This window comes from Oryza glaberrima, chromosome 1, assembly GCF_000147395.1.
Source record: "Oryza glaberrima chromosome 1, OglaRS2, whole genome shotgun sequence".
Classification (NCBI taxonomy): Eukaryota; Viridiplantae; Streptophyta; class Magnoliopsida; order Poales; family Poaceae; genus Oryza; species Oryza glaberrima.
The window spans coordinates 30,621,015-30,743,687 of NC_068326.1; the positions used below are offsets into that span (position 1 = coordinate 30,621,015).

General features: G+C 45.0%; 13 protein-coding genes and 1 pseudogene across 21 annotated transcripts; 7 read left to right on the top strand and 7 right to left on the bottom strand.

Annotated features, from left to right (window-relative positions):
• Positions 1-4,070: 4,070 nt before the first annotated feature.
• Positions 4,071-6,506, top strand: LOC127763544 (probable indole-3-acetic acid-amido synthetase GH3.1). The gene is made up of 3 exons (XM_052288285.1): positions 4,071-4,535; positions 4,678-5,576; positions 5,689-6,506. The coding sequence occupies exons 1-3, from the start codon at positions 4,210-4,212 to the stop codon at positions 6,294-6,296; spliced, it is 1,833 nt and encodes a 610-aa protein (XP_052144245.1). The 5' UTR covers positions 4,071-4,209; the 3' UTR covers positions 6,297-6,506.
• A 5,949-nt stretch (positions 6,507-12,455) lies between these two features.
• LOC127783366 (uncharacterized) lies at positions 12,456-13,607 on the bottom strand. Its single transcript, XM_052310630.1, has one exon. The coding sequence runs from the start codon at positions 13,524-13,526 to the stop codon at positions 12,810-12,812; it is 717 nt and encodes a 238-aa protein (XP_052166590.1). The 5' UTR covers positions 13,527-13,607; the 3' UTR covers positions 12,456-12,809.
• A 68-nt stretch (positions 13,608-13,675) lies between these two features.
• LOC127783339 (pentatricopeptide repeat-containing protein At1g55890, mitochondrial-like) lies at positions 13,676-19,423 on the top strand. Of its 6 annotated transcripts, XR_008019294.1 has the most exons (4): positions 13,676-15,075; positions 17,026-17,184; positions 18,032-18,174; positions 18,578-19,423. XR_008019294.1 is itself a non-coding variant. In XM_052310596.1 (2 exons), the coding sequence occupies exon 1, from the start codon at positions 13,731-13,733 to the stop codon at positions 15,033-15,035; it is 1,305 nt and encodes a 434-aa protein (XP_052166556.1). In that variant the 5' UTR covers positions 13,676-13,730; the 3' UTR covers positions 15,036-15,075; positions 17,026-18,020. The 6 variants fall into 6 exon arrangements, 3 of the variants coding, with proteins under 3 accessions (XP_052166556.1, XP_052166572.1, XP_052166579.1); XR_008019290.1 differs by lacking the exon at positions 18,578-19,423 and having other exon boundaries at positions 18,032-18,513; XR_008019291.1 differs by lacking the exon at positions 18,578-19,423 and having other exon boundaries at positions 18,043-18,513.
• Positions 19,424-25,329: 5,906 nt separating this feature from the next.
• On the bottom strand, positions 25,330-27,861 carry LOC127760480 (uncharacterized). The gene is made up of 2 exons (XM_052284752.1): positions 26,659-27,861; positions 25,330-26,052 (listed from the first exon to the last, which is right to left on the bottom strand). The coding sequence occupies exons 1-2, from the start codon at positions 27,467-27,469 to the stop codon at positions 25,397-25,399; spliced, it is 1,467 nt and encodes a 488-aa protein (XP_052140712.1). The 5' UTR covers positions 27,470-27,861; the 3' UTR covers positions 25,330-25,396.
• Positions 27,862-35,956: 8,095 nt separating this feature from the next.
• On the top strand, positions 35,957-36,454 carry LOC127760830 (uncharacterized). Its single transcript, XM_052285133.1, has one exon. It carries the CDS (start codon positions 36,010-36,012, stop codon positions 36,376-36,378), a length of 369 nt encoding a protein of 122 aa, XP_052141093.1. The 5' UTR covers positions 35,957-36,009; the 3' UTR covers positions 36,379-36,454.
• A 1,620-nt stretch (positions 36,455-38,074) lies between these two features.
• Positions 38,075-41,619, top strand: LOC127754617 (purple acid phosphatase-like; annotated as a pseudogene).
• Positions 41,620-50,060: 8,441 nt separating this feature from the next.
• On the bottom strand, positions 50,061-51,192 carry LOC127760047 (uclacyanin 1-like). Its single transcript, XM_052284256.1, has 2 exons — positions 50,985-51,192; positions 50,061-50,846 (listed from the first exon to the last, which is right to left on the bottom strand). Exons 1-2 carry the CDS (start codon positions 51,142-51,144, stop codon positions 50,263-50,265), a joined length of 744 nt encoding a protein of 247 aa, XP_052140216.1. The 5' UTR covers positions 51,145-51,192; the 3' UTR covers positions 50,061-50,262.
• A 3,062-nt stretch (positions 51,193-54,254) lies between these two features.
• Positions 54,255-56,461, bottom strand: LOC127758940 (sulfite exporter TauE/SafE family protein 2-like). The gene is made up of 4 exons (XM_052283948.1): positions 55,700-56,461; positions 55,130-55,270; positions 54,902-55,051; positions 54,255-54,797 (listed from the first exon to the last, which is right to left on the bottom strand). The coding sequence occupies exons 1-4, from the start codon at positions 56,291-56,293 to the stop codon at positions 54,489-54,491; spliced, it is 1,194 nt and encodes a 397-aa protein (XP_052139908.1). The 5' UTR covers positions 56,294-56,461; the 3' UTR covers positions 54,255-54,488.
• Positions 56,462-59,043: 2,582 nt separating this feature from the next.
• Positions 59,044-62,257, bottom strand: LOC127777136 (sulfite exporter TauE/SafE family protein 5-like). Of its 2 annotated transcripts, none has more exons than XM_052303668.1 (4): positions 61,377-62,248; positions 59,935-60,075; positions 59,699-59,848; positions 59,044-59,561 (listed from the first exon to the last, which is right to left on the bottom strand). In XM_052303668.1, exons 1-4 carry the CDS (start codon positions 62,241-62,243, stop codon positions 59,253-59,255), a joined length of 1,467 nt encoding a protein of 488 aa, XP_052159628.1. In that variant the 5' UTR covers positions 62,244-62,248; the 3' UTR covers positions 59,044-59,252. The 2 variants fall into 2 exon arrangements, with proteins under 2 accessions (XP_052159628.1, XP_052159637.1); XM_052303677.1 differs by having other exon boundaries at positions 59,445-59,561; positions 59,628-59,848; positions 61,377-62,257.
• Positions 62,258-63,797: 1,540 nt separating this feature from the next.
• Positions 63,798-69,607, bottom strand: LOC127777128 (autophagy-related protein 18f-like). The gene is made up of 8 exons (XM_052303658.1): positions 68,752-69,607; positions 67,506-67,967; positions 67,010-67,426; positions 66,038-66,274; positions 65,138-65,965; positions 64,864-65,030; positions 64,350-64,683; positions 63,798-64,083 (listed from the first exon to the last, which is right to left on the bottom strand). The coding sequence occupies exons 1-7, from the start codon at positions 68,935-68,937 to the stop codon at positions 64,368-64,370; spliced, it is 2,613 nt and encodes an 870-aa protein (XP_052159618.1). The 5' UTR covers positions 68,938-69,607; the 3' UTR covers positions 63,798-64,083; positions 64,350-64,367.
• A 7,546-nt stretch (positions 69,608-77,153) lies between these two features.
• Positions 77,154-79,183, bottom strand: LOC127767249 (peroxidase 56-like). Its single transcript, XM_052292523.1, has 4 exons — positions 78,679-79,183; positions 78,321-78,506; positions 78,039-78,204; positions 77,154-77,906 (listed from the first exon to the last, which is right to left on the bottom strand). The coding sequence occupies exons 1-4, from the start codon at positions 78,913-78,915 to the stop codon at positions 77,485-77,487; spliced, it is 1,011 nt and encodes a 336-aa protein (XP_052148483.1). The 5' UTR covers positions 78,916-79,183; the 3' UTR covers positions 77,154-77,484.
• A 2,807-nt stretch (positions 79,184-81,990) lies between these two features.
• LOC127754769 (uncharacterized) lies at positions 81,991-85,424 on the top strand. The gene is made up of 4 exons (XM_052280383.1): positions 81,991-82,027; positions 83,189-83,436; positions 84,686-84,943; positions 85,065-85,424. Exons 1-4 carry the CDS (start codon positions 81,991-81,993, stop codon positions 85,422-85,424), a joined length of 903 nt encoding a protein of 300 aa, XP_052136343.1.
• Positions 85,425-87,080: 1,656 nt separating this feature from the next.
• Positions 87,081-90,532, top strand: LOC127763442 (uncharacterized). 2 transcript variants are annotated; one of them, XM_052288151.1, is made up of 4 exons: positions 87,081-87,569; positions 87,655-87,724; positions 88,760-88,931; positions 90,054-90,532. In XM_052288151.1, the coding sequence occupies exons 1-4, from the start codon at positions 87,462-87,464 to the stop codon at positions 90,133-90,135; spliced, it is 432 nt and encodes a 143-aa protein (XP_052144111.1). In that variant the 5' UTR covers positions 87,081-87,461; the 3' UTR covers positions 90,136-90,532. The 2 variants fall into 2 exon arrangements, with proteins under 2 accessions (XP_052144111.1, XP_052144106.1); XM_052288146.1 differs by having other exon boundaries at positions 87,082-87,569; positions 87,652-87,724.
• Positions 90,533-103,071: 12,539 nt separating this feature from the next.
• Positions 103,072-111,889, top strand: LOC127773691 (salicylic acid-binding protein 2-like). 2 transcript variants are annotated; one of them, XM_052300849.1, is made up of 3 exons: positions 103,072-103,607; positions 103,979-104,113; positions 109,986-110,238. In XM_052300849.1, exons 1-3 carry the CDS (start codon positions 103,131-103,133, stop codon positions 110,091-110,093), a joined length of 720 nt encoding a protein of 239 aa, XP_052156809.1. In that variant the 5' UTR covers positions 103,072-103,130; the 3' UTR covers positions 110,094-110,238. The 2 variants fall into 2 exon arrangements, with proteins under 2 accessions (XP_052156809.1, XP_052156160.1); XM_052300200.1 differs by lacking the exon at positions 109,986-110,238 and adding an exon at positions 111,370-111,889 and having other exon boundaries at positions 103,116-103,607.
• The last annotated feature ends 10,784 nt before the right edge of the window (positions 111,890-122,673 follow it).

Genomic DNA, 122,673 nt, shown 5'->3' on the forward strand with positions numbered 1-122,673 from the left:
CTATTTATACTGGAAGTTTTTGAATTTTAACGTGCATTAATAATTTGATTTAGCCAGGAGTCGTCATTTTGGTCATATCATACAACCCTGAAGAGTTTGGATCCGTCTTCCTAGTGGGATTCAATCATAACAGTACAGAGTCCATGTTAAATAGAGTGAATGGAGTAGTTATTATTATTATAACGGTTCAAGCTTAAAAAAAGCTTACTACTCCCTTCGATCTAAAATATAAGCATTTATAGCTACGAATCTGGATAACTGCGTGTTAAAATTCATAGCAAAAAAATTGCTATATTTATGATTTACTTATTTATTTATTTATTTATGATAATATATTTTAGCTACTTTAAATTATGCATTTGTTGTATATAGTGATAAAAGGATGAACAAGACATCCAAAATAGTTGAGGGCATTATACACTTTAGCCTTACAAATCTAGTAATGTATGCCTCCAATAATCTAGAGAAACAAGCAAATAACTTATTCTACTCTAACTTATTATAATCCAACCTATAATAATCTAGCTCAATAATCTATATTACAATAATTTTAAGCTAAAACAAACAGGGCCTATATATAAATGGTATGCAACTCGCAAACCATGTATGTGGCTCGACTGATAACGCGCTCTCGGTGCGAAGTGGATGTCGTGAGTTCGAACTCCTACCCCTTAGTGTATGCGTGATTTTTATTGCCCGCAACTAGCGCGAATCTCTACAGACGTCGGACGGCAAAAAAAAATCGAGCCTTTTTACATCTAACCCATCGGATGGCAAAAAATGGAGAAAGTTTTCCAAATAAAAAAAATGTCTCATGTTCTTCAGCAAGACCGTTAAAAAAATGCAGCTTTGTTTCTTCGTGTTTCGAAGAGATAATACACGAAGAGATAATAAGGGGTAATGTAAAGAGTGCACCATTTGCTCCTCGTTGGGCAAAGGGTTCCACACTCGCCGGGAAGCGTTGCTACTGCCGGCCTTTTCGCGGGCACGTACGCCATGCAAGCAACTCACCCCACGCGCCATGTCGGCCGCTTGCTGCCGGTGCGTGTGTGCATTGGGGGAGGTTAGTTCGAGACGCTTTGGCGCTCTCCCCCTGCGGTCGTCGCTTGCGGGCGCTGCTCCCGCTAGCTAGCTGCTGAGAGCATCCGCAATGGTAAAGTAAGATGCTCTCTATAAAACATGTACATTTCAGCAGTAGACTAGATTAATAATAAACCACCTCAATAGTATATCTACGTGGGTATCTATAGCTCTCTAATGCATTGCCTCGTTTTTCTCTATAGACTATCTCCAGGTTAGTAGATAGTTTTGCTCTCTCTCTTCATTTAATCTCTTCTAAGTAGGAGAATATGCTGACATGGATCTCTTGTAGAGAGCCTATAGATAACCATTGCGGGTGCCCTGATGTGTGTGGTTCCCCGGGCTGCTACTGGTCACGTACGCCAATTCTCTCGGGCCACGATGTGCAGATCCCGATGTTATATATGTGCCAAGTGGTGCTGAATGGATCGATCCAATAGAAAAACTAGTAGCAACTCCTGTTACTGCCGGAGGAAGCAAGAACAGGAGATTCCTACCCCTTTAAAAATAAAAATCTTTGTTTGGCTAGTTCATAAAGGCTGCATCCAAGCTGCTCTCTGCTTGAAGAAGATGAACTGGCCAGGGGATGAAAATTGCAAACTGTGTGGGGAGACTGAATCTGTTAACCACTTAATCTTTCAATGCCCCCCTGCTCGTTTCCTTTGGTGTTGTGTGAGAGATGCTTAGGGCTGGGAAGTAGCTCCTTCTTCTTGTGAGGAGTTACAAAATAAGATTCTTGAGAAGGGGGTCACGATAGGAAATAAAATTTCTCTTACTATGATTGCAGCCGGAATGTGGGCGATTTGGAAAGTTAGAAACGATTGGGTGTTTAGGAATGTCTTAGTAAGTGATGTGATACAGTTACCTTACAAAATGCTTTCTTTCTTAAAACAGTGGGCTCCGTTAGTACCAGAGAAGATGAAGGCTCGGCTGGAGGAACTAAGGGGCTTGCTAGATGCCAGAATACGTCAGATTCACGAGGAAGGAGCAGCTGGGTGATGGCGCTGAAGAAGATGAAGACTGGAGGATGTGCTCTAAACCTGGATTAGCTTTCAATGTTTGAGGAAATGGTTTCCAGTGTTTAGCCTTCTGTGTGTTTGAACTTATGCTTTTTTCTGTTGCAAGCTGGTATTCCCAGCAGTTGTATCGAACCTCTTTAAGCTTTAAGTAAAGCCGGGCTCACAGCCTTTTCTCTAAAAAAAAAAAAAGAACAGGAGATTCGATCGATCGACTTTGCGATTTGCTTTGGGTATCGTCCAGAGTTCCACACTCCAGAAATTGAGGATTAAATGCGTGGTCATCTAAATGGTATTCTCGCTCATGTCATACACACGGAAACAGCCAAAAGTTACGATCGATCTGGAAATCACATAGTCATGACTGATCATAGTGAAATTACGTCTGTGATAAACTTAAGTAAATAAAATCAATTATGTCCATTTCACAAGGGGTGTTAGGAAATGGAAAAAATATAATGGAGAAATTGTATTGTCCTTGATAAGGTACAGAGAGCTAATATATTAAGTACTACCTCCGTTTCAAGTTATTAAACTTTCTAGCATTGTCCACATTCATATAGATGTTAATGAATCTAGGCACACATATATGTCTAGATTCATTAACATACATATGAATGTGGGCAATGCTAGAAAGTCTTATAATATGAAACGGAGGAAGTATAAGATTTGATACCTCTCAGCCTATCAAGTACCCAAAAGGACTAAAATCACTACTCTGTTTTGTAAAATTTGATAATTTTAACTAATGGTATCTTCCAAATTGTTTGATTATTGTGAAAAAGATTTATATATTTATATTTACCATGTAACACACTTTTAATAATTTTAAAAGTAAATTAATTGCACATTGCACTAGGGTAAATCATACCTTGTTTCACTTTGCACTAGATTTAATTAGTACATACTTTTGTTGTACACCAGGATATATATATATTGAAAGACGTTTAACTTAGGTGTTGTATCATATATTAAAGAAAAAAATGTAAAATATGATTAAAAAATATATAACCTTTTTCTTAATTAGAGCATGTTTGATGATGATTTATTCAAACTCGATGAAAGGTCTTGAAAATCCTACATATTTGATGATGTATCGTGGTGTTAAGTGAAAACTAAATCATTGAACCTGTTATAGAATGAAAGTATGTCTAAATGTGTAAAGCGAAACAAGGTGCACTTTACCTTGTGCAAAGTACAATTTTGTCTTAATTTTAACAATATGATATATGTTTAGTTAAAGTCATAAGTTTGTTTATAAAATAGGATTGTTGGTCAAACTAAAACAATACGGTTGAAATTGCCAAGTATCATGAAATGGATGAAATAAAATCATGTGGTACTAGAGGGATGTGCATGCTTGATTTGAAGACATAGGGTTATCGAAATAGGTTTCTATACTTCTACATTACTACTTTAGAAGGACTTCAATAACAGTGGTAGTGAATTTGCCATCCAACCTACTTCTATTAAAAGTTTTACAAGTTACACCCTTAACATCTTAATAGTACTCCAAATACATAGCCATATATAAAATTAATGTGATAACATATTCTATGGATAATATGTTTTTATTTATTTTTAAAAATATTGTGTTATTTTTTCTTTTATCTGTAGTAAAGAATGAGCATTTAGTTAGGGTAGCATAAATGCGCAGTAACAAAATCAATACAGTAGAGTATGTAGCTATGTGTAGCATGCATGTTTTATATCTAGTGTGATTGTCTTAATCTTATTACAGAGCCCAGTCTCACGTTTTACATCTTCTCCATCTCCACGTATTGAGTGCAACAAAAAGAGAAGTTATGCTTGCTCTAAAGTCAGCATTAAATCAGTAGCATCAATACAGAGTGGAGTAGCATCAATACAGAGTAGGGCCATCTGACAACCAGTAAATGTACTGTCCACCGGGCCAACCCCATCTTCTTGACCTCTATATAATCTCACACATTCACACATCTTTCGCTCACACAAACCAAGCTCCATACCGCCGCCTACATCACTGGTTAGTAGCCACCAAGGTCCAAGGAGTAACACGCTCCGTGAGAGACCGAAATCCAGGGAGCACAAATTGCACATTTGCACCAAGCACACTCGCTGCAGCTGCAGTGACATGCCGGAAGCACCGACCGCCAAAACAGCACCGGCCTACGGCTACGCCCCCGGGGCGCACGCCGAGGCGCTCGAGTTCATCGAGCACGTCACGGCGAACGCCGGGCAGGTGCAGCGGCGCGTGCTCGGCGAGATCCTGGCGCAGAACGCGCCGGCCGAGTACCTGCGCCGGTACGGAATCCCCGGGTCCCCCGACGTTGTCGACGCCTTCCGCCGCCTCGTCCCGCTCGTCACATACGAGGGCCTCCAGCCAGACATCCTCCGCATCGCCAACGGCGACACCTCGCCGATCTTCTCCGGGAAGCCTATCTCCGAATTCCTCACGAGGTATAGCACAATATATAACGTGACATGTTCATGCTTCCCCGTGTGTGTACGCACGCACGCTGCTGCGTGCAAAACCTAGAAAGACGTACGAGTTCATATCTGTACAGATCTTCATGCAATGGAATTTCATCATGTCCACCAGCTCGGGCACGTCGGGAGGGGAGAGGAAGCTCATGCCGACCATCGCCGACGAGATGAACAGGCGGTCGCTGCTGTACAGCCTGCTGATGCCGGTGATGAGCCAGTCGGTGTCCGGGCTCGACAAAGGCAAGGCGATGTACCTGCTCTTCGTGAAGGCGGAGTCGCGCACGCCGGGCGGGCTCGCGGCGCGGCCGGTGCTCACAAGCTACTACCGGAGCCGGCAGTTCCTCGACCGTCCGCGCGACCCCTACACATCTTACACGAGCCCCGACGAGGCCATCCTGTGCGTGGACTCCTACCAGAGCATGTACGCGCAGCTGCTCTGCGGCCTCGTCCACCGCGCCGACGTGCTGCGCGTGGGCGCCGTGTTCGCCTCCGGCTTCCTCCGCGCCATCCATTTCCTCGAGAAGCACTGGGCGCGCCTCTGCCACGACATCCGCACCGGCGAGCTCGACCCGGAGATCACCGACCGCGTGGTGCGCGACGCCGTCGGGCGGGTGCTCCGCGCCGACCCGGCGCTCGCCGACGCGATCGAGGACGAGTGCGCTAGGGCGTCGTGGGAGGGCATCATCCGGCGCCTGTGGCCACGCACCAAGTACATCGACGTGATCGTGACCGGCACCATGTCGCAGTACATCCCGACGCTCGAGTTCTACGGCGGCGGCCTGCCGCTGACGTGCACCATGTACGCCTCTTCGGAGTGCTACTTCGGCCTCAACCTGAATCCCATGTGCAAGCCCAGCGACGTCGCCTACACGCTCATCCCCACCATGTGCTACTACGAGTTCCTCCCCGTCAATTGCAACAACGCCACTGCCGAGGCGAGCCACCGCGACCTCGTCGACCTGGTCGACGTAAAGCTCGGGCACGAGTACGAGCTCGTGGTCACCACGTATTCCGGTAAATCTGCCTTACCTCTTCGACACATAACGTGGCCGCGCGCGATGGATGATATATATTCTTATATGCAGTAGTAATATATATATAATTAACAGTTTTGCGATTGTGACAGGGTTGTATCGTTATCGCGTGGGCGACGTGCTGAGGGTGGCGGGGTTCAAGAACAAGGCCCCGATGTTCAGCTTCGTGCGGCGGCAGAACGTGGCGCTGAGCGTCGACTCGGACAAGACGGACGAGACGGAGCTGCACGCGGCGGTGAGCGGCGCGGTGCAGCACCTGGCGCCGTTCGGCGCGTCGCTGGTGGAGTACACGAGCTACGCGGACGCGGCCACCATCCCGGGCCACTACGTGCTGTTCTGGGAGCTGCGCGCCGGCAGCACGGCGGTGCCGGCGTCCGTGTTCGAGGAGTGCTGCCTGTCTGTGGAGGAGGCACTGAACAGCGTCTACCGGCAGGGCCGCGCGTGCGACAGGTCCATCGGCCCGCTCGAGATACGCGTCGTGGCGGAGGGCACCTTCGACAAGCTCATGGACTACGCGATCAGCCGGGGCGCGTCCATCAACCAGTACAAGGCGCCGCGGTGCGTGCGCCCTGGCCCGGTCGTCGAGCTGCTCGACGCGAGGGTGCAGGGCAAGTACTTCAGTCCCAAGTGCCCCAAGTGGAGCCCCGGGAACAAGCAATGGAACAAAAGCAAGGATCTGGTCGGCAAGGGAGACGCCTAATATTGAAGCTAGCTGATCATGGAGAGGGTGATGATCTGATCGAGTATTTGTGTGAGCTGGTAATTAATTAACGGTACATGCATATGGTCATTGGTCGATATGTTTCTTTAGGGATATGATAATTCATGTTTGAATTATCTCTGATGCTGCGAGAGGATCGAATAGTTATGAGATGACGACTTAGCCTATATGATCATTTGCTTTACTCTTTCTCTGCTGTAACGCAGTATATGTTACTTCCTCCGTCTCAAAATATAAGCATTTTAGCACAGTGATAAATCAAACATTTTTAAATTTGACCATTAATAGCAAGAAAAATAAAAAATCAATCATGTAAAATTGATGTTCCTAGATTTATCATTAAAAACACTATCATAATATGCAACTTTTTTATTTAAAACATTTTATTTTTATATATATTGTTGGTCAAAGTAACATCTTGGATATCGTGTCAGGGTCTAAAATGGTTATATTTTAGGATGAAAGGAGTAATTAGTAGCTGTATTGAATAGACTTTTCTACTCAAAGATATGTCTCTCAAATTTATGCACATCGCACAGTGTGCATGCAGTGCCGAGAATTTATTACTTGTCAAAATTGTTTGACTACTACTACTGATGATAAATAACTTGTCAAAATGATAAACTACATCAAATACTACTATACTAGTATATTATAATCTTCCTTTATACTAGTATATGTTATCTCATGATGGTTGACATCAACTTTTTCAGTTGCTCATGCACATGAATTGAACTCTGTTGTACGCACTAGCTAGCACTACCATATTGTTTGTTTCCGGGGAACATGGCTATCGAAATGGCATGGGTTAGTACACCGGTGAGTTTCCTATTTTAATCAGACTCATATTGTAGGCTTAGTTTTTACGCACTTTTGAGTCAACAGTCCATCTTTTGAGAGTGGCAATGTGGCATGACAAGTTTGAGTAATTGAGTTAGAAATATATTGAGATTCGTGCAGAGCTGTACAAACAAGCAAAATATAGTTCGTTTCCTGTTATCCCCATGGTTATTTTTTTTAGTTTTATTCTAGCAATAAAATAATTTCTTTAGAAAATATAAACAATGGTGCAGATTACGGCTCCCATCGTTTGACTTATTCACGGAATAAGCCAAACGGCATATTTGCAAATGAAAAATAATTTGTGAATAAAACTTTATATACGTGTTCCTAGTGATCTAAAAGCAAAGGCTGAAAAACAAACCTAGATGAAAAAACCCCAAAATCAACTCCAAACTTAAGGTTAAAAATTCAAAATTTGGTTGATAAGTATAAGCATAAGTGAAAAGATGAGGCTGCACATATAAACGTCTCTAACAAAACATAATGTATAATATGGACAGCAAATTATTACCTTTCATTTATTTACTTATATATATATATAAATTTATTTACATATTGAGTTTAGAATATATCTTAAGTTTTAAAACTTAAGATATTACTCCAATGCCTCCATTCCAAAATATAAGAATTTCTAGATTGTTTAGCACATATTAGGATTAAGAGAAAAGATTCTCTTTTAGTCACTGTATTCGTCAAATTTTGAATTTTGAATTGCTTAGGTTTTCCTTCCAAGTAATTAATTTATTGGCTGGAAATGCATGAATGTTCGTGTATTTAAATTATTGTTGTATAAGAAATGCTTATATCACGGGACAAAAAATTGGAATCATATATTTTTATTATATTTTAAAACAAATAGAGTAAAAGCAATATTGTAGACTATAACGTTGCCTAGATACCACGGATAGGCAGTTGGTGCATTTAGCTAGGTCAATGGAATGGTGCCTCTAAGGCCTTCTTTCCTTCAACTTCAAACTTTAATTTCCTCGTTTTTTCTTAGCACGTTTCTTAAACTGTTAAATAAATAATGCGTTTTGTGAAAAAAAAACTATATAGAAGTTGTTTAAAAAATTCACATAAATCCATTTTTCAAGATTATAATTATTAATACTTAATTATTCTTGTGCTAATAAGCTGTGATTCATTGGTATCCCAGTTCTCTGTGATTCAGTGATTTGGTAATAACTTGGCAGAACAAAATAACATGTTAATTAACTCTTCCCCTAAGCATGGAATAATAATATATTAATTGTGTGATATATTGTGCCATTGATAATTTGTTAACAGCACGAACATACATATATGTTATAAATATATAGTCGCCAAATAATTATTGCGCACACAACAAAAATGTGTACAGGAAGAAAGGCCAATTATATACATTTTACTACTTCACTATTTTATGAGTTTTTGTTTCGCGAACGCGCAAAAGGATTCCACATCAATATATTAGAAGAAAAGAGTTTTTGTTACACAACACAATTAGCCAAACCGGTTTATGCCAAGGGAAAGGAGAAAAAACAAAACATAAACTGAAGCTTAGGAAAAACTACCGCGGCTAAACGCAACTCCTAACAGTGGAAAGGGGTAGAGCCACGCTACATTTCCAATAAATCCCTAAAAGACGGACTATTTTATGAGCTGTAGTGGCTTATAATAAAGGAAGCTAGTCCAAGCCAATTATAACTTACTAACAATTAATTTCGAAACAAAATACTCCATCCATTTCAATTTAGTTGTCGTTTTAGCAAATCTTACGCTAACAAGGAGGTGCGGCAAATTATATTACAACCCTTATTAATTATATCCTAATCATCTTTCTCGAAGTAAGCATTAAAATTTCTTGTGATGAGTACTTAAGTACTACTAGTATGTCTTTATTGGTGAAGGTGGGAAATAGGAATACGAGAATGATAAGTATTTAATTAAAAAAAATGAATGGTATAATGACAAGTAAATTGAAACGGAGGGATTACTAAAATAGTTAAATAAAGGTACAACTTCATATTTATTAGCTCTATATTTTGGAATTACTAAATTTTATGGTAAAGTCTTTAGCAGTATTATGGGCAGTTTGATTCTACGCCATTCTCAACCTCATCAAATACGAGTTCACATCGCCAATTAAATTCTTTTGTCACTTATTTGGATTGTAGCCACAAATTTGACAATGCCACAATTTTTGGCTTTGTTATTTGGCACTAGGCTAGCCTAAAACATTTTGGTAGTAATCCAACTAACCATGCATCTCTTCAAAAATTTTGCCTGCCAAATCTTGCGACTGGCAAAAAAAAAAAAAGAGTCAACGTTAGCAATTAATGGTAAAGAACAAACAAGTATTAATTAGATAGATTAGGCCAGGTTTGTATTCATGAAGATAAGGATTGTCTAGAGTTTTTGTTTTGTTTTTCTTTTTGTGCCTCTTCATTAGTGGAAACCGTATTTGTGGGGTTTTCGATGATGATCAAGGAAAACTTATTTGTTGAGTTGTTGCTGATACAATCGATATTGTCTCTTTTGGGCGCAAGTCGTCAGTTTGTTTTTTGTGATGCCGGTCGCTGATTTGTCCAGTTGAAGGACCGAAGATTGTGGTCAATGTTCATTCTCATACCTTTGTGCATGTCAGAGTTGATCAGTGTTGTGGCTGCAAGCGTCTTTATTCTTTGTTGACAGGTTAAATGTCTTATTTCCCTATAACAATAAGATTGTAATGTAATCAACCTTGTTTGGGAAAAGAAAAACTATTTAAAGAGTACATCATATGTCCAACCTTTTTTTACATAGAATTCTCTGCATGATCTATGTTAACGATAAACGAGCAATATAATCTAAGTACATAGTAGTGCTTGTGTTGATAAGTTGATGCCCTTGTCAGAACTTAACTTCCGTTGGCTATACGGTAAGACCTCTGCTTTCAAATTTTGCGTGTCTCCCGACTTGGTCGCACGCAGTGCCCAATCACGATAGTCACACAAAGATCATTACATTGTGCGTACGTACGACACATGTCGTTGCACTGTGTTCAAATGTACGACAATTCGATAGTTACAGGAAGATATATATATGGACCACAAAAAAATAACTCTAGTTACATTATTTGAAGCCGTTTAACGTCAGACTGGAAACATTTATTGCTGCTGGCAAGCTCAGGAACGTCATGCATATATAACGCAACCGGAGGGGCAGCCACGGCATCGTCTCACAGAGAACCCGGAAGCAAACAAGCAGAAAAGCTGAGCTATCCATGTGGACGGCATGGTACAAAGCGGACAGGGCGCCGGCAGAGCGGGGTCCCGAACCGGCGCGCTGCTCGACCAGCATGTGCCATTGTGTGCGCGCCGGTGCGACCGGCTCTGCCTCGCGCACGAACGGACATTTACGAGCCGGAGCGGCGTCGCCAGCGGATTCCGGGTAAAAACTCTCCTTGCCGTGCTTACTGATCCGTCGTTATACGTTTGGTTCTTCTTTCACGTAGGAGCACGTAGCATCAGGGAGCCATCAGCACACGTGTTGACGTGTAGCTGGGGACGTGAAGGACGTACGTGGCCCCCTCCCTCGTGGGGATGGTGGGGTTGGGCTGGCTGGTGGATATATGTCTTGTCCACCGTCGTCAGCTAGCGCCGGAGAGGAGGGAAATTTACGCAGCACAGTCGCAACGCGTGCGTGCGTGCGTGCATGCCTGATGCCTCCCCCGGCCGGAGACAGGGAAGGCCCCATGCTTGCTATGCGCCATTGATGGCCGGCTACCAAAGGTGCAATAGATTAATCGGAGGCAGGAAGTCAAGCTATCATTTAATCCGTTGTCCGATATGTTTGATACTACCCAGCTTCGTTTCTGATTCCCGGCCCAGTACCGGCCAGAGGCATTAGTGACTAATCAAGTTGGACTGATAAATGACAGAAAACTTGGTTGATTCATCACTCCATCACAACTTTATAGCGATGGGGCGTGCATGGATGCCGGAAAACCATCGAGCTCTACCGGAGTGGTGCGGTACGTGCCGCACTGTGCGTCGATTAGAACGCGGCGACGCCATTTAAGCCTTTTTTTTTCTTTTTCAAGCGCTTTGGCCGGGCGAGCGGTGCTTGTCATCGACAGTGTGCGTGCGGCTTCGTACGCGCGAGCGATCGAGCAACACCGGCCGTGCGCGCAGCTAGCGCCTAGCGCACCACTCGTGGGAGCGGGACAGCGACGCGGCGCGGCCGGGGACATTCCCATCTACCGGCCGGTTTGGCGGCTTCTCCCCTCCCATCTGGTCGCCGTCCGGCTACAGCCGCGTTGCTGGTGCACTGTCCGCCTGTGGCCACTGTGAGCAATTCAACTCTTTCTTCATGCACGTACGCCCTCGGCTCTCTCCCTCTCGAGATGTCGAGAGCTCGGCAACTGCTGTCGCGAGCTGCATGTGCACGAGTGCACGACGGCGAACAGTACGCAGCCGTGCGCCCGTGCGTTAATATACGCGTCAATGTGCCATCGCAACCGATCATGACCAGCTCGGTACAACGGTACTCCTGTACTACTGCGTGTACTTGCACGACGTCACGGTCAGCTTAAGGCGTGTGTAATTCATTTCATCCTTGGTATCGCGTTCCGGCCCAGATGTCTCGGCCCAAATTGGCTGCTTCGGCATGGACGGGTCGTAACACTGGCTCGGTCCACATACATGGGCCCGATTATCGTGTTCCACCCACTTCTCTTGTTTTGAGATGAAAAAGATACATGAACCTGTAAGGCTGTAACATCGTAACGAGAGCTTAGCAATTGATACACCAGTAGCAGTAGGTTGGTTGCACTGGCCATGCGGAATGGACAATAATCGGCTAATCGCTCAAATAAAAAGCACAACTTACTGTACGAGATCAGTTAGAAGAATTTGTTATGGTAGCAATCATGAATGAAGTTTGGTCTGATAAAAAGTTTCCAGGGAGAGAGGGCATTGCAGAACAAGTTAGAAAGAATTATGTATGCTGCTTTTGATATCAGCCAAATGCTAATTAACTGGAAAGATCTGATGAAGGGACCAAAAGCTATCGAGCTCTGTCGTGATTCTCGGCCGGTAAAAGCATAAACGGATGAAAATAGCATCATTAGCATAATCAAATTATTTGAAAGACGCAAATATTAGGGAATGACCTAATATCAAATAATTAGAAGGGGTGAGCCTTCGAACCTAAGTTGTCTAGCCCACCACCTTGTGAAGCTAGCTGGAAAACCCTTGGGTGTTTCTCATAATCAAATTATTTGAAAACAACTAACAGGCAAACGACATTATCTGTCATTTAACAGTAGTTCAGAAAGCACGTAAAAAGAAAGGCTACTCCCAGCAGTGAAATTGAGCATGCTCCTCTGCTGGTAAATCAAGTTCCTTGAGGCTGTAAATATAATTTTCATGGTCGTTGATGGCCGGTTTGAGTGAAAACTGTTGTTCCCTTGATTTCAGTTCATACCACATTCCTCATGAGTGTGATCATGTAAAGGGAAGCATTACTCGAATGACTGACGAAATAGCAGAGAACAAATTATGAATCACAACTAGTAGTTCACTTGGCAATTTCACGTAAGTTATCCTGTCCAATTTCGAACAAATCTATAAAGACCATACAATACCACATTAACTTGCAATGTAAACAAGAGTAAACGATTGCGGATCAATGCTGTTTTGTATTGTTGCTATTTTTTCTTAAGATTACCATGGTCGCCGCTGAGCCATCCAAGGTAGCATTCCAAGCCGCCGCCACGCGTGACTTTTTGAAGAGGGAGGCGACGGTAGAGAGATCGATATGCCGTTCGATGGCGAGAGCAATTGCGCCGCCCCACCGGACGGTGCGCTCGGCCTCGGCCGCGAACCGGGACGGGAAGAGCGCGCCGGTGAGCGCCATCGGTTCGTCGGAGAGCACGACGTCGAACGCGCCGTCGAAGAACGGGAGATTGTGCGGGTCCGCGCGCCTTACCAGGGGAGGGAAGTCAACAAGATCAACGCCGGTGGCGTCCCCAACGCCGGCCACGTGGAGCGCGTCGACCGCCTGCCCCGCGCCCGCGGCCACGCAGAGGACGCGGGACGATCTGCGGAGGAGGCTCAGCCGGCGGAGTCGTGGGAACACGGATGTGGAGAGGGCTGCGCTGCGGCGCCGCCAGCGCGGCGAGGACCGGAGCTTGGCGAGGCGGAGGTTGGGGTCGACGACGCGGCGGGACGCAGCGTCGCACGAGGTGCGCGGGAAGGGCGCCAGCGATAGGGACGAATAGGCAGGGGAGCCGACGAAGCAGGAGGAGGACGAGTGGCGGAAGAGCTGCAGCAGCGCGGCGGTGGCGACGGCCGCCAGGGCGATCGACACGCGGTTCAGCAGCCGCCGGACGTGCCCGTCCATGGCCGGCGCGGCGGTAAGTTCGGCGATTGACCAACAGCCGTTGGGCCTGTGTGTTTTTAGATCTGGCAAAGAAAGTTTGTATTGGGCTGGGCCAAATTGCTTATCACTTCAGGCCTAGTTAAGCAGTGCGGCGAACACTTCGCAAACCCTCCCCCCTCTGACTCCAACCCCCGCAAACCCCAATCCGCCGCCGCGGCGATCGCCATGGCCGCCTCCGCCGCTGCTTCCCGCGCGCAACGCCTATCTCGCATCTTCTCCTCTTCTTCTCCATCCGTGCGACCACCCAAGCCCGGGCAGGTCAAGGAAGCACCAAAGCCCGCGCCGACCAAGAAAGCTCCTGCTCCCGGCGCCGAGGCGAACCCCAACTTGCGCCGGAATGCCATCGACGACATCATCAAGGGCCTCTTGCGGGAGCGCGACCCGGACAAGCTGGTGTCCGGGTTCATCGCCGCCTCGTCCACGCACCCGCGCTTCCGTGCCCGGCACCGCGTGTACGACGTGGCCGTGTCCCGCCTCGCGACCTTCGGCCGCCTGGACGGCGTCGAGGCCATCATCGACGCGCAGAAGCCCTTCCTGGAGACCTCCAAGGAGGGATTCGCCGCGCGCCTCATCCGCCTGTACGGCCACGCATCCATGGCTTCCCACGCCGCTGCGACGTTCCATGACCTCCCCCCGCAGCTTAAGTCTACCATGACCTTCAACTCTCTCCTCGCAGCCTACGTCGAGGCTGGAGAGTTCGAAGCGCTTGCCGCCGCGTTCAAGGAGATCCCAGTCTCCAACCCCTCGGTTGTACCTAGCGTGTACTCCTATAACATACTCCTTCAAGCGCTATGCAAGGTGCCCGACCTCTCGGCGGCACTTGATACTATGACACTCATGGAGAAGTCTGGAATTTCACCCGATCTGATCACTTTCAACACGCTATTGAATGGATTCTACAACCATGGAGACATGGATGGCGCTGAGAAAGTCTGGGAGATGATTACGGAGAGGAATATGGTGCCGGATGCAAAGAGCTATAATGCAAAGTTGAGGGGCCTTGTTGCGCAAGGGAGGATTGAGGATGCAGTTGCAGTGGTTGAAAAAATGGAGAAGGATGGACCAAAGCCTGATACAATATCCTACAATGAGTTGATTCGAGGGTATTGCAAAGATGGGAGGTTAGAGGAAGCCAAGAAGCTGTTTGAAGATATGGCAGAAAATGGTTATGTTGCGAATAGGGGGACATATCATACCCTCATACCATGTCTTGTCAAGGCTGGTGAGCTCGATTATGCTCTGAAGTGCTGTCATGAGATATATGGTAAGAACCTTAGAGTGGACTGTTTTGTGCTGCAAGAGGTAGTGACTGCATTGGTCACGGCATCGAGGGTGGAGGATGCCACCAAGATTGTTGAGCTTGGATGGAACAACTCCTACCCACGGAGGATCTTGAATATTCCACATGCTACAGAGAAAAACAAGGAAGAATCAATTTCAGAAGAGGAAGAGGAGCCTGAAAATGCTTGACAAGGATGTACCTCCATGTGTTCTCTGATCAGTCTTACCGGTGAGTGTCGAATTTGATTCCTACTTATTGTACTCCCCTGTTCTGTTGACTTCATACAACAAGACTGCAGGTTCTTATAATGCTTTATTAAGGCCCTTTCTAGAATGCATAAATTCGTCATGATTTTCATGAAACAGCTTAATTCCTGCAAAAATTGGGAAATTTCCTGTATTCCAGAATGGTTTAAATAATTGTTTCTTGCTTCTATGGAACATCATAAAACCTACCTATCTGTTATTCTGTTTTTACAAGATATTTCCAGCTAGTTTTTGTTCTTACATATGTTGTGTGGCCATTGCAGATTTGCCTCATCTGAGATGTATTTGTTTTTGAATAAATTTCACATTGGGCCACATGTTTTGACCAAAGTTTCATAATGTACCAGGGCTCTACCAATGTTTGCGCTCAACACCACTTATCTTTACATTACTTTGTGGTTTGGACTAGGGATAAGGATACCAAGAGAATATTTGAGAGCACTTCATGCAATTAACACAGTAATGTATATAAAAAGGCAAAAGATTGTATATTTTCTTCATTCTAATCAACTAGTTATACTTATATTTCATTTTTATTCATTCTTCCCTGTGTAGATTAATTAATTTGTGCCCTTTTTAGGCATGTTCGCGTCTCTGTTTTATGAGAACAGCTGAAAATTGGTTTTTGATTTGCTAAAAGAAACAATTTGATGGGATTATCTAAATATAATTATCTTAGTACTATGAAACACTAAAAAAAATGATGGTTTGGGTTAGCTTTTCTCTCACATATTCCCTTCATGTGCTCAACCTAGTCCAAACTGCCAAAAAGTGCTAAGTTATGTGGTGTTAAGTGAAAAGATTGGTCCATTGTGAAACTGTTGTCAAAATATATGGCCCAATGTGAAATTCACTCTTTGTTTTTTTTGTGTGTGTTTACAGTACTTCGTAACTATTATTTTCATATATCTGCCAAATAGATGATCCTTAGTGCTGATTGGGAATTTCCACCTTGAAATATGGATAATTGATTGCTTTGGAATGCATGAAGTTAATAGGTTGCCTATAAGATTTTAATAGGTCGATAGTTATACTAGTTTGTTAAGATTCACCTCTTTTGCAGAATAATTCAATTGACTGCCAATTATGTTGTTTTCATTTGCTGTACGCTTGTATTGATGCTTGTTTATCTACCCCTTCTTTAAACTGATCTTTTGTATTTGTCAGATAATTGGCCTGTCAAATAGTAAGGAGAAGCAAACAAATATATCGTATAAATTAGGATAGTAGGTGAATTACCAATTTCTCACACTTTAGACTCTTTGCTGTTTAATAAGGGGACTTTTTTTCTGAGAGAGGTAAGTTGCCCTGCTAGGGTAATCACTAATCACACTGAGCCTGTGTGAACAAATGGGATTATTTTTTTTCCTGATGAAATGTGCTGCAATATGATTCTGCTAGGTTTTGAAATGATCCTTAAATGTTTCCAGGAGTTCATGCAAATGAGGAAAAAATGTCTGATGGGCGCACTGGAGTATAAAAACAGCGGAAAAGCAAGACCATTAGATAGGCAAACGGACAATTTTGTTAGTGGTTATTATATTTCGTTTATGAGTTAAGGAGCAGATGTTTTGTTTGAGTGACAATTATTTTTTAATCAAATTTGGACTGGCTATTAAATGGTCAGATTTGTCTGCCTTCAAACAAGGATAGCAACAAATATGTTATTGAAGCTCAAATGTGTCCAATGAGATATCACTGTCCTTTTTCCAAAAAAGTAAAGAAATGCAGTGGTATATGATGTGATGATAAAATAGAATAAGTTGCATGAGAAATTTCTATTATAAAACTGTTTTTGGCAACTTCACCTCTAGAACTAAGTGTTAGTCAAACACCCTTTCAGAATTACTTGTTTGTTCTTACCAAACTTTGCATTTCCAGGATGCAATTGACTTTTTTGTGTGTTTTGCAGATGGTTATCATTTGGCTATAGTATACTAGTCTGCTGTTGCGGACATTGGAAGTATCTCATATTGTCACAAATGAGATGTCGGGTGTGTATTTGTCTCTATCGCTATATTCTGGAAAACTAGAAACATCTGACCTATGTTGTTATTCAAGCCTTCCACAGGTGAGCTCACCTATGTAATAAGCTTGTTTGTCCAATACTTCCTTCATTCCAAAATATAAGGCATAACCACTTTTTTTTCATTGTTTCATAATATATAAGGCGTGCAATTAACTAGCATATGTCCCTCCCCTTTAATTTGTTTTTTTAATCCTCTACTGTCAAGATCTCTAATCTCATTGGATGCATGCATAGTATTTATTGGAGTGGTTCAAATAAGAAGATGATAATATTTTTTTCTTGGTCTTTGCGTTAGTGGTGGTTGCGTCTTATATTTTAAAATGGAGTAATTATTTTCTAGGTATCATTTGTCATCTCACTGCCTGAGCACTCCAAAATTGTGATCTAGAAGAAATTCTAAAGTTGTGGCCATTTACCACAACGCATTGTGGGCAGTTAATTAATAATATATCAGTAAGCAAAAGATAGCCCAAGAACTGTTTAAAATAGTAAAACAAAAACTCCCTCTTCTTGTCCTTATCTTTATAGGATCACAAATATTTCCATTTTGGGGGGCTAATTTCAAATTGTCAATACAAAATGTCCATGTTTAAGTTCAAGAGTGTCCTGGAATTTTATGTGGGTTTCTGAAATCATTTCTATTTTTTAAAAATCTGAATGGTAGTTGTTCTGATAAAACGTGTTTGAAATACTCTGTTCGAAATATCTGTGTTTTCTTGGATTTTGTTGTTTTCTGCTACTTATTCTTTCAGTTTTTAATGGAAAGTGTGCTATGGCAAATACCAATAATTTGTCTTCTAGCCAAGCAAAAGGTTTGGAGTGCCCTAATTATGTTTGGAAAGAAGGATGTCTGGATTGGTGCAGATGTTTTACAATTGAATAGTTCTAGATCTTGTGCAGATGTCTGGATTTGGTTGGTGCAGATGCTTTGTTTGGCATGGGCCAAAATGTAACGATTCCTGTCGATGGGCTAGGATTTGAGCTTAATTCTCGGCCTCTAGTGAACTGCCGGGGACCGCGCCAAACAAGAAGGTCAGTCCAGGTCTCCAGGACATGTTTGGTTCAGTTTCAAATGTCGCCGCACCATTGTTGCCAAAACAAAAATGATGACATGGAATCTCAACAGTCATGTGCAAAATTGTTTTACTTCCTCCGTTCCAAAATATAAAGGATTTTGGATGGAGATGTGTCCCGGATTTTGGATTTGGACAGGAAGTTTGTCCATATTCTAGTACTAGGATGTGTTCCGTCCATCCAAATTCTCTTATATTTTGTGACGGAGGGAGTAATTGAAGTGTTTAAGAAAATGTGCTAAATTCTATGACTTTTTAACCTGTAAACTGCAAGGGATCTTATGTGGTTTGAGTTTCATTCAACAAAGATATGTAGAGGGAAAAAAAATATGTTTTTGACAATTTGGCTCTGAACATTGTAGGTAGGGGGTGGCAACTGGGTGGGCTGGATTGGATAAGAATGCCCCCCATCCTCACTCCCTGCATTCTTGCCCTATCTCCCACCTGCAAAGCAAGTCAGGAGAGAAACACCATTAGTCCTCTCTCCCGTAGGGACCCGGTGGGTGAGCGGAGTCACTAACATTCGTTGCAGGACGAGGATGTGGTGATGAGGTGACAATGACTAGTGACTGGTGACTAAGTTAATGACTACTGAGAGAGATGACAACGGTTAGGGATGGGGATGAGAGTCATCGTGGCGTTTGAGGGCTGTGATGACGGCTGAGGATGTGATGAGATGGCGTCGTGGTGATGGCTATGGGCAACATCGATGTGACGAAGGCTAGGGTTGGTGAGGAGCTGACGATGGTTTGCGGCGACGTGATGGGGATGGGGATAGGCAGGTGACATTGCGGTGTCGGCTGAGGGTGGGGATGGCATTGGCTAGGGGCGATGACTATGTGATGAAGATTGCTCACGGCGGCTGGGTGGAAGGTTGAGAGAATTAGGGTTGGGGGATTAGATTGAGTTTATGGCTTTGTTTAAAGTAGTTTCTGACAACCGTAGCTTCTCTTAAAAACAAAAGGTTTCTCCTAAAAACAAAAGCTCCTCCCAAACAGTTTTGTTTTTCATCTAGATTCTGAGAAGTTGTAGTTACACAAGCTAGAAAATGAACTAAACGGTAGACCCAGCTTCTTCATATTCTCATAAGCTTGTTAGACCTAGCTTCTTCATATTCTCATAAGCTTATTACTCTGTATCAACCAACTATTTTTTAGAATTTTAAACTCTCCTAAACAACGCATATATATGGGGAATAAGTTCACTTTGACTATTTTAACTAGTGGTCGAATCTGATCCGTATCCCTGAACCATACCGGATATCTCGACCCCCCCCCCCCCTAACACACACACACACCTTTAAAACGAGTGCAATTTGACTCCCTCGGCGATTTTGGAGAGCGGTTTCGCTGACGTGGTGACTACGTGGTGTTGCATGGCATTAGAATTTAAAAAATATAGAGATAATCCAAAAAGGTGCCATAGACAAACGTTCAAATCCAAGAAATGCCATTGACAAGTGTGAATTCCAAGAAATACCATCATAAAATCGATTTTGTCTCAAAAATGTCATCACCGTTAGGATTCCGTCTATCCCGTGTCATTAAGTGCTATAGGTGAACAATGTATTTAATGGCGTGGAATTGACGGAATACTAACGGTGATGATATTTTTGGGACAAAGTCGTTTGTAAGATAGCATTTCTTAGAACTTACACTTGTCGATGGCATTTCTTGGATTTGGACGCTTGTCAATGGTATTTGTTGGTTTATTTCAAAAATATATATGGATCCATTTGTCAATCACACGAAAAATGGTGGGACCCACTGACATGTGGGGCTCACAACCATCCTCTTCTTACCTTCTTCCTCCTCCCCCCTCTCTCCCTTCTTTCTCTCTCTCCCTTCCTCTCCCCCTTTGCCGAGCTCCAGGTGGCGGCGGCGGTGGGCAAGGTTGGAGCGGCGATGACGGCGAGCAAGGGCCAAGACGAGAGTGACGGCAGCGGGCGGGTGAGGGCTAGAAGGGAGAAGGGAGAGGCGGCGTCGCTGAGATCTCACTCGCCCACCGCCGCCGAGCTCGTGAGCGTCCACCATCCATGGCGGCGCCGGCCTCTCCACACCACGCTGCCGCCGGAAGGGATGGGACCCACGTGCGCGAGAGCGTGACCCACGTAGCTGGCCACCGACGGGCACCCTGGGTCAGCACACGGCAGCGCGAGTGCGGGAGAGGCACCGGCGGCGGCGGCGTCAACACGCTCGGCGGCGGCGGCGGGAACTACGCGGCGGCCTCACGGGCGGAGCTGCACCCGGCCATCTTCTGCCCAAGGCATAGCAGCTCGGCGGCCAGCTTCTCCCTTGCCGAAGCACCGCTGCCGTCCGAGGCTATCGCCGAGATCTCGCCCGCTCACCGCCACTACTCCGGCCGTCGTCCGCCCACCACCACCGCCGCTCTCGTCTCCGACCTCCTCGACCGTGGCCACTGCCTGGGACGCGCCGCCGCTGCTCCGGCCCTCGCCCACGGCTGCCGCTGCTCTTTGCCGCCTGCTGTCAGCTTCGTGGGAAAAAGAGAGAGAACGGAGGGAGGAAGAAGAAAGGAAGGAGTGGATGGTTGTGGGGTCCCACCATATTTTTTTTGTGAAAGACAAATGAATCCCATATATATATATATATATATATATATATATATATATATATATATATATATATATATATATATATATATATATATTAAAATTCTAATGTAATATAAATGCCATGTCAACGCCACGTTAGCGTAAGATCGGGTCAACACCGCCACTTAGGCACCATGTTATCGAAACCGCTCTTCAAAACCGTCGGGGGAGTCAAATTGCATCGGTTTCAATAGTTGGGGGGTCGAGATATCCGGTATTGTGGTTTAGGGATATGGATCAAATTCAGTCACTAGTTAAGGGAGTCAAGGTGAACTTATTCCTATATATGGTCTATCAAGGAATAAGTTCACTTTGTGACTCTCAAAAGTGATCGAAATCTAATCCGTGACCCTGAACCGCAAAACCAGATATCTCGGCCCCTCCTAACTTTTAAAACCGGTGCAATTTGACTCCCTCGGCGGTTTTGAAGAGCGGTTTTGCTAATGTGGCTCCTATGTGGCGGTATTGACCGGGTCTTTCTTACATGTGGCGATGACGTTGCGCTTATGTGTATTAGAATTTAAAAAATTTATGGGCCCACATGTCATTTAAAAAAAATGTGGGGCCCACCGATACGTGGGGTCCACTGGCATGTGGGGCCCACATGTCATCCTCTCTCTGTCTTTCTTCTTTCTCCCCCTCTTTCTTCCTTCTCTTTTTCTTTCTCTCTCTCCCCTTCGGTCGGCGCCGACGAGAGAGTAGCAGCTGCGGCGCCATCGCCCACATGGAGCGGGGAGTAGCAGCGGGCGATGCCTCCTCCCCAGCGGCGGCGGTCGGCGCCTCCTCCAACCCCATCAGTGGCGTCGGCTTCGGCGGTGGGGGTGGCCAGGTCGGGGTCCAAGACGGGCGTCTTCTTCAGCGGCGGGGATGGCCGGGTCAGGGTATAAGACTGGCGTCGGCTTCTTCTTCAGCGGGCGATGGCGCCGAGCTCTCGCGCCTCCTCACCCTGGCCGAGGCCGACCTCCACGCCGGCCGTCTCCGCGCTGCGCACAAGCACGCCCGCCGAGCTCTAGTGCTCCCTTGCCGAGCTACATCCCGCCGCCGCCTCTCTCCCTCGCCGAGCTCCCACTCTCTCTCCCTCGCCGAGCTCCATCCTACTGCCGCCTCTCTCTCCCTCGCCGAGCTCCATCCCGTCGCCGCCTCTCTCTCCCTCGCCGAGCTCCCTCTCCGTTGCCGGCGGCTCACAGGAGGGGAGCAGCCAACTGGAGGAGGAGCCGTCCCACTTCACCGCCGCCCTCCCAGCCGTCGCCGCCGTCAACACTCCAGACCCCGGCCGCCGCCATCGGGACCTGCTCGCCGAAGGGGGAGAGATAAGGGAGAGAGAGAGGAACGATGAAGAAGGGTTAGATTGACATGTGGGCCCCATAAATTTTTCTTTTGTGTGGATGACGAATGGGTCCCACGTGTATGTTTTCAATGCTAATGCCACCTATACGCCACGTCAGCAGGAGACCAGGTCAACACTGCCACATGGACGTCACGTCAGCAAAACCGCTCTCCAAAACCGCCGAGGAAGTCAAATTGCACTGGTTTTAAGAGTTGGGGGTTGACATATCTGGTTTTGTGGTTCAGGGCCATGGATTAGATTTCGATCGCTTTTGAGGGTCACAAAGTGAACTTGTTCCGCCGGTCAATTACACCACCGAATGGGCCAGCTGGGCCTTCAAGTTCTAATGGGCCGGTTTTAGATTGGTTTCTTATACCTGGGGCCCCGCCGGATGATCCATGTCTATCATCCCTCCCCCAGCAGAAATTGTCACTTCAAAATGTAGGATGCAATTAGTATATTCCAAGCGATGCAGCGACAGCTCAGTCTACTAGCCTGATTGAGGGTATTGTGCTCAGGCTTTGCTCTCTGTGCACCCCACAGGCCACAACGCAGTGACGCACCAACACATCTTTAGCTAGCAACTCAATGTTTCTCATTGTAATCAGTAATCACGGTAACGTGCTTGTTGATCGGTCAAATCCAGTACCCATCCAGTTAGGCAGGGCGGGCACGCGAGTAAACAAATACTTCCTCCGTCTCAAAATAAATGCAGCCATGAGTTTCCGCGCCCAACTTTAATTGTCTGTCTTATTTGAAATTTTTTTATAATTAGCATTTTTCTTGATATAAGATGATAAAATATGAATAGTACTTTACTAGTGACTTATGTTTTTATTTTTTTTAAAAAAAATTTTAAATTAGACGAATGGTCAAAATTAGACACGAAAAACCATGTCTGCACTTATTTTGGGACGCAGGGAACAGCAGGAGTAGTACAGCTAGCGAAGCTAACCCCGGAAACGATGCCAGTTAGGAGTAATAATTTGGTGTGCCAAACTTGACATGGATGGAAATGTAGACAAGACTTTCTGGGAATCGTTAGCGCACGAGGAGGAAGGACACAACTAGCAAGGCAGCGAATTGAACACAGAATTGTAGGCATGCGTTCGTGCAGTCAATGCATATGAATGCGGGTTCATGGTCAACGGGACAGACAGAGATTAATGCCGTGTTAATGAGTCCGTGCCTGTCCAAAACACGTAGAGTTGCACATACTCGTATCATATGGCTCTTGTCACTAGGTGGAAACATCTAATTATCGGCTGGTCATTAATGGGATACACTAATGCACTGCGAGGAGGTGAGATTCAGCAATAGCAATACACTACGAGGGACCATGTCGAGCCGGAAAGCCCGGCATGACGGCATCGCGTTGCTCTGATGTGCCACTGTTGCTGCAGACACCCAAGACAGAAAGAGCATTCAATGGGCGGTTCAGATGGCTGGTAGCGATCTAGAGGCGATAGCGACGTGCCTTTCCTGCACTTGCTCCGTTAACTTGAGGGGTGTTTAGATGGGGCTAAAAACTTTTTAGCCCATGTTACATTGGATGTTTGGGCGTTAATTTAGAGTATTAAATATAAACTAATAAAAAACTAATTTTATAAATGAGAGCTAATCTGCGAGACGATTTTTTAAAGCCTAATTAATCTATAATTATCAAAAGTTTACTGTAGCATCATATTGTCAAAATCATGGCGTAATTAGGCTCAAAAGATTCGTCTCGCGAATTAGTCCAAGCTTATAGAATAGGTTTTGTAATTAGTGTATGTTTAATACTCTAAATTAATATCTAAACATCCGATGTGACATGGACTTGAATAAGTCTCAGGAAAACAAACAGACTCTTGGTTGCTTGCGGTTGCAGCAGCAAATGATAAAGATTTGCTCAGGAGCTCCACAGAAAGTCGCAGCGATTTTGAAACCATATGGTGTGGTGTGGTGTGGCACTCGAGACTTGATAGCAGAACAATTTGAAACGCAAAATCGAGATGGCCCTGCCTCAGGCAGTCCATTCAAAGACGACTGTGCTAAAGTCAATTTGGTCGTGTGATAGTAGTAGTACTCACTCTGCTCAAATGGGCCATCACATACTTGCATATGTCAGGAAGATAAACTATCCCTGTGTTGTTTCTCTTGTTCCCCGCACAAATACTCCCTCCTTTTTTTTAATACATGACACTATTAACTTGCAGACATATATTTAATTATTTACCTTTTAAAAAAATTATGCAAATATGCAAAAATATAGGTAGTAATGTTTAAAATACCTTTGAAAACAAATCATAAAAAACAATTACGTTTTTTATAATAAGATTAATGGTCAAACATTAATATATTTTTTAAAAGGTAAATTTTGCTACAGGACATTACGATTTCGCGGTTTTAGCCGTGGGACACTGTCCAAAGCCACTTTTGGGGAAAAACACTCCATAAACGTGTTAATTTGCTGATGAACACCGCGCCGATTAAAATAATGATTTCCGGTTGAGGAGAGAGAAATCACGTAAAATATCAAAAATACCCTTGGACCCACATGTCAGCTCTCCATCTCTCTTCCTCTCTTTCTCCCTCCTTTCTCTCTTCTCCCCGGTCACGGTTTGCTCGGCGGGGCGCGGGCGCGCGGCAGCGGCGACGCCTGAAGTGCGCGTGGCCCGAAGTGTTTATGGAGTGTTTTCCTCAAAAGTGACTTTGGATAGTGTCCCACAGTTAAAACCACGAAATCGTAGTGTCCTTTAGCAAAATTTGCCTTTTTAAAAATGAACTATGTACACTGTACAGTAAACTATTTCCTGTGAATAAACTGCTTTTCACAATGACCTGTTTTACTCTGAAATCATCATGTGTCAACAAGACAAGCATGCACGGGAGGACTGGAGGAGAATGTTATGCCAGTAGCCAGTAGCTACTAGAGAAAGAAGACAAGATCGAAGAGCACGCATGAAAAGTATTTCAAGTAACCGAAAATGAGTAAGTAACAAAACTAATGGTTAGTTTCGCTTCACGGTGCATGGTTGATTCGCTGTCGTCTGGTAAGCATGCAAGTAGATGGCGAATCGATCCACTCTTACACGTGAACCCCCACGTACGCTCACACAAGTATGGACAAATGCATCTGATGGATACTAGCTCATACAGAAGAGACGGCAACAAGCTGGCAACCGATCGGTAGCTAGTACACGAAGGAAAGAATGGTTAATTACTTGATTAATTAGTCGTTTGCAATGCATGACTCTGGAGTTAAGCCTTGCAGATGACCACGAAGCACGGGAGCAGCGCCCTCGGGTTCAGCAGGTAGAGCTCCTCGATGTTGGAGTAGGGCCCGACCTTGCCGGCGAGCGAGTCGAAGCCGGTCTGTCCGGCGAACTCCTTGAGGTTCTCGAGCGGCTTGTGCACCCTGCCGGCGATGACCCTGCACACCAGCAGCGCCTTGCGCGTCGCCGCCGGGTCGTCGCCACCGACGACGGCGCCGGCGGAGGCCTCGATGGACTCGTAGGCGCGGCCGCTGGTGGACGTGGTGAAGACGCCGACGCCGGCCTTGCCTTCCTTCTTGGCGGAGAATCCGTGGCGGATGATGCGGCAGACGGCGCACTTGTCGGAGGCGCAGAGGCTGGAGGAGCCCGCCGCGCCGCCGAGCGCGCACGAGAGCGTGGCGCCGTGGAATCGGAGCAGCTCGTTGCCGTCGGCGAGGCAGCGCGGGTGCTTCTTGGGCAGCTTGCTCGCCTTCAGCTTCACCGCCTCACGGTACTCCTCGAAGCGCGCCAGCGTCCGCTGCGTGTTGTGCACCTTGAACACACGCTCGATCCGCACGCAGCTGCTCTCCGACTTGAGCAGGCTCGTCCGGCAGATGATCTCCACGATCTTCCTCGACGAGTCCCCTTCCACCAGCTCCGTCACTGCCATCGATCCCGTCACATACATACACACATGCATTCAAGACCATTGGTCAGTGTCGACTCTGCAAGATGCTTAATTGAGACTTAATCATGCTAGTACTATCACTTTACAAGTTAGTTTTACTACGATAAATGGCTGGGATGCAGTAATGGAGGAAAAAAGCATGGAGTGATTACTCCCTACTTTATTTTCTACTGGTACAACAAAATGAAAGATCTAGCAGGATCTCTGAACACCAGGTTCGCAGTTATAGCAAAGTTGAAAGCATGGATTCGCATAAAGGAGAAGAAAGCAGATGTTTTGAGGAACCTAGCTGGTGAAAGTGAAATTGAAATCCATACAGGTAAAGTTCTGAGCTAAAGGAACACACATGCACTGCACTTTGAGGTAAAGAAATGTCTATTGATAGCTAAAGTTCCACACCGCCTGACCGCCCATAACATTAACAGGAAAACATGCACTATTGGGATTAACGTGCTCTGGAAATGCATGAAAAAAAAGAGCAGCATTTTTCCCGAACGACGAGGAGATCCACCACCGCCTGTGGGTGTACCGTGTACCGCAGTACCGTATACTATGAGCTGCAGTGCAAATGTCACCCTCACCTGCATGCTTGGAAAGGTGGTGCGCCTCCAGTGCCTCCCACTTGCTGAACTGCTCACCGCAACGGTGGCAGCTTAGGCCGCCGCCGCCGCCGCCGCCCTTGCCAAAGCTCTTGACGGCGTCCTCGCAGGACGCGCGGTGAGCGGTCACCCCGGCCGCGGCGGCGTCCCTGCTGTCCAGCAGCACATTCGGCGACCTCGGAGGCGTGCACCGCATGCTGCCCCGGCACGAGCCGCTGTACTGCAGGCCGTGGCTCCAGCCGGGCCCCGGGGTGCCCGGCCGGAGCGTGCCAACGAACGACGACACCACGGCGCCGTCGCCGTCCGCCTCGTGCGGCGACGCGAGTACGCCGCCCCCCGCCGCCGCCGCCGCGAGGCCGCCGCAGCCACCGAAGCCGGTGATCTTGAGCTCGCAGCGGGAGTTGGTGCTGAGCACCACCTCGTGGGCGATGGGGTTCAAGAACTCGCTGCTGCCGATGGACCTCGGGCTGCAGCTCGGCGGCCGCTCCGGGTGGCGCTTGCTCCCGTGGATGACGTCCCGCAGGTTGGCTATCGACCGGGAGCAACCCGACCGCGGCGCCGCGCGCTTGGTCACAATCGCCGAGAGGTGCCCGCCACCGCCCGCAGCGGCGGCGGCGACGGCCTTGGGCCTCGGCACGTGCACCTCCGACGGCTCGGACCGGCAGTGCAGCGACCTCTTCAGCGCGAACCACACCGTCGGTGCCGGGGCCGCGGCCGCAGGCGCCGAAGCAGCCTTCTCATCCTCAGCCCGGCCGCCGGCGACAGCGCTGGCACGGCGCCTCCTCTCGCCCATCCCGTCTCGACGCGCGGTGCTAGCCACTAGCCAGCTATCTGCCGCGCCCGTGACGACTGCGTCGGTCGGTCGGTCACCGTGGAGTTCGATATACTTATGGCAGCCACAGGCGCAGCAGCAGCAATAGCGGCATCCGAAGCGAGAGAGAGAGAGAGCGCGGCGGCACAGGAGGAGGACGCAATTAAATCTTGGGGTTGGCGGTAGTAAAGGCTCACCACCAACTGCTCGCTCTGCACGCTGAGCGCTCTCTCTCTTTGGTTTCGCGCGCGTTCTGCTGTCTTGTGACTCGCGTGGGAGATATGGAGTAGCTCAGCCAAGACAGCGAGGTTAGTTCCAACTTCCAACCAGAGGAGCAAAGGAAAAATGCGAGAGACGACGTAGACGGGGACCGAGACAGAGAGGGGGAACTACGCGAGTGAGAACAAATCTCGAATTGTAGGTGGGGGGCGGAGCCGCGGAGGCGGGGAAGGGACAGGTGTGGGGGCACTCAAGGCAAGGGGGACGACCATGATGGCGAGCAACCGAAAGAAATCGAAGCGACCGTGTTATACGTGGTGCGAGGCACGGGTGTGTGTATTGCTTGTACCGTTCCTTGTACGAGCGTTGGCTCGATCGGAGATGGGAAACTCGCGGCGTAGCCGCTTTGAGTAGAAATGGATCGGTTTGGGTTGGACACATACGTAGAGTAGGTCCTTTTCCCTCGTCAGCATGCGTGTCCCAGTACAGGTACCACGTGTGTTGGCGAAAGTCCTACTGGGCGAGCGATCGATCGCCATCCCTCTCATCCACGTGGTTTTCTTTTCTTTTTTTTAGCACCGTATTACTTTTCTATTTTAGTAAATTTATGTGCATCTAAAGTTTATAAGACAAAAGTTTATATATCCGATTCAAATTTGAATTTGAATTCAAATATTTTTTATATATAGTATTTATACATCTAAAGTTTATACACCTAAAGTTTATAGACCCAAAGTTTATATACCCGATTCAAATTTGGACTTGAATTCAAATATTTTTTATAAATAGTATTTCTATACATCTAAAGTTTATACACCTAAAGTTTTAGACCCAAAGTTTATAAGTCAAAAGTTTACATATCCATTTCAAATTTGAATTTGAACTCAAATATTAGTTTATAGGCCCAAAGTTTATAAGTCAAAAGTTTACATATCCATTTCAAATTTGAATTTGAATTCAAATATGTTTTATATATAGTATTTCTATACATAATTTTTTCTAACTTTATTTTTTTATTTTTTTAAAATTTATGATGTAGTATGAAGAGAAGAAGTAGAGGTGAAAGGGGGAGAGCCCCGTGTGTTGGTGCAGTCTTTTGAAAACAAACTCCGACTGTCTGGGAAGTTTAGTGTTAAGCGTGCCTGAAGCTATGAGAGATATTTAGGCATTAGAATGGATGATCAGATACAATACGGAAGCTATAGTTCTTGCCTAACGGCGAGCAGTAATCTATGCTTTCTATAAAGTTAAATCCCACTAAATTTAAAGTTCAACATGCAACTATACCATATCATCACTCACTGACAATAATTACATATTTAATCTCATACAAGCATACAGCATATCTTCAATTTATTTAATTATATAAATCAAAATACAAGCATATCCAATCATCACCCCTTGTATCATTTGCACAATATTTTAACGATACTATCTATCACATCTACAATATTTAAAATATACTTACAAGGGATCATTCACCCGGCTAAGTCAGGCGTTGATGTGTCTATGTCAACTGCTAACAACATAAGAAAAAAAAGAAAGAAATGTTATCAAGTCTACTATATGTGGAATTTTGATTGAAATTTCTTTCTGTTTTTCCACTATAGGCATTTCTTTTTTTTTTCTAATCAACATTTTGCATTGATCACCAAATACCCCTTCCCTTTAGTCGATAACATCGGTTACTGCTTGATTAGAAAATACATGTGAAATTCGATTTGATTTATTGAAAAAACTGAATTTTAGTTTTGTTTTCTTTTAACTTGGATGGTTTATTGGGTGGGCGAATAATCATAAGAATGCCGGGATCATCATCGGCATGCTCATAATAAAGCTAGGGCTTATCAACCTATATACGTGAATTTCTTAAAGAGGACTAGTTTACCTCTCTATCACAATGCTTAATACACCCTATCAGAACCCTAATATCATTATTAGGCGGTTGTTGTCGTATTTTGTCATTCTTGCCTGACTAGTTAAAAACCGTCATCGGGGTACCTTTTCACATTCCCCTTGTCCCATAATATTAACTAGTTGGACGGCCCGCGCAATTGTACAGTTAGTATCAATTTAAAATTATCTATTTTTTACATATTATTTTATTTAAAATTATCATTCTCGTGATTCTATAAAGTCAGTCACTGCCCCTTACTCCTTTGTCACATTTTTATTTGCTTATTTGATCTACCACATCTATTCATCCTCTTTAAAACTTTAAAATATTAGGCCTTATAGTTTTTAGAGTTCATTGTCTTGTTGGGTTTCGTTTTCATAATTTTTAGAAGTATCGTCAAGCATCGCCAATTTAATGCCCTACGGCTCATTCACTGCCACCTCTCTTTATTGCCATTGGGATTTTAAAAATTGAACATATATAATTTTTCTTTGTGTTCTTTTTTACCTTTTATAAGTCTCGTCAAATCGTTAGTGGCTTCGCCACTGTACTCCTCTACAGCCCGCCCACTGCCGCCCTTCTTATTGTTATTGAAATTTTAAAATCGAACATGATTATCATTGGGGTTTATTTTACTCTCCATAAGTCCTGTCAACCATCGTGACCATGTTGCATTACGGCATGCTCATCGTCACTGGGATTCTATTTGAGGTTTTGTTCATAGTTTTTAGATATCCCATCAACCACCAACACTCTATTCCTTTGCAGGCCTATTGCTTCTCTCCTCTTTATTGTCATTTGTTATCGTTGTGTTCTAGATGGATTTTTTTTTTCTAAAATTGCATAACTTTTCATCCCGATAATGTTTATTCATAAATTATATTCCTACTTGAACTCTTATAATTATTTTTCTATTTTTGAAATTTATTTTATTTGTTATTTCGAACTTTAATTAATCTCGTCATGTGTTCTAGATTCTCTTATTTCAATAGTCTTTATTTTTTATTACAAATTTTAGTTATTTATGAAATGTATTCCAATTGAGCTCTTATTTTTATTTTTTATTTTCTGAATTTATTTTATATTTTATTTTGAATTTTAATTAATCTCATATTGTGTTCTATACAGACTATTCTTTAATATTTCTTTTTTATTTCCAATTTCAATTGCTTAAAGTTTGTATTTCTACTTGAACTATATTTTTTATTTTTTCTAATTCTGGATTTTATTTGATTTTTTTTTAATTTTAATTAATATCGTATTGGTTTCTTGTATGGATTCTTTTTTCAATATTACTTATTTTTAATTTAGAATTTTATTTATTTTCAAATTGTATTCCTACGTGAACTCTTCTTTTATATTTTTATAATTTTGGATTTTATTTTATATTTATTCTGTATTTTAATTAATCTCGTAGTGGGTTCTTGTATAGATTCTTCTTTCAATATTCCTTATTTTTAATTCCGAATTTCAGTTATTTTAAATTGTATTCGTACTTGTACTGTTCTCTTTTTTTTTCTAATTTCAGATTTATTTTATTTTTATTTCAAATTTTGATTAATCTCGTATTTGGTTCCTATACGGACTCTTCCTTCAATATTGCTTATTTTTAATTTCGAATTTCAGCTATTTTTAGATTGTATTTCTATTTGTACTCTTCTTTTCTTTTTCTCCGGTTAATGTGGGAATTTCTAGCCCCCACAGCAAACGTGGTGCATCCTTTCAAGACTGTTTTAATAATATAATAGATAGATAGAAAGATGTCTTCCCCAGCAGTCAGTGGTTTAGATTTGCACGTGCGCGCGCATGAGACTCCGATATAAGAAAACATATACATGTCTTCAATTTACCTATTGTTTCTGAGTTGTCCTCTAAACTCTTCATCTATGAAGGGTCAGAACTAGAATTTTCTTCAGATTGGGACTCAATTGATATTTAGACTTAGAAGAAGGGCAGCTTACTCCTCTCTAGCTATCTCCGCCCATGTCCTACATTATATCATCTCTCATGTATAAGGTTACCGTAAAAGTATATGTAAATATCACTAGTAGAAACTATTTGAATTATTGATTTATGTATGCTTTATAGTAATCAAATATTTGTTAATGTTATAGCTAATAGTTTATGTGGTGGTATAAATAGGTATGGGTCTTAAAGGACCTAAAATAAAAAGAATCTTAAAGGTATTCTCGCAAAAATAAAAAGGTATGGTGTAGATCATTTCTAAGGCTATTGTAAAGATTGGCATCCATCACGTGTCGAGACGAAATACTCCTTCAATAAAAATATATTCATGTGATAGTATCTGCAGTTCTTCGCTATAAAAGTTCGTGAGATAACTGATAATAAAACTAAAGAATCAATACCACTCGCTCATTCTTTTTTTCTTTCTGAAGAGTCGCTCATTCTAAAGAAATCCGGCCCTCCGATTAAGGGTGTGTTTAGTTCACGCTAAAATTAGAAGTTTAATTGAAATTGAAACGATGTGTCAGAAAAATTGAAAGTTTGTGTGTGTAGAAAAGTTTTGATGTGATGAAAAAGTTAGAAGTTTGAAGAAAAAGTTTAAAACTAAACTCAGCCTAAAGCGAATCAACAGAAGCACTGCAGGACATTTTATCATCTAGTGTACAGGAGTGGTACACATCTACAGTAGTAACAGGGGTCCAAAGAGGAGGACCCCATTGCTGATTTGCTGTGCTCTTGCAAACGACACAATGTTGCCGGTTTTTTGTGCCAATCGAGCTGGAGTACTGTTTATCTTGACCAGCCGCGTGCTCTCGTAAAAACGAAGCCCTCGCGTTCGTGAGATATGCGCAACTTGAAAATGGTACTTCCTTCGTTTCACAATGTTCATTCTAACATTTTTCACATTTATAATAATGTTAATGAATTTAGATAGATATATATGTCTAGATTATTTAACATCAATATAAATGTGAGAAATATTAAAATGACTTACATTGTGAAACGGGGGAGTATCATATATGAGCAACTTGTAAATGGTATGCCTGCCGAAAGAAAAAGAAAGAAAGAAAATACTATAATTAAGAAAGATCATCATCAGAGCTCATCTCTATCACGGTTTCATCGTCTCAATTGTAACCTGCTGTATGTATTCTGATAAGATTAGCGGGCCATTATCACAGGGACAAATGTTTCTCTCAAGGAGAAAAAGTACTCAGATGTTAGCTAGCCATTTATGCCGGTTTCAATGCGATCAGCTTTAGATGCATGGTACTAGTACTACTGGGGACGACAGTGCAGTACTGTTTGCTGTAATTCAATTTTATGATTTCCTCAGACTGTTTTAAGGTTAATTCATTCATTAACTTGTTTTCTTTAACTGCAAGCGACCTGCGCGTGACTGTGAATGAAACGGACTGTACGCATCGAACCCTTATATAGTAACTTTTGTTTGGAGTTCTGTACCACGAATTCAATTGGTACGAAAGATATTTGTGTTGTTTTACCTGAATCAACCCATTTTGCTGTGTAAAGATCAAACTCCAGAATTAGCTCTGAGGTATGCTTGCATCAGGACGAAATTAGCCAGGCTGTATAAGCACAGAAAGCTCAAAAGATAAATCGATCGAATCCCCGGAACAATCATTGCCTATTCTGTCATCATTTCAGGGGGTGATACCTGATGAGAACATGGGTGAAATTGTCCACCTCTCGAATCGCGAAATCCCCTGAATCAGTGCGGAAGTTGTTTCTTTTTTAAGAGACAGTGCTTAATGCTTAAGGCTGCAACATCAAGTGTAATCGGTAAAAGGAGTTCTAGCCAATTGGCTACAGGCTACAGCCCTTGCAGATCAGTGGTAGGGAAGAAAACGCTCTTGTGTCAAGCGGAAAAAGGAGCCCATCCATACACCTTTTCAGTGAAAATTCAGAGTATAGTAAGATCACAGAGTGAGTGGTGGGAGTTTCTGCTTACCGTGGCGTCTCTTCTATAAAATGATACAACCAATTTTGTACGATATGTCCTGATTCTTCAAATACATCTCAGATCTCACAGCACGGTGGCTACTGGCTATATAGTGGCAGTGGGTACCGGATGAGTACCTCCACCTCCAATCAAAGCGGGGTCCCTCATCTCGTCAGGAGGAGTCGAGTTGCGTCTTCCGGCAAGGCGGCAGGTCGGCAGCTAGAGTGGCCGGAACTAGCCGTGCTGACCCCGGCCTGCCGGCAAGCCAACCGATGGCCCTCCAGCTTCAGGTCGTCTTCACCGATAATCTTCGAGCTTTCTGCCCTGTTTCAACTTCACTCTCGTCAGGCTTGAGTTTCAGTTTGCACATCGTGCAAGCGGGAGCGACAGTACTGTACTGTACTACTGTTACAAAGTTACACGGTGTCGCATTATACGTGGTACTAGTACGTGCTTATAGTTTAGTGCCAAGAAATTTGTACACCGCGTGGCATTCAATGACGAAAGATCCTTTCCTGCAACCTTCGTTTCAGCAAGCAGAGCTAGCCCTTTTCCAAGCAACAGTATCATGTCGGAGTACGACGTTCTCATGCAGAGTACAGTACTCCTACAGTTTAGCTCGGTACAGGCGTACAGCTCCTTGAGATGTGAGCGGTGCAGAAAAGGGAAAAGTATTCACAGAGGTCCTGCATGCACATGACTGTCCCATGGGCCATGTCCTGTTTAGGCTTGTGGCACCAAGCGTACCCTCAAGGAATAAGTCCATTTTACCTCCCTCATCTCTTGCGCTTGCGTGAATAACATCCCTCAACCGGAAAACTGGGTATAACGCCTCTTTCTTCTCTAAAAACCAGAGCAAATCACCTCCCTCGGTGGTTTTAGAGGCGGTTTTGTTCTACGTGGCACTTACATGGCGGTTGACTTCCCATGTGGCATCGACGTGGCACTAAAATAAAACAAACCTAAATGGAACCCACATGTCAGTGAGTAAAACAATAAAAATAAATGAACTCGGCAGCGAGTGAGATGGAGAGAGCTCGGCGGCGGCAGGACGACGGGAGCGACGGACGGCGGGGTAGCGGTAGGAACGTCGGCGGGATCACATAGCGGCGGGAGCTCGACGGGAGCGATAGAGCAGCGGGAGTGGCGGGGCGGCGGGAGCGGCAGGGCGGCGGGACAGGCGGGGCAGCGGGAGCTCGGCAGGAGCGGTAGGACGGCGGGAGTGGCGGGGCAGTAGGATCTCAGCAAAGCGGTGGGAGCGCCAGGACAGCCGTGACGGCTGCTGCTGCTCGGCAGCGACGTTGCCGACAACCTTGCCGGCCTGGAAGGAGGAGCTCGTCAGCCGGCCACGACGCGCGTGGGGAGGAGATCGTCGGTCGGCTGCGCGCGGTTCCTGTGGTAACGCCGCCCCTTCCCCTTTCCTCAACAAGCCCGGGCGTCGCCGCCCAATGATGGCCACTATCGCCGCCCTGCCGTCTCCCACCACGGCTCCCGTTGCCGCCGCCGTTGTCAAGACACCGGTGCCTACTAGATCCTCTCGTCGCCCCGCCGGCCACTACCACGGTCTCCCGTGGCGGAGACCGCCGCTGAGCTGCCAGATTTGCGCAGCCGCCGCGTTGTCTTGCCGATCCGGGAGGTGGAGTCAGAGGCGGCGATGGCGATGCCCAGGTTGAGCTCCGCCGATTTCGATAAGGGGAGCAAGGTCTCCGTCTCCTCCCTTTGGACCAACGGCGACAAGAGGAGCCAGCTCGTCGGCGCCGACGGCAGTGGTGGCGATTCGACGACCCATCCCGGCGAACTGCTCCCCCCGCGCTTGCCGTGACAGGCGAACCTTCCCTGCACGGGCGCCGCGGCCAGCGAGCCCCTCCCTCGTGGCGCGCGCTCGCATCCTCCGGCGGTCCCCATCCCTCCCGCGCGCTCCAGCACCTCCCCTGGCCGTGCTCTATCCACGGAGAGAGAAGGGAGAGGACAGAGGAGAGTGGTGGAGGAGGAAGAATAGAAATGGCACTTACATGAGGGCCCTCACGTAATTTTTTTAATTTTTCTCGATGACCAGGCTGCCACATCAGCAAAATCACCGTCAAAAACTACTGAGAGACTTGTTTTGTACTGGTTTTAACACTTGGGGGAGGTAATATATCTGGTTTTCCGGTTGGAGGATGTTATTCACGCAAGCACTATGAGGGATGTGAAATGGACTTTTTCCTACCCTCAAACCAAAGGCCCAACAACTACGACCACCGGTTGGCCCAATGAGTATTCAGATTCCACAAGGCTGATACCGACTCGGTCCAAACTGTCATAAGCTTGGATCCCACGCAGCCGACACCGACTCCATCAGGGCCCCGTGGCCGGCAAGGAATCGCGCGCGAGGCCTACAAATACGAGGCCCTGTGCGTCCAGGCCGGCACACACCGGACCGGGACCACGGATCGTCTTTGATCCGCGCAAAACTCTAGAGTCGCCGCCGCCGCCGCCATGCGTCGCGAGGGGCGGATGCACGGGTGGGTGTACGCCCACAAGCTCGTCGACCCGATGGATCCCGACGGCGCCGGCGGCAAGGCCAAGCGGCGCGTGGTGCACGAGATCACGAAGCAGACGGCCAACGGAGGGTTCGTCCGGGTGTCGAGGAAGCCCACCAACCACTCCAAGTACACCGGGAGGGACCCGTACGAGGCCTACACCAAGAGGAAGACGTGCAAAGGGAGGAACAAGTTCAAGCATGACGAGATCAAGATGTACTACCTCGACGTCGAGGGACTCGACGACGATGACGAATATGAGGAGCCGTATACTAGTTACTTTTATCCTTATTTTTATTATTATTTTAGTTGTAGCTGTTGGTAGTTCCCCTTTGAGTTGTTTTTCCAAGAAAACAGCGTTTAAGAACGATGTGTATATGGACTTTGATATAGTATTATTGTGAGATGACGTGAACAAAATTTCGTTTGAATATTTGCTATGCTATAAAAGCTTACAATGACCAATACTTCTTTTTAATAAAACAGCACCCAATATGTTTCACACTATTTACATTTTTACCACTATGTTTCTGTTGGATACAATGCCCGTGTCTTCTAATCTAACCCTCTTATTTGTTCCTAGCATTGATCACTATCCAGTATCTGTTTGTTGTTGATTCACCACCTATCTCGGCGACCCATCTGCCACCCTAGCCTCCCTCTAATAACTGGTGAATTTCTGGTCTTTTCTTATCCACACCCATCCCCTCCCACCTTGATCCTAACCCTACTCTTTATATCCTAACTATTGACTTCATCAAGGTCAAGGGCGTTGTTGGTTAGTCTCTTGGCTAACAAACTGAGAGATGAGTAGTGAAGGGACGTAATCCAAGGCGAAGGAAAACCGAATCATAAAGATCACTACTGGAGAAGAGGTCTTTGGAGGGTCGGCCGATTTCCACAATAGTCCCGGTTCCAAAACGAACCGGGAATAAAGTGGCTTATTAGTCCCGGTTTATTACTTCAACGGGACGAAGGGATCTTTAGTCCCGGTTGGTGATCATCTTTAGTCCCGGTTCGCCTCCTGACAGGGTATGTCAGACCTCTGTCGGGGGGCTTGGGATCTTTAGTCCCGGTTCGTGTTACCAACCGGAACTAAAGATCTCTTTAGTCCCGGTTGGTAATACAAACCGGGACTAAAGTGATTTGAGATCTTTATGCCCGGTTGGTGTTACCAACCGGGACTAAAGTTGCACAGCTTTATATACCCCTTCTTCCTCCTCCAGCCCGAGCCATTGCTTCAAAATTAAGCTTTGAGGGAGAAAGGTGCTGTCAAAATTTTAAGCAAATTTTTTTGGTGGTAATATACAAATTTGAGGTCTTCAAAAGGTTAGCAACTTCATCCTACTCTTTGTTTTGCTTAGCATCTACATTTGGAGCTATTTTTTTACATATTTTTTCCTCTAGAAAATGTGATGGAAGATGATGAGAGAAAAAGTGTGTGTAGGGAATAAAGAAGATTATAAATACTTGTTTGAATAATTACATATAATTTTGTATGAAATTATAAAACTAAGCTAATTTAATATTAAAATAAGAAAAACATATTAAATATTTGTTTATAATGTAATTAAAACATGAAAAATATGTACAATGAATTTAATAATAATGATTAATTGTATGAATAATTATATTCAATTATTGTATTATTATGTAATTACCTTGTAAATCTTGGATTTTGTATAATTACGATTTATATATATTTCATATAGATGGATCGGCAATGGATGTACGTGGATCGGCGGTCGAAAGAGTTTATTGACGGCGTGCATTATTTTTTGGGTGTGGCCAATGATAACAAGCGTAACGGTTTTATAAGCTGTCCATGCGACAAGTGCAAAAACCAGAAGGAGTATTCCACCACACGAACTATTCATGCCCACCTGTTTCAGTGGGGGTTCATGCGTAGCTACAATTGTTGGACCTCGCATGGAGAGGTTGGGGTTGCAATGGAAGAAGATGAAGTAGAAGATGAGAACATTCTGGACTGGGCTTAGTATGGCGGATTTGAAGAAAACACAATGGGCGAGGCGGAGCTGGATGTTGAAGGGAATGACGGTGCTGATGAACTTGGTCAAATATTGCGGGACTTACAGGAGGACTGTGAAAGTGAAAAGGAGGTGCAGAAACTGGAGCGCATGTTAGCGGACCACAGAACAGCGTTGTACCCAGGTTGCGAGAAGGGCTACAAAAAGTTGAGTACCATTCTAGAATTCTTGCAATGGAAGGCTAAAAATGGTGTGAGTGACAAGGCATTCGGCGAGTTATTGAAACTCGTAAAGAACATTCTTCCGGAGGGGAACGAATTGCCCGAAAGTACGTACGAAGCTAAGAAGACAGTCTGCCCTCTAGGTCTGGAAGTACAGAAGATTCACGCGTGTCCGAACGACTGTATCCTGTATCGTGGTGAGTACGAAAACCTGGAAGCATGCCCTGTTTGCAAAGCACTACGATACAAGATAAGACGAGATGATCCACGTGAAGTTGACGGACAACCTTTGAAGAAGAGAATTCCTGCTAAGGTGATGTGGTATTTCCCTATAATACCAAGGCTGAAGCGGTTTTTTAGGAACAAATCACATGCTAGAATGATGCAACAATACGAGAAACAAACCGAGGACAATATCGTCCATTTCCTGGTGCAGCAGCATTATAAGAGGTTCATACTACTTCCCTACAACACATCGTGAGTTCCTACAATCATAATTAATTTCAATTTTGTTCCTTCAATTTTGTTCCTACAAAGTTCCTACAATCATACTATGTATCATGTAATGCAAATTGCAGATTCCATTGGGTCCTTCTTCTTTTTGACCTTGAGAAATCCAAAGTTCATGTCTACGATTCAATGGATAAACCGGAGAAAACTTTCACAAAGATTTTCGAAGTGATAGATAGGTATTGTCATATATTGCACTGTCATTATGAATCATTGTATAACTACTAGATCTCGGATAATAAATTAATCCTTCCTAACAACTCTAAATAGAGCATGGATTTGGTTCCGTACATTGGTCCGCGGGATCTGGAATGAAAAACTCACCCGGAGGTTCAATTTTCCGGTTAGTACATGCTAGCTCCAATTTTGTATTGAATCACTTCTTTGTTCTAAATCAGATATGCATACTAAGTCTCTTATTATTTCTCTTTTAGTGTGCAAAGCAGGAAAAGGGGACTAACTTGTGCGGCTACTACGTATGCCATTACATGCACTGCTTAGCACACCAAATCAGGACTGGCCAGGACCTTGAAGTACGTAAATTTATTCTTCCGTCAATTATTGCTTACTGGTTTCATATATATAATCCCGTTTTTTTTCCAAATAACAGATGATTTACCTGATAGATAACACCACCCACGATGATTTCATAAGGGCTGTTCAAGAACAAATAATGGGATTCATCAACAAGCATATTCTCCATCCCACAGGAGAATTCTATTACGATGGATCGACTATTCATAAAGCCAGTCCTTCTTCTTCCGATGTCACCAAGTCGTAGTAGCAGAAACAAAGATTACAACGTCCGAACAAATTGTAATATATATCTATATATTCATATATGCACACATGCATTTACTTTTGTGTACTTGGTTTGGTAATATATGTGTATATTTACTTACTTGCAAACTCATATTTTGTTAATATATATATATGCATATGGCCTCTAATTACTTAAGTGCACACATATTTGTATATACATACATAGATATATATATATATATATATATATATATATATATATATATATGTATATATATATATATATATATATATATATATATATATATATATATATATATATAGACACATATTACGCACATGCATATATGTGTGCACTATATGTATATCTATACATATATATCTTATATATATATGTATAGATATACATATAGTGCACACATATATGCATGTGCGTAATATATACATTTCTATATTATGCATACACACACACACACCAGGCAGCACAACCAAATTAAAAAAAATAAAAGAAAATTCTTTAGTCCCGGTTGGTGAAGATGGCTTTGCCGGCCACGTGGCTCAGCCTCACCAACCGGGACTAAAGATGGAGATTTACTCCCGGGTATTTGAACCGGGACTAAAGACCGCCATCTTTAGTCCCGGATTCTCCGTCCCGGTTCGCTACCCGGGAGTAAAGGGGGTTGCGAACCGGGAGAGATGAGCACTTCTCCAGTAGTGGATATAGTCTACTCCGCACGCAGTCATGCAGATCACGCACATTTTCTAAAATTTTGTTGTGGTCTCTTAGGCGCTCCCGTCTCTTTTGGATCCCGAGAGTCCCACCTTTTGGATCGTCACTAAGTACCACCAGTATTGTATAAGACAAATCTCACTATAAGTGTTTACCTAAAATCTTAATTTTCTATCCCGATTCAAATTGGAAAAAGTACGAATTACCCCATGAACTATCGCGGTCGATTGAATTACCCCACTGAACTCAAAAACCAGATATCGCACACCTTAAACTTTCAATACCGGATAAATTACCCCCCCTAACTTAACCCGAAGTGGTTTTGGTCTTTTGTCGTAGTCCAGTCAGTAATTTTTTATTTAAAGAAATGGTGAGGCCCACCTGTCATATTCTCTCTCTTGTCGGACGACTCTTTTGGATCATCCTTGAGAGTCCCATCTTTTGGATCGTTCCTAAGTACCACCAGTATCGTATAGGAAAAAGTACGAATTACCCCCCCGAACTATCGCGGTCGGTTGAAATACCCCCCCTAAACCATGAAACCGGTCATTTTACACCTTCAAGTATTCATACCGGATAAATCACCCCCCTAAGCACTTCCAAAGCGGTTTTAATCCTACGTGGTATACACGTGGCGCCGACGTGGAAATCCAATCAACCAAAAAAAAAAATTAAAAAAATAGGGCCCACATGTCATATTAATCACCTCATGCTCTTTCTCGTGGGCGAGCGAGCGGCAGTGGGTGTGGCTAGGTGGCTCCGACCGACGGCGAGACAGCGGCGGCGATGACGGCAGCGGGATCCTCCTTCCCCACCGCCATTCTCGGTGCCCGTCGAGCACAGCGTCGCGTACCAGCCATGGATCTGGACCGCCGGCAACCACGAGCTGGACTTCGTGCCGGAGCTCGGGGAGACGGTCCCCTTCAAGCCCTTCACCCACTGCTACCCGACGCCGTACCGCGCGCGCGCCGCCGCCAGCACGAAGCCCTTCTGGTACTCCGTCAAGATCGCCTATTCGCCTCCGCGCACGTCGTCGTGCTGGCCTCCTACTCCACCTACGGCAAGTACACGCTGCAGTGGACATGGGCACATGGCTGCAGGAGGAGCTCGCCACCCGCATCGTGCTCATGTACTCGCCGTGGTACAACAGCAACAACTACCACTACATGGAGGGGGAGATGATGCGTGTCCAGTACGAGCGGTGGCTCGTCGACGCCAAGGTGGACCTGGTGCTCGCCGCCCACGTCCACTCGTACGAGCGAAGCCGCAGGTTCGCCAACATCGACTACGACATCGTCAAGACGTCAACGGCGGTGGAGGCGGCGCACGAGGTCGGGGGCATCGAGAATGGGTGACGAAGCCTAGCCACGCACGCCGCCTGTAACATCCTGAAAATTCAAGACAATAAAAATCACTAAAATTTCGAACTTTTTAAAACTTTTGCATCATGCCGGTTGTTATTGCTATTGCTTGCCAAACCGTAAATGATCACAAAGAAAGTAAAGTAAGGATCTAAAATTTAAAATTTAAGTAATAGATAAATTTACGAGAATATAATATTGTTAACCCTACAAATAATTACGCACAAGAAAACAAAGCCAGACAAACGGAAGGTTAATTACTAATTTAAATTATGGATTAAATACTAAATACGTGAACCATGTGTTGCGTGCCATGACATCTAAATACACATGAAATGATGACCATTTATAATGAAACTCTATCTATAACATAGTTTCACTAGGAGTAATTAAATATTACTAAATTATAATGGTCTATATAAAGGTAAACCAATTCACATGAAATAATGGTCATATAATTAAATTAAGCTTTATAAAATTATGTGAGGTTTTAATTAAACAATTAGATTAATATTGTGCTGAGTCTCAATTTACTATTTATAGAATAAATAGATTGAACCTATCTGTGTAAAATATATTGCTATACAACTAAACTTGACCAATCTGCTAATGTATTAATCATGACAAGTCGTTATATTAAATTTAATAGTACCCCAAAGTCTTCAAAAATATATAAGTTCACCTTAGGGCCAATAGCTCAAATTAATCTAAAAAGAATTCATTTGTGCGATAAATAAATAAATATGGGTAATATTAATCTAGGGTGAATCCATTGGTTAGAATAACACAAATATTGAGTAAACTTGATTTGTGTAAAAATTAGGATTTATAGAATAAAATTTATATAGGAAATAGGCTAAAATAGGGTTAAATAGCTGGCTAGCACTGTTCATTAGCCCCCTAGGTGTTCGATTTGGTTCCTAGCCGTCCTAGCCCTCCTCCTCCTCCTGCCGCGCGCCAGCTCGCGCCCCTGCCCCGCCGCGCGCCCGTCCCATCTCCCCTGCCGCACGCGCCTCGCGCCCCGAGCCGCCGCGCGCCGTCACTTCGCCGCTGCCGCGCGCGCCGCTACCGCGCCCCCTCGCGTCCCGTCGTGCCGCGCGCCGTCGCCGTCTCCGGTCGCATCGCCTCGAGCCCCACCCCTCCGCGCGTCACGCCCCGTCGCCATCGCGTCGCCCGTCACCGTCGTGCCGCCATCGCCGCGCGCCAAGCCCTGCGCCGCGCCGCGCTGTCCCGTCGCCGTGTCGCCGTCCCGTCGACGCTCCGCCGTCGCCGTCGCGTCGCCCGTCGCCGTCACGTCACCGCTTGTCTCGAGCCCCGCGCCGTTGCCGTTGCCGCGCCGTCTCCATCCCGCCGCGCGCCGTCGCCGTCGTCTGTCGTGTCATCTCGAGCCCCTCCCTCCACGTGCGCTGTCGCCGTGCCGCGCCGCCTCGCGCCCCTGCCGCGCCGCGTGCGTCACTGTCGCCCGACGCCGTCGCCTCGCACTGCTGCGCGCCGCTCGCCCGTCGCCATGTGCCGCTGCCGCGCCTCGAGCCCCACGCCTCCGCGCCACGTCGCCGTCATCATTAAGCACTGCCCGCCCCCCCTCCCCCTGTATAAACCCCTTCCCCTTGCTGCCCATTGCTTCCCACACCACCCTCACCACCTCCCCTCCCTTTCCCCTCTCTTTCCCGTCCCCGGCGTCGCCGCCTCTTTGGAAGCCGCCGCCGCCGCTGAGCCGACGCGCCCCGCCGCGGCGCTGTGCCTCGTCGCCGCTCCATGCTCCGACGTCGACCCCACCGCCGCGCCGCGCCGAGTGCCGTGCCGCGCCGTGCGTTGCCGCCGCCGCCGTCGGTAAGCCGCCGCCTCCTCCCCTTGCTCGGTCGCTGTCGCCAGAGAGCCGAGAGAGAGAGGAGGGAGAAGAAGCCGGGAGGGAGAGGAAGAGAGAAAAGAAGAAAGAGAGAGGAAGGAGAGGAGAGATTAGATCGGGCCCCACGTAATTGGTGAATAGTAATCCCCTTCTTAATCTTTATTAGTTGTGTCTATTACATGTGGGTCCGGGTGGTTAAAAATCTAATTATAGAAGTTTTATGGTCTCGAGTCTATGACATGTGGGCCCCACTTGTCATTAGCTCTTCCTATTTCCCTTTAGAAAATAATTCGGTAGGAAAAAGAAATAAACCCAGGGTCCCACTTGTCAGTTGGTACAAGGCTGTGGATATGTCTTGGATTAAAAATAAATCGTTTATGAACAGTAGCTTTTCGCAATTTCTCGGATTAATTCAAATTTGAATCTTTACACTAGCATAACTTATTCATTTTAACTCGGATTTGAGTAAAACTTGAACCTAAATTCATCTAAATTCATAAGCTTTCCAATGATATATAATTCACTATTTAATAAAATATATTTATAATTATAAATCAATTAATATCAAATGTTTAGATAATAGTTAACCTAAATAGTGTGCCAATAAATAAAAATGGATATTGTACAGTAGCATAATTATCTTTAATATGTATTGTCACTGTAGCAACCAAATAAATTAGTTATAATCAATCCTTCAAATTAATGGGTGTAAAGGAAAATATTAGTGCCATTTACTAGCCTATGTCCAAATATAACTAAATCCATGACTTATAAATTATTTACATAAAGTTTAGCCTCATATTTTGTAACTAAAATATAAACAATCTTTAACTTGTTTAGGAGAGTAATCACAGAGCTAGTTGTATTTGGACCACTTAAAAATTAGTTGATACAATGTCATGTGAAGTAGAATATATATATAGTCGGTTGATATCCATTAGTTAACCAAATAGAGCCATCTTAAAATCAACATGTATTGTATAGCTTACAGTAAAAAGCAACTACTCCAATATATGATCCAATAATAAGACATTGTTGCTTACACATATACTATACATCCCATTATAGTTGTACGGTATAGTATTAATTTGCGTGTTGCATATATTAAATTAGAGGGAGTGTATGACAAACATGTATATTAGATAAATACTAGTTATAAATCTTGACCTCATATAATTATAATTATAGTTCAACTGTAAATTAGGATTATTCATTGTAAAATTATGTGATGGGAAAATCTGTAACCATAAAATGATTAACCTAAACAAATCTAACATACAAAGCATGGATAATTATTAACCTTTTATAATTTATTGTGACAAGTAAAATATGTTCATAATTAAAGTAAAGCTTCCATCAATAAAATAATAATACAAATGATTCACTGTAATTATTTGATTGATCCTAAATCCATCTAACAACAGAACCTCTAGTATATAACCGTCCTATTTAGATAGATGCATACATAGCCATAATCCTTCTATAGCCATTTGATAGACTAAACCACCGATTAGCCAAAAATATATGTATCCCATAAATGCTATGTTGGTTAACTCCTAAATAGGCCACGTTGACAATACAAAGATTAAGAAACCTTAGCCCCTAGCGTGATTGGAATCCATTAAGCAGACACGAATAGTATATTTTGTTGTGCATATTTGGTTGTTGTTTGAATATTGGTTTTTCTTGCGTATTATAGAATTTATGTATCGGTTAGTTGTGAGGCAACGTCAGCAACTTCCAGGAGGTGAAGGTTGATCAAGAATTATACCAAGAATAAGGACTATCCTGAGCAAGACAAGTCATCACTATTCTTTGAACATGTTGATCCCAATTGCGAAATTATTTTGTTTACAAATAAAATTGCATGCAATGATGAACATCCTATTTGTGAATATGCCATACCTTGATTATTGTTTACCCTTATTCCCTTGTAACCATGATTACGTATGAGTCCCTAGTCAACTATGACAAATGCTTAGAGATGCCAATCTAGAATCATGCATACTCATATTTATCAAATGCTATATGCTTGGGCAATTACCTTTGGGAAGGTAATTGAGATGCGGCATGTGGAGACATGAGCGCCACATTGCCATGATGTTGATGACATGATTTGTGAAAGGAGAAATAAAATTAAACAACTATTTTCGATTGGGGCGGACGGAGGATTTGGGTGGTATCCGGAAAAGGCTAGTACCGTCCTCGGTCAATTAAGGATCGAGCCATGAAGTTAAGCATGAAACGACCCCCGTACAACCGCACTTCTCGTATGGGTATAGACCTAGCGGAGTAGATAGCTGAGCGGAGGCAGTATCCATGCATAGTGGTTTCTTGATGTGTGAGGCAGGGGCTCTACGGTGGGGCAGCCATTGGTAGAACCGCGAGGCGGGTGTCTACAGTGGTGTCGCCATTGGTAGGACTGCCATGTGAGAATTTAAACATAATTATAACTTAATGCATGTGTGAGTCCTTTCTTCCCGGGTGCGCAGAACTCCTCTCACTGCTAGAAACCGTGTACGCCTAGAGTGCATGAGGATGTAAGGTTCATGGAGCGGGTACTTCCAATGCGAGGTTATCGAAAAGCTTTGCCATGATACGTCTCATGTGTTGGGACGAGGCTCATGTGTTGGGCAGTCGCGGAGTGCGGGTAAAGTGTACATCCACTGCAGTGTGAGTAAACCAAATCTATTCGAATAGCCGTGCTCGCGGATATTGAGCACCGGGACGTGTATTACACTTGGCTAGACACTAAATTCTTAACATGTGGGGGATGGGATATTGCATGATGAATTTTATGCTGATGGAGCCACTTCCTGAGAGGAGGGAAGGTGGACGTCCTCAGAAAACCATGACGACTCAATGGCGGGAAGCTATCCTTGGGATCACAATGGATGGTGGACAGAACCGTCGTTGTTTAATGTGGACACTGGTATTAAAACTTGATCAGTCTATGCTAGGTCTTAGGCTTGTGAAAAGATTTGCAAAACTTGCTTTGCGCAAAGGAACCTGAAGCCATTCCTTGAAATACCTCTATCATATGCATTATTGTTGTGGTGGCTTGCTGAGTACGGTTGGTACTCACCCTTGCTATTTATATATCTTTTAGGAGAGTGTTGAAGAGAAACCCTTGTCGGTACGCTTGCGTATCCAACAAGATGATCGGAGTGCGGTCTTGTTCTAGGTCTCGTTCCCCAGTCGACTGCCTGTGGCATGTTAACCGGGCCCTTATAATATTTTGTCTTCCGCTGTGGTTCTCTGATAGTTGTTGGCCTACCTGGCCCTAATGTAAGTATTTAACTCTTTTAGCCTGAACTCATTCATGATATGTTGTGATCCAACTATGTATGTGTGTACCAACTACTGATCCAGGGATTGGTACGGATAAACACAGAAGATTTCCGATTTCCAAAATCGGGGGTTTACACCGCCGCTCGCCCAGCCGAGCCCGCCGCCTCCGCTTGTCCAGCCGCGCCCGCCGCCGCTCACCCAGCAGCGCCGGCAGCCGCCGCCGCAGTCGCCTCCTCTCGGCCGTCGCTACGACGCCGCCGTCCGCCACCCGTCCCCGTGCGCCGCACCCGTAGGGCCGCAGCCGCCTACGCTCGGCCGTCGCCGCGACGCCACCGTCCGCCGTCCGCCCCCGTGCGCCGCCGTCCGCCGCCCCCCGCCGTCCGCCGCCCCCCTCCGTGTCTCCCGCCGCTGCCGATCCGTAAGAGAGACAGACGAAGAGATAGAGTGAGAGAGAGAAGAGAGGAAGAATGAGAGAGAGGGGAAATTGAAAGATGACAGGTGGGTCCCATAATTTTTTATTTAAAAAACGATGACTGGGATGCCATGTGTACGCCACGTAGACCAAAACCACCGTGGATTGGGTCGAGGGGGGTAATTCGTCCGGTTTGCAAAGTTGGGGGTGAATAATGTCCGGTTTTGTGGTTTAGGGGTAATTCGGACGACCGCGATAGTTCGGGGGGGTAATTCGTACTTTTTCCTATCGTATAAGACAAATCTCACTATAAGTCTTTACCTAAAACCTTAATTTTCTATCCCTATTCTAATTGGAAAAAGTATGAATTACCCCATAAACTATCATAGTCAATCGAATTACCCCCCTGAACTTGAAAACAAGATATCGCACACCTTTAACTTTCAATACCGGACAAATTACCCAGCCCCCCCTAACTCAACCCGAAGTGGCTTTGGTCTTACGTGGCACTCTAGTCAACAATTTTTTATTTGAAGAAATGGTGGTGCTCACCTGTCATATTCTTTCTCCTCTCTATCTCTCACTCTTTCGGAAGCTGAGAGCAAGCGGCACACCGGCGGCTGCGAGCTAGATCGCGGTGGAGGTCAAGGATGAGGCACGTGCTGACGGTGGTCGGCCTATGAAGCTCACCATCTGCCTCATCCTCCTATAGTCGGGGAAGCGGCGGCCGGCGCCAGACTTGCACGAGAAGGTGGCCATGGAGAGGGAGAGGGGGCGGCACAGCGGGGCGGCTGCAGAGGCCGGCGACCGCAGAGCCAAATGTGGCACGGTCGAGGATGAGCAGCATGCTAGCGATGGTCGGCCAGTCAAGCTCACCATCCGCCTCGTTCTCCTGTGGTCGAGGAAGCGGCCGCCGCCACCGGACTTGCGCGAGAAGGCGGCCATGGCGAGGAAGAGGGAGCGATGTGGTAGGGCGGCCGCAGAGGCCGGCGACTGCGGTGTTGAGGGTGGCGCGGTCGAAGGCAAAGGTGCTGCGGCGGCGGCGGCCATGGCGGGGAAGACAGGTCGACATGGCGGGGCACCTGTAGAGCTACTGTATTTAACGCTGCGTGTTCTCTAAGGATGTGCCGGGTCTGATTTGACGCCGCCGACACGCATCGCACTCACCTCCGCCTCCATGCCACCGCCGGTCGCGTCGCCCTACCGTGTCGTCCCGTCTTCGCCACCGCCGCCGTGTGCTTCAGAAGGGGAGGAAGAAGAGTCGTGGGTTGCGCCGCCCCCTCTCCCCCACCGCTGCACACTTAAGATGGGGAGGGAGAAGAGATGCCGGTTGCACCGCCATGCCGTGTCGCCCCATGTCCCCCGCCGCCGCGCACTTCAGAAGGGAGGGAGGAGAGAGAGTGGGGTGGGGATTCTTACGAGTGGGCCCTAGCAATTTTTTTTTAGAAAAAATTGCTGACTAGACTATCACATGTGCTATTCAAACCTAAACCGCTCGCAACAGTGTTGTGTGTGTGTTGGGGGGGGGGGGGTGTTTCGTTCGAATATTGAAAGTTCAGAGTGAGCGATATCTGGTTTTCGAGTTTAGAAGGGTAATTCGGTCGACCACAGTAGTTTATTGGTGTAATTTGTACCTTTTACATTCTAATTTCAACATCCCGAATAATGATTCCAAACACATTATAGGATACCCCTTGAAGGACGGAAATGCTACTGGGCGGGCGATCGCTCGCCCGGGGCGATCAGTCCCCCCCTCCCCCTCCCTCCCTCCACCTGGTTTCCTTTTTTGGCACCGCATTACTTTCCTATTTTAGTAAATTTATGCACCTAAAGTTTATACACCTAAAGTTTACACATCTAAAGTTTAGAGACCAAAAGTTTATATATCCGATTCAAATTTGAATTTGAATTCAAATATTTTTTTATATATAGTATTTCTATACATCTAAAGTTTATACACCTAAAGTTTGTAGACCTAAAGTTTATAGATCTAAAGTTTATATATCCGAATCAAATTTGAATTTGAATTATATCTGATTCAATTTTGAATTTGAATTCAAATATCATATTCAAATTTGAATTTGAATTCAAATATTTTTCATATATAGTATTTCTATACATCTAAAGTTTATACACCTAAAGTTTATAGATCCAAAGTTTATAAGTCAAAAGTTTACATACCCGATTCAAATTTGAATTTGAATTATATTCGATTCAAATTTGAGTTTGAATTCAAATATAAATATTTTTTATATATATAGTATTTCTATACATCTAAAGTTTATACAGCTAAAGTTTAAATTTAAATTCAAATATTAGTTTATAGACCCAAAGTTTATAGGTTAAAAGTTTACATACCCGTTTCAAATTTAAATTTGAATTTGAATTCAAATATTAGTTTATAGACCCAAGTTTATAAGTAAAAAGTTTACGTACACGTTTCAAATTTGAATTTTAATTTAAATTTTTATGGTGTAGTATTAAGAGAAGAATGGGAGGTAAAATAGTAAGGGGGAGGGGCGGGTGATCACTGGGGAGGGAGCGATCACCCGCCCATTAGGATTGACCCTTGAAGGAGATCAAGGCTCTCGGACAGTGATCACCGGTGACGCCTTGGGCATCAAGCGGCGATCGGTCGTCTTGCATGTAGGACTTATAATCGACACAAAGAATGTGATCGATGACTTCCTTAAAGCGGGACCAAAGGATTTTTTAAATTCTGGTATATCCAATTCCGCTTTAGATCGAGAAATTAGTGATCATGTCTTGGCTAAGTAGTAGATCATGAAGCTTAGGCCCCTAGAGGGAGATTCTGATAATGGACCAAAAAAAGAAGAGGGTTAGCAATTCGCAAGATTTTGCCCTCGACTTTGTTTCTACTGTAGTTTAGCAAATCCATTCTTTGTCACTTAAACTAATAATCTCATTCCACAAGTCGTCAGGACTCAAGGACTTAGAATTAACACATAGAAAACCATGTAAAAACACAATCCTCAACTCAACAAATCACACCTTAACACTTGACTAAATTAACATGCATGCACATAATCAGCATCATCCATGACTTGGCCTAAAACTTCTCCCCAACTCATACACCCAAAACAACTAGCCCAAGAGCTACTAGGCCGACTATGACATCGCGCCACTTTTGACGCACGACGGCAGAAGCGTCCGACGACATCGGCGGCGGGGGAGGTGGTGAGGACATCGGTGCGAAAGCCGCCGCCGGAAAATCTGCCTCCACGGACTGCACAGTGGGAGCCATCGCCGGCGCCGGTTTAGGCGGAAGGTGCTTGCTCCTGTGCTTCTTGTGCCCCGAATGCCTTCGCTGCGTCGCCGCGGGTGCTGGTGCCGGCGACCATACTGGCGCTTGCGCTGGCGGCAACGGCATTGGCGCCGGTGCAGTCCGCCTCTTGTGTCGTGGAGAAGGTGGCAGCAACGGCGGTGGGCTGGGCGTTGCGGGTGCGGGGCGGTCGGCGACGTCCACCACCAGCTTCATTCCGGACTGGCAGTGCCCCGGCGCGCCGCAGATGAAATAGCGCTTCCCCGGCGTCGTCAGCACGATGGTGGTGCTGCCGCTGCTGTCGGCGAAGACAGGGCTGGTCGCGGAGCACGCTTCGTAGTCGTCTTTGGTCACTTCGACGACGTTGTGGTACGAGCTGTACTTGAATGCTGCACAGTGTTTTGCCCGCAAAGAATGAGCAGGAGAACGCGGTACGTAAATTAATCGACAGCAATCCTACTGTAGTCCTAATGACCGCACTAGTTGGTAAAAATTGCAGTAATTTGTGTGCAGCTTAGTACACTTACTTAGAGTGTCTCCAGGAGAAAACGTTTGCGATGCAACCCAGGCCTTGTACTCCCCGCCCCAGCCGCCGGCTGCACTGCCGATAGTGTAATCGGCAGCCGACACGACGTGGATCAGTGAGACTGCCGCAGCGATGCAAATCGCGGCCTTCATATCTACCATCTTCGCCGCACAAAGCTTGACGATCCAGACAGTATCACTGGTGCATGTTCTCGATCTGGGCCTCCATGTTTATAGAGGAATTAGCGTGTCAGTTTGTCCCTACGTCGATCCGAAGGGTACAGAATAATTTATCAGACCCGGCACGGAATTTCGCTGCCACAGATCATGGCGCGCGGAAGCAGACAAGGAGTTAGTAGGTGCCGTAGGACGAATTGAGCATATGAATATTTGGAGCATGCAGCAATAGCTTGGCTGCAATTGCCAGGCTTTATATGTTCCACCGATCGTGCCATGTGCATGCAGCGCAAGCAAGCCGAGCCGATTAGCCGAACGGTACATTCCTTGGGCACGTACAGGCTGTCGCAACGCGCGGCCGCTCGGTGACAAACGGATTCCGCCGGGAGGAACGCCCGCCGATGGCAAGCGCACCGGAGCGCCCCGCCACGTACGTAGGTGCCAGTAGTGTTAAACAGCCGAAGAAAAGTTCGGGAAACCGAGCCGCGCGCGCCCGCCCGCGTCTCGCGCATGCACCGTCCGCGAGGCGCCTTTTTGCCGTCGCGCCGTTGTCCCGTGCAATCCACCGAGACGGAGAAGGTGCCCGGCGCTGGATGCGGCTAAGTGAACAGTCCAAGAGCGTAGGGACTGGCCGGGTGGAGGCGCGGGCCGGTTCGGCGCATGTGCGCGGCGCGCGGGCGGGGGGACGGGGACGCATGCGACGGCCGCCTCCGTGCTGCGCCAACGCGGTTGCAACGGAAGCGTGCCGCGGAAAAGCTACCGGCGATAGCGAGGTTGCGTAGAGTAGCTTTTGCCAAAAGCGGGAGGCACGCGACCCCGGTTCCTCGCTGCAACCGATTCGCGCACAAGGGGCCCAGGGCCAGGGCCGCTGCGCCGCCTGAGCCTGCGCAAGCTATATGTGGGCCATGTATTGAGTGGGCTAAAAAGGTTCCCGGTCTCTTGCGTAGCTCCACCAAGTGAGATTTAGGGCATGCCCAAGGCTCCACCCTCGAGCAAGATCTCACACCTCCCAAAGCGAATATTCACGCCACGTCGGAAGGAGCCGCATCCCTGCAGGGGTGCATGAATGCTATAGGAGGTCAGCACACCCTTGTCAGAAGCATCACACTTTTGACCGGAAGAATCGACGAGGATGCGCGTTGGGTAGCTGTGTCTCCCCATGCTATCGCTTCAGCTCGCCAACAACTCGAGCTCCCGCGCCATTGCCATCATAGTCGAGGTCGAGGTCGTCACTGTCGTGCGGATCCGGCGAGCTCGAGATCAGTCGGTGGGGGAGAAGAAGCGCGACGGCGCATCGGTCCGGTCGTCGCCGCGTCGAGACCGGCCGCTGCTTCGTCGATCCCGGCCGTCGCCGCATGGATCTGCGTCCGCCGCGTCGATCCCGGCCACCGCCACGTCAATTTGCGGCCGCCGCGTCGATCCGCCACCGCCGCTGCTTGATCCGCCGCCGATGCATCGATCCGCCACCGCCGCCGCTCGATTCGGCGGTGGGGAGAGAGGGCTGGGCCGGGGAGAGGCGGCGCCTCCGGGAAGGGGAGGCGTGGGGAGAGAGAGTCGATGCCGGGAAAGAGACCGCCGGAGAGAGAAGAGGTGCTAGAGAGATTGGGTTGGGGAGATGGTGAGGAGAGGAGAGGTTGATGTGTATATATGTTTGTGATTTCTAGGGGCATACTGCAAATATTGGACTTATATGCAAATAAAAGTAATCTAAGGGCTTCAATGCAAAATGTGACTGACTGACAGGTACTGCGGTGCAAAATAAGATGGATGTATGGCTTGCACTGTGTGAGGCATATCCCTAGCTGAGTCTTTGATCACTTTTGCTCACGTGGATGGTGGAGGTGCTCCCTGCGTTGAGCATATGCCCTTAAGACCAAGTGAGATTTAAGATGGGCTTGTTTCGATGTGTTCGTGTGTGGTTTATTCCGCTCTGCTTCCATTAACTTGACTAGCCCACGTCGGAAGCTCGCTCAATACCATCAAACCAAAAATGACGGCAACGTGTCGTGCAAACACAGCACTACAGGACTACAGGCCATGCATGTTTCACGATTGATCACATGAGAAACACCATCAGACATTATGTATGTTTCTGGGCTTTCTTTAAAAAACCGAGTCAATATATTGATCTGTTATTAAAAAAACAACAAAACTACTTAGCAGTATTCCGTACACATGGGAAAACTACTACCATAAATATCTAGCATCTTATCCTCTTCTTTGTCTTTTCCCCTTCCCTCTCCCTTTAGTCTGACTACCACCCTCATGAGCACAACGACGACGACGGCGGCTAGCTGCGTGGGGTGGCATGTTGGGCGTGGAGGACGCTCAACCCCCTCTCCTTCGCCGGTGACGGGGAAGGCGGCGCCCCGCGGAGCTCCTCCCGCTGGCTCAGGAACACGCGGCGCGGTGGCGAAGCAACGTGAGAGGTCTCGCGCTGCCGCGGCCGCCGACGAGGACTGCGAGCTCCTCCGTCCCTCCGCCCCCACGTGACAATGCTGCACCGCCGCCACTCCCCTCCGTTCATCCGCCTCTCCATGCCGGTGGTGTTGCGCCACTGCTCGCATCCATTCCTTCGATACCTGCAGGTACCCCTAGCACTCCATTCCGCTTTGGCTTGATTCCTCCACCCCCCCACGCCGGCAATGCTTCACCGCTGCTTGCATCCCTTCCTCATGTGTGTTTTTCTCTTTTTTTGCTTGATGATGCCCTTTGCTGATTTTTTTTCTCTGGCTTATATGGATGGTATCGATTCCCCTGTCCCATCCTCTTGAATCTCTCCAATTCCACAGGTACTAGGTACCACACACCATGCAGCCAGTACCATACTGGTACCAGGTACCAGATACCAGGTATCAGGTACCAGGTATTAGGTACTAGGTGCTAGGTATCAGGTATCAGGTATCAGCCTGTGCTATGCTGCTCTGGCTGCATAGGAGCAATGCCGGCGACGAGGTATCGCGCGCACGATATCAAGGAGGAATCGGATATGTATCGCGCCTATGGTACGTGGTACCAGGTACCAGGAGGGGGCACACGTTCACCAAGTGAAATCTCACCTATATAGAAGAAAGGAAAGGGAGGTGTCACTTGAAGTACTAGTATCTCATAATAACAGGATTTTGTTGTGTAGCTGCCCTCTAAAAAAAAATACACACCATCAAACCAAAGACCAAAGTGGCCGAAGCGTTTGGTGCAAACACAACAGATTATTCGTGCCAGCCATTCCATGGATCAAACTGTCACATTTTCACCGTTTCAGCATGCTGACGTACATGCGACTATGCGAGCTTACGATCTGCCAAAAAAATATTCTCATCAATCGTTCATCAGCATGGCATCTTGAAGCCCATGTACTGTCCACTCGCGTACTGGACCCAGACTCGAACCGCTCCGGAGCAAGCTATCACGACGACGCTGAGCGCCAAGATGGCGGCGACCATGAACACTATGAGCGAGACCCTCCCTGACTTCCTGATGGCGCCTTGTATCACCACCAGCCCGACGATCGAAGCCACGAAGCAGGTGATGGCGTAAACCAACGCGGTCACGATCCCATCAACTCCCAGGATTATGAACTGAACCATCGACATCGAGGCGCAGAAAAGAACCATAAACATCGTCGTCGACGATGCTGTCTGAACAAAAAAGAAATCAGAACCAAGCGTCAGCGAGTAGATACCACTATGGCATTTACTAATATTCTAATAGTAATACTACTTTTGAACCAGACATGAATTACTTTTGGGGGCACTCCAATTTGTAGTAGGACAGGGTTGAGAAGCAGGCCGCCTCCAATGCCAAAGAGCCCACTCATAACGCCGGTCAGCAGAGCAGCTACCGGGAAGACGTAAACTGGCAAAGATTCCAGCTTGCTCTTCACTGAAATTGCCTACATTTCCAAGGAAATTTGTTGATGGCTATCAAAAAAATACGTAATAAACCATATGTTTGAGTTGTTTTAGTGTACCTGGTCAAACTCCTGGCTGTTCTGAGCGTGTGATTTTCGCTTCTGGTGCACAATACACGCTGTGAAAGCCACAGCGATAGGAATCTGTGCTATGGTGATGAGCCAGTATGTAACTCCGCATGGCTCAATGTCAAATACCCCCTGAAGAAAATAAATGTGTACTTACAAATTCTTTTTGAACGAAATGTCCTTACAAATTGAGAGAGGCTGAGACTAATCATAAAAACTGGAACTTTGACAATGGATGCTAGCAGGGGTGGATCCAGGAAAAAAAATTGGGGGACTCAATTATACAGTTTCTTCGACCTTTAGCCATCTAGAGACCTTTAGTTTATCATTTATGGTGAAAAAATTAAGGGGATGCTCCGGGGGTATCCATGGATCTTGTAGGTGTAGGAGGGACTCGAGTCCCCCACGTTGGATCCGCCCCTGGATGCTAGGCTGCTAGCTATCACTAATCAGTTCACTTGAATGAACAACTGATGAAAAATCAATTGCGCAAATGAAGGCATGGATTATCCGAATGGGCAAAATAAATCACTACTAGTATTAGGTAACAGATTCTCATACCTTGGCGCCCTCGCCTCCTATGAACAGATGAATGACAAAGAAGCAAAGCCAGATGGTGACGAGCACCATCAAGTCAACGCATTGACGCCGATGACCATCTCCATCCTTCTGGCCAAGAAGCGCTTCCCCCGCGCCATCGCCAAGGGAGCTCCCTCCCTCCAGCATCCTCCTCGCCGCAGCCGTCTCGGCGCGCCACCGCTTCATCCCGGTGCCGTACGTCTTGAACGTGGCGGATGCGAGGAACACGGCGAAGAGCGCGGTGATGAGCCACTCGGGGAACATGACGTTGCAGATCACGCCGACGCTGACGCCGAGGAGGAGGCACGGCTGCGAGACCACAGCGATGTCGTAGTCGATCAGCGGCTGGTGGCCGCCCTTCTCGTGGCCGCGGAGAACAATCAGGGTGTAGAGCACGTTGGACAGCGTGCCGCCGGTGACCATGAACGTGGAGAACGCGGTCGCCGTCTTGAGGCTGAGCCCGGCGACGATGTTGAGGATGGGGACGTACAATGAGCCGCCTCCGACTCCCCCGGCGCTGGAGAAGGCCGCGGCCAAGAAGGAAAGGATGCATGCAAGAACAGTACCAAGGTCCATCGATGCTAGCTGCTGCAATCTCCACTGAGAGAGGGGCGGAGTGGAGCTGGGGGTTGTTTCAGAAATGAAGCGATTACCTGCTTCTGAGTGGTGAGGAACTCATCAGCTTGCCAATGTTTTGGAGGCGAGTTTGGTTATGTCCGTGTAATCGTGTTGATTCTGTGTTTTATGATGTGCCTGGTAGGCTCTTCGTAGATTCTAAGAGTAGGAGTTGAATCTATTTGTAATAGACCTAGTTGATACTTACGACGTGGACATTCCTGTTGTTTACCTGTTTGTTTAGATGTTTCTGCAGATAAATATTCCGTGCACAGTTTCCATCTGCTGTCGACAACAGTTTAGTTTGGTCAACTATGTATTTAGACGTTTTTCTGAGTCGGAATGCACATCAACTAGCCACATAGTCGTGCTTTGCGCGACTTGGATGCCTGTTTAAGTATCTTATGTATATTAGTATATATGTGCCATTTTAGCTGATCCACAGGGTTCCCTATTTTGTTTTGAACTGAAATTTTGGAATTTCGGTGTCACCGAAATTTTTGAAATATCCAGGAATTTTCATGATTTTTGGACCAAAATTATTTGATCTTTTAACAAAGTTTGACTGAATTTTAATAAACTTTAACCAAATTATAAATATTAGAAAACCAAAATTTCGGACGAGATAATGTGTTGTTGTGGGTCAGAAGTAACCAAAATTTTAGAAATTTCAAACCGAAATTATATTCATTGTTGATCCCTCGCTGATTGTTATCAAGAGTCACTTATTCGAACCAAAATTGTTTATGGCTTCGTGTAAATATGACTAAATATGGCATTTCTGAACTAAAGAAATCCAGTATTTAACATCTAGAGATGTATGTTATGTTCGTTGAACACACCATTCTTTAGTATTAAGTAGTAACTCGTCATTAGATCCAAGGCAAAGTATGAATTGCAAATAGATATGGCGGGCCTAAAAAATAAACAGAGTTCAAAACTATACGAAAATCATGAAACGTAGGTACCTTGAGGAAGCAAATAGCTTTGCTTAATAGAGTATGTTCGTAAGGAGCAAACTGTTAATGATGGTGGACATAAAAAACATGATTCAGTTTAGGCTCCCATCTGGCCATCTCCCGCATTCTGAACTGTTAACCCATTCTGAACTGTTAATGGTCAAAGTTTAATTTCCTGTTTCCTAGCGAGAGGGAGTTGGGAGAGTACGCTTTACATGGTGCTAGCCGGAGATGATGAAGAGCTCCGGCCTCTTGGCGAGAGGACTCGCTGCGGCGAACGAACTCAAGCATCTCATAGCCTGCGAAGGTGCAGGCAACACCACTTGAACCTGCCTGCTTAGTCCCCCATCTCTTACTAAAATGAGGCGGTGGTGGCGACCGGAATTAGGGAGAGCAAACGGAGAGGGCAACTGTGTGGATTAGAGAGAGGAGGATGGCCAGGGAGGCGGCACGGTGTTGATGGTCGCTGACTCGAAAGGGTGGATTGTTTACCTGGTGACGCTTCGGTTACTGAGCAGGTCGTGGATGACTGGCTTTCCAAACTCCTGTTGAAGACTCTAGAAGACTCTAACTTGGCCAGGTTTTCTAGTCAAGTTTATTTGAGATCCAATGGCAGATGTTGAATACCAAGCTGCATCCAACGGTCCTTATTTTCCGATGACGTGGCACATCGAGGTGGTGAAAAACTTTAGTTTTTTCACTACTTTAGATATGGTTGGAGTACGGGAGGGCAACATAAATACCTAACCCTTGAGGGATTTTCCCTCATGTAACTTTTTGAATCAAATTTAATATAAATAGTTGTAAAATATTCTTTTTTTTGGCAATGCAGAGTATAGCGATATCTACCACTTCACCAGAAATCATATTCAAATTCCACCGAAACATTAAAAAAAATACAAATTCATACGTGAACATCTATATAAATGTGAGCAATACTAAAAAGTCTTATAACCTGAAACGGAGGGAGTACCAAAGACTATTCATATGTTGGGTTTGTCTTTTTTTTTTCTCAATGTGTGAGTTGAGTTTTGACTTGGTTTGGTGGAGTAGTTTATGTATAGATAAATTTTAGAGTCCTCAAGAGATAACAAGGTGTACCAAAATTTTTAGTGCAAATTTCCGTATCTCATAGTATCGAGAGGTATCATACCTTCTCAAGAACTGTAAAATCACTCTTATATAGTATATGGTATCAATGTTGTCAATTTGTTTGAGAACTTTTAACAGCAATTTAAATAGTATTTGAACAAACGAGGGAACATCCCCTTACTAGTTTAAAACATTTCCATATTGGAGTACAAAGCACAGGTTGGATTTAAATTTCAATGTTTGTGGAATAACATATCTTATATTAATTTATGATATTGCTTTCTAAAAAAAACTGTGACTATTTGAATAACACGAAAAACGAGGGGATATTCTCGAGATGAAAATACTTTCCAACTATTGCACGGATTGAAATGCTTTCCAAGCATTGCACGGTAGTAAGGGCACTTTATTTGGACGATGTCAAATGTGCTCTGACAAGAAGTTCGTCTACCCAATCAAGATAATTCTTGATAGTACTTTCTGGCGTTTTAGTGTGATAAAACTAGAACTCTCCTTTTCAAAATTAACTAGAAAAACTAATACGGTTTTTTGGGGGCAAACTAAGAAAACTGATACTAGCAGATTTAGCATATTTAAAAGAAAAATCTAAAAAAGAGGGGGAAATTGGTTTTAAGCACTCTACTGCTACGTGGATCACCGTAAGTCAGGCTTCTTTTTCAGTATGGGCATCAAAAATGCCGAAATGGTATTTATTGTAGTGAGAATTCTGTAAGCTAATAACTACCTGTTATGACACGGACAACAAAATCTTCTTTCAGGCAAGCCCATTTATAGCAAGCACCTCTCACTCGATGTTTTTTTTTTTTTTGTTGTGTAACTGTGTGCACATATTTAGCTTACTGACAATGTCAGCAAGGTAACTTGAAACCCATGTAAGCTCCACTAGTATACTGCGCCCATACATCCAATGCTCCGAAGAAGGTGATGATCACGGTGCTGACCGCCATGATGCCAGTTACCAAGAACACGATCAGCGACACCCTCCCGGACTTCCTGATAGCTCGCTCAATCACCACCGCTCCAACAACCGAAGCAACAAAGCAGATCCCTGCGTAAACAGAAGCTTCTCCGATGCCTTGCATGCCTAGCAGGATGAACTGAACCATCGACATGGATGCGCAGAAAAGGACCATAAACGAAGACGTCGCTGCTGCAGTCTGCAAATCAAGGATGGTAATGCTACTGCATGAATCATGGACTCGACAGAAAACTACTGATCATACCTTGGTAACCATAGGTCCATAGGACCATAGTTTCAGTAGCTTAAGAATCTGTAGTGTGTGTACCACTGTACCTGCGGTGGTATTCCAATCTGAAGAAGAACAGGGTTCAGAAGTAGGCCTCCCCCAATGCCAAAGAGGCCGCTCAGAGCACCGGTGACAAAAGCAGCCAGTGGGAATAGAAGCGTGGGCAAGGTATCCATTTTAGTGCTCTCCGGATTTGCCTACATGACCATGTAATGGTTCATGAGCCCCAATTGCTTGTAAGTAATTGTCACAAGAACAGTTAATAAAAGACAAAATATGCCACCTTGCCATCTTCTTGATTATGCAGAACTTGTTTCTTCCTCTTCGCGTATATAATATAAGCTGTGAAAGCCACGGCGAAAGGAACCTGGGACAGGGTGATCAACCAGTATGCAACTCCACAGGGTTTTATCCTGATCATACCCTGAGCAGATAAGAACAAAATGTTGGAATCATGCATATGAGTATGATTGATGGCCAGAATTTCTAAACTGCAACCTCGGTATGGTTAAGTTGCCAAAATTGCCACTGACGTCTTCAATCTTTCCAGTTCATATATAATGAATGTGGAGAAGAACAATGTTATGATTCTAACAAGGAAGAAAAGGTCCCAATTCAGTAATTCACTGACACGACGTTCGATTTATTTTTGTTTTCAGGGAGAATTGGCCAGCCTCCAGGCTCCAGCTATATGATTTGGTGTTGTCCTTCCATCAGCTTATATATATTTTTAGAAAACAATTCATCATGCTACCGAAAAGACACACGAGTTCAACAGGTTATTCCAGGTCAATCAACTTCTGGAACAAACTAATATCAGCTAGAAAACTGCTAAGGCCCTACTTAGATCCTATCCCAAAATTTTTCACCATGTCACATCGAACGTTTGAACGCCTGTATGAAGTATTAAATATAGCCTTAACAAAATAACTAATTACATAGACTGCGACTAATTTACGAGACGAATCTTTTAAGCCTAATTGCTCCATGATTTGACTATGTGGTGCTACATTAAACATTTGCTAATGACGGATTAATTAGTCTTAATAAATTCGTCTCGCGGTTTACTGATGAATTCTGTAATTAGTTTTTTTATTAGTGCTCGAACACCCCATGCGACACACTATATAATACCTTATGTGACACGCTAAAATTTTACACCCCTAGATCTAAATATCCCCTAAATTTTCTTTTCAGAACATGTCGACTTTATGTGAGCTGCTTTATCATTTCCAGGCCGACTCGATACCTATCTAGAATTCATGAAAAAGGCGCGTGTTGAGATGAAGTGAGGCATTCCTATCGAGTAAAATTGACTTTGACATTTTTCACTAAAGCAAAGGAAGCAAGCAAACCTAGCCGCTACTTTCCACTAAAGCTAACAACAAATGGAGAGCATAACTGCATAGTGCAAGCAAAAACTGACAAGCAGAAAGGCACCCGTGATAACGAAGGGCACATTCTGGAGTATCTTTGCTTTGGATCACGAACAGATATACTTCCTACCCATGGTCCATGCCTCCATGGATCCGTTTCCTTCCTACCCAACGTTGCGGGTTTGCACTGGCCTATGCGTCACTTTCGTGCATCAGCAACCACCATGTACACTTGTACAGTGAAGTTGCATGGTGCGTTGGTCTTGTTGCTTTAACTGTGTAACGGAGGCTCGAGAAGCTTGCGGCACGACAGAACACGTCACGAGGCTAGCAAGCAAGGGGGGCATACCTTTCCATGCTTATCGCCAATGAAGACATGGAGCACGAAGAAGCAGAGCCAGACCATGACAAGCACTGACACGTCCTTCCACGGGAACCCCGCGTCGCCGCGGGCACCACCGCCATTGCCGGCATCGGTGCCGTGCGGCAGCAGCAGGGGCTCCTCGCGGCCGTGCGCGGTGGCGGCTGCGACTGCGAGGGTGGCGCCGCGGCTCTCCGAGCTCCATATCCTGAGCCCGGCACGCAACGTCTTGGTGGTGCAGAAGGCGAGGAACAGCGCGAAGAGCGCGGTGATGAGCCACTCCGGGAACATGACGTTGCACACCACCCCGATGCTGACGCCCAGGAGCAGGCACGGCTGGAAGAGCAGGGCGATGTCGTAGTCGATCACCGCCGCGGCGCGCCGCCCGCAGCCCGTGCAGAGGAGGTTGTAGAGCACGTTGGAGGCGGCCCCGCCGGTGACCATGAAGGACGAGTAGGCGGTGGCCCGCTTGAGGCTGAGCCCCGCCACGAGGTTCAGGATGGGGAGGAACAGCGATCCGCCCCCCACGCCGCCGGCGCTCGACACGGACGCGGCCAGGAAGGAGAGTAGCCATGCGGCGACGGTGTTCAGGCTGAGGCCGACGTGTGAGGACGAGTCGGCAAGGAGGAGGTGTTCCCGCCATTGCGGCGGTTTGGTGAGGAGGCTAGAGCTGGAGCTGGGGTGCGACGAGGTGGAGTTGGACGCGCACGCTACGGACAGGAAGGAAATGCAGATGGCAGCGACGAGAGGGAAGAGCTTGGTATTAGTCATCATCTTCTTTGCCCTTCGCGGCTTCGCACGGTGTGGAGTATTTTGCCCCTCCAAAGCCTGTTTCTGGCTGGTTTTATAAGCCATGCTTTGGGTGTGTGCGGCTAGACTTGTTACTTTAGGAGAAAAGTTTCTAAACTTTATTTATGAAAAAATGGCCCGTTTGGTTAGGGGGAGTTTTTAGGAAGGATTGGGAGTTTAGAGGGATGAGACTATTAAATGTTTTGTTTGATCGGGAGACATGGGAATTTTGGTGGGATGGAGATGGGGAATTGAGGAATGAACTCCCCCTTTTCAATACCTGGGTAGGGGGTGGTAATTGGGAGGGAATTCCTCCTTTACTTCGCCAAAACAAATCTCAGCCATCTGTTTTCATTAATGACCTAATCTCCAACTAAACTCCCTATCAATTTCCACCACCTCTACCAAACAAGAGACTGGGATGAAAAATCAAATTCCCATGTTAATCTCACCATCAATTTCCTCGTGTCAACTCCCATCCCCCTTCTCTCAAGTTGCCAAACAAGCCGAATAGGTAAGGCTTTTTTCCAAGAGGAAATGTTTTATATTTTTTTAGTATAAGAAAAATAAGTGAGTTGAAAAGGCCCATCATCTCTGTCATATTAGCCATTTTGCTGAATATAATTGTTATTTGAGAAATTTTGTTATACCAATTTTGAATTTTTCAGAATTCAAAAGGCAATCCCTCTGTTTTATATTACAAGTCGTCTTACTTTTTTTCTTGAGTAAATTACATCGTCGGTACACGAACTTGTTAAGTAGGTGCAATCTAGTGCACAAACTTGTAAAATATTCATTTTGGTGCATGAACTTGTCTAGTGCGTGCGGAATAAGGCAAAAAGAACACAACATAGCTCATCTTATTTAGGGGCTCATTAGGATACCATTGTAAGCATACATACCATTGTAAGTAGAGACAAAATTTATAAATATTGCATGTCTTATGCATACTCACTACACGTATAACGTATGCACATCATATCCTAATCGACATCACCTTCGTACAATCAAACATTGCCAAGCTATTTTGGTCCTCGTTCGCACAAATTAGACAAATTCGTATACCGAAACAAGCATTTTACAAGTTTATATACTAAATTACACCTAGTTAACAAGTTAAACTACTTTAAATTTGACCAAGTTTATAAAAAATATAATAATAACATTTCTAATACACATAAACATATTATCAAAATATATTTAATGTCAAATTTAATGAAACTAAATTAATGTTATAAATGTTGCTAATTTTTTCTATAAACTTAATCGAATCTAAAAAAACTTTGACTAGAAAAGAAGTCAAACGACTTATAATATGAATTAGAGAACGACTTAATATGAATCAGAGGGAGTAACAATTATCACAAAATCATGCACACAAAGTTTGTACTGTATACAAGGCAACGCATACCCTCAACGCATACATCTTACAAGTACTGTATCCAAGGCAACGTATAGTCTTCGATCTAATCGCCATCAGAAATGGAAGTTTTTGGATAAATGACCTTTACTTGTTTGCCTTTGCCGGTATTGACAAGATAAAAGATGGGTAAAACATGTGCTACTGCTCCAGTTGCAACGTACAAAGGCGAAATTAGTATGGACACACATGCATTCAAATATTCACAAATTAAGAGCTATTATTGAAAATGCAATGAACAATCTTGTTATGTACACGTTCTTTTGTAAGATGGAAACCCAACTTCACAGCACCACCGCTCCCATACCCATTGGGCCTTAATTCGACCTCCCCTTCATTTTTTATCAGTAAATTTATCATGAATGCTTATAAATAGAGCTATAGAAGAGAGGTCAAGAACTCCAGGAGGAGAAATGAAAGAATAGCAGCTACACACGCACAATGAAGACTTGCGATTCAAGAAGCTCCTCCATCACCAGTGATCGTCTGCAAGGCATGCCAAGAGCCCATGGCAATGTATTAGATTAAGGAATTTCAATACCCCCAAAAAATAGTAATATCACACATTTAGAATGTCAGCTGTACATATTGAAAGGCTGCAAAACCATGTGACAAGAATTAAGATCTACATCATAATCCATTGGCAGGAAGGAATGGCTCACTAGTCAACGTAGGATAGTTCAGATGCAATACAGTTCCTCAGAAAAATGCATGTATGCTGATGCACAGGCAAAAGGTGATACAGTACTTACCTTTGATCACAGTTGCTATCACAAATCTGGGAGTTGCTCTCTGTCTTCACAATCCTCTTTGTTATTTACAAATCCGAGCTGGGCCTCTGTGTTAAGGCTCTGAGTATTATTTACAAGCTCGGAACGGGGGTTAACATTTGGGTTCTTATTTACAGCACCACCACTATCTTCTACTAAACATTGACCAAAACCATTATCATCAGTGCTAATTGGGCCTTCAGACATGCAGTCCAAAGAACTAGAACTGCTTCTGCAGGAGAGTCTACCGTCCTCTGAAAATCCGGACTTTTGACGCTGAAGCAATCCATATTTGTTACTATCAGGTGTGCTCACCCTATAGGGAAAGAAGAAAAAGGTTAGCACGAGAGGGAGCTAACAAAACCAAAAGTATCAACAGACCATTCTTGTACATTAAAAAATCCACATCATTTGGCCTTTACCAGCAGGAAAGATGCCTTACATTATTGAGTTAATGCCTAATGTATCAATCGCCAAATAAAAGTGCATAGCATACCTTGTCTGTTGAAACCTGGATGTATGAAGAGATTCAAATACTGGTATAAGATTCTTTGACCTAGATTCAATATTGCGAGTCTGGAGCTTTTCTATTTCAAGTTCACCTGAAATTATACCAGTATTGTCTGCCTCTAGAGCTCCATCCCCCATTACTTGAAAATGCATCTGGACATCAATCAACACACAGGTGTTATGCGTGCAATTGTGCAAACATGTAGAAGTCAAACAGAACAAAAGAACTGTATTGTAAGGGAATTGGTGAAGCAAAATACCCCAGATCTTGACCAGAGTGGTGTTGGAACAACATGAGTCTGCAATTCACTCTCAGAAATATAAAAATTATGATTCTCATCACCTAGCTTCTGCTTTTCAACAGCAGTGCCATTGGATGGATAAACACTAGTTCCTTTCTTTGCCACTTTCTGAAAAAGCTTACTGTTTTCTCCGATGTCAAAATCACTATATACAAAACTCTCAGCAGCGTCTCTTCGATTTCTTTTATGACAAACATCCCACTTTTGAAGAGCCTCAATAATAAACCTAGTGTCAGTTTCTCTTTGTGATCCATAAGGAATGGCACTCAAGGGAAAATCAATTCCAGGATCCTGCTCTGCAGAGCGATGGAGAACATACTGAATGATGCTTCCAGATGGAGAAAATACTAGTAAATGATACTTCATGCAAGGCGAACTTCCATCTGAGTTTTTGACGGCACCCTTGCAATTGTGAAATGTTGAAGCAATAGCACCAGAAATTGGACTGGAAACACCTGTTGCAAATGCTGCAGCACCATGAACAGCGCCCTTCAACAGGTTGCCTCCATTTCTTATTCTACTAACAACAGACAATGTTACAGGGGGGCCCGTAACAGAGAGTATCTTCTGATTGAGACTCAGAGAGGGAGCTGAGTTTTGGGACCAATGGGCAGTATGATTAACTGATGAATCCACCGCATAACTATTTTCTGCAAGATTGTTTTCGTTGTAGTGAAAGCTTGTTGATCCACAATATGGAGATATTGCAAAGAAATGACTAGTTCCCCTTGAAGAGCTAATCATTATCCATTCACTGTCGTCACTAAAACTGATATCTTTTATGACCTATGGTAAAAAGAGATATTGTTACCAAAACTAAAAATTAGACATAGTCCAGAAATATGTACGCTACCTTACCGCATTGGTGATGCCTCTTTGCAATTTGTACAGATGAACACAGGTTCCATTTGGACCAGCTTCTGATGAACTCCCATGCGAAGAAGGCAGAATGCGGAAAACATTGATATTTCGACCGTGAATTGAAGCTGTCACCAACAAAGTTCCACTGGGATCAAAACAGAGTGCTGAAATGGGGCTAGTATGTGCCCTGAACTGAACCACCATTGATTTAGAGACAATATCTCGAACAATAACCTGTCATTGGAAAGGGAACATTCTAAATGTCACGGTTCCATGAAGCTGGCAAGACAAATATGAGTACGGATAAAATCCTCACTGAAAGTTCACTCCATCCTATAAGTACCAATTGTCAGTGAGATATGGCATATCAGTGGCATATGCACAAAACTATCTTGAAATAATACTCCTGGCAACTTTTTAATATATAAAACAACTCCTTTGGTCACAAATAAGCGCTATCACTAACCAACTTAATCAGGATAAGTTTTGACATCCACCATCGTCAGTTTACTCTATATCTGAATTCCACCAAGACAAAAGTACGACCACAGGATGAATTAACTTTCCATTTATCCTACGACAACACCTGCTTTTGCTAGGTTTAAGCAGAAGGGGAAAACTTAAATTCATGTTGCATTGAGGGATAAGTTGTTAACAGTAATTCTCATTATGCCTTTAACAAAACAGAATCTTTTTGGTGGAATCATCAAGACTAACTCAAAGTTCGTTGTTTGCAAAATAAAATGACAAACAATTTCATTTTTATGCACAGCGAGACAGCGAGTTAGGGCTGAATGGTGCAATCAGACAGGAACAACACCAACTGCACCATCAGATGATTACTCAACTAGTCAGATGGGTTTCTCAATGGCCTTCAATTGGTTGGTTGTTAATATGGTTAGCATATAGAAACATCACAATAGAGTATCCAAAGCTGGTAACCAACATATACTGAGATGAAATCTGTACCATTCCAGCATATTCGCTGTCTGTATGCCCGTTTATTGTTGCCCCATTTGCTTTGAAGCCAGAATTCCTTTGGTTTATAACATTGTTACTACTTGGAATTAAGTCTGAACAATACTTGGACAACTTCTTATATCCAACATCACCAAGTGTTATAATGCCAGAAGCCAGTTGCTTGCTTGATTCTTTTGCATAGTATGCCACAACACTGCCATTTGAACCAGGTTGTGGAACTAGGGGAGATAGATTAAGAAGCTGAGGGGTAACACGGCCTGTATCCGGAACTGGGACTGGATTCCCAGAATATGCAATCCATCTAGGACCCAGTGCAAGTGGTCCATAACTTGAAATTGGTGGAACTATATGACTGGTAAGGATTGTGTATTCTCTCTCCAGTGTTGCAGCATCAAAACAATGTATCTGCAAGAAGCATTTTTGTTTTCCATAAAGGATTATTCATGATCCAAACACCAAGTTAAAAGCGTGGAGTATGGCATACCTGATTAGCCTGAGATACAGCTACAACTCTAGGACTGCACCGTATGGAATAAACAGTTGATCTGAACTTTATTGTATGCACGTAATCATGGACCCTTAATGAATAAAACCGAAGTACAGTAGGATGATTCTCATGGCCAATATTATGGAGAGTACCATTGGCTCCATTGGGAACAGGGCCATTGCCATCATTGCTGATTAGACTTCCTGTGCTAGTTCCGTCACAAGCAAGAGCTAACAGTGGCCGTTCATCTGCAAATTTGTCTTCACTGTTTGTAGAGGCAATTGGTTTCTTTAGGAGTTGCATGAAAGAAACTGTACCATCATGTCTGGATTCTAGCTGTCTTACATCATTAGCATGTTCAACATCCCATACTTGGAAACCAGATCTGTAAGCTAGAAGTAAAACCTGTCGCAGCATGTCACCCCCACATTCAAGTTTATCAAATCCAGCCCATTGTACCTGCAACCACATTTTACATGTAAGACAGGTGTAAATACATTTTTATATGAAAATATTTCCCGAGTATGCAAACAAAAGGAAAAGTTACCCTTCTGCATGTATTTGCTAGTTTTTGTAGACATGGATCCTTTGCAAGGAATTATTACTTCTACTAAAAAGGGGATCTTTTACTTAGATCCAACCGGTTTATGTACATCCGGACGATTTGACTGACCCTACTCCTGCCACAACATTTGTCCATTTGGATGAACTAGGAATGGCATATAATATGCAGTGTCGTATCATAATGTGCTGTCCAAATAGGAATTATTTGGCCAGGAGAATTATAGCCGAAGCTCAAAAGAAGCTTTTCATATTCATGATAACTCAATGGATTAATATCTGCAGCTAGCATTGTTAATGTTAACACACTAATCATCTCACCACTTTTTCTTTCCGCTGGACAATTGCTAGTAACTACCAAAAGCACTATCTATTTCAAACATAGGCAGATTGTTATATGGTGCTCAAAATAAATGCATCAACACTAACAATAAATACTAATACTGCCACATATGGTGAGCACCTTGGTGGCAGGAGCAGAAACTGATTGCGCCCTCCAGCCATAATTAATCTTTGCTCATTTTGCACCAGTTACCACTAATGCACACGTGAGACGGTGAGACATCTAAAGGCTTTTCCGTTGTACTACAATTATTGCCAAGCTAGCAGTTGCTATGCTAGTAAAACACAGCCCAAAAAAACCAACGAGCACAGTGAATTGTTTAAAATCAAGCGAAATAACCTGGTCACGGCTCCCATCCTCGTCGTGGCTGGCGATCGAGTTCACCAGCGACGCGCCCACCGACAGCAGGCTGGACGCGGCCGTGGACGCCCCCGACGACATGATCCTCATGTAGCCGGACAGCGTCCGCTTCGAGAAGGCCCCGCCGCCTCCGCCGCCTCGAGGAGCCTGCGCGCCGCTCCGCATCAAGCCGACCTCGAGGAGGACCCGTGCACGCTACCACCGCTCCCCCGCGTTCCTCAGACGAAGACCGAGCCTTTGCCTCCAAGTTAAAGCAGATTAACCGAGACGGAACCACCACCAAAAACAAAAAACAGGTTCACCTCGGCGCAACTCCGGCGATCGAATCAACAACTCGGCGTCCCCCGGGCTGTTTCTCTTGGGGGGCTCGGGGGAGAGACTCTTGCAAGAAACAGCCCACCGACCGTATCCTCAGGTGAGCGACATGGCCACGGCGCCGCGCGGGGGAGCTCGGGGGGAATCGCCACTGGGGCGGCCGGAGGAGATACCCTGCGCGGGGGAGGGAGGCGACTGGTGGTGGGAAGGGCGGCGAACTGGTGGTGCTCGGGCGAGCAATTCGATCGGAGAAAGCGAGGGTTTGCAGTTGCGAGGCCTCTCCTCTTTTTTCTCTCTTTTTTTTTTCTCTGGCCGAGGAAGGAAGGGGGGAGGAGATTGGGATTAGGTGAAATAAAATAGTAGGAAAAGGTTACGTTTATTACTACTACTTCTCTCTCTGAGAGAAAAAAAAAAGAAAATAATGATGCGCTTAGTCCAAGCAATCGGTTGCTGGTTTGCGGTTTTTTCTCTTCGATTTGGTGAATTGATTCGGCGAGAGGAGAACGAAGCGGCGAGGCAAGGGAAGGAAGCGGAGAATGTTAAAGGGGTGTGGTGGTGGGGCCGTTGGCTTGTTTGAGGGGATAATCTCTTTCACCTCGGGTTCGGATCGTTGCCTCGCCGTCTACGTTTGCTTCTCTCTCTCCCCCTCGGACGGACTCTCCTTGTGGCTCTCCTTCCCGCAGGCTCGTGCGCGTATCTGGCTGTAGTTGCGTCGCCAGATCGGGTCAGCAACAGAAGGCACCGGTTTGAACTGCGAGATTTTTCCTGGATCTGATGGGGAGATAAGTTCTCCGTTTCAAATGTTTCCTTGGAGGTTTGGAGATTTATCTCTGTTATTACTGTGGGGATCAAATTGATCTCGCAAAACTTCTGTAAAACGGTTGCTAAATTCTAGCATTGACACAAATTTCATAATTGGGCACTGAGATATGCTGTTGTTTTTATTTTCCCTTGTAGTAGTTAGCAGTTGTAGAAACTACTGCTTTGATTTCTATTTTTTTTTCAGATTTTATTATAGTTCATTTATCCCAAAATAAACTAACGTTATGTTAGTACAACGAATTTGGACATACTTTATCTTTAGATTCATCGTACTAGGATGTAATAACACGAGGTTGGTTTATTTTGGAACGGATGGAGTAGGTTATACTATGAATAGGAAACAAAATCTTTTCTCTCTTTCGCAATGGATGATTTTGAAGAATATTTGTCGGAATTAAACTAGGTCTTTTGAAAATATTGCCAAAAACTGTATTCCAAAAGAATCATGATAAAGTACCAATTGTACTAATGCATGCAACAATACATATAGGTATCCTATAAATTTTCCAATAGGACACATGGCTAGTGATCTCTATCCATTTGTATGTTAGGTAGTAGTACCTCCATCCCAATATAAGTGTAGTTGTGGGTTTTCATGTCTAACATTTAACTGTCCGTCTTATCTTATTTAAAAAAATTATGATTAGTATTTTTATTGTTATTAGATGATAAAACATAAATAATACTTATGGTGACTATTTTTTTTCTAATTTTTACATAAATTTATTAACTAAGACGGACGGTCAAACGTTAGATACGAAGACCCACAATTACATTTATATTGGGACGAGGATAGTACTTTCTTTCGATATAAGGTGTGCAATATTTTTGCAATGGGCAATCTAGCTTGGTGTAGGTGTGAAGCATGGTTTTAGTTTTTCTCTTGATTATAGCTTCCTACTTTCCCCTGTTATATCAATATGAAGCTTTGCACAATTTTCTTGTACGGGTCACTAAAAAAATGTGTGCAATGTTTTTGGTATGATATCCATTGTTATACTTTGATAAAAATCGAATAACTATAAATTTAACCGCATATAAAATTATTTTCAAATACAAATGTAATGTTATGTTTGTTTGATACTACTAATTAAGTATATTATTAGTTAGTTTTTAGCCAAAATTACTATTGTTGACTTCTTCTAAAACTTGAGGACTAGGGCATCTAGTCTAGATTAACCAACATGACCAAGCAGAGAGGATGTTGATTGACTTCATTGTATAAAGGTGATCAATTGTAATAAGATCGCTGGGAGTGCGAGGATAGCCACGCGTAAACAACTCTAGCGTATTTCTTGGTTTCCAAGACACTTTGAGAGCAGAATAAAATAGGTATGCGTACTGTGCGAGAACGGCAAATACACAGTAGCAAACTTGTACGATGGATTAGCCGATTGAGTACCGCCTGATTTCCCAAACTCTCCATGATACCCATACAACTGGACTATGACGTATAACAATGCATTAAGCTCGGTGCCACACGCTACCGTGTGTAGATAGCAAAGAATCATATGACAGCGCCAAATCAAGCCGGTCGCTATTGTGCTTCCGTTAGAAAAACACCCCGTTTTTGCGGATGAATCATTTCCAAGCATAATGGGCCGAAGTTCATGACCGGTAGGAGATATGGGCCCCTACACAAAAAGCTACTTACATATAGGAATGGAATACACTAGGGCCGTAGCGCATTGCAAGCCCTGGAAGACAAGGCGTCCACGTCCCAAGAAGGAATAAGTTCACTTTTACTCCCTTAATTAGTGACCAAATCCGATTCGTATCCTGGAACCGTAATACCGGATATCTCGACCCCCCAAAAAAACTATTAAAACTAGTGCAATTTAACTCCCTCAGTGGTTTTAGAGGACGGTTTCACTGACGTGGCGTCCACATGATAGTGTTGACCTGGTCTGTGGCGTTGATGTGGCGCTTAGGTGGCATTAAAGTTAAAAACATATATATGTGAATCATTTGTTATTCACAAAAAAAAATGAGGCACACGTGTCATCCTTTATCTCTTTCTTCTTCATCCCCCTCTCTCTCCCTTCTCTCTTTCTTTCTCTTTTTCGGCGGATAGTGGCGCGTCGCCATTGCAGCGGTGGGCAAGGAGGCTCGAAGGTGAGCCCACAGCGGCGATGGCAAAGGACGCCGAAGAAGAAAAGAAGACTGGGGAGAAGGAGAGAGAGAGAGAGAGCCGTCCCCGTCATCACCGGCGCCGCTGCCCTAGAGCTCCCTAGGCGAGCTCCATCCTGTTGCTGCCGTCGTCCACCATAGGTTGCCGCCCCGCACTCCCTCGCTGTCCCCATGAAGAAGAAAAGGAGACTGGGGAGAAGGGGCGAGTGAGAGCCATCCTCATCACCATCGCCGCCGCCGCCCTAGAGCTCCCTGCTGAGCTCCGTCCAGTCGCTGCCACCGTCCACCACTGGTCACCACCCCGCACTCCCTCATTGTCCCCCGCGCTCCGGAGCGGCGGCAGCGGGACAACAACGAGGAGCAGCAGTGGTGTGGACGGCGTGTGAAGGCACGTGCTCGCGCCATGCTTGAGGAAGGAGAGGCGTCTCTGCTGCTGTGCCATCTCCCGCGCCCATGCACGTGCCATCACTGGTGTGATCAAGCTCCCGTGCCCATGCCCGCACCATCACCGCTGCGCCTCGCCTGCCCTCTCGCCCACCACCGCCGCTCGTCGCTGGCCGAAGGAGAAGAGTAAGGGGAGAGAAAGAGAAAGAGAGAGAAGGGAGAGAGAGAGGGATGAGGAAGAAGGGAAGAGAGATGTCCCACGTTTCTTTTTGTGTGAATGACAAATGGGTCCTACACATATTTTTTAAATTATAATGCCACATAAGCGCCATGTCAACGCCACGTGGAAGGAAGACCATGTCAATACCGCCACGTAAGCGAAATTGCCCTTCAAAACCACGCAGGGAGTCAAATTGTATCGGTTTTAATATTTGAGGGTCGAGATATCCGGTATTGTGGTTTAGGGATACGAATCAAATCCGGCCCTCTTAAGGGAGTCAAAGTAAACTTAAACCTCTGAAGAAACCGGCTGTTAATGGCCTACTTGGCCATACCCAAGAGCGGAAACCGTTGGGTGTCGCCAAAATACAAATTCTTTGCATGGATAGTATTGCAGAACAGAGCATGGATTGTTGATAGACTCTAGAGAAGAGACTGGGCAAACCAACAAATCTGCCCACTATGCCACACGACGCATGAAACGACAGTCCACCTCCTTGTCCACTGCAGGTTCTCACGACGAATCTGGTCAGACCTCTAGAGATGGATAGGGTTGCACCTCAATCTGCAAAATTGGGATAGATGAACCTTCCGAGCCTACAAAACCGACAAAGGCTCTAAAATCTTTGGTAATCCTCGTCTCCTCGGAGCTATGGTGTGAGCGCAATGCAAGAATCTATCAAAACAGCGGTATGGCCTAACAACAATGACTGCAAAAATAAAAGAAAAGGTGATCACTTGGGTCCAGGCAGGCAGTGGTGAAGCTTCCGGTATTGCGAGATGTGGCATTAGCCATACCTCAATTCCGTTAGCTAGTGGTAAAGTGCATGAATGCGTGATTAACTTCTTCATTGATGGTCTTGTTTTCACTCCTTGTAACTAGCTGAATTTGTTGCTAGTTAGTTACACAAAGCAATGCAACCAACCTATACTTATTATCTTGTTTTTACTCTTGTAATTAGCTATCTATATAAGCGCTAGTTGTTAGTTAGTTATACGACGCAACCAAAAGATAAAGGTTTAATCTATCGGTTTGGCAATTTCTATCTTCCAAAAATAATTTGAATTTTGAACAAATCTTGATCAAATTTGGATATATTTAGCTAAATTCAAAAAAAAATCTTGAAAATTTCGTTTGGGAATTTGAATCCTAAAACAGATCAATACATTTTTTTGTTGCATCAAAGCATAGTATTATGTTGTTTTTGTCGTGTTGTTGCTACCACACCTTTCTTTTTCCTCGTCCTCCGCCACTACAGGCAGGGACGTTTAGTCTATGAGTGTTTACCGTTTTGGGAGAAGTCTTGTGATATGCTTTCTTTTGTGGGCGTTGCAAAAGTCATGTACAAAACTATTAGTGTCCTTTCTACTTTATCAATATACTAGAAAAGTGTCCGTGCGTTGCAACAGGTGAAGTCTATTTTAATCTTATTATTATTATACGGTTTAGTTAAGGTGAAATTCACTGTGGAAATTCGCGTGGATATTTATATTCGTTTAGAAAATTATGAGTTGCAGCCAGGAGTCCGATTGTCTCGAGTTAATATACGAGTTTTTTAAAGAGATTTTTATACGACTCCTTTGTATTTCCCAAAGCGAACAAACATAAAAACCGACTCAAATACGGATATACATTTTCAAAATCAAACGAACTTAAAAACCTACTCATACATGAATGACGTATCAAAGTACAGACAAAAACATCTTTAATCTATCTATCTATCTATTATATTATTAAGACAGCTCGAAAAGGAGGCACCACGTTCGCTGTGGAGGTTAGAAATTCCCACATTAATCGGAGAAAAAAAAAGAAGAGTCCAAGTAGGAATACAATCTAAAAATAGCTGAAATTAGGAATTAAAAATAAGCAATATTGAAAGAAGTTTTCATATAAGAACCCAATACGAGATTAATCAAAATTCGAAATAAAAATAAAATAAAATCCAAAATTAGAAAAAGGAAAGAAGAGTCCAATTAGGAATACAATTTAAAAATAGCTGAAATTCGGAATTAAAAATAAGCAATATTGAAAGAAGTTTCCATATAAGAACCCAATACGAGATTAATCAAAATTCGAAATAAAAATAAAAAAATCCAAAATTAGAAAAGAAAAGGAGAGTCCAAGTAGGAATACAATTTAAAAATAGCTGAAATTCGGAATTAAAAATAAGCAATATTGAAAGAAGTTTCCATATAAGAACCCAAAACGAGATTAATCAAAATTTGAAATAAAAATAAAGTAAAATCCAAAATTAGAAAAGAAAAGGAGAGTCCAAGTATGAATACAATTTAAAAAATAGCCGAAATTCGGAATTAAAAATAAAGAATATTAAAAGAAGAGTCCATATAAGAACCCAATACGAGATTAATTAAAATTTGAAATAAAATAAAAATAAATCCGAAATTAGCAAAAGAAAATAAAAGAAGAGTTAAGTAGGAATACAATTTAATTAAAAATAAGCAATATTGAAAGAAGAACCCAATACGAGATTAATTAAAATTTCGAATGAAAAATAAAATAATATCCAAAATTAGAAAAATTAAAAGAGAGTTGAAGTAGGAATACAATTTTGAAATAACTGAAATTGAAAATAAAAAATACAAATATCAAAAGAACATAATTCGGTATTAACTAATTTTTTTAAAAAAGAGTAAATTTCACAAAACTACAGATACTATGACCAAATTATCATAAAACTACAAATTTAACTCGGTGTATCATAAAACTACATATTTAACACCAAATTTATCACAAAACTACACATTTAAGATGAAGTGTTACAAAACTACATATTTAGTAACTAAATTATCACAAAACTACAGGTTTAGAATCAATTTAATCACAAAGTATTGATGTTTATAGCTCCACTATAACAATGGTGCTAGGGATTTAAACTCCAAAAGTTGTAGTTTTGTGATAAGTTCAATACTAAATATGCATTTTTATGATACTTAATCTAAAATCTGTAGTTTTTGTGATAAATTTGGTGCTAAATATGTAGTTTTGTGATACAACTCCTTAAATATGTAGTTTTGTGATAATTTGGTCAAAATACCTGTATTTATGTGAAATTTACTCAAAAAATAAATTCTGAAATTAGAAAAAGAAAAATAATACTTCAATTTGGAATACAATTTATAAATAACTAAAATTTGTGATAAAAATAAAGACTATTGAAAGAAAAGACCATCTAAAACACATGACGAGATAAATTAAGTAACAGGTCTATAAAGGAGTAGAGTGGTGGCGGTTGATACGACATATAAAAATTATTAATAAAACACCAAATAGAATCCTAATGATGATTAAAAGGAGGGACGTCAGGCAGGCTGTGAAGCAAACAAGTAAGGCAGTTGCTGAGACTTCTAGAAAGTAAAAAAAATAAACCCCATTGATAATCATATTCGATTTTTAAAATCTCAATGACAATAAAAAGGAGAAACAGAGCCGCCGACGGTTGACGGGACTTCTAGAAAATAAAAAATGAATTCCAACGATAGTTATGTTAGATTTTTAGAATCACAATGACAATAAAGAGTATGCGACGGACGGGTTGTAGAGGGGTATAGTAGCATCGTTTGATGAGACTTCTAAAAATTATAAAAAATGAAACTGCAAGTCCAATTTTTAAAGGTTCGGAACTTCCAAAAAGTAAAAAAAAACCAATGATAATTATGTTCGATTTTAAAATCTCAATGACAATAAAGAAGGGTGGTAGCGGGCGAGCCGTAGAGGAGTATAATGGCAAAGCCGCTGATGGTTTAGCCGAACTTCTAGAAAGTAAAAAATTGAACCTAAACGATAATTATGTTCGATTTTTAAAATCTCAATGACAATAAAGAGAAGAAACAGTGGACGGGCCGTAGAGGAGTATAATGGCAACGTTTGACGGGACATCTAGAAATTATAAAAACGAAACCCATCGTGACAATAAACTATAAAATCCAATTTTTAAAGGTTCCAAGAAGAATGAATAGAAATAGTGGTAGATCGAGCAAGCAAATAAAAAAGATGACATAAGGAGTAGCAACTGGTGTGAATTTTTAAAACTATATAGTTAGAAACACGAGAATGATAAGGTTTGGTCTTTTAAAGTCTTAAGACGATGAGATAGCTATTTAATAAATTTTTAGTAAAACCATAGTAAAAGATATATGATTTTGTTTAGGTGCTAGCCGCGTAATTGCGTGGGCCACCTAACTAGTTTTTATAATAGTAGAGATATACAAAATTTTTGCCCCATTTTTTTAAAAAAAATGCCCAAGGACGGTGCACTTCGGGCCGCCCGGTGAATGCATCTGGCCCGCCGTTTCATCACGGATCCCCTTTTGTCTACCGGGACAATTCGCCTGTGCCCGTTCGTTCGTCACGGCGAATAATCCTCGTCCTCCTCTTGCACGCAGAGCGCGGTCATGTGCTAAACTGCCAGCTGCCATCATGACAAGGCAGGACACATACATGTTCACGTTGTACTATATACATCCATGTTCACGCATATACACATACATGATTTGTCGTAGAACTTTTAAAAGATGCCGTATATATATATTTGCACCATGCCATACCGTGAAGAACAGGGTGAACGAAGAAAAAAAAGAGAGGAGGACTATTCTATGTGTTGATATACCTACAGTTTTTCTTTCCAGTTGTGAGAAAATTTCAGCGGGCGGTGAGCGTCAACGCCCCAACCACCTCGACCGATATATAGAATAATAACGCAACTCCACTGTGGTTGGCTAGCCCCCACGTTTGCCACGGCCACATGACGATTGATCGATCGAAGCGATTGCGCCAACTCGCACCCAACGAACCGCGCGCTGGCTCCGTCTACTCCCCCTTGCCTAGTCAACGTACGCGCCGCACACCTTCCTGATCTCGCCGTTGTCGCCGGTGAGCACCTCGATCCTCCCCATGTTGGTCATGGCCTCCGCGTAGTCCCTGAAGTACTCGTCCGTCGAATCCGCGGACGCCATCCTCTCCACGTACTGCCTGGTCCACCTGTCATTCAGGAGGGCCTGGTCGGAGACGAAGAGGCCCCTGTTGCTGTACACGTCCCGGTAGTAGCTCAGGTCGAACGTGTACGGGCTCCCCGGGTCCATGTCCACGTACGTCTTGTCGAAAGGGTCGCCGGCCACGCACGCCTTCCTCAGCTCCGGCGCGTACGCCGTGTTCAGCGACGGGTCCTGCCTCCCTTCCCCGCTGTAGTTGTACAGCCTGTCGCGCGCGAACGAGCCGCACTGCGCCCTCCCTATCGTGTGGCTCCCTGCGGAAAATCACGCACAAAATCACGCGCAAAATCGAGCAGAAATTGAAGCTGGTGAATGGATATTGTGTGTGCTTTTGCTCGCACTGACCAAAAGTACTACTGGACGCTGGTATTTGCGGTATTGCGTACCTGATAGGACGACGAGGTCCTTCCATCCCAGGTTCTTGACACTAAAGTAGATCTTGAGGTCGACAATGTTGGAGCCGGGCGGTGGGAGATCGTTGTCGGCGTCAATGGTACAGGACACCTTGCCGTCCCGGCGTCCGGTCTCCACCTGGTACCGTGGGCCGTTGCTCTGGTAAAACGAAGCCGCTCGTCAACGTACGTCGGGATGAACGATAATAAAGATCACGGCGATCGGATTATACTACTGATCTCGAATTAAAGTAGCCAGGGAGTTGGCGTCATTACCAGGAACACGGCGTCCCGCGCGGCCATGACGATGATGTCCGCACACGACACGGTCATCGGGCACTCATCTTCCAGCTTGGCCTTGATCCTTTCGATCTGTTCGTAGCCGCGGAGGCTGTAGCTCGAGTTGGCGTCCCTCTCCCCGATTTTTTCCCGCGATTTCAGCATGATGGACGCGTCACACCCCTGCACGCCACGCGAAGCCAAGCAAGCACAAACATATCATCAAAAACCCATCGTCCATCGATCAGCAGCACGCACCACGGCGACGCGACATCGACGCACGAGGGTTCGTGCCCGCGACGCCACGCGACATGATGAGAAACTGAGGAAGGGATCGAGCACGCGAGGCACGCACCCTGACGAAGCAGTCGTGGAGCATGAACCGCAGGAGCGCCGGCGCGAGGGTCCTGTCCTCCTGGACGATCTCCCTCATCTCGGCGAGCACCAGGTCCTCCGCCTGTGGGCACGTCTCGTGGTAGAACCCGATGGCGAGCCCGTCGAATCCAGGCACCGGCAGCCCGCTGCCCGAAACGGCGGCCGCGGCGGCGACGACGATGATCACCGCCCTGACGAGGACGCCCAACAATGCCATCCGGCCGGCCGAACTGGGCCGGACAACGAACCCTTCCTCCGGATCGAATTCGTCGTCGACGACGACGTTGCTCACCACGAATTAAACAAAGCCGCCGCTAGCTCAAGAGCGTTGAAAAGATCTCGAGCCGGCAGAAATCCAGGAGGAGAAGAAAGAAAGACGGAGCTGGAATGGGAACTGGACTTAAAAATTGGCTTCATTCCAGGCACCGGCCTCCCGCGAATACAAACTCTCCGGACGACTCGAGAATAAAGAAACAATGACAAAGGCCGCGGATAGGTAGGTGGGTGAGGTATCGCCTTCAGAAAGTTCAGAACTCGCGCGTTGGTTAAAAACGGTGGCTGTCAACTCAAAAGCTAGCCACCAGTACTATAGCTGGGAATGGGAATCGGGAACGGGGCTACGCGGAAAGGGCAAAAAACATCCGGTATGAGACAATTCCTCTATAGTACGTTCACACAGGACGACGGCCATGGGCGTTTTTGCACCTGTCAACGCGTGTTTTTCCTACGCTAGAGTCCGGCTACTAGAGACGTGTCTGCAACTCTACCTCGTAGTGCCATTGACTTCGTCAGTTCATCTGCAGGAGTGGGAACACATGTTCTTTTCTGATGAAGGCCGTGTTTGGTTCATGTGCTAATTTTGTTTTACGTATACAGACACACATTTAAAATATTAAACGTAGACTAATAATAAAACAAATTATAGATTCCGTCTGTAAACTGCGAGACGAATTTATTAAGCCTAATTAATCCATCATTAGTAAATATTTATTGTATTGTCATATTGTCAAATCATAGCGTAATTAGGCTCAAAAGATTCGTCTCGCAATTTACATATAAATTGTGTAATTGTTTTTTTCCATATTTAATGCTCCATACATGTGTCCAAATATTTGATGTGACAGTATTTTAAAAGTTTGAAGGGTACTAAACACTGCCGAAGTTATAGATTTTATCTCAGTTAATGCTAGCACGTTTTTTAAACGACGTATTTTGCACTAAAACTTTATACATAAAAGTTTGAGTGAATTTCATAAAACCCAAGTTATAATATTTGTTTAGAGAAACCCCATGTTTTGGGGTAAATGTTTCAAGAAACCCCATATTTACTCAAATACTCATAATTTAAATATTATATATGATTTTTAGTATATTTTTACATTAGTAAGCTCCAAATACACACCCGATCCTATGTAATATATCTTTTTCCTTACTCTTTAGTTGCACAATTGATAAAAACGCAATAGAACATCATTAATAATGACACACTAACCTATTATTTATACATATAAACAATTATACTACCAATGACCTTTGCTCATTAAAATGAGGCTAGCATTTATATATACTCAGAAATATCTCGTATTATTTTTTTCAATTATTATCCATAAATATATTAGCAAAAATGATGATATAAGCTTAAACATGGGGTTTCTTGAAACATTTTGCCCCAAAACTTAGGGTTCTTCGAAACAAATCGTAATGCCTGGGGTTTTGTGTTATAGGTGCCCCAAAACCTGGGGTTTCTGAAATTCACTCTAAAGTTTCTTTAAAATATTAGATAATTATATTTTTTAAGTTTAAAATAATTAAAACTCAATTAATCATGTGCTAATAGTTTTCTCGTTTTGCATGCGCTACTTAATTTTCATCTTCAACAAGTTGAAATGGGGCCTGGGGTATATATGATACTAGATGATACTCCCCACAAGTCGCGGCGAACTATTCATATGTGCAATGCAACTATAAATTTCACTAATAGAAAAATAAGTTGTCGCCACGAAAAAAATCGTGGCATGAATACTAAAATTATGGCAATAGATACATGTTGCCACCATTTTAAAATTGTTGCTATCCGTGGTAATAAATAGCGTGGTAATAGGTTATTGCAATAGTTTTTATTTAGTGGTAATAAATTTTGATATTGCCACAAAATGGATGTGGCAAAAAAATCATATTGCAACACTTCACATAGTCATAAATAATTATTGTCATTACTCCATGTGTTACATTAGTTCTACATACCAAATTAAAACTTTAAATATTAATCTATCATCCTAACTATTTATTTTTGATAATTTTTCATAGCTAGGATTTAAATCCAAGATATTTCATTCACACGTGCTCTCCTTTACTAACTCACCTACGCATTAATTATGTTAGAGAATACATATATTTTCATTTGAACCTACGCATTAATTCTGATTCAAGATATGGCTCAATGTATGTTTAGTTTTTGGTGCAATGATCCAATGGCTCTTGTTTGTGGGTGATGTGGCTCAATGCATATTTAGTTTTTGATGCCAACTATATAGGATATATAGATGAGGTTGCATTGTATCTGAACTGATGCATAACTTTTTTTAAAAGAAAACAAAGCAAATTTGTTAAACATTAAAGACAAAGTTCATGTGAAATAAAATCCTTGGTACATCGTCTGAGATAGAACATCATAGGCCAAGACCGTACTTTCTAAAGGTAGGGGCTGCTAAATTGGGAAAATAACCGCAACCATACAATAGTAATGGAATAGATAGATAGGATGCTACGACATTACCGCAATGACTCATCCACAAACCTTTGCTATTAACGTGCACATCACTTGACAGACCGCCGCCCTCTTTGCCTACCTCCACAGGGAACGACGCTCTTCGAGATTTGTTGTTGAGTCATAGATTTTGCGTAAGTTTCATCGGACTTAACAAAGGTTGACTGTGAATTCCCGTGTCAACTCTGAGGAGTACTGATTGCAATCCTGTTGACAAGCGTCGTTTAGGTGGCCTACGCTCAATCCGAACATGGAGCTTCATATATTTACTGCGGCAAGCTACAAATGCAAAAGATAATTTCGAAATCCAACTATCCATAACCACGATAGGATTAGCACGGTGGCGATTGAACCACTGTCTTGCAAGATCAAATTGGATCATTGCAGGGAAGGGTATAGAGGAATAGATACGTGGGAAACTCAAGAAATTCCTTTGGAAGATGAAATCTTCGGGGCATTGCAAACTATTCATGTTTTTAGAAGTTAGGGGGAGGTGTTTAACTTTAGACAATTGGATTGGAGAGGATGGCCAAGTCTGTCGGGATGTCTACTCTGTTCCAAAGTTTGATACTTATTGGCACCTCATATCCCTTCAGTACACGATGGTAAATCATGCTGCAACTAGATGGGTACTTTGACCTAGTAATCTGGTGGCGGCAGCATGCAAGTCCTCTTACCAAAGGTCGATGATATGTGTTTGATGCGGTGGTCATCCTAATCATATGGATGATTTGGAAAGAATAGAACACCTAGTTTTTTGACGGGTGTTGTGTTCGCCCAATAAGGTGGTTTGGAGTATCACTGAGGAATGGTGAACATAATGCATCGGAGGGCTTGAAGGTGCATTGCATGGTGCTGTACCCGGATGAAGAGCTCGGTGGCTGCTCTGCTTTGAGCAGACCAGCTATGCAGCTGTGTTTTGCTCTATTCTGTGTAGACTGTAGAGTCTAGTGTAGTACACCCTTTATCCTAGAAAAAAAAACCAACTAATGAAGATGAATCTAAACAGTTGCTTCTCCATATTTATCCCTAGAAATTATTTTTCTAGACGGAGGAAGAACATAGCACTTTGCACCATAGTGGATGGCTGTGGCCGTGCTTTTCCATTCATGTAAAATTGTAAAATGTAACATTCTATCCCAATCATAATATTTTGGTTGACGTGCTTTCGTTATCAAATATGTAACTAAAAGAATCTAAATATTCCTATAAATACAATGATATTTATTGGGAATAGTTTTTTATTTTTGAAATATCGTATTTCCATACCTTTGGAATTGGACACTTGGAAAGATTGGAAAAATGTTTAAGAAAAAAGGAAAAAGGCTGTAATTGGCCAAAAGGCATCATTTTGGCCAAACAAGCCTATGTTAGAGCATCTCCAACAGTCTCTATAAATCGGACTCTCCAAATACCCATATAGCCAACTCTCCATCTGATTTGGCCAGTTAAACTAGTTACTCGCTCCAATAACCTCTCCATCTACCCACTCTGTTTTAAGTCTATGACACTGGTTCCCCACATGTCAGTCGTTGCTTTTCTTCCTCCTCTCCCCCTTCTTTCTCTTTTTCCCACCTAGCGAAGGAGTAGTAGCAATCCAGCAAACTCAAAGCCACTCCACCTTGTCTCCCTCGTCCAAGTCCACGACGAGCCGCGGCGGTGGCGGCGGCGGAGGAGGCATAGCGAGTGGGGGCTGAAAATGGTGGTGGTGGACGCGTCGGAGTTCGGGGAGGAGGGGTTCGACCCGAAGTGGTGGACGCGCGCCACCCGTCGGAGCTGCTCGACCGCTTCCTCGCCGACGCCGAGGAGCGCCTCCGCTCGGCCGCCGACGACGCCGCGGCCGCGCTCGAGCAGGACAGCGCCGACGCGCTCCACCGCATCCCGCTCGCCTGCCGCGACGCGCTCCGCCTCCGCGACGACGCCGTCTCGCTCCGTTCCCATCTCGCCTCCGTCCTCCAGTTGCTCTCCCAGGTGCCCCACGCTCTCCTGCTAGTTGGAGAAACCGGCGGCGGCAAATCCGTGCACGCGAGGCGGCGTCGGCGTCGCCCTGCTCGGCCGCCCGGTGCCGGCGCCGCTACCGAACCACTGGCGCCTCGGCTTCAACCACTCCGCCTGCGCCGTGTCCGCGCGCAGAGGAGAGAGCACGTGAAGAGAGAGACAATGCGAGGGAGAGGATGGCGAGCGCTCCCGACTGACCAAATTTGGCCAGCGATCCCAGTCATTTGGCCAGCCGACTGCGATAGCCAGCGTGATAGCCAGTCCGTTGGACCCTGTTTTTTCCCATCGATGGCCAAAATTTGGCTTGGTCAGCCGGATACCGATTCCGTTGGAGTTGCTCTTACGCTGGAAATATAACGCTGCCTCATGTGAGGGGAACGAGCCTCTCAGCCTCGATTATTTTCAACCGGAATTTCGGTATTTTAAAATCAAAAGTTTAAATTCAATTTTTGAGCATTGAGTTTTGTCTAGTTTTTGACGGTTCATGACACAGGCAAATTGTTGGGGACCACTACACCATCAATCCTAAAATAAAGCTACCTTATACGTAAAGTCCTACGAATTTGAATGTACTAAGTTGATTTAATTTAGAAACGGAGCGAGTATATCGTTATAAGGCTTACACCTGCAATTAATGGTATAATCCCGGTCCAAACACAATTTTTTTTATTTCTAATTTTTTTATTAAAATATTTACAAAACTAATTTGTGTTTCAAAAATTTACATAACTAGTAGCCCGCCACCCTTTGGGAGGGTGATTTGAGAGTGATTTTTAAAAATTAGTTTTATAAATTTTGTAAATTTAAAAATTATTTTTGTAAATTTACAAAACTAGTCGCCCTTTGAAACACAAAATTAGTTTTGTAAATATTTTAATAAAAAAAATTCATCCAAACACGACGAGTGAGGAAGCTGTCTCCGGATAGACCTACAATTTGAGGCCCAGTGATTAGCACAACACAAAGTTGGCCCAGTAACAAAGGCTCAAGACTTTTGGTGACTATTGAGCTGTTTCTTGGAAAAAGTACACCGTAGGTCCCTCAACTTGTCATCAGGTTACAAAATCGTCCCTCAACCGCAATACCAGATATATCACATCCTTCAACTTACAAAACCATTCACTTTATCTCCCTGGATGGTTTTGACATCATCCTGTCTTATTTCTTCTCTTCTTTTTCTCTTTTCTTTTATTTCTTCTTTTCTCCTCTCTTCTCGACGCAGCCGGCGGCAGATGGGGAGAGGTGGCGTGGAGCGCATCCCAGTCCAGGCCTCCGAGCTGTTGTTCGACGTCGACGAGTCGGCGCGGCGGAGCGCGCCACCGGGGCGGTCGCCAGGGTCCGGGCGCTTGCGAGGGACAGCGAGCGGAACCGGCGACGCTTCGTGTCTGTCGGCACGGGGCGCATGCTGGCCGCGGCGTTCGAGTCTCTCGCCGCCGCGGCATTGGTTTGCATGATGCAATTGGACAAGGAAGCGGCCAGGGTCTTGGCCTCGTCTAGCTCGATGGGTTCTCGATCTCGTCGCAATTGCCAAGCACGGGAGCTTGCCCAGAAGGCTGAACGTTGTACTGGTTGTGATCATCAAGGCTCTGATCTACCCGCAGGTCACCAAGGCCGCCATGGTCGCCACCACCCACCTGGTGAGCTCCGACAAGCGCGTCGTGACGAGGGTAGCGTCCACGGGGCTCATCCCAACACTCATCGAGGCCCTCGTAGACGCTGACAAGAGCGTGTCCGAGAAGGCCCTGGCGGTGTTCGACGCAATGCTCACCTCGGAGGAAGGCCGCGCGAGCGCGCGGGGCCACGCCCTCGCAATGCCGGTCCTTGTGAAGAAGATGTTCCGCGTGTCCGATGTGGCCACCGAGCTTTGCCGCCGCCACCGCTCATTGGGCTCGGTCAAGGGAGGGGCCGGTGAGCCCGTTCGGACGGTGAGGAGAAAGCCGACGATGGGCACTGGCCGGTGAGGAGGATAGACGATGAAAGCCGGCGGGGAGAAGCTAGATCGCCCATCCCGTCTCTCCCACCCACCCCGACCGGCACGCGGAGCAGCGACGACCAGCGGCGATGTGGAGGAGGGTGTCGGCGTAAGTGGCGGCGGCAAAGGAGGGATGGGGATCCGGCCGAGGTCGTCGACACCCTAGATCCGCAGGCGCTGCACCACCTAGGTGTGGATGCTGGTGCTCCTGTTCTTCTTCACCGGCAAGGGCGCCCTGGGGCAGCTCAACATTGAGACCGGCATCCCCATCAGTTAGATCGAGCCGCTCATCCTCTTCAATGTGCCCACCGCCATCGCCACGCTAGTAGCCGGCTCCACCTACCGGCGAAAGCGAGCGAGAGGCCATGGTCGTCGCCGTCTCCACCGCAGCCGGCGGAGCTCACCGTGTCCAAGTCATCGGCCCTCGGCCCTCCTATCCACTGCGCTCTTCCCTCGCCAACCGCCGGCCGAACCGGCCTTGCCCTCCGCCACGCCGCCCGCGCCACCATGCGTCGCCGCCTCACCCCGACAACAACGCGCAGCCACGACAATGGCGCCGCACGGCCCTCCTCTCCGCCGCGCTCCTTCCCTGTCAGCCGCCATCCACGCCCAGAGGAAAAAGGAAAGACGAGGGGAGAAGAGGGGAAAAAAAGAGAGAGGGCGGTGACGTGGTCTTCCTGATATATGGGGCCCATGTGGGTCTTACGTTGATTTAGCAGTTACGTCGGATATAACCGGAGATAAAACCACCGAGAAACATAAAGTGGACAGTTTTGTGAGTTAAGGGATGTTATATATCTAGTTTTGCGTTTAGAGGACGATTTTGTAACTCGATTCAAATTGAGGGACCTTCGGTGTACTTTTTCCATAAGTGAACGTGACACCCGAGAATGGGCTGGTGGGTGTTGGAAGAGCGCCCATCTCATTTCTGGTTAACGTTTGTGTAGTCATGAGTTGATTACCTCCCGTCACAACTAAAATGCTCACCCTGCTCGATGCGCGAAACAGAAAAAGAAAAGGAACAATTGCCACATCACCCTATGACTACGAGGAAACAGCTTCTGAGCTTCTTTCGAACTAGAAACACGACATTAACAATTGTGCGGAAAACATCCCAACCCACCTCACGGGGCCCACCCACCATCCAACCCACACTTTTCAGAGCAAATATAATAGTAAGCTATAAGTCTACTATAAACTTACGTGAAGAAGAGAGGCAACCAGAAATAAGAGTGTTGGTTCTCATGCAAGAACTAGCTTAACACAAGCTCGAGAAGAAGAAAATTATAGCCAATCTTATAACTAATCTATTATATATCTATAATGTTGGTTTCAAGATAAACTAATAGTACGAAGTGAGCTCTTGAGAAGTTTCATGATATCGAGCTTTGCTTAAACAAAAAGCGATAAACCCACGTCATGTATCTCCTTTCTCCTGTACTCCGTCCGCTGTATGTGCGTGCGGGCGTGAGCGGTGAGCCGTATAATCAATCCTCTTGCTTCGAATGGACAGAAGGAGGGGGGGGGGGGGGGGTGATTTTCTTGTCCGGTTCCGCGCGCGCGACACCCACACACGTCGCCGCCACGTGTACGTGTCACGCTCACCCCTCCCGTGCCGCCTCGCCCGCCCGATTTTGGTGAGCGGCCGCGGTCCCCCCCTCCCCATCCTCCATGGTCCGGCCGTTTCGTTTCGTCTCCCCGCCGCGTTCTTAAATCCCAAGCCCAAGCCGCCCTCGCACTTCCTCTTCCCCCACCTCGCCGAGCTCCACGCAGCCGCCGCGGCGCCCCGTCTCCCACGCCGCTTCGCCCCGTCCTCTGCGGGGGAGCCGCTAGGAGTCAAGAGCAGCGACCGGTTCAAGTCTCGGGGGACGACTCGACTCCTCCACGCGGGTCGCGGACTCAGCGGTGCCGTACTCTGCCACCCGTGTGTGCCTGATATATGTGAGTTCGTGCCTTTTCCCTTGGGTGGCGGCAGCAGCAGCTGAGTCTCGTGGAGGAGGAGGTAGCGTCGTCGGTCGGCACGCGTATGGCCATGGACCTCGTCCGCCGGGAAGCGGACCGGGGCGCCGCGCCGGAGTTCGTGGCGGTCGACATCGGGGGCGAGGCGGAGACGGCCGGGGCAGAAGCGGAGCCCGTAAGCGTCCTCGCTTGACTGGAATTCGGTTTGTTCGCGTGTGGTAATCTTAGTTCTTCTGACCTTGTTTGTGCGATCGTAGAAGATGATGGAGTCCTTCGCTGGGAAGGGCCTCGAGCGGGAGAGGAGCGGAGACGCCAATCCTTGTACCACAGGTCAGTTCATCACCATGCTGCGCTCATTCTGAAATTCTGATTCCAGGAACATCTCAGAGTCCAATTTCTTCCCCCTTTTGCCACTACCGGGGTAGTATCAGTTAGAAATTATACTCGTAATCTCTAATTTCCGTTCATAATAATTAGTTTGGTGTTCTGAATTTATCGCCCGGATGGCCCTGTGCTGGATTCAGTTTGTCCACTGCTCCACGCATGCGTCAGCTTGCGTGGGATCCTCGAATGCATACCTTAAAATCGTGTGTCGTGTCAGATGCTTTGCGTGAGATAGCTGCATTCTCATCAATCCTTGGGAACAAACTCCCAACGTTACCTGCCACCAACTTGACTATCATGAAACTTGGCTATCCCCATGGGCCATGGGCCAGGCACCACACTGTACTACTATTAACAAGTACACCAAATCTCTGGCTGTACCATTGCTGATACTTGGTACAACTTTATAAGGGGTCACGTTGCCAATTGCATAGGGTTTGCAACCCGATGCAAATGATCCCCAAATCCTGCTTCCCATCTACCATTTCATGTGAATTTGCTTAAGAGGGTGCGACCAATTGGCTAGCATAAAAATTTAAAGGTCAGAGGGATCAATCCTTGCATCTAGACGATTCATGACGACAACATCTCTATGCAATAAATTAAGGAGTGGAAACCAGGTTTAATTATGAGTTTGACATTGTTATCCATAGGGCAAAATACTTGGATATAGGTCAGAAATACAAACATAAATGACCTGATGAACCACACTGGCCCAACAGTCTCCCAAAAAAAAAAGCTAAAAATTCATAGAGAAAAAATTAACCCACCATATCTGTGCAGCACTACTGCAGAGCTCAGAGCTCTGTTACTGTAGAAGCCTCCAGTTGCAGTTCTTCTGAAATATAGTAGCACTGCATGTGCTAGAAATCATCATAAGTTTATTGTGTTGAAAACGTAGTAATGCAACACATATCATCTTGTCCTATCTCCTCAATGTACTCAGATACGTATGCACAACTCAATATTGTATATGCACAGGTGTGTTGGCCGTGTATGAGAAGCAGGTGGTGCCTGTGCACGTTGATGGTAGCCCAAAGGAGCAGTTCCACCCTTCAACACCAACAGCTGGTGGGGCAAAGCGCCGACGAACAGGCAGACGGGTCACAGGGTGGCGTGACCCGAGGAAGATCCTTTTTGCCTTCGCAGCACTGTGAGTTTGATTTTCCATTAAGGATAAAAGGCAGTAGCCTTCATCAGCTGTGTTGTTAATAGAAAAATTACAGGGATACATTGCATCTTATGTGAATTAGAAAGTAGAAACACAATAATACGTAACAAAGATGATTGACTATATGCAGAGAAAATCATGGGTATTGCATGCTATGATCGGCATCAATATCATAGGTCCAAAGAAAATTTTCCATAAATTTGATTGGATGTTTCTTATCATCTAAAATTCTAACGAATTTAAGTGCATCATCCTATAAGAGTTTCCGAGGAATTAATTCCTTGGGTCTTCATTTGAACTAGGTGCCCTATGTAGAGATATTTTTCATAATATGGTCATTTTCCCCTTTCATCTAGATAGGCCCTTTGTAGCTATTCTTGAAGCTGCCAAGATATGATTAAAACACCAATAGGGGTCCCTTCCAGACCAACCGTGTGCGCTTTATTTTGTTGCCTTGTCAGTGTCATGGCCAGCGGTTAGGAGCTGTGTACCTGCCTAGTTTTCCATTTGGTGAAAAGTTCTTAATAGCTTGCAGTTTGGTAAGATTTGTCTGTTTCAGTCTAGCTTTGTGTACCAATCGACCTCAGCTTGTCTTCAGATGAACAATTTTCCTAGCCCGTAGAATTAATTTGTCAGGGTTCTGTTATTTGTCAGGTTTAACATATTTTGTCAACATTTCTAGCTGTAATAGACTAAACTCTATATTTCTTAAGCCTTTAAGCTCTCAATTTATTATCTGTTTGTTTTTAAATGACAGTGTTGTGCGGGCCAGTTATTCTTATAAACAGACTATGTACACGAAAATCTGCAATCCGTAGTACACGGTGACAACCCAAATGATGCAATGCATCAATGTTGAACCACAATTAATCAATGTTGTCATATTATTTTCTTTTCTCAACTTATGGCGTGATCTTGAATTGACTTGAGAAATAGAGCTCTTATGGGATAGATATCTTATTATGCATACTGTCTTTAAAAAGAAGATTAAATGATTGCTTTGTAAACATATCCAAGACCTCACCTTGGTTCTGGGCTTCTTGCTTATAAGATGTGATCCACTACATAACCTCAAGCCCTTAACATATCTTGTTTGATTCGCAGGTCTAGTGTGGGCACGTTGATCTTGCTCTACTTCACACTCTCAATGGGGAGGATGACAGGAGGTCAGGCTGATGGCCAGTGATGCCATCTGACCGCACAGTTTATCACTTTTCATAGTGTTTCTGATGTTTGTAAAGATCAAGAAATGGACGGTTGGTTTCTATACTAGCAGTGTTACATCACTGCTTAATTATATCACCATGATTTAGATGTTTGTACAAAAATATGTAGGCCGTATGTTAGAGAGTTTTTAAGTGGCATGAGGTGATTGGTGAATACTTGAAGTGTAAATAAACACATGAACAGCAATTGGATGGACGACGGCGGTGGAACAAAATGGCAGGGAAAATTGGATAAAAGCATTGTCGCTGCAACAACGAAGTTACCTATTGTAGCTTTGGGATTTTGACTGTACATATGAGGTTTTACACATGAAGAGATAAATATTCTTTTGCGGACCATTGAACCGCTCCTCCTAATTTAGTCTTGAGATGTTAACTTGCCGGAATGGGATTCTCTGCCATGCTTATTTCAGATCAAAGCTTGAGAAGAACTGCTACAGTACTTCCGCTGATCAACGCGCAAGGTGAACTGCTGGTCTGCTGCCGAGCATGCTGCCACTTCTGCTACAGTGACCATGTACTGTTTACACCATGCTGTGCTCATATTACTGTAGCTACGGAGATAAGTGCAGATAATCCAGATCCTAAGTTGCCGGGTGCCCCTCGTGACAAAAGCAAAGTTTACTACATGCTCGTCTTCAAATATGTTACTCGGATAAGTTTTTCTGAAAATTTTCAGCTTTAAGGGTAGATGGAGTGTTTTTGTCCTCTACTATTAAATGTTGGTAGTATCAAAATATAAGTTTGTTTTGATACTACCAAAATTTGGTGAAATTTGGTAAGGTAGTGTTACCAAAATATGAGAACTTTTAGGTACAATACTGCTAGTATATGTTGTCAGTATAAATAAGGATACGTTGGGAATTTGCCACAAAATAGAAAATGATCTTTAGCTATTTCGTGTTATATCTCCATTAATATAGTAATCTTAATTGTCTGTGTGTCATCGTATTACTGACTAGATATGGTTGAATAGATGACACAATTAAATCTCTTGTTCAAACCAATCCATCAAGCACATAAACATATTAACCCATGCTAGATAACTAGAGTAGGAGAGATTATCTAGCACATAGAAAGACCATTTTACCCCCTTAAATTTTTTACAACATTTGATTTAAGTGAGTAGATAAATCAATTTACACCCTTGAATTGTTTATAATGACAATATATAGTATGTACTACCGGTATATTATACCGTAAAAATTCTCAAAATATTGGCTCCACTCTAAATAAGCTCCGAGTGCTACTGAAGTTACCAAATTATTGAAACTACTGGCAAGGCAAATTTTTATATCAATCAAATTTAGCCCTAATGAAAAATGAAGATCAAAGAAAGGAAAAAGAACTACAGATGGTAGCGGCAGCCGGAGGGTGTTGCTCAGAGCCAAGAAGCCGACGGCAGCGATTGGAAAGTGGAGCTTGGAGCCGAGTACCCCTGCATAGCTAGCGGTGGAGCTCGGACGGTGGCGTGGACTCCTCCTAACCGGGTGTTGTCGCAGTTGGCACGGTGGTGCTCCCGCGCGATTGTCGAGCATCGCAGCAGAATCCCGTCACCCATCCCACCCATCGACCACGACGCTAGCGGGGTGGGTGTGTGTGTGTGTTGGGGGGGGGGGGGGGGGGGGGGGGACGGTGGTCTACCTACGCAAGCCCGCCTCCTTCTAGTCTGCCGCCTGTCGCCCCTTTCAGTGTAGCAGCTAGTCCAGCTTGGTGATGTGCACCGCCCTTGTCCCTGCCGCTTGCCCGCCTAGGGAGAGCTGGTGATGCGAGGGCAAGGTGGAAGATGAGGAGACAGAAGGAGCAAGCTGGTCGCTGACACGTGAGGTCCACATGAGTTTCACGCTGACTCAGCGTCACGTTTGTTGAAACCGAACATAAATATTATGCAAGTTCAGAGAGAGACATGTTATATTTGGTGTTGCAGTTCAAAAACGAAATTCATACTCGGCCTCAAGATGAGGAACTTATTGTAATCAAATGATTCTCACGATTTTTGGGCTTTCGCCCAGCAACCCGCAGGATCTTAGGAGGACACTTTTAAATTGTGATTTTTCCCATTCAGATTACTTGTCAGATATATTGCACTATCCTGTCCGAAAAAAATTTATGAATATATCTATTTTATCAATTATTTACATTTATATAAATGCATGGGAAAGAGTTGCAAAAATATACCCGTCCCGTGGGATGGAAACGTGGGACCGTGACGGTCCCGTGGGACAGTCGCGCGCCACCGTGACGGTCCCGTAGCTCGCAGCTCCAAAACGCGCCACTGTGTAGCAAGCAAATTTATTTACTTTTTCGGACACTGTTTGGCACTGTTTATGGGCCAGTTCCGCACGTTGGATCCGCGGGACTGACTCGTGAACAGTGCAAAACAATGTCAAAATCGCTGATTAGCACGGTGGTGCGTTTTGGAGCTGGGACCGCAACGGTTCCGTGTTTTGGAGCTGTGGGACAATCGCGGTGCTGCGTGGCCATCCCACGGGACCGTCGGTCCTGCGTTTTGGAAATGCGGGACCGTCATGGAACGGGTATATTTTTGCAAAACCTTTCCATGCAAGTATATAAACGTAAATTATTGAAAAATAAGTTATTCGCAAATTTTATTCTTGTCCTATGTCCCCCAGAGATACTACGACTGGTAAACGGTTGGGCGAGTGACTTCGTGGATGGTATTATACGATTGTAGTGCCACGACGCCACGGAACCAGTAGCAGGTGTACCTCTTGTGGCCTTGTGGGTGACTCTCTAATATTCAACTAGCATGGTGGCCCGCGCAAATTGCGCGGCTAGCATTCTTATATTTTCTCTCATATAATAGCATATTTCATATTTTATTATCAAATATATTAAAATGACAACATAATTTTAAATTTTGTACTAACTTGATCAAACTAACCAATGTGTAATATTCGTAATGTATTGTATATAAATGACAGTTATTAATTATTTTTAATAGCGAATTTTTTCTAAATTGTATTTCTATATGGACTATAGAATTCTCTTCCAACATTTTTTATTTTTTAATCATGAATTTCTATTATTTATAAATTTTATTCCTATATTTCTTATTCAAAATTCAAAATTTTAGTTATTTCTAAATTATATTCCTATACTCATCTTCCAATATTTCTTATTTTTAATTCCAAATTTCCGTTCTTTATAAATTGTATTTTTATATGGACTCTAGACTCTTTTTCTAATATTTCTTATTATTTTAATTCTGAATTTTTATTATTTATAATTTTATTTCTTTATGGACTCTAAACTTATGTTTCAATATTATTTATAGATTGTATTCCTATATGGACTCATGTTTCAATATTATTTCTTTATGGACTATTGTTCCAATATTCCTTTTTATTATAATTCATTTATTTATTTGTAAAATGTGTTTCTACATGTGCTCTAAACTCCACTTTTAATTTTATTATTTTTATTTTAAATTTTAGTTAATTATAAATTCATATATGACTCTATACTCTTCTTCCAATATTCCTTATTTTAATTCCTAGTTTCTATTATGTCTAAATTGTATTTGGACTCTAAACTTATCTTTCAGTATTTATTTTTCTAATTGCGATTCTAATTATTTTTAAATTGTATTTTTATATGGACTCTATATACTTCATTCCATATTCCTTATTTTTTAAAATTTTGAATTTTCGGTATTTCTAAATTGTATTTTTATATGGACTCAAACCTCTACTTTTAATTTTCTTATTTTTCTAATCCCAAATTTCCATTAGTTATATTGTATACCGGTATGGACTATAGTCTTATCTTCCTATATTCCTTATCTTTAATTTCAAATATCAGCTAAATTGTATTTTTATATGGACTCTAACCTCTACTTTTAGTTTTGTTATTTTTCTAATTCTGAATTTCAGCTAAATTGTATTTCTATATGGACTCTAACCTCTACTTTTTAGTTTTCTTATTTTTCTAGTTCCGAATTTCCATTAGTTCTATGGTATGCCAGTATGGACTCTAGTCTTTTCTTCCTATATTCCTTATTTTTAATTCCGAATTTCAGCTATATTCCATAATTATGTCAATTATAATAATCGTATCGATCATTGTTGCTAAGACATATTATAAGAAAAATTGAAACATCTTTAATATAATGACCCAATCTTGACTATGACAACCTTAACAATGCATGTTTTACCCAAACAAATTGGATTATTTACGTGGTTGTACACATATAATCTAAAATAATCTTTCAATCTCATCCTTGCAATAATAGTAGGATCAATCAAATCCTGCATTGTCTCGTATTGTCAAGTCTAAACAAATAGAGCCTCAGTGCACTCTTCTCTTAATAACAATTAAAAATATGTTTATTTATTATTTTTATTTTTATATGATAAGCTATCACGAATATTAGCTATACTTACCAGTAGTCTGATAATTGCATACAGAGACATGTAGAGTCTCAAATACAGGAGAATATAATTGTGGAACACAAACCATGTAGATGATGGAAAAATCGAGAATCCTATCCGACCCAAAGCCTCGATCAATTTGATCTTGTTCCGAGAAAACCAACCCTAAGCAAGACTTGTTTTAGATCCGCACGTCCGAACATTCGACGACGCTATGGAAAAACCAAAACGACATGGTAGACGATGGACTATACAAACAGTACGAATCTTATTTCATGAAATCGGATTTTTTCTGAAATTAGACAGTTTTTTTCGCATTGCACAGTACTGAATCGGAATTTTTTTATAAACGCGGGATTTTTCTCACGTTGGGCCAGACAGTTTTTTCGGGGTAGTATTTTTTATATATGGCGGTTTTTTCTCGTGTGAATTCGGATGGTTTTTTCGATCCTTTTTTTTAGCAATGTTTCTTCTGATGGTTTATTTCGGAGCGGTTTTTTATCTAGTCGGGTGGTTTTTTTCGAACTGGTTTATTTTATAAACGGGTTTTTTTATAATCTGTGTTTTTTCAGTTTTTTATCTAGTCGGTTAGTTTTTTCAAATCGGTTTCTTTTATAAATGGGATTTTTTTATAATATATGTGTTTTTTCTCGATTTTGAGTAGGACATGTTTTTTTTCCCTTTATTTACGGGAGTCGGATGCCAGAAGTTTTTTTTCCTTTCTACGGGAGTTGGACTTTTTTTTCGTTTAATTTACTGGCGATATTTTTTTTCCTTTTTTAAGGAATCGGATGTATTTTATGGGCGAGATTTTTTTTTTCTGTTTTAATGAGTCGGACGTTGTTTTTACTACGAAATATTTTTTTTCCTATTTTTACTGACGAGAGAATCTTTTTTCTCGCTTGTTGAGTCCGACTTATTTTTTTTCTTTTTTACGACGATGGAAATATTTTGAACTTTTAAGTAGTATAGGTAGATTCCTATATAGACTATGTTTTTTCTTTTTCTCCGATTAATATGAGAATTTCTGGGCCATGAGAGCGAACGTGGAGGCTTCTTTTTCTATTCTTTTAATAAGTTAGGGGCAATTTCGTTTTTGCCCTCACTTTCATCTCTAATATTAATTTTACCCTTACTTTTTAGGGTTTTCGTTTTTGCCCCCACTTTTTAAAACCGAAAGAGGCGTTTACCCCTGGTTTGGATGGAAGTTAGTGGGACCGGGTTTATGACAATAAAAAAATAGAGAAAAAAAGAAAATAAATATTTTTTGAATTTGTATTTTACCTTCTTACCCCTGGGAAAAATCTAACACTTCTCCTTTTCTTTTTCACGCACACTCGCCTCAGCTATTCCCGACGTGTGCGGCGGCCACCAGGCAGCAGCGGCGACCAAGCGGCGGCGGCGGCGGCGGCGGCGGCGGCGAGCGGGCTAGGGCGTCGCTCCTCCCGCCGGCGAGCAGGAGAGGGGTAGGCGGCGGCGAGCGGCGGCCAGGCGGCGGGAAGAGAGGTCGGCGTCGGCGAGTGGTGGCGGCGGCGAGCGAGCTAGGGCGCCGCTCCTCCCGCCTGCGAGCAGGAGAGGGGTAGGCGGCGCCGAGCGGTGACCAGGCAGCGGGGAGAGGGGTCAGCGTCGGCGAGTGGGCGGCGGCCAGGCGAGCGGGCTAGGGCGCCGCTCCTCCCGCCGGCGAGCAGGAGAGGGGTAGGCGGCGGCGAGCGGCGGCCAGGCGGCGGGGAGAGGGGTCGGCGTCGGCGAGTGGGCGGTGGCCATGCGGCGGCGAGCAGAGGCGCATGCTAGGCAGCGACAGGGAGAGGCTGGGGGGCGGTGGGAAGAGGGGTAGGCGGCGGTGGGGAGGGGCTAGATGGGTCTTGGAGGCAGCTGGGGGGCTTTTTTGTTGAAATTTTGTTCAATTTCTATCAAAATGCTGCCAAAATTTCATCAAAATTCTATCAAATTCAAAATCTGTCCAAATTGTCATGTCCAAATCTATCATTTAATTTTAAACATATTCAAAAAATAAATTTCCAAAGTCATGCATAAAAGGGGGGCATAAACACAATTAGTAAATAGAGATGGTAGAGGGTATAAATGTCCATTTGCCAAGTAGTTAACACCGTTGACTTCTCCATCCAAAACAGGGATAAAAAGATGGTTCGGTTCAAAAAAAAAAAGTGGGGGCAAAAATGAAAACCCTAAAAAGTAGGGGTAAAATCAATGAAAGTGAGGGTAGAAACGAAATTATCCCAATAAGTTAATAGATTGATCCTGGAAAGCAATCCTTTCTGTTCGCCAGGATTATCCTTTTCTTTCCTTATCCTTTGCCAGGCCAGGGAAGACCGTTGGCAAATTTTATTGAGCACATGAAAAAGAAGGAAAAATGAACGTTACATCTTTTCTCCTACCCTATGCAACACTTTTTCTTTCTTTTTATTATCTCTCTGACTTGCATCATATGTATATCGAGGCCTACCTAGAATATCAAGATAAAAAATATCCAAGATGTAAAGCACCAATAGTGGGACCTACTTATTGTCGTACTACATCATAATATTTTTGTTTAACTTCACATTTGATTTTCATGATGGGGAGCACGACTTAATGGTAGCGACATTTCTCACTAATCGAGCTAGTCTTTTGAGTGCAAAGGATCAGAACGTTATGAGTCCCTTGATGTGTGATAGGTGTGTGATAGGGAAGATAAGATTCTTATGTTTAATCTCTCTTTAAATAATATTGATAATGTTGGAGCACAAATTAAAGGTAGATACGATTTTCATCCATTTAGTAAGTTTTTTTCGGTTGTGATTCTTGTGAAGCTCATATCCTTGGGTTGGGGGTTGGCTCTGGTTACGTTGGTAAAGCACAAAGTATTGTTTTAGCTTCTAGTAATAAAACAATGTCTTTTATAGCGGACCCACGAAAATGAGGTGAGCCATACCATTGTGGTATGGATGATAAGTTTCTTATGTAGGAAAGTAGGATAGATAATAAGTTCGCATACAAGACGTTTTAAAAATTCATTTTCATACCATCAATTTGAAGCAGGGATGGGCCCAAAGACGATGTACGCTAATAGTTAGCCTAAATACATTTTTTGAGGGAAACTACGGCGGGTGTTTAAGGCACCAGCCTGAACTTTTATTGAAATGAAGAAAGATTTGCAGGAGAGGGGTTACAGGGGATGAGAGGGGGAGAATTAAATTAAGAGTTAATTACAGAGAGGTATGAGGCCCAGTTGCGGAGCTGTTGTTTGCTCTCGGCATTTTTACATTGGTGGGACCAAAGGTCAATGTCGCTAGCACAACATCAGAGAACTAACGTGGCAGGTTCGTCAACGGAATTGAAGACCTTGTTGTTGCGTCCTTTCCAAATATTCCACATGACGGCAAGCAGGATAGTGCGCCAGACTCGTGGAGTGGCGGGTTGTCCGGGTGGAGGGATGTCCCAAACACCTTCAAGCTGCGGCAGGGAGGCGATCTGTTGTTCGTCCAGGTCAAAGGTGTGCCAGATTGTTGCCACTTCGGCACAGCGTAGGAAGAGATGCTCCACATCTTCATCAGAGGAGCAAAAAGGACAACGTGCGGATGCTGCTAATCCATGTTGAGCTCGTCTCTCATTGGTGAAGATGCGCCTCTTGTGTGTAGTCCAAAGGAAGATCTTGCATTTGACTTGAGCTTGGCTGTCCCAAATGGGCTTAGCGAAAGGGTCATCTGGTAACCCTGAGAAGCTTAAGTCGTAGGTTGTTTTTGCTGTGAGGGGGCGATTTGTGGACAAGGTGCATCTGCCTTTCGTCTCTGGGTCTAGACTAGGTGGCATACCAGGGCTTGGATATTGGCCAATTCGTGTGTGGCCATCGTCGACATTCGGGGCCGGAGATGAAGGAGCAATTCAGGAGTGGCTAGGGCGTCCGCGACAGAAATGTTAGGGCGAGTTGCATGTGAGAAAAAGGCAGGGAACAGTTGAAAGAGGGCGCCACCGCCAATCCAATTATCAAACCAGAAGGAAGTGGACCGACCATCTCCAATGATGGATTTCGAAACACTGCGAAAGTGTGTAAGGCCCGCAATGATGTCCTTCCAGATGATCGTGTCAAGGCGCGAAAGATCGCCTAGGTCACGCAAGGCGGACCATCCATAGTGATCGTGAAAGCAGTCGATCAACGGCACAGAATCACCCTTGTGCATTTTGAGGAGAAATTTCTAGAGAAGACATGTTCTGTCTCGAGATTTTTTATCCCAGCACCACCTTTTTCTTTCGGAGAGCAAACTTTGTCCCACGCAATTTTGCAATTGCCGCTGTGACAGTTTTCTTCCCCCGTCCAGAAGAAGGCCCTTCGGCGCTTGTCAATAGCGGCAATCACTCTTTTAGGAAGAAGGATGGCCCCCATCATGTATGATGGGAGGGCTGAGAGCACCGAATTGATGAGTGCAAGCCGACCATCGAAAGATAGAAGGTAACCGCGCCAACCGGCAAGCTGCTTGTCAATCCTAGTGATGAGAGGTTGAAAGTCCGCAAGACAAAACTTGGTACCAGAGAAAGGGAGGCCTAAGTAAGGTTGGGGGAAGGAAGCTAGGGGCAACCAAGAATCCCCGCCAACTGAACTGCCTCGTCATGCTGAACGTTAATGGGGAGGAAGGTGCTTTTGTGGAAGTTAATTTTTAGCCCGGTGGCTTCAGAGAAAGGACCAAGGATAGCTTTAAGAACCACAAGTTGTTGTTCTGCCGGCAAGATGATGAGGCTGTCGTCGGCATACTGCAAGATGGGGCACTGGAGAGAATGGTCAAGCGGGTGGCTCAGGTCTCCGTTGTGAGAAGCCTGGAGCAGCAGGCGTTGTAGCCTAAATACTCTTTCATTTAATTCTAAAAATATTATTTTGTTTCCTCGGTGATCACTTAACACTGGTAAAATCCCATAAATTATTTATTTGTCTTATTTTACCCCTAAATTATTAAAAATGATTCATATTACTCCCTAATAACATTTGTATTTTTTATTTATATAAGATGTATTTAATCTACATGTTTCTACATACATGACACCATTATCAAAGTTCAAAAATACTTTAAAATTTTCTCATCAATGTTTGTTTGAACTTTTATGATGTTTCAATCAATTTTAAGCGCTTCCACCAATGTAAACAGTCATAAAGGAAATCATAAAAAAAATATTCAAGCGTAAGTGCAATACATCAATCGTCATCGTGCCAAATTTTGATGTAAAATGCGACTTATATAGGGAAAACAAAATAGAGAAATAGAATTAAGAGTAATATGAATTGTTTTCAATAGTTCAGAGTGTAAAATGAGTAAATAAATAGTTTAAGGGGTTAAAGACATGTTCCAATTTGGTGGAATTTTTTGTCGGCACGTGAAATTAGAGAAGTCAATAGCATATAATTAATTGAATATTAATTATGTCGACGTTTGATATCGCGACTAGGGTGTTTGGATGGTATGGGGATTGTTGGTACCAGGGTATATGCGAGATTGAGATAAAAGAGATGGAGACAGAGATTTTTATACAGGTTCGGGCCCCTTATTTGACAGGTAATAGCCCTACATCCTGTTGGCTGAAGCCGGTGTTGCTCTTTATTCATCTGGATAAACTATCTAGCTGTCGTCGACTTGGCGGCTAGATAAACCAACTCGTAGTCGATGACAGGGTAGTCTTCCTCCTTGAGCATGAACTTGTTGAGATCAGAGATAGTGCTAGATCCCTCTTGTCAGCCTCCGCAGGCATTGGATTGGGTTTGTCTAGGCTAATCTCTGATGTCGATATCTGACAGTGTGTTAGTTTGTATTGGCTGGTGGCTTTGTGGCGTCTATGGTGGGTGTGTCCTCTCTCCTTCTAGGGGGCTTGTATTTATACCCTAGGAGCTTGTATTTATACCCATAGGTTCCCTTGTCCAAGTAAAACTAGGGAGATAAATATGGATACGATCTGAGTAGTCCGTGTCGTTTTCATGTAGAGCTCTTCTTGTCCTTCCTTATCTGCAACTCCTTCTATATACGAGGTTTGTTTCCATATAAGACATGGTATGTGGTGGGCTCTGTCGAGTTTAATCAACTACTATTAGGTATGTAGTATCCATAACCATGACAAATTATTATAAACTTTAAAATAGGTTTATTTGATTTTTTTAAAAAGAAATATTTATATAGAAACCTTTTGTATGAAACACACTTTGTAGCATTTCAGGAAACGTGCTAACAGAAAACAAGGAATCTATAAATTTTGAGTTGCTGAAAATAACTCAAACTAAATGAGCTGGTGAAATTTTTTCAGATAATGGAATATAATATCCCGGCCTTTGCTCAAAAAGAGCTACAACCAATTATTACATAGTAGCACTCCAGAAAAGAGTGTAGTTCCAAACAAATAGAACACACCAAACAGGATAAAGAAAAACCCAATCTAAAATAAGGAGAACACATTCATTGTAGTCTATTTATGAATCTCCATCCATAATTGGCAAAAAATTGCATAACTGTGGTCTCCAACTTGCGACATGCAACTTTCAGATAGTCTCCATCTTCATCACACCTTTGTAATTGTGCCCAAAACCGGAGTCAATGAGTTACCCTAAAAATTACCTGCATATAGGAAATTGATGGTGATTTATCAAATATCATATCATTTCTACTCAGCCATATTGCAAAATAAATGGCAGAAGCTCCAACAAGTATCAGTTTACTCTTTTTCTTATCAACCCCGAAAAGGCACCCATAAAAAATATGAGATATACTAGTAGGAAGGTTAAAACCAAAAGAGGTATTACTCTCCATATGAACTTTGCAAAATGACAATCCATAAATAGATGTTGAATAGACTCATTCTTCATAAAAAACAACACCTCAAGCTGTCATTCCAATTCCGCCTCGCCAAATTATCCTTAGTTAACATAACCCCTTTAAGCACGTACCACATGAAGATCTTAATCTTAAGTGGCATCTTAAGCTTCCAAACGTACTTATTCCTCTCGATATATCCATTATTAATTAAAGCTAGGTACATTGACCTTACCGAGAACTTACAATTCTGATGATAATTCCATCTAAAGCTACTAGAAGAAATATTCAACTGGATATGTACAATAGAAGCACACAACTCATGTCAATCAACAAGATTCTGACCAACTAAAGCTCTTCTGAAAGAAACATTAAGCAGAACAGATTCCATGACAATGGCAATAGAAGGCGATTTCCTTCGGACAATAGCATATAAAGATAGATATTTATCCTTGAAAGCCAAGTTGCCTAGCCATTTATATTTTCAAAATCTAATTTGTTTCCCATCATTGACAATCCAAGAACCCGTATTTAAGAAAGTACTTTTGACTTTCATAAGTCCAGACCAATTCTTGTTTCTTGTCAACTTGGGTTATAGACTTATTATAAAGATACTTTCTCTTTAATAAGTCTTGCCAACCCCCTTCCTCATTAATTAACTTAAACAACCATTTACTTAAAAGATATTTATTCTGAATTTCCAAATTATGTATCCAAAGACCCCCCCTCCCCCTTGGTGCTCGGGTTTGCAAATAATATCCCACCTAGTGAGCCTGTACTTTTCTTATGATCATCCCCTTGCCAAAAGAACCGCGATCTATAATAATCAATTTTTTGAAGAACCCCTTTCGGTATCTAAAAAAAGATACCATAAACATGGCTAAACTCGAAAATACAGAATTAATCAAAACCAATCTACCACCAACTGACAGATGATTGCCTTTCCAACTACTAAGCTTTTTCTCAATTCTTTCTTCAAAAACTTTCCACTCTTTATTTGAAAGCTTCTTAAAATGCATTGGAGTTCCTATATATTTAACAGGAAAAGAACCTAACTTACAACCAAAGATATTAGAATATTTATTTAACACTCCTTTGCCTGACCAAAACAAAATAATTCACTCTTGTGAAAATTTATTTTTAAGCCAGACAACTTTTCAAATACAGATAAAATCAATTTCATATTCTTTGCCTGTTGCAAGTCATGCTCCAAAAAGATGATGGTACCATCTGCATATTGCAAGACAGACAAACCATCATCAACAAGTTGAGGAATTACTCCATTCAAAAGTCCCGCCTCTTTAGCCCTCTTAATTAATAAAGCAAACATATCATCTACTATATTAAAAAGAATTGGAGATAAAAGATCCCTTGCCTATGACTTTTGTAAGTTTGAAAATTGTTACCAATTTGATCATTAACTTTTATACCAACATGACCATATTGAATAAAAGAAGCTATCCACTCACACCATTTAGGAGAAAAGCCTTTTATTCTCAACGTTTGTTGTACAAAAGACCATTTAACTTTATCATAAGCTTTTTTAAAATTAATCTTAATGAGCTGAAATAATTTGAGGAAGTAAAATTTTATATATATACTCCACTTTAAATGAACTAAAGTGTGCCAATTATTGAATGAACTAAAGCGAGTCAATTATTACCCGTGCATATGGGTCATCCCACTACCATCCCTATTCCCTAATCTGAAATTTGAATGAGAGGTTGTAAAATCCCATTTTCATACCACCAGTTTGAACTTTCGGCAGTATATGACCCCATGGGGGGTCTATATATTCCTAGGCCGATCGTAGAGGTCGCCCCGTCGACTCGCAGGAGGCTGGACTACGTAACCATACGTGATACACCTCCTGTACCACCCATGGCGGACGGCAAGGTAGCTTGCAAGCACCTCGTCCTGGTCCACGGCGCGTGCATCGGCGGCTGGACCTATTTCAAGGTGGCGACGCGGCTCCGGTCGGCCGGGTACCGCGTCACCGCGCTGGACCTCGGCGCGTCGGGCGTCGACCCGCGGCCGCTGCGCGTGGTGCCGACGTTCCGCGACTACACCGCGCCGCTGCTGGGCCTCCTCGGCTCCCTCCCTCCAGGGGAGAAGGTGGTCCTCGTCGGCCACAGCCTCGGCGGCATCAACGTCGCGCTGGCCGCCGAGCTGTTCCCGGACAAGATCGCCGCCGCCGTGTTCCTCTGCGCCTTCATGCCGGACCACACGTCCCGGCCGTCGCACGTGCTCGAAAAGGTGAGTCCGTTCTTTTTCTTTTGCGCCTATCAAATAGCTGCTTAATTTATTTCTCCTGCTAAGATTTGCTGATCAGCCGAGGGGCTCTCGAAATGCTAGCTCAGGCCTTGTTTGGAGAGCTTCTAACAACTATAGCTTCTCAAAGAGTTTTCAGTTGTTAGAAGCTTCCCAAATAGTACAGCTTTTTACCTAGAATTTGTATATGTAGAATCTAGAAAATAAACTAGAAGCTAAATCCAGCTTCTCACTGGCTAGCTTCTCAGCAACTGCTTCTTATAATTTTAAGCTCCAAATTGACCCTCAATCTGTGATCGATCCACTTCTGTTTTGTCATGGATTTTACTCTCAAGTTTTGCTTTGCTCTCTAAAAGTTCATCGAGGGGAAGTGGCTGGACTGGATGGACACGGAGTTTAAGCCGCAGGATGCAGAGGGCAAGCTCCCCACGTCCATGTTGTTCGGGCCGCAGATCGCCCAAGAAAGGCTGATGCAGCTGTGCTCGCCAGAGGTACGTACGCGCTTATTTTCACCACGTCTATGGAGGTGGATTTTAATGCCTCGAGAAACTTTGGAAATTCGAAAGATGAGGATTATTTTTCTTTTGTGCATGTAGCTATAAACCAATTATAAACTTATGTGAAAGAGCGAGAAATTAATAAATAAAAAAAATAAAAGTATTGGTTCTCATCATCTCATGCAAGAGCTAGCTATTCGCATACTCTAAGATAAATGCATTAAATATATAAGTGAGAGAAAGAGAAGAGATAAAAATATAAAGATTATCTTATAGTTTATTTACTATACTCTCTCTGATTCTAATTTTATTGACGTTTTAAACATAATCCCACGTATCAAGAAATGATTTATTACCCATATTAAATGTGGTGGTGTGCTAATTGGAGTAGGTGGTATGAACCTGTCACTAAGCTTCTGTGCATGCCAGGTTCGAGAAATGTAGCACTATGGAGTAATAGGATGCATGCATGTAGGAGCAAGTAGGTCCTTGATGAATAGGCAGAGACTAAAATGTCAAAAAATAGCATAGTTTGGTTCTATCCCAATACGTCAACAATATTTACAACTGGAGGGAGTACATATTAACTATTATATTACCTATAAGCTCATGGTTGTCTCTACTACTCCCATTATTCTAAAATATAAAACACAACTATTTTTCTTAGATACGCATGCATATATTCTATTGGGTGCATCCATTGTGTTTATTAGGATGATTTAAATAATGAGGAGATAATAATAGTTTCTTAGTTTTTGGATTAAGGGTGGTTATATCTTATATTTTGGAATTGCGGAGTATAAAACTCTCTTAGAGCAAGTTTAATAGTATAGTCAAATGTTAGCTTCAAATCATTCATAGCTAATCTAATAGTCCATTTATATAATAGTTTCATATAAAAATATACTACACCATTAATACCCGGTCCCACTCATATACACACAACGTCTTGAGTCAGTGTTGCAGCTTGCTACAAATCTGTAGCCCGCTTTCTTCTCTCTCTTCCCTTTTCTTCTCGATATATGGTTATAGCTGGCTTATAGCCTGCTATTGTACTTGCTCTTAGGCTGTGTTCAGTCTAGCCGGTTCCCGACTCAAACATTACGTACGAAAAACGAAGTTATCCATTAGCACGTGATTAATTAAGTATTTGCTAATTTTTTTAAAAAAATTGGATCAATATGATTATTTTAAGCAACTTTCGTGTAGAAACGTGCGCACGAAAAACGAGAATAGTAAGCTAGGAACCAGCTCCTACTAACAGAGCCTTAGCCAAGAGGGGACTAGAAAGGGATTGATGATTGTTTGGTGGATCCTTGAATCAAATCAGCATGTAGCATGATAGTGTCCGCTAGCTACATGTAGCCCTCAGGCCACATTTTTCTCTTAGAGAACGATAGGAACTGCTAGTGCATATCGCTTAGCTAGTCAAAATGTCTGCTTACTCCGTCCCAAAATATAGCTATCTATTATAGGATGAGGCTGTCCAGATTCGTGGTACTAGCTAATGTCCTATCCTGTACTAGGTAGCTACATTATCCTATACTAGATAGCTACATTTTAGGACAGAGGAAATACACCACTAAAACAGTACTCGTGCCATGGACGGTACTATAAAAGAAAAAATTGCGAGCCATAAAAAAAACCCGACAATTCAGATTCACTGGTAGCATATGTACTGCAAGCTGAAATTATTTTTGTTGGCACACACCTATCGTCTTCTTTGTTTTTATTAATTACTAGCAAAATGCCCGTGCTTTGCTACGGGTAGAGGAACGGTTAAATTCTATAAGTACACCATTAACATGAATAAAATAATGTTCTAAGATAGGTAAATTATTCATTGCGCTAATGATAATCAAGATGGATAAAAATATTCCTGCTTAGCTCGCATCGCGAAAGAAAAAACAAGAAAATTGAATTAAAACATATTAAATTCTAATTTAATGAAATATAAATTTTCTGCAATATTAATTACACTCTTTGAAATTATAGCAAAAGTGGTTGTGCGTTGCAACGGAAAGAAAAAAAAAGATAAAATTGAATTAAAACATATTAAATTCTAATTAAATGAAATACAAATTTTCTGAAATATTTGGGTATTTTTTAAGTAGGTAGGTATATAATTAAGTTAATTTATAAGTAAAGTAAGTGTGAGAAATAAAATGTTATGGTTGGAAATATTTGGTTATTTTTTAAGTAGTTAGATATATAATTAAATTAATTTATAAGTAAAATAAGTGTGAGAAATAAAATGTTATGGTTGGATTTAATTTTTATTAAATTTTCTATATTATTAATTACATTCATTGAAATTTTCTTGGAATTTATGTAGCTTAATTGCTAATTCTGGTAATACAAACATCATTTTAACATTTTATTTAAATAAAAATCCTTTTATCTATATGGGCCTATTTCTGCCCACTTTCTTCTTCAGCCATCGTCCGCGACCAAAGTCTAATTTGGATCCCTATACTCTTCCTCACGCTTCCTGGACTGCCGGCCCGCATTCGGCCCAAGTGGGGCGGCCCAACGCTCGATCGATCTGAGCCGTTCATTTTGATGGACGGCTCAGATTAGTTCCAAAGTGATGAAAACCCTAACCCTAACCCTAACCCTCCCCCTCCCCCTCCCACTCCCCCTCCACCCAGCCGAGCCGGCCGCCTCCCCCGCCCCCAACGCGGCCTCTCCCCCTGCCCCTCACCCCACAGCCGCCGCTTCCCCTCCCCTCCCCTTCCCTCCAGCGCCCCCCTCCCCCATAGCCGAGCCAGCCGCCTCCCCCGCCCCCGACGCCGCCTTTCCCGCTCCCCTTCGGCGGCCCCCTCCCCCCCAGCCGAGCTGGCCGCCTCCCCCGCCCCTGACACCGCCTCTCCCCCTCCCCCTCTCCCCACCGGCGCCGCTTCCACTCCCCTCTCCTCCGGCGGCGCCGCTCCCTCTCCCCCTCTCCCTCCCGTCTCACCGGCACGGCGTGGGTGACGGTGGTGACGGCGGACCGTGTCACACCCCAAAGTTCTTTCCCAAGCCTAAATTGAAGTTATAAATGGTCTCAAGAAAATACTTGTGTAAATCAAGAGAAAACCTTAATAAATTAACGCAAATAATAATCGGAATTGGCATGTGGAATTTTTCTTGAGTTCTACATGTCAAAACTCACAAACAGGATTTTTAGTGGAATTTTCAGAGCCCTAGAAATAATTTTAACCAATTAAAATTGAGCACATGCAATTTTAATCCCAGGAAAAATCCTTTTTCCTTCTTTTTCCTTTTTCTTTCTTTTCTTTTCTCTTTTTCCTTTGAATGGGCCGCCGGCCCATTCCTCTTGTTTTTGTCCCCCTCCTCCCGCTGGGCCGGCCGAAGGCCGAGGCCCAGCTAAGCCGCGCGGGCCGGCCGCCCGCCTCCCCTCTCTCCCCGGGACGCCGACAGGTGGGCCCCACCTGTCGGGGTCGTCCCCTTCCTCCGGCCGCCCGTTCCCACGTCGCCACCACCGCCGAAATCGCCGCCGCGCCCACGTCCCGCCCCCTCCGGGCCACGTCGGCCGCCCCGGTCGTGCGCCGCGCCTCCCGCGCCCACCTCTCCTCTCTCTCCCGCCCGCGCCTGCGCTCGAGATGGCCGGGATTCGATTTTCGAATCTCGCCTCTCTCTCTCTCTCTCTCTCTCTCTTCTCCCACTCCCCCACGTCGGCCGGCGATTCCGGCCTCTCCCGGCCACGTCCGGCCCCCTCTCTCCCTATTTAAGCTCTGGCGTCGCCCCCTTTCTCTTTTTCCCCATTTCACCGAACTCCCTCGTGCTCCCCATCGCTCCCGCGCCGTGCATCCACCCGCCGCCGCCTTTCCCGCCACTCCGGCCGCCGCTAGCCGCCGCTAGGTTCGCCGCAGCACCGCGCCGTCGCCGCCGTCGGGTTCGCGTGGCCGAGATCCACCTCGTCCACCCCTCCTTCGTCGGGGTTCGCCGCCGCAGCGCCGTTCTCACCGTGCGACGGTGAGAGCCGCCATGTTCGCCGCCCTCGGCCATGGTTTCCCATCGCCGTGGTTCATCTCTCTCCCTCTAATCTCTCTCTTCTCCTTCCTTAGGGCACCCCGAATCCCGTCCGTCGGTTGCCGTCGTCCTCCCGTGGCTCGTCGTCGCCGTTCGCCGTCGTCTTCCTCCACGCCGGCCACCCTCGGTGAGGCTTCCTCTCCCCTCTATTCCCCTCCCTCTCCTTCCTAGCCGCCGCTTAGTGCCGCCGCCTTCGCGTCGCCTTCGCGCCGCCGCCTCCACCGCCGTGGCCGGTCGGCCGGCCTTGAGCCAAGCCGAGCCGAGTCGCCGCCGTCCGTCCGATCAGTCCCGGGGGCGATCTGGGCCGTCGGTCCCGTGGACCGGCGGTGGACCACCCACGTGGTCCCGGTCCACGGTGGACCGCCCCCCCTTTGAGCCGCTGCCGAGTGGGGCCCGCGTGCCGGCGCCCCTTTTCCCTCTCTCTCGAGCCGCTGACCGGTGGGCCCCGCATGTCGGCGCCGCCCCCGCTGATGACGTCAGCCCTGGGATTTATTGCGCAATAAATGATTTAAGGACTTTTTGTTATAGTAATAAACACAGTGAATCTTCTAAAATTCATAACTAATTCATCCGTGCTACGTTTAAGCCCATTCAAGTCTCAGTAAATCAAGAAAAATGTTAGAATCCATTAAAAATGGTTTTGTTCTCTGTTTCAGTAGCCTTATAGCCTGTTTGCAATGTTTGCCTTGTATGTCGCTAGACTCCAGTTCTTCCGACACTCCGGTGTATTTCGAGATAGTCGCCGAGGTTTCTCCAGCAGCAGAGCAAGGCAAGTCATGCTTGTCACTTGAACATGTTGATTCTATATTGCAAATGCTCTATTGTTTTTCTTCAAATATTGCATTGTTTTATAATGTTACGATGGGGTGTTTACCTATTGTTACAGCCATTCCATTTTGATACCATGCTCCTTTGTTAGCTTGGGTTATAACATGAATAGATTTTGGACTAGGAATTGCTTAGCCATGCTTAGTTCCACTAGCACACAATGGGGAAAGCTCACTAAAATATAGACTTTAGGTTCAATTGGTAAGGTTGGTTTAGTACCACTGTTTTGGTGTTGGTTAATTAAAATGAATCACATGGTGGGCTGTGGGTGTATGGTTTTGCTAGTCACACCCATGGCAGTTAAGGACCGGTTCGCGGGATGCCCTGGAAGAACTTATCGTACTTACCACAAGCCAGCGTGGGCAACGGCTGGGCTTGTAGTGTAGCTTTCCTCTAGTCGACGCATCCAGGCAAGGGTGGGCGTGATGGAGCGGGGCGGGCCCTGCGACGGCCTCTGTCGCTTCCGGATTCACCTAGGCACGAGAGGGGACTGCCCGTTGCCCGCTGGGGACGGGGGTGAAACCTGAGGTGTGGTGTTCCTGGCTAGAGGGGGTTATGCGAAGGGTCCTGTCACGGCCTCTTTCCGGTATGTCGTGGTGGCATGTCGGCACACGGAAACGTGTCGTGGGGCTATGTCTTGTGGGTACAGTTGTACACCTCTGGTCAGAGTAAAACTATTCGAATAGCCGTGCCCGCGGTTATGGGCGGTCAACCAGATTCACCGTGATTAGTCTCACCCTAGTTTAGTCTAATGAAATTGGATAGTATAGGTGGATGGTTGGGCCTGTTGCAACGTGGGATAGCGTTGGACAGCGGATGATCAATATTAATTAATTATTACAACTGTTTAAATCTTCCAACTTCTGTTTATAAATGCTCACTTTATGCAAATGAACCACTCTAGCTCTCCTTTGATAATTCCCTGCATCATATCCCCATTCCGGTATGACTTGCTGAGTACAGTGGGTAGTACTCAGTCTTGCTCTATTTTTCCCAACCCCAGAGCACGAGTATGTGTCAGATGGAGGTTTCTCCGAGGAGTAGGCTTCGTCCGTGCTGTCGAGGATGCCTGTGGAGTGGTGTTCCCGCTGCAGTTCTAGTCAAGGCTTAGCTCCTGCTGTCTTTCGTTTTTTCCGCTGCATTTATGTAAGACTTTTATAATGCTTGTAAGACGTGGATCTGAATGTCAACATTGTCGTTTGTGTACCCCGGCCGGTCCTGGACGGGGATTTTAATGCACATTCTGCTTGGAATTCTATTCGGGAATTTCTGGGCGTGACAGACCGCTCCCTCTCCCCCTCTCCCTCCCGTCTCACTGGCACGGCGCGGGCGACGGCGGGGTGCGGCGGCATCGTCGGCGTCCACGCTCCCTCGGTGACGGCCATCCCTACGGCAGCATCGACGGCGACGACGAGTGCGGCGGCGACGGCGGACCGCTACCTCTCCCCCTCCCCCTCTCCCTCCCGTCTCACTGGCACGGCGCGGGCGACGGCGAGGTGCGGCGGCGACGGCGGTGTGCGGCGGCATCGTCGGTGTCCGCGGGTAGAGCCGCCGCTGCTGGATTCGCCTGCGGTCGCCGCCACCGCTGACGGATCCGGCAACGGAGGCTCTCTCCGTGGTGGCGTCGGCGGCCGCCGATTTTTTTTTTTGCAATTTTTTCTATCGCTATTGCTAACCAACTCGGATTTTGTATGGACGAAAAATAGACGAAAATTAGATGTGATGACCGGAAAAATACAAATATTTATATTAGTTATAGATTTGATAAGATCAGTCTATAGAAATGATCCATCATTGTCCATTCACTACCGGACTACTTGGCCAAGTACCAGCTAGTCGCTTCTTATCACAAACAAGTTTTATATAACCTCTAGGAAAAAAAAAATTATATAATCCCTATAAACTTGTTAGAGTTTGTGTCGAATATGTTTACGTAGTCGGTTACAGTTTAGAACCTGAAATTGTAATAGGTATTAGCACTAGAGTATGAGTCAGATTCTATCTTAGAATCTCTCATAAATAGAGGGGCGTACCTGTTGTAACCGTATAGCGACTTAGCATAGCGATAGGGAGCGGCTGCTGACGGCGTCCGGCCGTGAGTCGTTGTAACTCTGATACGCTGGATCGGGGAAGAGCACCCGTAATCAGTACCCGGAGATGTAGGCCACAGCTGAACTCCGTTACCAAATATCGTGTCTCGGTGTCGTCATCATGTTTGGATCTTCTATGGCGTTTTTTTCCGCGTTTAGCTACCGATGTCGATTTTGGGACTGGTTTTATAATAGAAACAAGCACGTGCAATTATTTCATTGCGACTTTTCGAGCCTGCATAGCGTATTAGCGTATACTGGATGCCAAAACTAATCGATCGTTTTGTCCGGCTGCAGGACGTCACTCTCGCGGGATCTCTGCTGAGGGTGAGCTCGATGTTCGTGGAGGACCTGCAAAAGCAGCAGCCGTTCACCGAGGGGCGCTACGGCTCGGTGTGGAAGGTGTACGTGGTCGTAAACCAGGACCTCGCCATACCGGAGGGGTTCCAGCGGTGGATGATCGGGAACAGCCCGGTGGATGAGGTGAAGGAGATCGATGCGGCGGACCACCTCGTGATGCTCTCGAGGCCCGACGAGCTGGCGCGGTGCCTCGCCGACATCGCCGAAAGCTACGCTTGAGCTCGATGTCAACCTGCTGTTAATGAAGTCAATCTGCTGTTAGTGTTACTGCCGTTTTAGCTGTCGCGTTTTGCTGCTGTAGTCTCTTTTGCGCGCCTGCGCTGCGGTGTTCGTCGCAACATACTGTTGGGAGCTTGGAATAATTCGGTCTTCTTTTCCCACAAAATTTGTTTCGGGACTTCTCTTATATTCAGAGAATTGCAATAATGGTAAATGGTATATTATTTATTGGGTGTAATTAGGTTTCCTTCATGGTAAAATTAGAGTATGGGGACGTGCACAAAGATCAGGAGAAGACTCCTTAACCCAGTACAGTAGGCCAATCCAAACGATTGCGATAGGTCCCTGGGTATCGGACACGTGACTGGGCCGCTTCTTTGAAGAGGTGTGGAGCCAACTTATATTCGAGAATCCTAATTACCGCAGACGAGCCAGGAGGTTAAGTGGCGTGCGTTTTTTCAACCTCTACCACACGAAAAAAAATTACAAATATACTTATATTTTTAATAATTTATGTTTATATATCTGTATAAGATAGATTTGTAAAAATATATCCGTTCCGTGGGACGGAAACGCAGGGGCACAACGGTCCCGCAACGTTCGCGTGGGACCGCGACGGTCGCACGGTTTCAAAACGACGGAGCGAGGCAGCCAACTATTTACTGCATCAGCACCGTTTGACATTGTTTCGTGACTGTTTGCTACTGTTCAACACTGTTTAAACACTGTTCATGGACCGCGTTGAGCCTATGGTACCGTCGCGTGAACAGTGTCAAACAGTCAGAACAGTTTCAAAAACAGTGCTACACAATGTTAAAAATCGCTGGTTGCCTCGCTTGTATTTTGAACCTGCGGGACCGTCGCGGTCCTGCACATCCTTTCCGCGGTACCGTCGGTCCCGTGTTTTGGAGTTACGGGATCGTCGCGCTCCACGGGACAGGGGACGGGTATATTTTTATAATTCCGTTTGATATATCTATATATACATAACCTATTAAAAAAAAGTATATTAGCAAATTTTGTTCCTCTACAACATATGCATTTTTCTTATATTTAGGGACGGAGGAGTATTTTCTATAACATCAAACTCAAATTTAAAAAAACTTCCAGCACACAATTCAAAATTTTCATCTCAAATGGAAAAATTTCATACATCAAAATTCAAATATTTCAATTCAAATTAAACTTTTTACTCAATTTTTGAAATCCTTTCACTACATATTTTTAAATAAACTAGAAAAAAATGCTCGTGCGTTGCAACGGGTGAAGGCTATTTTAATTTTATTATTGCTATACAGTTTAGTTGAGACGAAATTCACTTTAAGAATTCGCTTGGATATATATTTGTCAGGGTTACGGATAAGGTATACCCTCTACCCTTCGATGTATGCTATACGGCAATACAGTATATCGGTGCATATACGGACATTTTCTGAACACGTTAAGGAAATCCATCACGAAGTCTGCCAATGGAAAGGTTACTACCCGTATAGGACTGGGTCGTTACTATATCGTGCAGGGTCCGGTGTCTCCGAGTTCTACTTGGAGACCGTTTGACCTGCGATATAAAAGGGACCCCCTGGGGGAACTTAAGGCATCGAATCTCAGAGCCTACACAACGACCATAGCTTACGAAGTCGGAGATTACAGGAGCCAAGTCGCTGGGTGATCTAGTCGAATCAACTTGACTACGATCTCATCGGTACCGCCGAGTTCTTTCCATATAATCCCATATCAACTGGATTAGGGCTATTACCTGCTAAGGGGCCTGAACCAGTATAATCTTTGTCTCTTGTTTCCTTGATGTCGTATTACATATATCCTCGTACCAGCGTACCCCAGTACCCTCTATATCCGGTCTACGGGTATCCCCCGTCGACAGTGGCGCGCCAGGTAGGGGAACTTGGTGCTCAAGATTCTACTACTATGACATCGAGCTTCGTCAACAACAGAGCCAACACCGGCCCCATCCAAAGAATCCCTGCTTCAACAATGCTGGTGTGGACTCAAGTCAGCGAAATCGTCTTCCCGGTTTACACCACGGTGCCAATCTCGGCTAGTCCATCAATAACCGGAAATGAGAACGCCATGGCTACAAACCCGGACGGTCCCATGTCGAAGGATCCTCCCGCCGTGGTGGAGAACGGAACATCGACGTCATATGACCCCGAGAAGATTCCTAGCGCGACCGAGCCTTGTCCTTCAGACAAGGACTGTGAGCCGACGAGGACAACTTCCGAGGTCACCAAGTCCTGGTGTCCTATTCACAAGTCCAGGAAGCACAACTTGCAAGCTTGCTGGGTTTTTCTCAACGCACAAGCCGAAATCCATACTTGCAAATAGCGTGGAATCCAACATACTTCTCCAACTCGTGATGTCTATTGTCCTATTCACAAGACGAAGAATCACGACTTCTCAAGCTGCAAGGTCTTTCTCCGCGCCATGAAGACGATGCTTCCAAAGGTCCAACAGTCAGGAACCTCTCTCGAGGAGACAGACAAGGAACAAGGAGCGACGTTGACTTCGGATCGTTTCGTTGGAGTAATCGATATCGATCCCCGCGAACCATCAGTCCTTCACTTGCTTGAAGACTATGGCTCATCATCTTCCAGTACACCACGCGACGTGTTTGCCATCGGTGGAACTAGCATGTCTGCACAGGCTAATGCAGAGGCGGAGAACCAGACGGCCACGCCAGCCCAACATCTCGGCACCGTCAATGCAATATTGAGAGAAGCTCCCTATGACCCCGTGCTTAACGATGACCTCGCACGATGGACGGAACGACTACGGGAATCGGTGGCCAATCTCAGTAACACATTCGAGGAGGCTGCTACCAGAGCACAACCGGAACGACCGACGGTTGGCGGTGCCGACAGTGAACCACCGGAGCAGCGGACGTCGCCTGCACGAGCTACCCCTCCACCTCGTGGCACCGACGATCTCCACGACCATTTGAACGGCCGCCGAGAAGCACGATGCGCGCGAGACAACGAGAATCGTTCCCGACATCATGTTTCCTCACGACGTCGCGAGAACGAGGAGCGAGGAGGCCGCTCGAACGAGGACCAACATCACCGTGATCGTCATAACCGCCGCGATCGCGATAACTGCGAACAGCGGACACCAGAAGATAATGGTCGGGGGCGTCGACATGAAGAAGATGATAATGGTGACCGGCGCCAGGACAACAATGGTGGACGACGACAGAATTCTCGAGAACCTAAACGTCGCCCTCGGAATCGCACGCCGGAGCCGAGTGAGCCATCGTCGTCATCGTCATCATCATCTTCGTCTACGTCATCCGATAGACGTCCACGGAGGACACACGATCACCGACAACCCGCTACCCCCAGCGCTGGGTGTAGAGCTTTCAACCGTTCTCTATGTGATGTCCAATGGCCCGAAAGATTCTGACCCGGAGCAATAGAGAAGTATGATGGAAGTACTGACCCTGAGGAATTCCTCCAAGTCTACTCCACGGTACTATACGCTGTTGGGGCAGACGACAACACGTTAGCAAACTATTTGCCAACGGCGTTGAAAGGTTCTGCACGTTCGTGGCTGATGCACCTCCCAACTTACTCGATCTCTTCATAGGCAGATTTGTGGCAACAATTCGTCGCGAACTTCCAGGGAACTTACAAGCGCCACGCGATCGAAGACGATTTACACGCGTTAACACAGAATCAGGGTGAATCTTTGAGGGACTATGTCCAGCGCTTTAATGAGTGCAGAAATACGATCCCCGATATCACCGATGCTTTTGTGATCCGCGCTTTCAAAACAGGTGTCAGAGATCGCTATACTACCTAGTAGTTGGCAACAAGGCGAATCACTACTACTCGAAGGCTGTTCGAGGTTGTCGATCGATGTGCCCACGCAGACGACGCGCTGAGACGCAAAAACGACAAACCAAAGGCGGGAGGAGAGAAGAAGCCAGCCAAGGACGCACTCGAATCAAGCAAGAAGAAAAGCGGCAAAAGTGGGAAGAGGAAAGCTCAAGCAAAAGTCCTTGCATCTAAATACGAGCGCTCGCCCAAACACCCAGACCCACAGGGCAGTGATACAAAGAGAATATGGTGCCCCATACACAAGTCGGACAGACATTCTCTAGAGGAGCGCCTTATCTTCAAAAAATCGTTGGAAAGGCAGCTGGCTTTGGAGAAGGGCAAGCGAGTACGTGTAATCGAGAAGGCAACTGAGACAACTACTCAGGACTCGGACTCCGCATACCCAGATTCCGATCTTCATGTCTCGCACATCTTCGGAGGTTCCACAGTGTACTCTTCAAAGCGAGAATACAAAAAAGTGGAGCGTGAGGTTTGTTCGACATGGCAGGGGGCTGCACCCAAGATGAAGTGGTTTGAACAGAAGATCGAATTCTCAGATGAAGACCACCCCAAGGCTGTTGTTATACCAGGACGATATCCGATCATGGTCGAGCCCACTATTCGGAATATCAAAGTAGCGCGAGTCCTCGTCGATGGCGGCAGCTCCATCAATCTTCTCTTCGCTAGCACTTTGGACGCAATGGGAATTCCACGAAGCGAGTTGACACCTACCGATCAACCCTTCCATGGAATCACCCCTCAATCTTTGTCCAAGCCATTGGGCAAGATTACGCTCCCGGTGACTTTCGGCCAAGCAAGCAACTTCCGAACGGAGTAGATAACATTTGATGTTGCTGAGTTCGACACAGCATACAACGCCATCATTGGAAGAACGGCACTCGCGAAGTTCATGGCCGCATCTCACTACGCGTATCAGGTACTCAAGATGCCCGTGCCGAAGGGAACAATCACTATCCAAGGGAACGCAAAGCTGGCAGTCCAATGCGACAAGCGGAGCCTCAACATGGTCGAGCACACTCCCAGCCCACCCGCCACAGCTGAGCCACCCAAGAAAGTGATCAAAACGACTAAGACGCCGAAACCAGACGGCGCAATCAAAATCGTCCCACTCTTCAGTGCCAACCCCGACAAGACGGTCAAGATCGGGGCATCACTGAATGAGAAATAGGAACTCGCGCTCATCACCTTCCTCCACGACAATGCAGACGTATTCGCTTGGCAGCCGTCCGACATGTCGGGGTCCCCAGGGAGGTGATTGAGCACAAACTTATGGTGCGACCCGATGCCAAGCCAGTAAAGCAAAAACTGCGGAGATTTACACCAGATCGGAAATAGACCATACGAGAAGAGCTCGACAAACTACTTAAGGCTGGTTTCATCAGAGAGGTACTCCATCCAGAGTGGCTAGCCAACCTAGTCATGGTGCGGAAGGCCAACGGAAAGTGGAGGATGTGCGTCGACTTCACCGACCTCAACAAGGCGTGCCCCAAGGATCACTTCCCTCTTCCTCGAATAGACTAACTGGTGGACTCAACAGCTGGTTGTGAGCTGTTAAGCTTCCTTGGTGCTTACTCCGGCTACCAGCAAATCAGCATGGCGAAAGAGGACGAGGAGAAGACAGCATTCATCACACCGTTCGGTGTATTCTGCTACGTCAAAATGCCATTTGGACTCATAACCGCAGCGAACACTTTCCAGCGCACGGTCCAAGGGGCACTTAGTGATCAGTTGGGTAACTATGTTGAGGCCTACGTCGATGACATCGTTGTCAAAACCAAGACATGCGACTCATTGATTGACGATCTACGGGAAACCTTCGACAACCTCAGACGATATTGCCTCATGCTCAATCCTGAGAAGTGCACGTTCGGGGTACCGTCGGGCAAACTGCTCGGATTCCTCGTCTCTGGCGGAGGAATAGAAGCAAATCCCGAGAAGATCAAGGCAATCGAGAACATGAAGTCGCCCACAAAGCTCAAGGACATACAGAAGCTAACCGGATGCATGGCGGCGCTAAGTAGGTTCGTCTCTAGGATGGGAGAACGAGGACAGCCTTTCTTTGCACTGCTAAAAAAGCAAGACAAATTTGTATGGACACAAGAAGCCGAAGAGGCGTTCATCGCACTCAAGCGCTACTTGTCAAATCCCCCTGTACTTGTTGCTCCCCTCTATATTGCCGCTACGCCCTACTCTGTGAGTACTGTCATTGTTGTCGAAAGAGAAAGGAAAAAGTATGAATTACCCCCCTGAACTATCGCGGTCGTCCGAATTACCCCCCTAAACCCAAAAACCAGACATCGTTCACCCTTAACTTTCAATACCAGACAAATTACCCCCTCGACCCAATCCAGAGCGGTTTTGCCTACGTGGCGTACGTGTGACAATCCAGTCAGCATTTTCTTATTAAAAAAATGCTGGGGGTCCACCTGTCATCTTCTCTCTTCCTCATCTCCTCTCTCTCTCTCATCCACAAGCTGACAAGCGTGGATGACGGGGATGGGCGGCAGCTGGAGGAGGCGTGGCACGCGGAGGAGGCGGCGCTGGCGATGGCCGAGATGGAGAAGACAAGTGCCGCCCGGCCATGGAGGCGGCCGAGGAGGCGCAGCATGGCATGGCGTATGGCGGTGCGGGGAAGGCAGGGGACGGCGCGGTCGGCGCGCACGGCGGTGCGGCCGACGGTGGGCAGGGGCGGTCGGCGTGGAACGGAGCGGACAGGTAGGAGCCGGCGAAGAGGCGGCGCAGCAGCTGGCCAACCTGGAGGCGCAGCGGCGGCGCAACGCCGAGAGGCCGACGAGAAGGTCCAACTGCCTGGGCTTGAACACGATGTAGACAACGGAGGCGAAGGCCGTGAGCGCACGACGAGCAAGACGAGCATGAGGAGGAGCCAGGAGCAGACGCGGACGCGGACGCAGGAGCAGCGGGCGTGGCGCCTGGCACGGCGGGTATAGTGCTGGACAATGCCGTTCGATGGCGCGCTCAATAGCCAAGGAGCAGGTGCGGGGTTCATCTTGACATCACCTTCGGGGTGGGGACGTTGCTCGCCGTCGTAAGACCGCTAATCATCACCTGGGCAACACGGTGTTCCACGGTTGCGCCGCTCAGACCTGCAGATCGAGAACCAAGTTTCGACAAGTCAGGAAGAATGCGCATAAAAAGTGAGGAACCCAAAATACAAGAAAAATACCCCGAGGAGAAACCCGGGTCGCGTCCTCCGGCCCAGAGTAGTCAAAGGCTGGATGGGCTCGAGCCTGGAGCGGCTGGATCCGTCTACCAATGAAGTCGGCAGCGACTTTATACCCCGACAACCCCCGTACTCGGAGGTCATCAATGATATCGGTGAAAGATTGGAGGGATGGGGTCAAGGTGGGTTTGGCGGTCCAAGATGAAATCTTGTCTGGTTGCTCCTCAGGAACAATGAAGACCAGATCCGAATCTTCTATCTGAAGATAGAACCATCTCCCCCGCCATTTGCTGCGAGATGAGGGGCACTGGAATGGGATGTATCGCGACTTCAGGCCATCCCGAAGTCGGAAACCGACACATCCAGACACCTTTTTAGGTTCCATCCAGCGCAACTCATAGTAAAAGCGGAAGAGGTCGAGAAACGGCTCTACCCCAATGTAGGCCTCACAGAGATGAGAGAAAATGCTAAGGAAGGCTATGGAGTTAGGGTTCAAATGAAGCAGAGAAAGACCATAGAAGTTCAAGACGAGAAGAAAAAACTCGGAAGGCGGGGGAAGAAAACCACAAAGAATGTAGTCCTCAACCACAACCATGCGGCCCAGGACGGGTTCAGGTTCAGTACCTCCCGTTTCCCTCTCCATGGTCCCGCGACTGGGGAGAGCGCCTTCCTCTTGCAATTTCTTCAAGGACGCGCGGCTGGAGGTGGACTTGTCGAGATCCATTGCCGCGGGAGATCGCCGGAGAAGAAGCCGGAGCAGGTGAACCTAGGGTTTGTGTGGGAGCGGAGAAGACGAAGAACGTTTGGAGGCAGGAAGTTTCTCACAAACGACGGACTCCAAAATGTATTCCCAAAACTCCCTTAAATAAGCGCACTACCGACGGTGCGAATTCCAAGGAAATGAGAGAGGTGGCCGCTGGAAATTTCTGGGTCCGTTGCGCGAGGCGGTTTCTTGGACTTCAATTTAAATTCACTCATAACCGTTGGACTTCACATGGTGTTGTCGAACACTCTTTGTCACTACGGCCCTCACACCGAGATCGATCAGTCTAGAACGACAACAATTCCGACATTAGAAGTCGCGATTGGTTACATGAGTTCATTTAAGTTGAAGTCGGGGGCTACTGTTAGGGTTACGGATAAGGTATACCAACCCTTGGATGTATGCTATATGGCAATATAGTATATCGGTGCATATACGAACATTCTCTGAACACGTTAAGGAAATCCATCACGAAGTCTGCCAATGGAAAGGTTACTACCCGTATAGGATTGGGTCGTTACTATATCGTGCAGGGTCCAGTGTCTCCGAGTCCTACTTGGAGACCGTTTGACCTGCGATATAAAAGGGACCCCCCGGGGGAACTTAAGGCATCGAATCTCAGAGCCTACACAACGACCATAGCCTACGAAGTCGGAGACTACAGGGGCCAAGTCGCCGGGTGATCTAGTCGAATCAACTTGACTAGGATCTCGTCGGTACCGCCGAGTTCTACTACTCTCTTTGTAATCTATGGTTCTTTCCATATAATCTCATATCAACTGGATTAGGGCTATTACCTGCTAAGGGGCCTGAACCAGTATAATCTTTGTCTCTTGTTTCCTTGATGTCGTATTACATAGATCCTCGTACCAGCGTACCCGAGTACCCTCTATATCCGGTCTACGGGTATCCCCCATCGACAATATTTTTCTATCTAGAAATCATGAGCTGCAATTAGGAGTTTGATCATCTCAAGTTCATTTCCAAAAGCAAACTGTTAACGACCAAATTTGGTAACATCTATGTCAGGAAAGAAGATTAGATCGAAGCAAAGTCGGAAGCGGAGATCGAGTTTGAAAACAGAGCAGGAATCGGCTGGAATCCAGATCGGCTACTATAAGATCGGCTAGGTCTGAGTCGGGCTGGGTAAGCCGATGTAGCCGATCCTGACAATATGACTTGTACGCGACATCGGGTTCAAGTTAATGTACTTTAAGATGATTGCCACGCACGGATAGAGTCCTGAGAAGGCAATTGTATCTATTAATTAGGATATCTTATGTAAATTCCTTATAGATAAATATGGGCAAAAGTCTGCCGCAAAGACTTATGGTATCTTAGAGTTTGTTAGAGATAATAGTCGTGTCTGGTATGGGCATATCTTGTAATTCTCGGGTATAAATAGACCCCGAGCCCTATGTAATTAACAACACACACGTTCAATACAATTTCGGCGCATCGCCACCCTTTTGCTTTAGTTTTGTTTCGACGTGTTCTTGCTTTCGAGTTGAGCTGCATCGATTTCGATCTTCAACAGTAGGTAAAATTCGTTATGACGGATTGTGTTCTTAGGATTAGTGCTTCCATCTTTATGATACTCTAATCTTATTTATATAATTCATCGAGTTATCATATATCTTACATAATCTCTAGCAATATCGCCACCTAATCTACTAGCAGCTAATATCTGTACGCAGAGGGCAGCCGATTAGGTTAGATCTTGATGTTGATCTAGAGTATATGAGATATCTACCATTCTCTGAAACTTCTAGCGGCTTGATTGTCTAGATATCGTTCTTCTTTTCATACTTAATGCTGTATCAGTTGAGTTTGACCAATTGAGTCGTGCTTAGAATACCGATCTCTAGCCTGCCTTCTAGTTGCCGATTAGAATAGCATCGGAGTTTCAGCCGATCGTATCTGATTTAACTATATTTGTTCTATATGCTTCAATGATATGTTAAATCTGCCCTTTATATTAAGATATTGTTGTGTGTAAGAATGTTAGGCTTTTGCTCGATATATTATACTTGCTTTAATATCTTGATATAGAGTAGTATCAGAGTATTAGCCGATACATGCTAGATCTATCTGATCGGCTATGCTACAAACATATATAGTCCTGTTATTGATATATATTTCGATCTAAGTGATTTATACTGTCTCGGCATGGTGACCGATCTATCCAATCACTTGATTTAAGTATACATCGATATAAGGAGTATATATCGTTAATATCTACAGCCGATCGAGTAGATTTAGTTCTTCTTTACTTATTCATGACTGCCGATCGATACACATATGACATCGGCTCAAAGATAAATGATATTTCATCGGCATCTAGCCGATCGGCTATCATTTATAGATTTAACCACGGTTTCTTTGCTTCTATTTCTTGTTGATTACAGGATCAAATAAACTGGCACGCTAACAACATCCGAAGGCGAGCTTTGGACCTGCACTGGAGTTAAGCAGATCTCCCAGGCCACGTGTTTTCTGTCAACACGCTTTTGGCACGCCTGGTGGGACGTGTAAGAAGTCAGACGTCAGTTCTTCCTCACGGCCGAGAAACAGCCACCACCACCATCTAGCCTAGGTTCCGTTAAAGGCAAGGCGTTGAAGCAGGGATTGACTGACATCATTGATGACAACGTCATGCCGATCGATCCAGAGAAATTCACGCCTGAGCAGAAGGCGGAGTTTGAAGCAACCCTGCAGCAGGCACGGGATCAGTTTGAAGCAACTCATTTATGCAGACCCGTAAGGGGACACTTGTTCAGAAGTATAAAATAAAAGTGGTTGCTGATAGTCCTGGGACCGGTTCTTCTAAAGATGGAGAAGTGAAACAAGCTCCAGGCGGCTCGGCTCAGCTGAGTACTAAAGGTGGTACCGACGGCTCCCCGAGCGATCAAGGCGACAATTCCCATGGAGTTCATGGCGTTCAAGGTGATGGCGCCCAGGAGCCACAAGGAGGAAATCTTGACCAAAATAGTGAACTAGCACAAGATTTTTTCAATAACTTCCAAGATCGGGTTGATTACGCTGTGCATCATGCTTTGATCAATCAGTCCGGGGTATAACATGATGAAGACACTAGCCGATGGTTCGATAGCTGAGCATCAGGCTACAGGCCCAGTTTACTTGCAAGGAGGTGTCTTCCCAAATTATCGATCTTTGATCACCGATGTTTAGCCATCTGTTCAAGCAGTTCCCTCCGTTGCACC

Bases quoted from the DNA above. Each gene is read 5' to 3' on its own strand.
- LOC127760047 (XM_052284256.1), bottom strand. From the start codon at position 51,144: ATGGTAGATATGAAGGCCGCGATTTGCATCGCTGCGGCAGTCTCACTG. The intron at 50,847-50,984 runs GTAAGTGTACTA...AACACTGTGCAG, and splicing joins TTCTCCTGGAGACACTCTAA to CATTCAAGTACAGCTCGTAC.
- LOC127758940 (XM_052283948.1), bottom strand. From the start codon at position 56,293: ATGGACCTTGGTACTGTTCTTGCATGCATCCTTTCCTTCTTGGCCGCG. The intron at 55,271-55,699 runs GTATGAGAATCT...TATTTTCTTCAG, and splicing joins TAGGAGGCGAGGGCGCCAAG to GGGGTATTTGACATTGAGCC. The intron at 54,798-54,901 runs GTAATTCATGTC...TTTTTTGTTCAG, and splicing joins AAATTGGAGTGCCCCCAAAA to ACAGCATCGTCGACGACGAT.
- LOC127777136 (XM_052303668.1), bottom strand. From the start codon at position 62,243: ATGGCTTATAAAACCAGCCAGAAACAGGCTTTGGAGGGGCAAAATACT. The intron at 60,076-61,376 runs GTATGCCCCCCT...TTATCTGCTCAG, and splicing joins TTGGCGATAAGCATGGAAAG to GGTATGATCAGGATAAAACC. The intron at 59,562-59,698 runs GTACAGTGGTAC...CTTGATTTGCAG, and splicing joins AGATTGGAATACCACCGCAG to ACTGCAGCAGCGACGTCTTC.
- LOC127763442 (XM_052288146.1), top strand. From the start codon at position 87,462: ATGGCCATGGACCTCGTCCGCCGGGAAGCGGACCGGGGCGCCGCGCCG. The intron at 87,570-87,651 runs GTAAGCGTCCTC...GTGCGATCGTAG, and splicing joins CCGGGGCAGAAGCGGAGCCC to AAGATGATGGAGTCCTTCGC. The intron at 87,725-88,759 runs GTCAGTTCATCA...GTATATGCACAG, and splicing joins CGCCAATCCTTGTACCACAG to GTGTGTTGGCCGTGTATGAG.
- LOC127783366 (XM_052310630.1), bottom strand. From the start codon at position 13,526: ATGGACGGGCACGTCCGGCGGCTGCTGAACCGCGTGTCGATCGCCCTG.
- LOC127783339 (XM_052310596.1), top strand. From the start codon at position 13,731: ATGGCCGCCTCCGCCGCTGCTTCCCGCGCGCAACGCCTATCTCGCATC.
- LOC127767249 (XM_052292523.1), bottom strand. From the start codon at position 78,915: ATGGCATTGTTGGGCGTCCTCGTCAGGGCGGTGATCATCGTCGTCGCC. The intron at 78,507-78,678 runs GTGCGTGCCTCG...CGTGGCGTGCAG, and splicing joins TCCACGACTGCTTCGTCAGG to GGGTGTGACGCGTCCATCAT. The intron at 77,907-78,038 runs GTACGCAATACC...GATTTTCCGCAG, and splicing joins GGACCTCGTCGTCCTATCAG to GGAGCCACACGATAGGGAGG.
- LOC127777128 (XM_052303658.1), bottom strand. From the start codon at position 68,937: ATGCGGAGCGGCGCGCAGGCTCCTCGAGGCGGCGGAGGCGGCGGGGCC. The intron at 67,968-68,751 runs GTTATTTCGCTT...ATGTGGTTGCAG, and splicing joins AGGATGGGAGCCGTGACCAG to GTACAATGGGCTGGATTTGA. The intron at 65,031-65,137 runs GTATTTTGCTTC...ATTGATGTCCAG, and splicing joins CACTCTGGTCAAGATCTGGG to ATGCATTTTCAAGTAATGGG.
- LOC127763544 (XM_052288285.1), top strand. From the start codon at position 4,210: ATGCCGGAAGCACCGACCGCCAAAACAGCACCGGCCTACGGCTACGCC. The intron at 4,536-4,677 runs GTATAGCACAAT...CATGTCCACCAG, and splicing joins ATCTCCGAATTCCTCACGAG to CTCGGGCACGTCGGGAGGGG. The intron at 5,577-5,688 runs GTAAATCTGCCT...CGATTGTGACAG, and splicing joins CGTGGTCACCACGTATTCCG to GGTTGTATCGTTATCGCGTG.
- LOC127760830 (XM_052285133.1), top strand. From the start codon at position 36,010: ATGCGTCGCGAGGGGCGGATGCACGGGTGGGTGTACGCCCACAAGCTC.
- LOC127754769 (XM_052280383.1), top strand. From the start codon at position 81,991: ATGGCCAAGTCTGTCGGGATGTCTACTCTGTTCCAAA. The intron at 83,437-84,685 runs GTGCCCCACGCT...TTCTCGACGCAG, and splicing joins TCCTCCAGTTGCTCTCCCAG to CCGGCGGCAGATGGGGAGAG. The intron at 84,944-85,064 runs GTCTTGGCCTCG...ATCTACCCGCAG, and splicing joins TGGACAAGGAAGCGGCCAGG to GTCACCAAGGCCGCCATGGT.
- LOC127760480 (XM_052284752.1), bottom strand. From the start codon at position 27,469: ATGGGCGAGAGGAGGCGCCGTGCCAGCGCTGTCGCCGGCGGCCGGGCT. The intron at 26,053-26,658 runs GTGAGGGTGACA...GATCGATGGCAG, and splicing joins CCACCTTTCCAAGCATGCAG to TGACGGAGCTGGTGGAAGGG.
- LOC127773691 (XM_052300200.1), top strand. From the start codon at position 103,131: ATGGGGGGTCTATATATTCCTAGGCCGATCGTAGAGGTCGCCCCGTCG. The intron at 103,608-103,978 runs GTGAGTCCGTTC...GCTCTCTAAAAG, and splicing joins CGTCGCACGTGCTCGAAAAG to TTCATCGAGGGGAAGTGGCT. The intron at 104,114-111,369 runs GTACGTACGCGC...GTCCGGCTGCAG, and splicing joins TGCAGCTGTGCTCGCCAGAG to GACGTCACTCTCGCGGGATC.